Source organism: Hoplias malabaricus, chromosome 6 (assembly GCF_029633855.1).
Source record: "Hoplias malabaricus isolate fHopMal1 chromosome 6, fHopMal1.hap1, whole genome shotgun sequence".
Taxonomy (NCBI): Eukaryota; Metazoa; Chordata; class Actinopteri; order Characiformes; family Erythrinidae; genus Hoplias; species Hoplias malabaricus.
In genome coordinates, this window is record NC_089805.1 from 14,988,203 (window position 1) to 15,132,381 (window position 144,179).

Genomic DNA, 144,179 nt, shown 5'->3' on the forward strand with positions numbered 1-144,179 from the left:
GGAGGGATATTCAAGGAGAGATAGAAAGAGAAGGATGAGTGCGAGAGGTCCGAAAACGGAAGTGACGGGTCCCGGTGTGCCCGGGTCCGACCGTCTGAAATCTCGTGTCCGTAGCTTGAAAATTGACCGAGTTAGAGCAGTTCGAAAATTAATTCCATAGAAATGACTGGGGAAAAACAGAGCGAAAAACGAGTGTAGCGGACGAACGAGTGCGGGTATCGGAAAGCTGTATACAAGCACACATCGTCGCTATAGGACGCACGATTTCCAGGTGGAACGGAGTCGATAGCTCGAAAGCTGCGGGACTAGTTAAGCGGACAAGGAAACGCGGAATAATAAAAATAATAATAAAAATAATAATAATAATAATATGACTTTCGGATAACAATATATTGCGCGCTGCTGAAGCAGCTTGCGCAACATAACTAGAGGTCTGCATTTCCAGGAGGAAACGCGAGATGTTGCGCCGCCTAAACCCCCGTCCCCCGATCCGCGTCTTTCCCGCTTAAAGCGAGGTCCTCGGTACGGTAAACCCGCGTGGGTCACTAGGCGACGCTTATGGTGAAGGAGTTTACTGCTAAGCTGTCGGTAGTGGGATGTTAAGAGAGCACTCTCCCACAGCAGTTTACATTGGACTCTATGGAGCTGTGTAGGCCGTGAATGGAAAACGGGGTCAAAGGTCATGAAGCGGGTGGGCTATCGGCCTATAATTTCAGGTGGTGGGACCGTGGACTCTCGGGTCTGACCGTTTGAGTTCTGGTGTGTCTAGCTCGAAAACTGACCGTGTGACAGCAGTTTTAAAGTTTGACAAAAGTTTATGGACATTTTTCCATTCATTCCTAAGGGAGTAAAGATGAAACTTCAAATGCTTACTGTGCGAAAACTATGTAACTTTTCCAAAAGCTGTATACAAGCCCGCATCCCACAGGGAAGCTCTACGAATGAAACTTTGAACGGAGTCGATATCTCGAAAACTGTGGGCGGAGTTAACCGGACAAGAATGAACGATCCTCAGAATGAAGGGCAGCAAACGTAACACTAGAGGTCTGCATTTCCAGGAGGAAACGCGAGATGTTGCGCCGCCTAAACCCCTGCCCCCCGATCCGCGTCTTTCCCGCTTAAAGCGAGGTCCTCGACACGGTAAACCCGCGTGGGTCACTAGGCGACGCTTATGGTGAAGGAGTTTACTGCTAAGCTGTTGGTAGTGGGATGTTAAGAGAGCACTGTCCCACAGCAGTTTACATTGGACTATGTGGAGCTGTGTAGGCCGTGAATGGAAAACGGGGTCAAAGGTCATGAAGCGGGTGGGCTATCGGCCCATAATTTCACGTGGTGGGACCTTGGACTCTCGGGTCTGCCCGTTTGAGTTCTGGTGTCTCTAGCTCGAAAACTGAGCGTGTGACAGCAGTTTGAAAGTTTGACAAAAGTTTATGGACATTTTTCCATTCATTCCTATGGGAGAAAAGATGAAACTTCAAATGCTTACTGTGCGAAAACTATGCAAAATTTTCAAAAGCTGTATACAAGCCCGCATCCCACAGGGAAGCTCTACGAATGAAACTTTGAACGGAGTCGATATCTCGAAAACTGTGGGCGGAGTTAACCGGACAAAAATGAACGATCCTCAGAATGAAGGGCAGCAAACGTAACACTAGAGGTCTGCATTTCCAGGAGGAAACGCGAGATGTTGCGCCGCCTAAACCCCTGCCCCCCGATCCGCGTCTTTCCCGCTTAAAGCGAGGTCCTCGACACGGTAAACCCGCGTGGGTCACTAGGCGACGCTTATGGTGAAGGAGTTTACTGCTAAGCTGTCGGTAGTGGGATGTTAAGAGAGCACTGTCCCACAGCAGTTTACATTGGACTATGTGGAGCTGTGTAGGCCGTGAATGGAAAACGGGGTCAAAGGTCATGAAGCGGGTGGGCTATCGGCCCATAATTTCACGTGGTGGGACCTTGGACTCTCGGGTCTGCCCGTTTGAGTTCTGGTGTCTCTAGCTCGAAAACTGAGCGTGTGACAGCAGTTTGAAAGTTTGACAAAAGTTTATGGACATTTTTCCATTCATTCCTAAGGGAGAAAAGATGAAACTTCAAATGCTTACTGTGCGAAAACTATGCAACTTTTCCAAAAGCTGTATACAAGCCCGCATCCCACAGGGAAGCTCTACGAATGAAACTTTGAACGGAGTCGATATCTCGAAAACTGTGGGCGGAGTTAACCGGACAAGAATGAACGATCCTCAGAATGAAGGGCAGCAAACGTAACACTAGAGGTCTGCATTTCCAGGAGGAAACGCGAGATGTTGCGCCGCCTAAACCCCTGCCCCCCGATCCGCGTCTTTCCCGCTTAAAGCGAGGTCCTCGATACGGTAAACCCGTGTGGGTCACTAGGCGACGCCTATGGTGAAGGAGTTTACTGCTAAGCTGTTGGTAGTGGGATGTTAAGAGAGCACTCTCCCACAGCAGTTTACATTGGACTCTATGGAGCTCAGTAGGGCGTGAATGGAAAACGATACATTTTGAAATCCACCTTTAAAAACAATTCCACCTTAAGAAACCCAAAATTGTATTGAAATGTCCACATCACAGGCCAAAAGAGTCTTAAAAGCAAAAAAGATGGCCAATACATTTTAAATACCACCTTAATAAAAATTCCACCTTAAGAAACCCACAGTTGTATTGAGACGTCCACCTTTAAAAATCACCACTTGAAATAAAGCTTAAAATGTCGAAAAGACAGCCAGTATATTGTGAATGAGGTATTCTTAAAAAATTCCACCTTAAGAAACCCTGGATAATTAAGACGTCCCCCTTAAAAATGACCTTTAAAGTGTTACAGACTGCCTGTGTATTTCTGTGGCCCTCACACCTCTCCCCGTCAGTGTCTGCCTCTGCCCCTCCCCCTCCCCCCTCTGTGTCTCTCTCACACGCACGCTCACAGAACACAACTGACAAGACTCAGGATTCAATGAATTTCGACCGGGGGGACCCTTCAAAAAATGACCCGTAGCTCGAAAACTTTTCCCAACCAAAATTGAACGAAGCATACCGTAGCGACAAGGAGAGTCTGGCGCTCGAGATGGTGTAAAAATTTTTTCAGTTTGAGCGAGAATTGATGGTGTAAAAATGAGTTAAAAAAGGGCAAATTTGAGAAAATTTGGCTTTCTGAAAATACATTGAACTCTATGGGAGCCGAAACGTCCTACTGCCAAACAAATCTTCATAACTCCAGAACCGTATCTTCAAATGATTTCAAATCTACATATTTTAGAAAGGAGAAGTTTCTCTACCATTTGAAAGTAAAATGAAGTCTGTAGGTGAAAGTATAAGGAAGTTATGGCAAAATGTTCGGCTAAAAGTTGAATATCGAAAAAGGACAGGCATATTCATTTCAATGTATTCCTATGGGAGCGTACCCACCCTCCGAACAAATGCTTATAGCTCAGAAATGATATCCCAAATGGCTAAACTGCATATACCGTTGCGACAAGGAGAGACTAAGGAAGAAGCTGGTATAAAAAATTAGCAGTTTGAGCGAGAATTGACCGTGTTATGACGAGTTAAAAACAGGAGAAAAATTTAGAAACCGCACTCTGAGCCGCTCCAAAAATACATTGAACTCTATGGGAGCCAAAACCCTCCCTAGTGCCGAACAAAAATTCATAACTCAAAAACCGTATTTTCGATTATGTTCAAATTTACAGATGCTAGAAAGGACAAGTTTATCTACCATTTAAAATTTAAATGAAGTTTCTAGGTGAAAGTATGAGGACGTTATGGCGAATTGTTCGGCTGAAAAGTGAAAAAACGGTTTTGGCCAGTGAACCCAGAGTGTCTATGATGTCACCCACTCTAAATGTCTTCCATACAAGTGAATGGAGGGATATTCAAGGAGGAATAGAAAGAGAAGGATGAGTGCGAGAGGTCCAAAAACGGAAGTGACGGGTCACGGTGCGCCCGGGTCCGACCATCTGAAATCTCGTGTCCGTAGCTTGAAAATTGACCGAGTTAGAGCAGTTCGAAAATTAATTCCATAGAAATGACTGGGGAAAAACGGAGCGATAAACGAGTGTAGCGGACGAACGAGTGCGGGTATCGGAAAGCTGTATACAAGCCCACATCGTCGCTATAGGACGCACGATTTCCAGGTGGAACGGAGTCGATAGCTCGAAAGCTGCGGGACTAGTTAGGCGGACAAGGAAACGCGGAATAATAAGAATAATAATAATAATAATATGACTTACGGATAACAATATATTGCGCCGCTGCTTAAAGCAGCAGGCGCAACATAACTAGAGGTCTGCATTTCCAGGAGGAAACGCGAGATGTTGCGCCGCCGAAACCCCCGTCCCCCGATCCGCGTCTTTCCCGCTTAAAGCGAGGTCCTCGATACGGTAAACCCGCGTGGGTCACTAGGCGACGCTTATGGTGAAGGAGTTTACTGCTAAGCTGTCGGTAGTGGGATGTTAAGAGAGCACTCTCCCACAGCAGTTTACATTGGACTCTATGGAGCTCTGTAGGCCGTGAATGGAAAACGGGGTCAAAGGTCATGAAGCGGGCGGGGTATCGGCCTATAATTTCACGTGGTGGGACCGTGGACTCTCGGGTCTGCCCGTTTGAGTTCTGGTGTCTCTAGCTCGAAAACTGACCGTGTGACAGCAGTTTGAAAGTTTGACAAAAGTTTATGGACATTTTTCCATTCATTCCTATGGGAGAAAAGATGAAACTTCAAATGCTTACTGTGCAAAAACTATGCAACTTTTCCAAAAGCTGTATACAAGCCCGCATCCCACAGGGCAGCTCTACGAAACAAACTTCGAACGGAGTCGATATCTCGAAAACTGTGGGCGGAGTTAACCGGACAAGAACGAACGATCCTCAGAATGAAGGGCAGCAAACGTAACACTAGAGGTCTGCATTTCCAGGAGGAAACGCGAGATGTTGCGCCGCCTAAACCCCCGCCCCCCGATCCGCGTCTTTCCCGCTTAAAGCGAGGTCCTCGATACGGTAAACCCGCGTGGGTCACTAGGCGACGCTTATGGTGAAGGAGTTTACTGCTAAGCCGTTGGTAGTGGGATGTTAAGAGAGCACTCTCCCACAGCAGTTTACATTGGACTCTATGGAGCTCTGTAGGCCGTGAATGGAAAACGGGGTCAAAGGTCATGAAGCGGGTGGGCTATCGGCCCATAATTTTACGTAGTGGGACCGTGGACCCTCGGGTCTGCCCGTTTGAGTTCTGGTGTCTCTAGCTCGAAAACTGACCGTGTGACAGCAGTTTGAAAGTTTGACAAAAGTTTATGGACATTTTTCCATTCATTCCTATGGGAGTAAAGATGAAACTTCAAATGCTTACTGTGCAAAAACTATGCAACTTTTCCAAAAGCTGTATACAAGCCCGCATCCCACAGGGAAGCTCTACGAATGAAACTTTGAACGGAGTCGATATCTCGAAAACTGTGGGCGGAGTTAACCGGACAAGAATGAACGATCCTCAGAATGAAGGGCAGCAAACGTAACACTAGAGGTCTGCATTTCCAGGAGGAAACGCGAGATGTTGCGCCGCCTAAACCCCTGCCCCCCGATCCGCGTCTTTCCCGCTTAAAGCGAGGTCCTCGATACGGTAAACCCGCGTGGGTCACTAGGCGACGCTTATGGTGAAGGAGTTTACTGCTAAGCTGTTGGTAGTGGGATGTTAATAGAGCACTGTCCCACAGCAGTTGACATTGGACTCTATGGAGCTCAGTAGGCCGTGAAAGGAAAACGGGGTCAAAGGTCATGAAGCGGGCGGGCTATCGGCCCGTAATTTCACGTGGCGGGACCGTGGACTGTCGGGTGTGCCCGTTTGAATTCTGGTGTCTCTAGCTCGAAAACTGACCGTGTGACAGCAGTTTGAAAGTTTGACAAAAGTTTATGGACATTTTTCCATTCATTCCTATGGGAGTAAAGATGAAACTTCAAATGCTTCCTGTGCGAAAACTATGCAACTTTTCCAAAAGCTGTATACAAGCCAGCATCCCACAGGGAAGCTCTACGAAACAAACTTTGAACGGAGTCGATATCTCGAAAACTGTGGGCGGAGTTAACCGGACAAGAATGAACGATCCTCAGAATGAAGGGCAGCAAACGTAACACTAGAGGTCTGCATTTCCAGGAGGAAACGCGAGATGTTGCGCCGCCTAAACCCCCGTCCCCCGATCCGCGTCTTTACCGCTTAAAGCGAGGTCCTCGGTACGGTAAACCCGCGTGGGTCACTAGGCGACGCTTATGGTGAAGGAGTTTACTGCTAAGCTGTTGGTAGGTGGATGTTAAGAGAGCACTCTCCCACAGCAGTTTACATTGGACTCTATGGAGCTCAGTAGGGTGTGAATAGAAAACGATACATTCTGAATTCCACCTTTAAAAACAATTCCACCTTAAGAAACCCAGAATTGTATTGAAATGTCCACATCACAGGCCAAAAGAGTCTTAAAAGGAAAAAAAGATGGCCAATACATTTTAAATACCACCTTAATAAAAATTCCACCTTAAGAAACCCACAGTTGTATTGACACGTCCACCTTTAAAAATGACCACTTGAAATAAAGCTTAAAATGTCGAAAAGACAGGCAGTATATTGTGAATGAGGTATTCTTAAAAAATTCCACCTTAAGAAACCCTGGATAATTAAGACGTCCCCCTTAAAAATGACCTTTAAAGTGTTACAGACTGCCTGTGTATTTCTGTGGCCCTCACAGCTCTTCCCCTCAGTCTCTGCCTCTGCCCCTCCCCCTCCCCCCTCTGTCTCTCTCACACGCACGCTCACAGAATACAACTGACAGACTCATGATTCAATGAATTTCGACCGGGGAGCACCCTCCAAAAAATGACCCGTAGCTCGAAAACTTTTCCCAACCAAAATTGAACGAAGCATACCGTAGCGACAAGGAGAGTCTGGCGCTCGAGATGGTGTAAAAATTTTTTCAGTTTGAGCGAGAATTGATGGTGTAAAAATGAGTTAAAAAAGGGCAAATTTGAGAAAATTTGGCTTTCTGAAAATACATTGAACTCTATGGGAGCCGAAACGTCCTACTGCCAAACAAATCTTCATAACTCCAGAACCGTATCTTCAAATGATTTCAAATCTACATATTTTAGAAAGGAGAAGTTTCTCTACCATTTGAAAGTAAAATGAAGTCTGTAGGTGAAAGTATAAGGAAGTTATGGCAAAATGTTCGGCTAAAAGTTGAATATCGAAAAAGGACAGGCATATTCATTTCAATGTATTCCTATGGGAGCGTACCCACCCTCCGAACAAATGCTTATAGCTCAGAAATGATATCCCAAATGGCTAAACTGCATATACCGTTGCGACAAGGAGAGTCTAAGGAAGAAGCTGGTATAAAAAATTAGCAGTTTGAGCGAGAATTGACCGTGTTATGACGAGTTAAAAACAGGAGAAAAATTTAGAAACCGCACTCTGAGCCGCTCCAAAAATACATTGAACTCTATGGGAGCCAAAACCCTCCCTAGTGCCGAACAAAAATTCATAACTCAAAAACCGTATTTTCGATTATGTTCAAATTTACAGATGCTAGAAAGGACAAGTTTATCTACCATTTAAAATTTAAATGAAGTTTCTAGGTGAAAGTATGAGGACGTTATGGCGAATTGTTCGGCTGAAAAGTGAAAAAACGGTTTTGGCCAGTGAACCCAGAGTGTCTATGATGTCACCCACTCTAAATGTCTTCCATACAAGTGAATGGAGGGATATTCAAGGAGGAATAGAAAGAGAAGGATGAGTGCGAGAGGTCCAAAAACGGAAGTGACGGGTCACGGTGCGCCCGGGTCCGACCGTCTGAAATCTCGTGTCCGTAGCTTGAAAATTGACCGAGTTAGAGCAGTTCGAAAATTAATTCCATAGAAATGACTGGGGAAAAACGGAGCGATAAACGAGTGTAGCGGACGAACGAGTGCGGGTATCGGAAAGCTGTATACAAGCCCACATCGTCGCTATAGGACGCACGATTTCCAGGTGGAACGGAGTCGATAGCTCGAAAGCTGCGGGACTAGTTAGGCGGACAAGGAAACGCGGAATAATAAGAATAATAATAATAATAATAATATGACTTAAGAAGAACAGTATATTGCGCGCTGCTGAAGCAGCTTGCGCAACATAACTAGAGGTCTGCATTTCCAGGAGGAAACGCGAGATGTTGCGCCGCCTAAACCCCTGCCCCCCGATCCGCGTCTTTCCCGCTTAAAGCGAGGTCCTCGATACGGTAAACCCGCGTGGGTCACTAGGCGACGCCTATGGTGAAGGAGTTTACTGCTAAGCTGTTGGTAGTGGGATGTTAAGAGAGCACTCTCCCACAGCAGTTTACATTGGACTCTATGGAGCTGTGTAGGCCGTGAATGGAAAATGGGGTCAAAGGTCATGAAGCGGGCGGGGTATCGGCCTATAATTTCACGTGGTGGGACCGTGGACTCTCGGGTCTGACGGTTTCAGTTCTGGTGTCTCTAGTTCGAAAACTGAGCGTGTGACAGCAGTTTAAATGTTTGACAAAAGTTTATGGACATTTTTCCATTCATTCCTATGGGAGAAAACACGAAACTTCAAATGCTTACTGTGCGAAAACTATGTAACTTTTCCAAAAGCTGTATACAAGCCCGCATCCCACAGGGAAGCTGTACGAAACAAACTTTGAACGGAGTCGATATCTCGAAAACTGTGGGCGGAGTTAACCGGACAAGAATGAACGATCCTCAGAATGAAGGGCAGCAAACGTAACACTAGAGGTCTGCATTTCCAGGAGGAAACGCGAGATGTTGCGCCGCCTAAACCCCCGTCCCCCGATCCGCGTCTTTCCCGCTTAAAGCGAGGTCCTCGGTACGGTAAACCCGCGTGGGTCACTAGGCGACGCTTATGGTGAAGGAGTTTACTGCTAAGCTGTCGGTAGTGGGATGTTAAGAGAGCACTCTCCCACAGCAGTTTACATTGGACTCTATGGAGCTGTGTAGGCCGTGAATGGAAAACGGGGTCAAAGGTCATGAAGCGGGTGGGCTATCGGCCTATAATTTCAGGTGGTGGGACCGTGGACTCTCGGGTCTGACCGTTTGAGTTCTGGTGTGTCTAGCTCGAAAACTGACCGTGTGACAGCAGTTTTAAAGTTTGACAAAAGTTTATGGACATTTTTCCATTCATTCCTAAGGGAGTAAAGATGAAACTTCAAATGCTTACTGTGCGAAAACTATGTAACTTTTCCAAAAGCTGTATACAAGCCCGCATCCCACAGGGAAGCTCTACGAATGAAACTTTGAACGGAGTCGATATCTCGAAAACTGTGGGCGGAGTTAACCGGACAAGAATGAACGATCCTCAGAATGAAGGGCAGCAAACGTAACACTAGAGGTCTGCATTTCCAGGAGGAAACGCGAGATGTTGCGCCGCCTAAAGCCCCGCCCCCCGATCCGCGTCTTTCCCGCTTAAAGCGAGGTCCTCGATACGGTAAACCCGCGTGGGTCACTAGGCGACGCTTATGGTGAAGGAGTTTACTGCTAAGCTGTTGGTAGTGGGATGTTAAGAGAGCACTCTCCCACAGCAGTTTACATTGGACTCTATGGAGCTCTGTAGGCCGTGAATGGAAAACGGGGTCAAAGGTCATGAAGCGGGCGGGGTATCGGCCTATAATTTCACGTGGTGGGACCTTGGACTCTCGGGTCTGCCCGTTTGAATTCTGGTGTCTCTAGCTCGAAAACTGAGCGTGTGACAGCAGTTTGAAAGTTTGACAAAAGTTTATGGACATATTTCCATTCATTCCTATGGGACAAAAGATGAAACTTCAAATGCTTACTGTGCTAAAACTATGCAACTTTTCCAAAAGCTGTATACAAGCCCGCATCCCACAGGGAAGCTCTACGAATGAAACTTTGAACGGAGTCGATATCTCGAAAACTGTGGGCGGAGTTAACCGGACAAGAACGAACGATCCTCAGAATGAAGGGCAGCAAACGTAACACTAGAGGTCTGCATTTCCAGGAGGAAACGCGAGATGTTGCGCCGCCTAAACCCCCGCCCCCCGATCCGCGTCTTTCCCGCTTAAAGCGAGGTCCTCGATACGGTAAACCCGCGTGGGTCACTAGGCGACGCTTATGGTGAAGGAGTTTACTGCTAAGCTGTTGGTAGTGGGATGTTAAGAGAGCACTCTCCCACAGCAGTTTACATTGGACTCTATGGAGCTGTGTAGGCCGTGAATGGAAAACGATAAATTTTGAATTCCACCTTTAAAAACAATTCCACCTTAAGAAACCCAGAATTGTATTGAAATGTCCACATCACAGGCCAAAAGAGTCTTAAAAGCAAAAAAAGATGGCCAATACATTTTAAATACCACCTTAATAAAAATTCCACCTTAAGAAACCCACAGTTGTATTGACACGTCCTCCTTTAAAAATGACCACTTGAAATAAAGCTTAAAATGTCGAAAAGACAGGCAGTATATTGTGAATGAGGTATTCTTAAAAAATTCCACCTTAAGAAACCCTGGATAATTAAGACGTCCCCCTTAAGAATGACCTTTAAAGTGTTACAGACTGCCTGTGTATTTCTGTGGCCCTCACAGCTCTCCCCGTCAGTGTCTGCCTCTGCCCCTCCCCCTCCCCCCTCTCTGTCTCTCACACGCACGCTCACAGAATACAACTGACAGACTCAGGATTCAATGAATTTCGACCGGTTGCGCACCTTCCAAAAAACCTCAAATATCTCAAAAACTTTTCCAGGTCCAAAAATGAACAAAGCATACCGTAGCGACAAGGAGAGTCTGGTGCTCGAGATGGTGTAAAAATTTTTGCACTTTGAGCGAGATTTGATGGTGTAATTACGAGTTAAAAACAGGCAAAGTTTTGAAAATCTGCGTGCCGAGCCGCTCTTAAAATACATTGAGCTCTATGGGAGGAAAACCCTCCCAAGTGTGGAACAAAAATTCATAACTCAAGAACGGTATTCTCAAACGGTCTGAAACTTACAAGTGTGAGAAAGGGGAAATTTCTCTACCATTTAAAGTTTAAATGAAGTCTGTAGGTGAAAGTATAAGGACGTTATGGTGAAATGTTCGGCAGAAAATTGAAAAAGAAAAAAAATAATTTCAATGGGTTCCTATGGGAGCGTACCCACCCTCCGAACAAATGCTTATAGCTCGGAAAGTTTTCCCCACATCACTTAACTGTATATACCGTTGCGACAAGGAGAGTCTGGGGATCGATGTGGTATAAAAAAATTGCAGATTAAGTGAGAATTGAGCATGTTATGACGAGTTAAAAACAGGAGAAATTTTTAGAAACCGCACTCTGAGCTGCTCCAAAAATACATTGAACCCTATGGGAGCCGAAACCCTCCCTAGTGCCGAACAAAAATTCATAACTCAAAAACCGTATTTTCAATAATGTTCAAATTTAGAGGTGTTAGAAAGGACAAGTTTCTCTACCATTTAAAATTTAAATGAAGTTTCTAGGTGAAAGTATGAGGAAGTTATGGCGATTTGTTCGGCTGGAAAGTGAAAAACCCGTTTTCTGAGAAGGAATCTACAGTGTATGATGTCACCCACTCTAAGAGCCTCCCATTGAAATGAATGGAGGGATTTTGAAGGAGTGATAGAAAGGGAAGGATGAGTGCAAAAATTCCGAAAACGGAAGTGACGGGAGCCGGTACGCCCGGGTCCGACCGTCTGAAATCCCGTGTCCGTAGCTTGAAAAATGACCGAGTTAGAGCACTTTGAAAATTAATTCCATAGAAATGACTGGGGAAAAACGGAGCGATAAACGAGTGTAGCGGACGAACGAGTGCGGGTATCGGAAAGCTGTATACAAGCCCACATCGTCGCTATAGGACGCACGATTTCCAGGTGGAACGGAGTCGATAGCTCGAAAGCTGCGGGACTAGTTAGGCGGACAAGGAAACGCGGAATAATAAGAATAATAATAATAATAATATGACTTACGGATAACAATATATTGCGCCGCTGCTTAAAGCAGCAGGCGCAACATAACTAGAGGTCTGCATTTCCAGGAGGAAACGCGAGATGTTGCGCCGCCTAAACCCCTGCCCCCCGATCCGCGTCTTTCCCGCTTAAAGCGAGGTCCTCGATACGGTAAACCCGCGTGGGTCACTAGGCGACGCCTATGGTGAAGGAGTTTACTGCTAAGCTGTTGGTAGTGGGATGTTAAGAGAGCACTCTCCCACAGCAGTTTACATTGGACTCTATGGAGCTGTGTAGGCCGTGAATGGAAAATGGGGTCAAAGGTCATGAAGCGGGCGGGGTATCGGCCTATAATTTCACGTGGTGGGACCGTGGACTCTCGGGTCTGACGGTTTCAGTTCTGGTGTCTCTAGTTCGAAAACTGAGCGTGTGACAGCAGTTTAAATGTTTGACAAAAGTTTATGGACATTTTTCCATTCATTCCTATGGGAGAAAACACGAAACTTCAAATGCTTACTGTGCGAAAACTATGTAACTTTTCCAAAAGCTGTATACAAGCCCGCATCCCACAGGGAAGCTGTACGAAACAAACTTTGAACGGAGTCGATATCTCGAAAACTGTGGGCGGAGTTAACCGGACAAGAATGAACGATCCTCAGAATGAAGGGCAGCAAACGTAACACTAGAGGTCTGCATTTCCAGGAGGAAACGCGAGATGTTGCGCCGCCTAAACCCCCGTCCCCCGATCCGCGTCTTTCCCGCTTAAAGCGAGGTCCTCGGTACGGTAAACCCGCGTGGGTCACTAGGCGACGCTTATGGTGAAGGAGTTTACTGCTAAGCTGTCGGTAGTGGGATGTTAAGAGAGCACTCTCCCACAGCAGTTTACATTGGACTCTATGGAGCTGTGTAGGCCGTGAATGGAAAACGGGGTCAAAGGTCATGAAGCGGGTGGGCTATCGGCCTATAATTTCAGGTGGTGGGACCGTGGACTCTCGGGTCTGACCGTTTGAGTTCTGGTGTGTCTAGCTCGAAAACTGACCGTGTGACAGCAGTTTTAAAGTTTGACAAAAGTTTATGGACATTTTTCCATTCATTCCTAAGGGAGTAAAGAAGAAACTTCAAATGCTTACTGTGCGAAAACTATGTAACTTTTCCAAAAGCTGTATACAAGCCCGCATCCCACAGGGAAGCTCTACGAATGAAACTTTGAACGGAGTCGATATCTCGAAAACTGTGGGCGGAGTTAACCGGACAAGAATGAACGATCCTCAGAATGAAGGGCAGCAAACGTAACACTAGAGGTCTGCATTTCCAGGAGGAAACGCGAGATGTTGCGCCGCCTAAATCCCTGCCCCCCGATCCGCGTCTTTCCCGCTTAAAGCGAGGTCCTCGATACGGTAAACCCGCGTGGGTCACTAGGCGACGCTTATGGTGAAGGAGTTTACTGCTAAGCTGTCGGTAGTGGGATGTTAAGAGAGCACTCTCCCACAGCAGTTTACATTGGACTCTATGGAGCTGTGTAGGCCGTGAAAGGAAAACGGGGTCAAAGGTCATGAAGCGGGCGGGCTATCGGCCCATAATTTTACGTGGTGGGACTGTGGACCCTCGGGTCTACCCGTTTGAATTCTGGTGTCTGTAGCTCGAAAACTGACCGTGTGACAGCACTTTGAAAGTTTGACAAAAGTTTATGGACATTTTTCCATTCATTCCTATGGGAGTAAAGATGAAACTTCAAATGGTTATTGTGCGAAAACTATGTAACTTTTCCAAAAGCTGTATACAAGCCCGCATCCCACAGGGAAGCTCTACGAATGAAACTTTGAACGGAGTCGATATCTCGAAAACTGTGGGCGGAGTTAACCGGACAAAAATGAACGATCCTCAGAATGAAGGGCAGCAAACGTAACACTAGAGGTCTGCATTTCCAGGAGGAAACGCGAGATGTTGCGCCGCCGAAACCCCCGTCCCCCGATCCGCGTCTTAAAATGTTGAAAAGACAGGCAGTATATTGTGAATGAGGTATTCTTAAAAAATTCCACCTTAAGAAACCCTGGATAATTAAGACGTCCCCCTTAAAAATGACCTTTAAAGTGTTACAGACTGCCTCTGTATTTCTGTGGCCCTCACACCTCTCCCGTCAGTGTCTGCCTCTGCCCCTCCCCCTCCCCCCTCTCTGTCTCTCACACGCACGCTCACAGAATACAACTGACAGACTCACGATTCAATGAATTTCGACCGGTGGGGCACCCTCCAAAAAACCTCAAATATCTCCAAAACTTTTCCAGGTCCAAAAATGAACGAAGCATACCGTAGCGACAAGGAGAGTCTGGTGCTCGAGATGGTGTAAAAATTTTTGCACTTTGAGCGAGATTTGATGGTGTAATTACGAGTTAAAAACAGGCAAAGTTTTGAAAATCTGCGTGCCGAGCCGCTCTTAAAATACATTGAGCTCTATGGGAGGAAAACCCTCCCAAGTGTCAAACAAAAATTCATAACTCAAGAACGGTATTATCAAACGGTCTGAAACTTACAAGTTTGAGAAAGGGGACATTTCTCTACCATTTAAAATTTAAATGAAGTCTGTAGGTGAAAGTATAAGGAAGTTATGGTGAAATGTTCGGCAGAAAATTGAAAAAGAAAAAAAATCATTTCAATGGGTTCCTATGGGAGCGTACCCACCCTCCGAACAAATGCTTATAGCTCGGAAAGTTTTCCCCACATCACTTAACCGTATATACCGTTGCGACAAGGAGAGTCTGGGGATCGATATGCTATAAAAAATTTTCAGATTAAGTGAGAATTGACCGTGTTATGACGAGTTAAAAACAGGAGAAAATTTTAGAAACCGCACTCTGAGCTGCTCCAAAAATACATTGAACCCTATGGGAGCCGAAACCGTCCCTAGTGCCGAACAAAAATTCATAACTCAAAAACCGTATTTTCAATAATGTTCAAATTTAGAGGTCTTAGAAAGGACAAGTTTCTCTACCATTTAAAATTTAAATGAAGTTTCTAGGTGAAAGTATGAGGAAGTTATGGTGAATTGTTCGGCTGAAAAGTGAAAAAACGGTTTTGGCCATGAATTCTAGAGTGGCGATGATGTCACGCACTGTACCCATCCTCCATTCAAATGAATGGGGGGATTTTGAAGGAGGAAAAGAAAGGGAAGGATGAGTGCAAAAATTCCGAAAACGGAAGTGATGGGAGCCGGTACGCCCGGGTCCGACCGTCTGAAATCCCGTGTCCGTAGCTTGAAAAATGACCGAGTTAGAGCACTTTGAAAATTAATTCCATAGAAATGACTGGGGAAAAACAGAGCGAAAAACGAGTGTAGCGGACGAACGAGTGCGGGTATCGGAAAGCTGTATACAAGCCCACATCGTCGCTATAGGACGCACGATTTCCAGGTGGAACGGAGTCGATAGCTCGAAAGCTGCGGGACTAGTTAGGCGGACAAGGAAACGCGGAATAATAAAAATAATAATAAAAATAATAATAATATGACTTACGGATAACAATATATCGCGCCGCTGCTTACAGCAGCAGGCGCAACATAACTAGAGGTCTGCATTTCCAGGAGGAAACGCGAGATGTTGCGCCGCCTAAACCCCTGCCCCCCGATCCGCGTCTTTCCCGCTTAAAGCGAGGTCCTCGATACGGTAAACCCGCGTGGGTCACTAGGCGACGCTTATGGTGAAGGAGTTTACTGCTAAGCTGTCGGTAGTGGGATGTTAAGAGAGCACTCTCCCACAGCAGTTTACATTGGACTCTATGGAGCTCTGTAGGCCGTGAATGGAAAACGGGGTCAAAGGTCATGAAGCGGGCGGGGTATCGGCCTATAATTTCACGTGGTGGGACCTTGGACTCTCGGGTCTGCCCGTTTGAATTCTGGTGTCTCTAGCTCGAAAACTGAGCGTGTGACAGCAGTTTGAAAGTTTGACAAAAGTTTATGGACATATTTCCATTCATTCCTATGGGACAAAAGATGAAACTTCAAATGCTTACTGTGCTAAAACTATGCAACTTTTCCAAAAGCTGTATACAAGCCCGCATCCCACAGGGAAGCTCTACGAATGAAACTTCGAACGGAGTCGATATCTCGAAAACTGTGGGCGGAGTTAACCGGACAAGAACGAACGATCCTCAGAATGAAGGGCAGCAAACGTAACACTAGAGGTCTGCATTTCCAGGAGGAAACGCGAGATGTTGCGCCGCCTAAACCCCCGCCCCCCGATCCGCGTCTTTCCCGCTTAAAGCGAGGTCCTCGATACGGTAAACCCGCGTGGGTCACTAGGCGACGCTTATGGTGAAGGAGTTTACTGCTAAGCTGTTGGTAGTGGGATGTTAAGAGAGCACTCTCCCACAGCAGTTTACATTGGACTCTATGGAGCTGTGTAGGCCGTGAATGGAAAACGATAAATTTTGAATTCCACCTTTAAAAACAATTCCACCTTAAGAAACCCAGAATTGTATTGAAATGTCCACATCACAGGCCAAAAGAGTCTTAAAAGCAAAAAAAGATGGCCAATACATTTTAAATACCACCTTAATAAAAATTCCACCTTAAGAAACCCACAGTTGTATTGACACGTCCTCCTTTAAAAATGACCACTTGAAATAAAGCTTAAAATGTCGAAAAGACAGGCAGTATATTGTGAATGAGGTATTCTTAAAAAATTCCACCTTAAGAAACCCTGGATAATTAAGACGTCCCCCTTAAGAATGACCTTTAAAGTGTTACAGACTGCCTGTGTATTTCTGTGGCCCTCACAGCTCTCCCCGTCAGTGTCTGCCTCTGCCCCTCCCCCTCCCCCCTCTCTGTCTCTCACACGCACGCTCACAGAATACAACTGACAGACTCAGGATTCAATGAATTTCGACCGGTTGCGCACCTTCCAAAAAACCTCAAATATCTCAAAAACTTTTCCAGGTCCAAAAATGAACAAAGCATACCGTAGCGACAAGGAGAGTCTGGTGCTCGAGATGGTGTAAAAATTTTTGCACTTTGAGCGAGATTTGATGGTGTAATTACGAGTTAAAAACAGGCAAAGTTTTGAAAATCTGCGTGCCGAGCCGCTCTTAAAATACATTGAGCTCTATGGGAGGAAAACCCTCCCAAGTGTGGAACAAAAATTCATAACTCAAGAACGGTATTCTCAAACGGTCTGAAACTTACAAGTGTGAGAAAGGGGAAATTTCTCTACCATTTAAAGTTTAAATGAAGTCTGTAGGTGAAAGTATAAGGACGTTATGGTGAAATGTTCGGCAGAAAATTGAAAAAGAAAAAAAATAATTTCAATGGGTTCCTATGGGAGCGTACCCACCCTCCGAACAAATGCTTATAGCTCGGAAAGTTTTCCCCACATCACTTAACTGTATATACCGTTGCGACAAGGAGAGTCTGGGGATCGATGTGGTATAAAAAAATTGCAGATTAAGTGAGAATTGAGCATGTTATGACGAGTTAAAAACAGGAGAAATTTTTAGAAACCGCACTCTGAGCTGCTCCAAAAATACATTGAACCCTATGGGAGCCGAAACCCTCCCTAGTGCCGAACAAAAATTCATAACTCAAAAACCGTATTTTCAATAATGTTCAAATTTAGAGGTGTTAGAAAGGACAAGTTTCTCTACCATTTAAAATTTAAATGAAGTTTCTAGGTGAAAGTATGAGGAAGTTATGGCGATTTGTTCGGCTGGAAAGTGAAAAACCCGTTTTCTGAGAAGGAATCTACAGTGTATGATGTCACCCACTCTAAGAGCCTCCCATTGAAATGAATGGAGGGATTTTGAAGGAGTGATAGAAAGGGAAGGATGAGTGCAAAAATTCCGAAAACGGAAGTGACGGGAGCCGGTACGCCCGGGTCCGACCGTCTGAAATCCCGTGTCCGTAGCTTGAAAAATGACCGAGTTAGAGCACTTTGAAAATTAATTCCATAGAAATGACTGGGGAAAAACGGAGCGATAAACGAGTGTAGCGGACGAACGAGTGCGGGTATCGGAAAGCTGTATACAAGCCCACATCGTCGCTATAGGACGCACGATTTCCAGGTGGAACGGAGTCGATAGCTCGAAAGCTGCGGGACTAGTTAGGCGGACAAGGAAACGCGGAATAATAAGAATAATAATAATAATAATATGACTTACGGATAACAATATATTGCGCCGCTGCTTAAAGCAGCAGGCGCAACATAACTAGAGGTCTGCATTTCCAGGAGGAAACGCGAGATGTTGCGCCGCCGAAACCCCCGTCCCCCGATCCGCGTCTTTCCCGCTTAAAGCGAGGTCCTCGATACGGTAAACCCGCGTGGGTCACTAGGCGACGCTTATGGTGAAGGAGTTTACTGCTAAGCTGTCGGTAGTGGGATGTTAAGAGAGCACTCTCCCACAGCAGTTTACATTGGACTCTATGGAGCTCTGTAGGCCGTGAATGGAAAACGGGGTCAAAGGTCATGAAGCGGGCGGGGTATCGGCCTATAATTTCACGTGGTGGGACCGTGGACTCTCGGGTCTGCCCGTTTGAGTTCTGGTGTCTCTAGCTCGAAAACTGACCGTGTGACAGCAGTTTGAAAGTTTGACAAAAGTTTATGGACATTTTTCCATTCATTCCTATGGGAGAAAAGATGAAACTTCAAATGCTTACTGTGCAAAAACTATGCAACTTTTCCAAAAGCTGTATACAAGCCCGCATCCCACAGGGCAGCTCTACGAAACAAACTTTGAACGGAGTCGATATCTCGAAAACTGTGGGCGGAGTTAACCGGACAAGAACGAACGATCCTCAGAATGAAGGGCAGCAAACGTAACACTAGAGGTCTGCATTTCCAGGAGGAAACGCGAGATGTTGCGCCGCCGAAACCCCTGCCCCCCGATCCGCGTCTTTCCCGCTTAAAGCGAGGTCCTCGATACGGTAAACCCGCATGGGTCACTAGGCGACGCTTATGGTGAAGGAGTTTACTGCTAAGCCGTTGGTAGTGGGATGTTAAGAGAGCACTCTCCCACAGCAGTTTACATTGGACTCTATGGAGCTCTGTAGGCCGTGAATGGAAAACGGGGTCAAAGGTCATGAAGCGGGTGGGCTATCGGCCCATAATTTCACGTGGCGGGACCGTGGACTCTCGGGTTTGCCCGTTTGAATTCTGGTGTCTCTAGCTCGAAAACTGACCGTGTGACAGCAGTTTGAAAGTTTGACAAAAGTTTATGGACATTTTTCCATTCATTCCTATGGGAGTAAGGATGAAACTTCAAATGCTTACTGTGCGAAAACTATGCAACTTTTCCAAAAGCTGTATACAAGCCCGCATCCCACAGGGAAGCTCTACGAATGAAACTTTGAACGGAGTCGATATCTCGAAAACTGTGGGCGGAGTTAACCGGACAAGAATGAACGATCCTCAGAATTAAGGGCAGCAAACGTAACACTAGAGGTCTGCATTTCCAGGAGGAAACGCGAGATGTTGCGCCGCCTAAACCCCCGCCCCCCGATCCGCGTCTTTCCCGCTTAAAGCGAGGTCCTCGATACGGTAAACCCGCGTGGGTCACTAGGCGACGCTTATGGTGAAGGAGTTTACTGCTAAGCTGTTGGTAGTGGGATGTTAAGAGAGCACTCTCCCACAGCAGTTTACATTGGACTCTATGGAGCTCTGTAGGCCGTGAATGGAAAACGGGGTCAAAGGTCATGAAGCGGGTGGGCTATCGGCCCATAATTTCACGTGGCGGGACCGTGGACTCTCGGGTCTGCCCGTTTGAATTCTGGTGTCTCTAGCTCGAAAACTGACCGTGTGACAGCAGTTTGAAAGTTTGACAAAAGTTTATGGACATTTTTCCATTCATTCCTATGGGAGAAAACACGAAACTTCAAATGCTTACTGTGCGAAAACTATGCAACTTTTCCAAAAGCTGTATACAAGCCCGCATCCCACAGGTAAGCTCTACGAAACAAACTTTGAACGGAGTCGATATCTCGAAAACTGTGGGCGGAGTTAACCGGACAAGGAATGAAGATCCTCAGAATGAAGGGCAGCAAACGTAACACTAGAGGTCTGCATTTCCAGGAGGAAACGCGAGATGTTGCGCCGCCGAAACCCCCGTCCCCCGATCCGCGTCTTTCCCGCTTAAAGCGAGGTCCTCGATACGGTAAACCCGCGTGGGTCACTAGGCGACGCTTATGGTGAAGGAGTTTACTGCTAAGCTGTTGGTAGTGGGATGTTAAGAGAGCACTCTCCCACAGCAGTTTACATTGGACTCTATGGAGCTCTGTAGGCTGTGAATGTAAAACGGGGTCAAAGGTCATGAAGCGGGCGGGGTATCGGCCTATAATTTCACGTGGCGGGACCGTGGACTCTCGGGTCTGCCCGTTTGAATTCTGGTGTCTGTAGCTCGAAAACTGAGCGTGTGACAGCAGTTTGAAAGTTTGACAAAAGTTTATGGACATTTTTCCATTCATTCCTATGAGAGTAAAGATGAAACTTCAAATGCTTACTGTGCAAAAACTATGTAACTTTTCCAAAAGCTGTATACAAGCCCGCATCCCACAGGGAAGCTCTACGAAACAAACTTTGAACGGAGTCGATATCTCGAAAACTGTTGGCGGAGTTAACCGGACAAGAATGAACGATCCTCAGAATGAAGGGCAGCAAACGTAACACTAGAGGTCTGCATTTCCAGGAGGAAACGCGAGATGTTGCGCCGCCTAAATCCCTGCCCCCCGATCCGCGTCTTTCCCGCTTAAAGCGAGGTCCTCGATACGGTAAACCCGCGTGGGTCACTAGGCGACGCTTATGGTGAAGGAGTTTACTGCTAAGCTGTCGGTAGTGGGATGTTAAGAGAGCACTCTCCCACAGCAGTTTACATTGGACTCTATGGAGCTGTGTAGGCCGTGAAAGGAAAACGGGGTCAAAGGTCATGAAGCGGGCGGGCTAACGGCCCATAATTTTACGTGGTGGGACTGTGGACCCTCGGGTCTACCCGTTTGAATTCTGGTGTCTGTAGCTCGAAAACTGACCGTGTGACAGCACTTTGAAAGTTTGACAAAAGTTTATGGACATTTTTCCATTCATTCCTATGGGAGTAAAGATGAAACTTCAAATGGTTACTGTGCGAAAACTATGCAACTTTTCCAAAAGCTGTATACAAGCCCGCATCCCACAGGGAAGCTCTACGAGACAAACTTTGAACGGAGTCGATATCTCGAAAACTGTGGGCGGAGTTAACCGGACAAGAACGAACGATCCTCAGAATGAAGGGCAGCAAACGTAACACTAGAGGTCTGCATTTCCAGGAGGAAACGCGAGATGTTGCGCCGCCTAAACCCCTGCCCCCCGATCCGCGTCTTTCCCGCTTAAAGCGAGGTCCTCGGTACGGTAAACCCGCGTGGGTCACTAGGCGACGCTTATGGTGAAGGAGTTTACTGCTAAGCTGTCGGTAGTGGGATGTTAAGAGAGCACTCTCCCACAGCAGTTTACATTGGACTCTATGGAGCTCTGTAGGCCGTGAAAGGAAAACGGGGTCAAAGGTCATGAAGCGGGTGGGCTATCGGCCTATAATTTCACATGGCGGGACCGTGGACCCTTGGGTCTGCCCGTTTGAGTTCTGGTGTCTCTAGCTCGAAAACTGACCGTGTGACAGCAGTTTGAAAGTTTGACAAAAGTTTATGGACATTTCTTCATTCATTCCTATGGGAGAAAACACGAAACTTCAAATGCTTACTGTGCAAAAACTATGTAACTTCTCCAAAAGCTGTATACAAGCCCGCATCCCACAGGGAAGCCCTACGAATGAAACTTTGAACGGAGTCGATATCTCGAAAACTGTGGGCGGAGTTAACCGGACAAGGAATGAAGATCCTCAGAATGAAGGGCAGCAAACGTAACACTAGAGGTCTGCATTTCCAGGAGGAAACGCGAGATGTTGCGCCGCCTAAACCCCCGTCCCCCGATCCGCGTCTTTCCCGCTTAAAGCGAGGTCCTCGATACGGTAAACCCGCGTGGGTCACTAGGCGACGCTTATGGTGAAGGAGTTTACTGCTAAGCTGTCGGTAGTGGGATGTTAAGAGAGCACTCTCCCACAGCAGTTTACATTGGACTCTATGGAGCTCAGTAGGCCGTGAATGGAAAACGGGGTCAAAGGTCATGAAGCGGGCGGGGTATCGGCCTATAATTTCACGTGGGGGGACCGTGGACTCTCGGGTCTGACCGTTTGAGTTCTGGTGTCTCTAGCTCGAAAACTGACCGTGTGACAGCAGTTTGAAAGTTTGACAAAAGTTTATGGACATTTTTCCATTCATTCCTATGGGAGTAAAGATGAAAGTTCAAATGCTTACTGTGCGAAAACTATGTAACTTTTCCAAAAGCTGTATACAAGCCCGCATCCCACAGGGCAGCTCTACGAAACAAACTTTGAACGGAGTCGATATCTCGAAAACTGTGGGCGGAGTTAACCGGACAAGAACGAACGATCCTCAGAATGAAGGGCAGCAAACGTAACACTAGAGGTCTGCATTTCCAGGAGGAAACGCGAGATGTTGCGCCGCCTAAACCCCCGCCCCCCGATCCGCATCTTTTCCGCTTAAAGCGAGTTCCTCGATACGGTAAACCCGCGTGGGTCACTAGGCGACGCTTATGGTGAAGGAGTTTACTGCTAAGCTGTCGGTAGTGGGATGTTAAGAGAGCACTCTCCCACAGCAGTTTACATTGGACTCTATGGAGCTGTGTAGGCCGTGAATGGAAAACGGGGTCAAAGGTCATGAAGCGGGTGGGCTATCGGCCTATAGTTTCACGTGGTGGGACCGTGGACTCTCGGGTCTGCCCGTTTGAGTTCTGGTGTCTCTAGCTCGAAAACTGACCGTGTGACAGCAGTTTGAAAGTTTGACAAAAGTTTATGGACATTTTTCCATTCATTCCTATGGGAGTAAAGATGAAACTTCAAATGCTTACTGTGCGAAAACTATGTAACTTTTCCAAAAGCTGTATACAAGCCCGCATCCCACAGGGCAGCTCTACGAATGAAACTTTGAACGGAGTCGATATCTCGAAAACTGTGGGCGGAGTTAACCGGACAAGAATGAACGATCCTCAGAATGAAGGGCAGCAAACGTAACACTAGAGGTCTGCATTTCCAGGAGGAAACGCGAGATGTTGCGCCGCCTAAACCCCCGTCCCCCGATCCGCGTCTTTCCCGCTTAAAGCGAGGTCCTCGATACGGTAAACCCGCGTGGGTCACTAGGCGACGCTTATGGTGAAGGAGTTTACTGCTAAGCTGTTGGTAGGTGGATGTTAAGAGAGCACTCTCCCACAGCAGTTTACATTGGACTCTATGGAGCTCAGTAGGGCGTGAATAGAAGACGATACATTTTGAATTCCACCTTTAAAAACAATTCCACCTTAAGAAACCCAGAATTGTATTGAAATGTCCACATCACAGGCCAAAAGAATCTTAAAAGCAAAAAAGATGGCCAATACATTTTAAATACCACCTTAATAAAAATTCCACCTTAAGAAACCCACAGTTGTATTGACACGTCCACCTTTAAAAATGACCACTTTAAATAAAGCTTAAAATGTCGAAAAGACAGGCAGTATATTGTGAATGAGGTATTCTTAAAAAATTCCACCTTAAGAAACCCTGGATAATTAAGATGTCCCCCTTAAAAATGACCTTTAAAGTGTTACAGACTGCCTGTGTATTTCTGTGGCCCTCACACCTCTTCCCCGTCAGTGTCTGCCTCTGCCCCTCCCCCTCCCCCCTCTCTCTCTCTCACACGCACGCTCACAGAATACAACTGACAGACTCAGGATTCAATGAATTTCGACCGGTTGCGCACCTTCCAAAAAACCTCAAATATCTCAAAAACTTTTCCAGGTCCAAAAATGAACGAAGCATACCGTAGCGACAAGGAGAGTCTGGTGCTCGAGATGGTGTAAAAATTTTTGCACTTTGAGCGAGATTTGATGGTGTAATTACGAGTTAAAAACAGGCAAAGTTTTGAAAATCTGCGTGCCGAGCCGCTCTTAAAATACATTGAGCTCTATGGGAGGAAAACCCTCCCAAGTGTCAAACAAAAATTCATAACTCAAGAACGGTATTCTCAAACGGTCTGAAACTTACAAGTGTGAGAAAGGGGAAATTTCTCTACCATTTAAAGTTTAAATGAAGTCTGTAGGTGAAAGTATAAGGAAGTTATGGTGAAATGTTCGGCAGAAAATTGAAAAAGAAAAAAAATAATTTCAATGGGTTCCTATGGGAGCGTACCCACCCTCCGAACAAATGCTTATAGCTCGGAAAGTTTTCCCCACATCACTTAACCGTATATACCGTTGCGACAAGGAGAGTCTGGGGATCGATATGGTATAAAAAATTTGCAGATTAAGTGAGAATTGAGCATGTTATGACGAGTTAAAAACAGGAGAAAATTTTAGAAACCGCACTCTGAGCTGCTCCAAAAATACATTGAACCCTATGGGAGCCGAAACCCTCCCTAGTGCCGAACAAAAATTCATAACTCAAAAACCGTATTTTCAATAATGTTCAAATTTAGAGGTCTTAGAAAGGACAAGTTTCTCTACCATTTAAAATTTAAATGAAGTTTCTAGGTGAAAGTATGAGGAAGTTATGGTGATTTGTTTGGCTGAAAAGTGAAAAACCCGTTTTCTGAGAAGGAATCTACAGTGTATGACGTCACCCACTGTAAGAGCCTCCCATTGAAATGAATGGAGGGATTTTGAAGGAGGAATAGAAAGGGAAGGATGAGTGCAAAAAATCTGAAAACGGAAGTGATGGGAGCCGGTACGCCCGGGTCCGACCGTCTGAAATCCCGTGTCCGTAGCTTGAAAAATGACCGAGTTAGAGCACTTTGAAAATTAATTCCATAGAAATGACTGGGGAAAAACGGAGCGATAAACGAGTGTAGCGGACGAACGAGTGCGGGTATCGGAAAGCTGTATACAAGCCCACATCGTCGCTATAGGACGCACGATTTCCAGGTGGAACGGAGTCGATAGCTCGAAAGCTGCGGGACTAGTTAGGCGGACAAGGAAACGCGGAATAATAAGAATAAAAATAATAATAATATGACTTAAGAAGAACAATATATTGCGCCGCTGCTTAAAGCAGCAGGCGCAACATAACTAGAGGTCTGCATTTCCAGGAGGAAACGCGAGATGTTGCGCCGCCTAAACCCCCGTCCCCCGATCCGCGTCTTTCCCGCTTAAAGCGAGGTCCTCGGTACGGTAAACCCGCGTGGGTCACTAGGCGACGCTTATGGTGAAGGAGTTTACTGCTAAGCTGTCGGTAGTGGGATGTTAAGAGAGCACTCTCCCACAGCAGTTTACATTGGACTCTATGGAGCTCTGTAGGCCGTGAAAGGAAAACGGGGTCAAAGGTCATGAAGCGGGTGGGCTATCGGCCCATAGTTTCACGTGGTGGGACCGTGGACCCTCGGGTCTGCCCGTTTGAGTTCTGGTGTCTCTAGCTCGAAAACTGACCGTGTGACAGCAGTTTGAAAGTTTGACAAAAGTTTATGGACATTTTTCCATTCATTCCTATGGGAGTAAAGATGAAACTTCAAATGGTTACTGTGCGAAAACTATGCAACTTTTCCAAAAGCTGTATACAAGCCCGCATCCCACAGGGCAGCTCTACGAAACAAACTTTGAACGGAGTCGATATCTCGAAAACTGTGGGCGGAGTTAACCGGACAAGAATGAACGATCCTCAGAATGAAGGGCAGCAAACGTAACACTAGAGGTCTGCATTTCCAGGAGGAAACGCGAGATGTTGCGCCGCCTAAACCCCTGCCCCCCGATCCGCGTCTTTCCCGCTTAAAGCGAGGTCCTCGATACGGTAAACTCGCGTGGGTCACTAGGCGACGCTTATGGTGAAGGAGTTTACTGCTAAGCTGTCGGTAGTGGGATGTTAAGAGAGCACTCTCCCACAGCAGTTTACATTGGACTCTATGGAGCTCTGTAGGCCGTGAATGGAAAACGGGGTCAAAGGTCATGAAGCGGGCGGGGTATCGGCCTATAATTTCACGTGGTGGGACCTTGGACTCTCGGGTCTGCCCGTTTGAATTCTGGTGTCTCTAGCTCGAAAACTGAGCGTGTGACAGCAGTTTGAAAGTTTGACAAAAGTTTATGGACATATTTCCATTCATTCCTATGGGACAAAAGATGAAACTTCAAATGCTTACTGTGCTAAAACTATGCAACTTTTCCAAAAGCTGTATACAAGCCCGCATCCCACAGGGAAGCTCTACGAATGAAACTTTGAACGGAGTCGATATCTCGAAAACTGTGGGCGGAGTTAACCGGACAAAACGAACGATCCTCAGAATGAAGGGCAGCAAACGTAACACTAGAGGTCTGCATTTCCAGGAGGAAACGCGAGATGTTGCGCCGCCTAAACCCCCGCCCCCCGATCCGCGTCTTTCCCGCTTAAAGCGAGGTCCTCGATACGGTAAACCCGCGTGGGTCACTAGGCGACGCTTATGGTGAAGGAGTTTACTGCTAAGCTGTCGGTAGTGGGATGTTAATAGAGCACTGTCCCACAGCAGTTTACATTGGACTCTATGGAGCTCTGTAGGCCGTGAATGGAAAACGGGGTCAAAGGTCATGAAGCGGGTGGGCTATCGGCCCATAATTTTACGTGGTGGGACCGTGGACCCTCGGGTGTGCCCGTTTGAGTTCTGGTGTCTCTAGCTCGAAAACTGACCGTGTGACAGCAGTTTGAAAGTTTGAGAAAAGTTTATGGACATTTTTCCATTCATTCCTATGGGAGAAAATATGAAACTTCAAATGCTTACTGTGCAAAAACTATGTAACTTTTCCAAAAGCTGTATACAAGCCCGCATCCCACAGGGAAGCTCTACGAATGAAACTTTGAACGGAGTCGATATCTCGAAAACTGTGGGCGGAGTTAACCGGACAAGAATGAACGATCCTCAGAATGAAGGGCAGCAAACGTAACACTAGAGGTCTGCATTTCCAGGAGGAAACGCGAGATGTTGCGCCGCCTAAACCCCCGCCCCCCGATCCGCGTCTTTCCCGCTTAAAGCGAGGTCCTCGATACGGTAAACCCGCGTGGGTCACTAGGCGACGCTTATGGTGAAGGAGTTTACTGCTAAGCTGTCGGTAGTGGGATGTTAAGGGAGCACTCTCCCACAGCAGTTTACATTGGACTCTATGGAGCTCTGTAGGCCGTGAAAGGAAAACGGGGTCAAAGGTCATGAAGCGGGTGGGCTATCGGCCTATAGTTTCACGTGGTGGGACCGTGGACCCTCGGGTCTGCCCGTTTGAGTTCTGGTGTCTCTAGCTCGAAAACTGAGCGTGTGACAGCAGTTTTAAAGTTTGACAAAAGTTTATGGACATTTTTCCATTCATTCCTATGGGAGTAAAGATGAAACTTCAAATGCTTACTGTGCAAAAACTATGCAACTTTTCCAAAAGCTGTATACAAGCCCGCATCCCACAGGGAAGCTCTACGAAACAAACTTTGAACGGAGTCTATATCTCGAAAACTGTGGGCGGAGTTAACCGGACAAGAACGAACGATCCTCAGAATGAAGGGCAGCAAACGTAACACTAGAGGTCTGCATTTCCAGGAGGAAACGCGAGATGTTGCGCCGCCTAAACCCCTGCCCCCCGATCCGCGTCTTTCCCGCTTAAAGCGAGGTCCTCGATACGGTAAACCCACGTGGGTCACTAGGCGACGCTTATGGTGAAGGAGTTTACTGCTAAGCTGTCGGTAGTGGGATGTTAAGAGAGCACTCTCCCACAGCAGTTTACATTGGACTCTATGGAGCTCTGTAGGCTGTGAATGGAAAACGGGGTCAAAGGTCATGAAGCGGGCGGGGTATCGGCCTATAATTTCACGTGGTGGGACCTTGGACTCTCGGGTCTGCCCGTTTGAATTCTGGTGTCTCTAGCTCGAAAACTGAGCGTGTGACAGCAGTTTGAAAGTTTGACAAAAGTTTATGGACATTTTTCCATTCATTCCTATGGGGGTAAGATGAAAGTTCAAAGGCTTCCTGTGCAAAAACTATGCAACTTTTCCAAAAGCTGTATACAAGCCCGCATCCCACAGGGCAGCTCTACGAAACAAACTTTGAACGGAGTCGATATCTTGAAAACTGTGGGCGGAGTTAACCGGACAAGAATGAACGATCCTCAGAATGAAGGGCAGCAAACGTAACACTAGAGGTCTGCATTTCCAGGAGGAAACGCGAGATGTTGCGCCGCCGAAACCCCCGTCCCCCGATCCGCGTCTTTCCCGCTTAAAGCGAGGTCCTCGATACGGTAAACCCGCGTGGGTCACTAGGCGACGCTTATGGTGAAGGAGTTTACTGCTAAGCTGTCGGTAGTGGGATGTTAAGAGAGCACTCTCCCACAGCAGTTTACATTGGACTCTATGGAGCTCTGTAGGCCGTGAATGGAAAACGGGGTCAAAGGTCATGAAGCGGGTGGGCTATCGGCCCATAATTTCACGTGGCGGGACCGTGGACTCTCGGGTTTGCCCGTTTGAATTCTGGTGTCTCTAGCTCGAAAACTGACCGTGTGACAGCAGTTTGAAAGTTTGACAAAAGTTTATGGACATTTTTCCATTCATTCCTATGGGAGTAAGGATGAAACTTCAAATGCTTACTGTGCGAAAACTATGCAACTTTTCCAAAAGCTGTATACAAGCCCGCATCCCACAGGGAAGCTCTACGAATGAAACTTTGAACGGAGTCGATATCTCGAAAACTGTGGGCGGAGTTAACCGGACAAGAATGAACGATCCTCAGAATTAAGGGCAGCAAACGTAACACTAGAGGTCTGCATTTCCAGGAGGAAACGCGAGATGTTGCGCCGCCTAAACCCCCGCCCCCCGATCCGCGTCTTTCCCGCTTAAAGCGAGGTCCTCGATACGGTAAACCCGCGTGGGTCACTAGGCGACGCTTATGGTGAAGGAGTTTACTGCTAAGCTGTTGGTAGTGGGATGTTAAGAGAGCACTCTCCCACAGCAGTTTACATTGGACTCTATGGAGCTCTGTAGGCCGTGAATGGAAAACGGGGTCAAAGGTCATGAAGCGGGTGGGCTATCGGCCCATAATTTCACGTGGCGGGACCGTGGACTCTCGGGTCTGCCCGTTTGAATTCTGGTGTCTCTAGCTCGAAAACTGACCGTGTGACAGCAGTTTGAAAGTTTGACAAAAGTTTATGGACATTTTTCCATTCATTCCTATGGGAGAAAACACGAAACTTCAAATGCTTACTGTGCGAAAACTATGCAACTTTTCCAAAAGCTGTATACAAGCCCGCATCCCACAGGTAAGCTCTACGAAACAAACTTTGAACGGAGTCGATATCTCGAAAACTGTGGGCGGAGTTAACCGGACAAGGAATGAAGATCCTCAGAATGAAGGGCAGCAAACGTAACACTAGAGGTCTGCATTTCCAGGAGGAAACGCGAGATGTTGCGCCGCCGATACCCCCGTCCCCCGATCCGCGTCTTTCCCGCTTAAAGCGAGGTCCTCGATACGGTAAACCCGCGTGGGTCACTAGGCGACGCTTATGGTGAAGGAGTTTACTGCTAAGCTGTTGGTAGTGGGATGTTAAGAGAGCACTCTCCCACAGCAGTTTACATTGGACTCTATGGAGCTCTGTAGGCTGTGAATGTAAAACGGGGTCAAAGGTCATGAAGCGGGCGGGGTATCGGCCTATAATTTCACGTGGCGGGACCGTGGACTCTCGGGTCTGCCCGTTTGAATTCTGGTGTCTGTAGCTCGAAAACTGAGCGTGTGACAGCAGTTTGAAAGTTTGACAAAAGTTTATGGACATTTTTCCATTCATTCCTATGAGAGTAAAGATGAAACTTCAAATGCTTACTGTGCAAAAACTATGTAACTTTTCCAAAAGCTGTATACAAGCCCGCATCCCACAGGGAAGCTCTACGAAACAAACTTTGAACGGAGTCGATATCTCGAAAACTGTTGGCGGAGTTAACCGGACAAGAATGAACGATCCTCAGAATGAAGGGCAGCAAACGTAACACTAGAGGTCTGCATTTCCAGGAGGAAACGCGAGATGTTGCGCCGCCTAAATCCCTGCCCCCCGATCCGCGTCTTTCCCGCTTAAAGCGAGGTCCTCGATACGGTAAACCCGCGTGGGTCACTAGGCGACGCTTATGGTGAAGGAGTTTACTGCTAAGCTGTCGGTAGTGGGATGTTAAGAGAGCACTCTCCCACAGCAGTTTACATTGGACTCTATGGAGCTGTGTAGGCCGTGAAAGGAAAACGGGGTCAAAGGTCATGAAGCGGGCGGGCTATCGGCCCATAATTTTACGTGGTGGGACTGTGGACCCTCGGGTCTACCCGTTTGAATTCTGGTGTCTGTAGCTCGAAAACTGACCGTGTGACAGCACTTTGAATGTTTGACAAAAGTTTATGGACATTTTTCCATTCATTCCTATGGGAGTAAAGATGAAACTTCAAATGGTTACTGTGCGAAAACTATGCAACTTTTCCAAAAGCTGTATACAAGCCCGCATCCCACAGGGAAGCTCTACGAGACAAACTTTGAACGGAGCCGATATCTCGAAAACTGTGGGCGGAGTTAACCGGACAAGAACGAACGATCCTCAGAATGAAGGGCAGCAAATGTAACACTAGAGGTCTGCATTTCCAGGAGGAAACGCGAGATGTTGCGCCGCCTAAACCCCTGCCCCCCGATCCGCGTCTTTCCCGCTTAAAGCGAGGTCCTCGGTACGGTAAACCCGCGTGGGTCACTAGGCGACGCTTATGGTGAAGGAGTTTACTGCTAAGCTGTCGGTAGTGGGATGTTAAGAGAGCACTCTCCCACAGCAGTTTACATTGGACTCTATGGAGCTGTGTAGGCCGTGAATGGAAAACGGGGTCAAAGGTCATGAAGCGGGTGGGCTATCGGCCCATAGTTTCACGTGCTGGGACCGTGGACCCTCGGGTCTGCCCGTTTGAGTTCTGGTGTCTCTAGCTCGAAAACTGAGCGTTTGACAGCAGTTTGAATGTTTGACAAAAGTTTATGGACATTTTTCCATTCATTCCTATGGGAGAAAACACGAAACTTCAAATGCTTACTGTGCAAAAACTATGTAACTTTTCCAAAACCTGTATACAAGCCCGCATCCCACAGGGAAGCCCTACGAATGAAACTTTGAACGGAGTCGATATCTCGAAAACTGTGGGCGGAGTTAACCGGACAAGAATGAACGATCCTCAGAATGAAGGGCAGCAAACGTAACACTAGAGGTCTGCATTTCCAGGAGGAAACGCGAGATGTTGCGCCGCCTAAACCCCCGTCCCCCGATCCGCGTCTTTTCACGCTTAAAGCGAGGTCCTCGGTACGGTAAACCCGCGTGGGTCACTAGGCGACGCTTATGGTGAAGGAGTTTACTGCTAAGCTGTCGGTAGTGGGATGTTAAGAGAGCACTCTCCCACAGCAGTTTACATTGGACTCTATGGAGCTCTGTAGGCCGTGAAAGGAAAACGGGGTCAAAGGTCATGAAGCGGGTGGGCTATCGGCCCATAGTTTCACGTGGTGGGACCGTGGACCCTCGGGTCTGCCCGTTTGAGTTCTGGTGTCTCTAGCTCGAAAACTGACCGTGTGACAGCAGTTTGAAAGTTTGACAAAAGTTTATGGACATTTTTCCATTCATTCCTATGGGAGTAAAGATGAAACTTCAAATGGTTACTGTGCGAAAACTATGCAACTTTTCCAAAAGCTGTATACAAGCCTGCATCCCACAGGGCAGCTCTACGAAACAAACTTTGAACGGAGTCGATATCTCGAAAACTGTGGGCGGAGTTAACCGGACAAGAATGAACGATCCTCAGAATGAAGGGCAGCAAACGTAACACTAGAGGTCTGCATTTCCAGGAGGAAACGCGAGATGTTGCGCCGCCTAAACCCCTGCCCCCCGATCCGCGTCTTTCCCGCTTAAAGCGAGGTCCTCGATACGGTAAACTCGCGTGGGTCACTAGGCGACGCTTATGGTGAAGGAGTTTACTGCTAAGCTGTCGGTAGTGGGATGTTAAGAGAGCACTCTCCCACAGCAGTTTACATTGGACTCTATGGAGCTCTGTAGGCCGTGAATGGAAAACGGGGTCAAAGGTCATGAAGCGGGCGGGGTATCGGCCTATAATTTCACGTGGTGGGACCTTGGACTCTCGGGTCTGCCCGTTTGAATTCTGGTGTCTCTAGCTCGAAAACTGAGCGTGTGACAGCAGTTTGAAAGTTTGACAAAAGTTTATGGACATATTTCCATTCATTCCTATGGGACAAAAGATGAAACTTCAAATGCTTACTGTGCTAAAACTATGCAACTTTTCCAAAAGCTGTATACAAGCCCGCATCCCACAGGGAAGCTCTACGAATGAAACTTTGAACGGAGTCGATATCTCGAAAACTGTGGGCGGAGTTAACCGGACAAGAACGAACGATCCTCAGAATGAAGGGCAGCAAACGTAACACTAGAGGTCTGCATTTCCAGGAGGAAACGCGAGATGTTGCGCCGCCTAAACCCCCGCCCCCCGATCCGCGTCTTTCCCGCTTAAAGCGAGGTCCTCGATACGGTAAACCCGCGTGGGTCACTAGGCGACGCTTATGGTGAAGGAGTTTACTGCTAAGCTGTCGGTAGTGGGATGTTAATAGAGCACTGTCCCACAGCAGTTTACATTGGACTCTATGGAGCTCTGTAGGCCGTGAATGGAAAACGGGGTCAAAGGTCATGAAGCGGGTGGGCTATCGGCCCATAATTTTACGTGGTGGGACCGTGGACCCTCGGGTGTGCCCGTTTGAGTTCTGGTGTCTCTAGCTCGAAAACTGACCGTGTGACAGCAGTTTGAAAGTTTGAGAAAAGTTTATGGACATTTTTCCATTCATTCCTATGGGAGAAAATATGAAACTTCAAATGCTTACTGTGCAAAAACTATGTAACTTTTCCAAAAGCTGTATACAAGCCCGCATCCCACAGGGAAGCTCTACGAATGAAACTTTGAACGGAGTCGATATCTCGAAAACTGTGGGCGGAGTTAACCGGACAAGAATGAACGATCCTCAGAATGAAGGGCAGCAAACGTAACACTAGAGGTCTGCATTTCCAGGAGGAAACGCGAGATGTTGCGCCGCCTAAACCCCCGCCCCCCGATCCGCGTCTTTCCCGCTTAAAGCGAGGTCCTCGATACGGTAAACCCGCGTGGGTCACTAGGCGACGCTTATGGTGAAGGAGTTTACTGCTAAGCTGTCGGTAGTGGGATGTTAAGGGAGCACTCTCCCACAGCAGTTTACATTGGACTCTATGGAGCTCTGTAGGCCGTGAAAGGAAAACGGGGTCAAAGGTCATGAAGCGGGTGGGCTATCGGCCTATAGTTTCACGTGGTGGGACCGTGGACCCTCGGGTCTGCCCGTTTGAGTTCTGGTGTCTCTAGCTCGAAAACTGAGCGTGTGACAGCAGTTTTAAAGTTTGACAAAAGTTTATGGACATTTTTCCATTCATTCCTATGGGAGTAAAGATGAAACTTCAAATGCTTACTGTGCAAAAACTATGCAACTTTTCCAAAAGCTGTATACAAGCCCGCATCCCACAGGGAAGCTCTACGAAACAAACTTTGAACGGAGTCTATATCTCGAAAACTGTGGGCGGAGTTAACCGGACAAGAACGAACGATCCTCAGAATGAAGGGCAGCAAACGTAACACTAGAGGTCTGCATTTCCAGGAGGAAACGCGAGATGTTGCGCCGCCTAAACCCCTGCCCCCCGATCCGCGTCTTTCCCGCTTAAAGCGAGGTCCTCGATACGGTAAACCCACGTGGGTCACTAGGCGACGCTTATGGTGAAGGAGTTTACTGCTAAGCTGTCGGTAGTGGGATGTTAAGAGAGCACTCTCCCACAGCAGTTTACATTGGACTCTATGGAGCTCTGTAGGCTGTGAATGGAAAACGGGGTCAAAGGTCATGAAGCGGGCGGGGTATCGGCCTATAATTTCACGTGGTGGGACCTTGGACTCTCGGGTCTGCCCGTTTGAATTCTGGTGTCTCTAGCTCGAAAACTGAGCGTGTGACAGCAGTTTGAAAGTTTGACAAAAGTTTATGGACATTTTTCCATTCATTCCTATGGGAGTAAAGATGAAAGTTCAAAGGCTTCCTGTGCAAAAACTATGCAACTTTTCCAAAAGCTGTATACAAGCCCGCATCCCACAGGGCAGCTCTACGAAACAAACTTTGAACGGAGTCGATATCTCGAAAACTGTGGGCGGAGTTAACCGGACAAGAATGAACGATCCTCAGAATGAAGGGCAGCAAACGTAACACTAGAGGTCTGCATTTCCAGGAGGAAACGCGAGATGTTGCGCCGCCGAAACCCCCGTCCCCCGATCCGCGTCTTTCCCGCTTAAAGCGAGGTCCTCGATACGGTAAACCCGCGTGGGTCACTAGGCGACGCTTATGGTGAAGGAGTTTACTGCTAAGCTGTCGGTAGTGGGATGTTAAGAGAGCACTCTCCCACAGCAGTTTACATTGGACTCTATGGAGCTCTGTAGGCCGTGAATGGAAAACGGGGTCAAAGGTCATGAAGCGGGCGGGGTATCGGCCTATAATTTCACGTGGTGGGACCGTGGAGTCTCGGGTCTGCCCGTTTGAGTTCTGGTGTCTCTAGCTCGAAAACTGACCGTGTGACAGCAGTTTGAAAGTTTGACAAAAGTTTATGGACATTTTTCCATTCATTCCTATGGGAGTTAAGATGAAACTTCAAATGCTTACTGTGCGAAAACAATGTAACTTTTCCAAAAGCTGTATACAAGCCCGCATCCCACAGGGAAGCTCTACGAAACAAACTTTGAACGGAGTCGATATCTCGAAAACTGTGGGCGGAGTTAACCGGACAAGAATGAACGATCCTCAGAATGAAGGGCAGCAAACGTAACACTAGAGGTCTGCATTTCCAGGAGGAAACGCGAGATGTTGCGCCGCCTAAACCCCCGCCCCCCGATCCGCGTCTTTCCCGCTTAAAGCGAGGTCCTCGATACGGTAAACCCGCGTGGGTCACTAGGCGACGCTTATGGTGAAGGAGTTTACTGCTAAGCTGTCGGTAGTGGGATGTTAAGGGAGCACTCTCCCACAGCAGTTTACATTGGACTCTATGGAGCTCTGTAGGCCGTGAAAGGAAAACGGGGTCAAAGGTCATGAAGCGGGTGGGCTATCGGCCTATAGTTTCACGTGGTGGGACCGTGGACCCTCGGGTCTGCCCGTTTGAGTTCTGGTGTCTCTAGCTCGAAAACTGAGCGTGTGACAGCAGTTTTAAAGTTTGACAAAAGTTTATGGACATTTTTCCATTCATTCCTATGGGAGTAAAGATGAAACTTCAAATGCTTACTGTGCAAAAACTATGCAACTTTTCCAAAAGCTGTATACAAGCCCGCATCCCACAGGGAAGCTCTACGAAACAAACTTTGAACGGAGTCTATATCTCGAAAACTGTGGGCGGAGTTAACCGGACAAGAACGAACGATCCTCAGAATGAAGGGCAGCAAACGTAACACTAGAGGTCTGCATTTCCAGGAGGAAACGCGAGATGTTGCGCCGCCTAAACCCCTGCCCCCCGATCCGCGTCTTTCCCGCTTAAAGCGAGGTCCTCGATACGGTAAACCCACGTGGGTCACTAGGCGACGCTTATGGTGAAGGAGTTTACTGCTAAGCTGTCGGTAGTGGGATGTTAAGAGAGCACTCTCCCACAGCAGTTTACATTGGACTCTATGGAGCTCTGTAGGCTGTGAATGGAAAACGGGGTCAAAGGTCATGAAGCGGGCGGGGTATCGGCCTATAATTTCACGTGGTGGGACCTTAGACTCTCGGGTCTGCCCGTTTGAATTCTGGTGTCTCTAGCTCGAAAACTGAGCGTGTGACAGCAGTTTGAAAGTTTGACAAAAGTTTATGGACATTTTTCCATTCATTCCTATGAGAGTAAAGATGAAAGTTCAAAGGCTTCCTGTGCAAAAACTATGCAACTTTTCCAAAAGCTGTATACAAGCCCGCATCCCACAGGGCAGCTCTACGAAACAAACTTTGAACGGAGTCGATATCTCGAAAACTGTGGGCGGAGTTAACCGGACAAGAATGAACGATCCTCAGAATGAAGGGCAGCAAACGTAACACTAGAGGTCTGCATTTCCAGGAGGAAACGCGAGATGTTGCGCCGCCGAAACCCCCGTCCCCCGATCCGCGTCTTTCCCGCTTAAAGCGAGGTCCTCGATACGGTAAACCCGCGTGGGTCACTAGGCGACGCTTATGGTGAAGGAGTTTACTGCTAAGCTGTCGGTAGTGGGATGTTAAGAGAGCACTCTCCCACAGCAGTTTACATTGGACTCTATGGAGCTCTGTAGGCCGTGAATGGAAAACGGGGTCAAAGGTCATGAAGCGGGCGGGGTATCGGCCCATAATTTCACGTGGTGGGACCGTGGACTCTCGGGTCTGCCCGTTTGAGTTCTGGTGTCTCTAGCTCGAAAACTGAGCGTGTGACAGCAGTTTGAAAGTTTGACAAAAGTTTATGGACATTTTTCCATTCATTCCTATGGGAGTTAAGATGAAATTTCAAATGCTTACTGTGCGAAAACTATGTAACTTTTCCAAAAGCTGTATACAAGCCCGCATCCCACAGGGAAGCTCTACGAAACAAACTTTGAACGGAGTCGATATCTCGAAAACTGTGGGCGGAGTTAACCGGACAAGAATGAACGATCCTCAGAATGAAGGGCAGCAAACGTAACACTAGAGGTCTGCATTTCCAGGAGGAAACGCGAGATGTTGCGCCGCCGAAACCCCCGTCCCCCGATCCGCGTCTTTCCCGCTTAAAGCGAGGTCCTCGATACGGTAAACCCGCGTGGGTCACTAGGCGACGCTTATGGTGAAGGAGTTTACTGCTAAGCTGTCGGTAGTGGGATGTTAAGAGAGCACTCTCCCACAGCAGTTTACATTGGACTCTATGGAGCTCTGTAGGCCGTGAATGGAAAACGGGGTCAAAGGTCATGAAGCTGGTGGGGTATCGGCCTATAATTTCACGTGGTGGGACCGTGGAGTCTCGGGTCTGCCCGTTTGAGTTCTGGTGTCTCTAGCTCGAAAACTGACCGTGTGACAGCAGTTTGAAAGTTTGACAAAAGTTTATGGACATTTTTCCATTCATTCCTATGGGAGTTAAGATGAAACTTCAAATGCTTACTGTGCGAAAACTATGTAACTTTTCCAAAAGCTGTATACAAGCCCGCATCCCACAGGGAAGCTCTACGAAACAAACTTTGAACGGAGTCGATATCTCGAAAACTGTGGGCGGAGTTAACCGGACAAGAATGAACGATCCTCAGAATGAAGGGCAGCAAACGTAACACTAGAGGTCTGCATTTCCAGGAGGAAACGCGAGATGTTGCGCCGCCTAAACCCCCGTCCCCCGATCCGCGTCTTTCCCGCTTAAAGCGAGGTCCTCGGTACGGTAAACCCGCGTGGGTCACTAGGCGACGCTTATGGTGAAGGAGTTTACTGCTAAGCTGTCGGTAGTGGGATGTTAAGAGAGCAGTCTCCCACAGCAGTTTACATTGGACTCTATGGAGCTCAGTAGGGCGTGAATAGAAAACGATACATTTTGAATTCCACCTTTAAAAACAATTCCACCTTAAGAAACCCAGAATTGTATTGAAATGTCCACATCACAGGCCAAAAGAGTCTTAAAAGCAAAAAAAGATGGCCAATACATTTTAAATACCACCTTAAGAAACACACAGTTGTATTGACACGTCCACCTTTAAAAATGACCAGTTGAAATAAAGCTTAAAATGTCGAAAAGACAGCCAGTGTATTGTGAATGAGGTATTCTTAAAAAATTCCACCTTAAGAAACCCTGGATAATTAAGACGTCCCCCTTAAAAATGACCTTTAAAGTGTTACAGACTGCCTGTGTATTTCTGTGGCCCTCACACCTCTTCCCCTCAGTCTCTGCCTCTTCCCCTCCCCCTCCCCCCTCTGTCTCTCTCACACGCACGCTCACAGAATACAACTGACAGACTCATGATTCAATGAATTTCGACCGGGGGGACCCTTCAAAAAATGACCCGTAGCTCGAAAACTTTTCCCAACCAAAATTGAACGAAGCATACCGTAGCGACAAGGAGAGTCTGGCGCTCGAGATGGTGTAAAAATTTTTTCAGTTTGAGCGAGAATTGATGGTGTAAAGATGAGTTAAAAAAGGGCAAATTTGAGAAAATTTGGCTTTCTGAAAATACATTGAACTCTATGGGAGCCGAAACGTCCTACTGCCAAACAAATCTTCGTAACTCCAGAACCGTATCTTCAAATGATTTCAAATCTACATATTTTAGAAAGGGGAAGTTTCTCTACCATTTGAAAGTAAAATGAAGTCTGTAGGTGAAAGTATAAGGAAGTTATGGCAAAATGTTCGGCTAAAAGTTGAATATCGAAAAAGGACAGGCATATTCATTTCAATGTATTCCTATGGGAGCGTACCCACCCTCCGAACAAATGCTTATAGCTCAGAAAAGATATCCCAAATGGCTAAACTGCATATACCGTTGCGACAAGGAGAGTCCAAGGAAGAAGCTGGTATAAAAAATTAGCAGTTTGAGCGAGAATTGACCATGTTATGACGAGTTAAAAACAGGAGAAAAATTTAGAAACCGCACTCTGAGCCGCTCCAAAAATACATTGAACTCTATGGGAGCCAAAACCCTCCCTAGTGCCGAACAAAAATTCATAACTCAAAAACCGTATTATCGATTACGTTCAAATTTACAGATGCTAGAAAGGACAAGTTTCTCTATCATTTAAAATTTAAATGAAGTTTTTAGGTGAAAGTATGAGAACGTTATGGTGAATTGTTCGGCTGAAAAGTGAAAAAACGGTTTTGGCCAGTGAACCCAGAGTGTCTATGATGTCACCCACTCTAAATGTCTTCCATACAAGTGAATGGAGGGATATTCAAGGAGGAATAGAAAGAGAGGGATGAGTGCGAGAGGTCCGAAAACGGAAGTGACGGGTCACGGTGCGCCCGGGTCCGACCGTCTGAAATCTCGTGTCCGTAGCTTGAAAATTGACCGAGTTAGAGCAGTTCGAAAATTAATTCCATAGAAATGACTGGGGAAAAACGGAGCGATAAACGAGTGTAGCGGACGAACGAGTGCGGGTATCGGAAAGCTGTATACAAGCCCACATCGTCGCTATAGGACGCACGATTTCCAGGTGGAACGGAGTCGATAGCTCGAAAGCTGCGGGACTAGTTAGGCGGACAAGGAAACGCGGAATAATAAGAATAATAATAATAATAATAATATGACTTACGGATAACAATATATCGCGCCGCTGCTTACAGCAGCAGGCGCAACATAACTAGAGGTCTGCATTTCCAGGAGGAAACGCGAGATGTTGCGCCGCCTAAACCCCCGCCCCCCGATCCGCGTCTTTCCCGCTTAAAGCGAGGTCCTCGGTACGGTAAACCCGCGTGGGTCACTAGGCGACGCTTATGGTGAAGGAGTTTACTGCTAAGCCGTTGGTAGTGGGATGTTAAGAGAGCACTCTCCCACAGCAGTTTACATTGGACTCTATGGAGCTCTGTAGGCCGTGAATGGAAAACGGGGTCAAAGGTCATGAAGCGGGCGGGGTATCGGCCTATAATTTCACGTGGTGGGACCGTGGACCCTCGGGTCTGCCCGTTTGAGTTCTGGTGTCTCTAGCTCGAAAACTGACCGTGTGACGGCAGTTTAAAAGTTTGACAAAAGTTTATGGACATTTTTCCATTCATTCCTATGGGAGTAAGGATGAAACTTCAAATGCTTACTGTGCGAAAACTATGCAACTTTTCCAAAAGCTGTATATAAGCCCGCATCCCACAGGGAAGCTCTATTAAACAAACTTTGAACGGAGTCGATATCTCGAAAACTGTGGGCGGAGTTAACCGGACAAGAACGAACGATCCTCAGAATTAAGGGCAGCAAACGTAACACTAGAGGTCTGCATTTCCAGGAGGAAACGCGAGATGTTGCGCCGCCTAAACCCCTGCCCCCCGATCCGCGTCTTTCCCGCTTAAAGCGAGGTCCTCGATACGGTAAACCCACGTGGGTCACTAGGCGATGCTTATGGTGAAGGAGTTTACTGCTAAGCTATTGGTAGTGGGATGTTAAGAGAGCACTCTCCCACAGCAGTTTACATTGGACTCTATGGAGCTGTGTAGGCCGTGAATGGAAAACGGGGTCAAAGGTCATGAAGCGGGTGGGCTATCGGCCTATAATTTCACGTGGTGGGACCGTGGACCCTCGGGTCTGCCCGTTTGAATTCTGGTGTCTCTAGCTCGAAAACTGAGCGTGTGACAGCAGTTTGAAAGTTTGACAAAAGTTTATGGACATTTTTCCATTCATTCCTATGGGAGTAAAGATGAAACTTCAAATGCTTACTGTGCAAAAACTATGCAACTTTTCCAAAAGCTGTATACAAGCCCGCATCCCACAGGGCAGCTCTACGAAACAAACTTTGAACGGAGTCGATATCTCGAAAACTGTGGGCGGAGTTAACCGGACAAGAATGAACGATCCTCAGAATGAAGGGCAGCAAACGTAACACTAGAGGTCTGCATTTCCAGGAGGAAACGCGAGATGTTGCGCCTCCTAAACCCCCGCCCCCCGATCCGCGTCTTTCCCGCTTAAAGCGAGGTCCTCGATACGGTAAACCTGCGTGGGTCACTAGGCGACGCTTATGGTGAAGGAGTTTACTGCTAAGCTGTCGGTAGTGGGATGTTAAGAGAGCAGTCACCCACAGCAGTTTACATTGGACTCTATGGAGCTGTGTAGGCCATGAATGGAAAACGGGGTCAAAGGTCATGAAGCGGGTGGGCTATCGGCCCATAGTTTCACGTGCTGGGACCGTGGACCCTCGGGTCTGCCCGTTTGAGTTCTGGTGTCTCTAGCTCGAAAACTGACCGTGTGACAGCAGTTTTAAAGTTTGACAAAAGTTTATGGACATTTTTCTATTCATTCCTATGAGAGAAAAGATGAAACTTCAAATGCTTACTGTGCGAAAACTATGCAACTTTTCCAAAAGCTGTATACAAGCCCGCATCCCACAGGGCAGCTCTACGAGACAAACTTTGAACGGAGTCTATATCTCGAAAACTGTGGGCGGAGTTAACCGGACAAGTATGAACGATCCTCAGAATGAAGGGCAGCAAACGTAACACGAGATGTTGCGCCGCCTAAACCCCCGCCCCCCGATCCGCGTCTTTCCCGCTTAAAGCGAGGTCCTTGATACGGTAAACCCGCGTGGGTCACTAGGCGACGCTTATGGTGAAGGAGTTTACTGCTAAGCTGTCGGTAGTGGGATGTTAAGAGAGCACTCTCCCACAGCAGTTTACATTGGACTCTATGGAGCTGTGTAGGCCGTGAATGGAAAACGGGGTCAAAGGTCATGAAGCGGGTGGGCTATCGGCCTATAGTTTCACGTGGTGGGACCTTGGACTCTCGGGTCTGCCCGTTTGAATTCTGGTGTCTCTAGCTCGAAAACTGAGCGTGTGACAGCAGTTTGAAAGTTTGACAAAAGTTTATGGACATTTTCCCATTCATTCCTATGGGAGTAAAGATGAAACTTCAAATGCTTACTGTGCAAAAACTATGCAACTTTTCCAAAAGCTGTATACAAGCCCGCATCCCACAGGGCAGCTCTACGAAACAAACTTTGAACGGAGTCGATATCTCGAAAACTGTGGGCGGAGTTAACCGGACAAGAATGAACGATCCTCAGAATGAAGGGCAGCAAACGTAACACTAGAGGTCTGCATTTCCAGGAGGAAACGCGAGATGTTGCGCCGCCTAAATCCCTGCCCCCGATCCGCGTCTTAAAATGTTGAAAAGACAGGCAGTATATTGTGAATGAGGTCTTTTTTAAAAATTCCACCTTAAGAAACCCTGGATAATTAAGACGTCCCCCTTAAAAATGACCTTTAAAGTGTTACAGGCTGCCTGTGTACTTCTGTGGCCCTCACAGCTCTCCCCGTCAGTCTCTGCCTCTGCCCCTCCCCCTCCCCCTTCTCTCTCTCTCACACGCACGCTCACAGAACACAACTGACAGACTCATGATTCAATGAATTTCGACCGGTGGGGCACCCTCCAAAAAACCTCAAATATCTCCAAAACTTTTCCAGGTCCAAAAATGAACGAAGCATACCGTAGCGACAAGGAGAGTCTGGTGCTCGAGATGGTGTAAAAATTTTTGCACTTTGAGCGAGATTTGATGGTGTAATTACGAGTTAAAAACAGGCAAAGTTTTGAAAATCTGCGTGCCGAGCCGCTCTTAAAATACATTGAGCTCTATGGGAGGAAAACCCTCCCAAGTGTCAAACAAAAATTCATAACTCAAGAACGGTATTATCAAACGGTCTGAAACTTACAAGTTTGAGAAAGGGGACACTTCTCTACCATTTAAAATTTAAATGAAGTCTGTAGGTGAAAGTATAAGGAAGTTATGGTGAAATGTTCGGCAGAAAATTGAAAAAGAAAAAAAATAATTTCAATGGGTTCCTATGGGAGCGTACCCACCCTCCGAACAAATGCTTATGGCACGGAAAGTTTTCCCCACATCACTTAACCGTATATACCGTTGCGACAAGGAGAGTCTGGGGATCGATATGGTATAAAAAATTTGCAGATTAAGTGAGAATTGAGCATGTTATGACGAGTTAAAAACAGGAGAAAATTTTAGAAACCGCACTCTGAGCTGCTCCAAAAATACATTGAACCCTATGGGAGCCGAAACCCTCCCTAGTGCCGAACAAAAATTCATAACTCAAAAACCGTATTTTCAATAATGTTCAAATTTAGAGGTCTTAGAAAGGACAAGTTTCTCTACCATTTAAAATTTAAATGAAGTTTCTAGGTGAAACTATAAGGAAGTTATGGCGAATTGTTCGGCTGAAAAGTGAAAAAACGGCTTTTTGCCACTGAAACTACAGTGGATGACATCACCCCCACTCTAAGAGCCTCCCATTGAAATGAATGGAGGGATTTTGAAGGAGGAAAAGAAAGGGAAGGATGAGTGCAAAAATTCCGAAAACGGAAGTGATGGGAGCCGGTACGCCCGGGTCCGACCGTCTGAAATCCCGTGTCCGTAGCTTGAAAAATGACCGAGTTAGAGCACTTTGAAAATTAATTCCATAGAAATGACTGGGGAAAAACGGAGCGATAAACGAGTGTAGCGGACGAACGAGTGCGGGTATCGGAAAGCTGTATACAAGCCCACATCGTCGCTATAGGACGCACGATTTCCAGGTGGAACGGAGTCGATAGCTCGAAAGCTGCGGGACTAGTTAGGCGGACAAGGAAATCCGGAATAATAAGAATAATAAAAAAAAAAATAATAATATGACTTTCGGATAACAATATATTGCGCGCTGCTGCTTAAAGCAGCAGGCGCAACATAACTAGAGGTCTGCATTTCCAGGAGGAAACGCGAGATGTTGCGCCGCCTAAACCCCCGTCCCCCGATCCGCGTCTTTCCCGCTTAAAGCGAGGTCCTCGATACGGTAAACCCGCGTGGGTCACTAGGCGACGCTTATGGTGAAGGAGTTTACTGCTAAGCTGTCGGTAGTGGGATGTTAAGAGAGCACTCTCCCACAGCAGTTTACATTGGACTCTATGGAGCTGTGTAGGCCGTGAAAGGAAAACGGGGTCAAAGGTCATGAAGCGGGTGGGCTATCGGCCTATAGTTTCACGTGGTGGGACCGTGGACCCTCGGGTCTGCCCGTTTGAGTTCTGGTGTCTCTAGCTCGAAAACTGACCGTGTGACAGCAGTTTAAAAGTTTGACAAAAGTTTATGGACATTTTTCCATTCATTCCTATGGGAGTAAGGATGAAACTTCAAATGCTTACTGTGCGAAAACTATGCAACTTTTCCAAAAGCTGTATACAAGCCCGCATCCCACAGGGAAGGTCTACGAAACAAACTTTGAACGGAGTCGATATCTCGAAAACTGTGGGCGGAGTTAACCGGACAAGAACAAACGATCCTCAGAATGAAGGGCAGCAAACGTAACACTAGAGGTCTGCATTTCCAGGAGGAAACGCGAGATGTTGCGCCGCCTAAACCCCCGCCCCCCGATCCGCGTCTTTACCGCTTAAAGCGAGGTCCTCGATACGGTAAACCCGCGTGGGTCACTAGGCGACGCTTATGGTGAAGGAGTTTACTGCTAAGCTGTTGGTAGTGGGATGTTAAGAGAGCACTGTCCCACAGCAGTTTACATTGGACTCTATGGAGCTGTGTAGGCCGTGAATGGAAAACGGGGTCAAAGGTCATGAAGCGGGTGGGCTATCGGCCTTTAATTTTACGTGGTGGGACCTTGGACCCTCGGGTCTGCCCGTTTGAGTTCTGGTGTCTCTAGCTCGAAAACTGAGCGTGTGACAGCAGTTTGAAAGTTTGACAAAAGTTTATGGACATTTTTCCATTCATTCCTATGGGAGTAAAGATGAAAGTTCAAAGGCTTCCTGTGCAAAAACTATGCAACTTTTCCAAAAGCTGTATACAAGCCCGCATCCCACAGGGCAGCTCTACGAAACAAACTTTGAACGGAGTCGATATCTCGAAAACTGTGGGCGGAGTTAACCGGACAAAAATGAACGATCCTCAGAATGAAGGGCAGCAAACGTAACACTAGAGGTCTGCATTTCCAGGAGGAAACGCGAGATGTTGCGCCGCCTAAACCCCCGCCCCCCGATCCGCGTCTTTACCGCTTAAAGCGAGGTCCTCGATACGGTAAACCCGCGTGGGTCACTAGGCGACGCTTATGGTGAAGGAGTTTACTGCTAAGCTGTTGGTAGTGGGATGTTAAGAGAGCACTGTCCCACAGCAGTTTACATTGGACTCTATGGAGCTGTGTAGGCCGTGAATGGAAAACGGGGTCAAAGGTCATGAAGCGGGTGGGCTATCGGCCTTTAATTTTACGTGGTGGGACCTTGGACCCTCGGGTCTGCCCGTTTGAGTTCTGGTGTCTCTAGCTCGAAAACTGAGCGTGTGACAGCAGTTTGAAAGTTTGACAAAAGTTTATGGACATTTTTCCATTCATTCCTATGGGAGTAAAGATGAAAGTTCAAAGGCTTCCTGTGCAAAAACTATGCAACTTTTCCAAAAGCTGTATACAAGCCCGCATCCCACAGGGCAGCTCTACGAAACAAACTTTGAACGGAGTCGATATCTCGAAAACTGTGGGCGGAGTTAACCGGACAAAAATGAACGATCCTCAGAATGAAGGGCAGCAAACGTAACACTAGAGGTCTGCATTTCCAGGAGGAAACGCGAGATGTTGCGCCGCCGAAACCCCCGTCCCCCGATCCGCGTCTTTCCCGCTTAAAGCGAGGTCCTCGATACGGTAAACCCGCGTGGGTCACTAGGCGACGCTTATGGTGAAGGAGTTTACTGCTAAGCTGTTGGTAGTGGGATGTTAAGAGAGCACTCTCCCACAGCAGTTTACATTGGACTCTATGGAGCTCTGTAGGCTGTGAATGGAAAACGGGGTCAAAGGTCATGAAGCGGGCGGGGTATCGGCCTATAATTTCACGTGGCGGGACCGTGGACTCTCGGGTCTGCCCGTTTGAATTCTGGTGTCTGTAGCTCGAAAACTGAGCGCGTGACAGCAGTTTGAAAGTTTGACAAAAGTTTATGGACATTTTTCCATTCATTCCTATGAGAGTAAAGATGAAACTTCAAATGCTTACTGTGCAAAAACTATGTAACTTTTCCAAAAGCTGTATACAAGCCCACATCCCACAGGGAAGCTCTACGAATGAAACTTTGAACGGAGTCGATATCTCGAAAACTGTGGGCGGAGTTAACCGGACAAGAATGAACGATCCTCAGAATGAAGGGCAGCAAACGTAACACTAGAGGTCTGCATTTCCAGGAGGAAACGCGAGATGTTGCGCCGCCTAAACCCCCGCCCCCCGATCCGCGTCTTTCACGCTTAAAGCGAGGTCCTCGATACGGTAAACCCGTGTGGGTCACTAGGCGACGCTTATGGTGAAGGAGTTTACTGCTAAGCTGTTGGTAGTGGGATGTTAATAGAGCACTGTCCCACAGCAGTTTACATTGGACTCTATGGAGCTCTGTAGGCCGTGAATGGAAAAGGGGTCAAAGGTCATGAAGCGGGTGGGCTATCGGCCCATAGTTTTACGTGGTGGGACCGTGGACCCTCGGGTCTGCCCGTTTGAGTTCTGGTGTCTCTAGCTCGAAAACTGACCGTGTGACAGCACTTTGAAAGTTTGACAAAAGTTTATGGACATTTTTCCATTCATTCCTATGGGAGAAAAGTTGAAACTTCAAATGCTTACTGTGCGAAAACTATGTAACTTTTCCAAAAGCTGTATACAAGCCCGCATCCCACAAGGAAGCTCTACGAATCAAACTTTGAACGGGGTCGATATCTCGAAAACTGTGGGCGGAGTTAACCGGACAAGGAATGAAGATCCTCAGAATGAAGGGCAGCAAACGTAACACTAGAGGTCTGCATTTCCAGGAGGAAACGCGAGATGTTGCGCCGCCTAAACCCCCGCCCCCCGATCCGCGTCTTTCCCGCTTAAAGCGAGGTCCTCGATACGGTAAACCCGCGTGGGTCACTAGGCGACGCTTATGGTGAAGGAGTTTACTGCTAAGCTGTTGGTAGTGGGATGTTAATAGAGCACTGTCCCACAGCAGTTTACATTGGACTCTATGGAGCTGTGTAGGCCGTGAATGGAAAACGGGGTCAAAGGTCATGAAGCGGGTGGCCTATCGGCCCATAATTTTACGTGGTGGGACCGTGGACTCTCGGGTCTGACCGTTTGAGTTCTGGTGTCTCTAGCTCGAAAACTGACCGTGTGACAGCAGTTTGAAAGTTTGACAAAAGTTTATGGACATATTTCCATTCATTCCTATGGGAGTTAAGATGAAACTTCAAATGCTTACTGTGCGAAAACTATGTAACTTTTCCAAAAGCTGTATACAAGCCCGCATCACACAGGGCAGCTCTACGAAACAAACTTTGAACGGAGTCGATATCTCGAAAACTGTGGGCGGAGTTAACCGGACAAGAATGAACGATCCTCAGAATGAAGGGCAGCAAACGTAACACCAGGAGGAAACGCGAGATGTTGCGCCGCCTAACCCCCTGCCCCCCGATCCGCGTCTTTCCCGCTTAAAGCGAGGTCCTCGATACGGTAAACCCGCGTGGGTCACTAGGCGACGCTTATGGTGAAGGAGTTTACTGCTAAGCTGTCGGTAGTGGGATGTTAAGAGAGCACTCTCCCACAGCAGTTTACATTGGACTCTATGGAGCTCTGTAGGCGGTGAATGGAAAACGGGGTCAAAGGTCATGAAGCGGGTGGGCTATCGGCCTATAATTTCACGTGGTGGGACCTTGGACTCTCGGGTCTGCCCGTTTTAATGCTGGTGTCTCTAGCTCGAAAACTGAGCGTGTGACAGCAGTTTGAAAGTTTGACAAAAGTTTATGGACATTTTTCCATTCATTCCTATGGGAGTAAAGATGAAACTTCAAATGCTTCCTGTGCGAAAACTATGTAACTTTTCCAAAAGCTGTATACAAGCCCGCATCCCACAGGGAAGCTCTACGAAACAAACTTTGAACGGAGTCGATATCTCGAAAACTGTGGGCGGAGTTAACCGGACAAGAATGAACGATCCTCAGAATGAAGGGCAGCAAACGTAACACTAGAGGTCTGCATTTCCAGGAGGAAACGCGAGATGTTGCGCCGCCTAAACCCCTGTCCCCCGATCCGCGTCTTTCCCGCTTAAAGCGAGGTCCTCGATACGGTAAACCCGCGTGGGTCACTAGGCGACGCTTATGGTGAAGGAGTTTACTGCTAAGCTGTCGGTAGTGGGATGTTAAGAGAGCACTCTCCCACAGCAGTTTACATTGGACGCTATGGAGCTGTGTAGGCCGTGAATGGAAAACGATACATTTTGAATTCCACCTTTAAAAACAATTCCACCTTAAGAAACCCAGAATTGTATTGAAATGTCCACATCACAGGCCAAAAGAGTCTTAAAAGCAAAAAAAGATGGCCAATACATTTTAAATACCACCTTAATAAAAATTCCACCTTAAGAAACCCACAGTTGTATTGACACGTCCACGTTTAAAAATGACCACTTTAAATAAAGCTTAAAATGTCGAAAAGACAGGCAGTATATTGTGAATGAGGTATTCTTAAAAAATTCCACCTTAAGAAACCCTGGATAATTAAGATGTCCCCCTTAAAAATGACCTTTAAAGTGTTACAGACTGCCTGTGTATTTCTGTGGCCCTCACAGCTCTTCCCCTCAGTCTCTGCCTCTGCCCCTCCCCCTCCCCCCTCTGTCTCTCTCACACGCACGCTCACAGAATACAACTGACAGACTCATGATTCAATGAATTTCGACCGGTTGCGCACCTTCCAAAAAACCTCAAATATCTCAAAAACTTTTCCAGGTCCAAAAATGAACGAAGCATACCGTAGCGACAAGGAGAGTCTGGTGCTCGAGATGGTGTAAAAATTTTTGCACTTTGAGCGAGATTTGATGGTGTAATTACGAGTTAAAAACAGGCAAAGTTTTGAAAATCTGCGTGCCGAGCCGCTCTTAAAATACATTGAGCTCTATGGGAGGAAAACCCTCCCAAGTGTGGAACAAAAATTCATAACTCAAGAACGGTATTCTCAAACGGTCTGAAACTTACAAGTGTGAGAAAGGGGAAATTTCTCTACCATTTAAAGTTTAAATGAAGTCTGTAGGTGAAAGTATAAGGAAGTTATGGTGAAATGTTCGGCAGAAAATTGAAAAAGAAAAAAAATAATTTCAATGGGTTCCTATGGGAGCGTACCCACCCTCCGAACAAATGCTTATAGCTCGGAAAGTTTTCCTCACATCACTTAACCGTATATACCGTTGCGACAAGGAGAGTCTGGGGATCGATATGGTATAAAAAATTTGCAGATTAAGTGAGAATTGAGCATGTTATGACGAGTTAAAAACAGGAGAAAATTTTAGAAACCGCACTCTGAGCTGCTCCAAAAATACATTGAACCCTATGGGAGCCGAAACCGTCCCTAGTGCCGAACAAAAATTCATAACTCAACAACCGTATTTTCAATAATGTTCAAATTTAGAGGTCTCAGAAAGGACAAGTTTCTCTACCATTTAAAATTTAAATGAAGTTTCTAGGTGAAACTATGAGGAAGTTATGGCGATTTGTTCGGCTGAAAAGTGAAAAACCCGTTTTCTGAGAAGGAATCTACAGTGTATGATGTCACCCACTCTAAGAGCCTCCCATTGAAATGAATGGAGGGATTTTGAAGGAGTGATAGAAAGGGAAGGATGAGTGCAAAAATTCCGAAAACGGAAGTGATGGGAGCCGGTACGCCCGGGTCCGACCGTCTGAAATCCCGTGTCCGTAGCTTGAAAAATGACCGAGTTAGAGCACTTTGAAAATTAATTCCATAGAAATGACTGGGGAAAAACGGAGCGATAAACGAGTGTAGCGGACGAACGAGTGCGGGTATCGGAAAGCTGTATACAAGCCCACATCGTCGCTATAGGACGCACGATTTCCAGGTGGAACGGAGTCGATAGCTCGAAAGCTGCGGGACTAGTTAGGCGGACAAGGAAACGCGGAATAATAAGAATAAAAATAATAATAATATGACTTAAGAAGAACAATATATTGCGCCGCTGCATAAAGCAGCAGGCGCAACATAACTAGAGGTCTGCATTTCCAGGAGGAAACGCGAGATGTTGCGCCGCCTAAACCCCCGCCCCCCGATCCGCGTCTTTCCCGCTTAAAGCGAGGTCCTCGATACGGTAAACCCGCGTGGGTCACTAGGCGACGCTTATGGTGAAGGAGTTTACTGCTAAGCTGTCGGTAGTGGGATGTTAAGAGAGCACTCTCCCACAGCAGTTTACATTGGACTCTATGGAGCTGTGTAGGCCGTGAATGGAAAACGGGGTCAAAGGTCATGAAGCGGGTGGGTTATCGGCCTATAATTTCACGTGGTGGGACCTTGGACTCTCGGGTCTGCCCGTTTGAAATCTGGTGTCTCTAGCTCGAAAACTGAGCGTGTGACAGCAGTTTTAAAGTTTGACAAAAGTTTATGGACATTTTTCCATTCATTACTATGGGAGTAAAGATGAAACTTCAAATGGTTACTGTGCGAAAACTATGCAACTTTTCCAAAAGCTGTATACAAGCCCGCATCCCACAGGGAAGCTGTACGAAACAAACTTTGAACGGAGTCGATATCTCGAAAACTGTGGGCGGAGTTAACCGGACAAGAATGAACGATCCTCAGAATGAAGGGCAGCAAACGTAACACTAGAGGTCTGCATTTCCAGGAGGAAACGCGAGATGTTGCGCCGCCTAAACCCCCGCCCCCCGATCCGCGTCTTTCCCGCTTAAAGCGAGGTCCTCGATACGGTAAACCCGCGTGGGTCACTAGGCGACGCTTATGGTGAAGGAGTTTACTGCTAAGCTGTCGGTAGTGGGATGTTAAGAGAGCACTCTCCCACAGCAGTTTACATTGGACTCTATGGAGCTCTGTAGGCCGTGAAAGGAAAACGGGGTCAAAGGTCATGAAGCGGGTGGGCTATCGGCCCATAAATTCACGTGGTGGGACCGTGGACTCTCGGGTGTGCCCGTTTGAATTCTGGTGTCTCTAGCTCGAAAACTGACCGTGTGACAGCAGTTTTAAAGTTTGACAAAAGTTTATGGACATTTTCCCATTCATTCCTACGGGAGAAAAGATGAAACTTCAAAGGCTTACTGTGCGAAAACTATGCAACTTTTCCAAAAGCTGTATACAAGCCCGCATCCCACAGGGAAGCTCTACGAAACAAACTTTGAACGGAGTCGATATCTCGAAAACTGTGGGCTGAGTTAACCGGACAAGAATGAACGATCCTCAGAATGAAGGGCAGCAAACGTAACACTAGAGGTCTGCATTTCCAGGAGGAAACGTGAGATGTTGCGCCGCCTAAACCCCCGTCCCCCGATCCGCGTCTTTCCCGCTTAAAGCGAGGTCCTCGATACGGTAAACCCGCGTGGGTCACTAGGCGACGCTTATGGTGAAGGAGTTTACTGCTAAGCTGTTGGTAGTGGGATGTTAAGAGAGCACTCTCCCACAGCAGTTTACATTGGACTCTATGGAGCTCAGTAGGGCGTGAATAGAAAACGATAAATTTTGAATTCCACCTTTAAAAACAATTCCACCTTAAGAAACCCAGAATTGTATTGAAATGTCCACATCACAGGCCAAAAGCAAAAAAAGATGGCCAATACATTTTAAATACCACCTTAATAAAAATTCCACCTTAAGAAACCCACAGTTGTATTGACACGTCCACCTTTAAAAATGACCACTTTAAATAAAGCTTAAAATGTCGAAAAGACAGCCAGTATATTGTGAATGAGGTATTCTTTAAAAATTCCACCTTAAGAAACCCTGGATAATTAAGACGTCCCCCTTAAAAATGACCTTTAAAGTGTTACAGACTGCCTGTGTATTTCTGTGGCCCTCACAGCTCTTCCCCTCAGTCTCTGCCTCTGCCCCTCCCCCTCCCCCCTCTGTCTCTCTCACACGCATGCTCACAGAATACAACTGACAGACTCATGATTCAATGAATTTCGACCGGGGAGCACCCTCCAAAAAATCACCCGTAGCTCGAAAACTTTTCCCAACCAAAATTGAACGAAGCATACCGTAGCGACAAGGAGAGTCTTGTGCTCGAGATGGTGTAAAAATTTTTGCACTTTGAGCGAGATTTGATGGTGTAATTACGAGTTAAAAACAGGCAAAGTTTTGAAAATCTGCGTGCGACCCGCTCTTAAAATACATTGAGCTCTATGGGAGGAAAACCCTCCCAAGTGTCAAACAAAAATTCATAACTCAAGAACGGTATTCTCAAACGGTCTGAAACTTACAAGTTTGAGAAAGGGGAAATTTCTCTACCATTTAAAATTTAAATGAAGTCTGTAGGTGAAAGTATAAGGAAGTTATGGTGAAATGTTCGGCAGAAAATTGAAAAAGAAAAAAAATAATTTCAATGGGTTCCTATGGGAGCGTACCCACCCTCCGAACAAATGCTTATAGCTCGGAAAGTTTTCCTCACATCACTTAACCGTATATACCGTTGCGACAAGGAGAGTCTGGGGATCGATATGGTATAAAAAATTTGCAGATTAAGTGAGAATTGAGCATGTTATGACGAGTTAAAAACAGGAGAAAATTTTAGAAACCGCACTCTGAGCTGCTCCAAAAATACATTGAACCCTATGGGAGCCGAAACCGTCCCTAGTGCCGAACAAAAATTCATAACTCAAAAACCGTATTTTCAATAATGTTCAAATTTAGAGGTCTCAGAAAGGACAAGTTTCTCTACCATTTAAAATTTAAATGAAGTTTCTAGGTGAAACTATGAGGAAGTTATGGCGATTTGTTCGGCTGAAAAGTGAAAAAACGGCTTTTTGCCACTGAAACTACAGAGGATGACATCACCCCCACTCTAAGAGCCTCCCATTGAAATGAATGGAGGGATTTTGAAGGAGGAAAAGAAAGGGAAGGATGAGTGCAAAAATTCCGAAAACGGAAGTGATGGGAGCCGGTACGCCCGGGTCCGACCGTCTGAAATCCCGTGTCCGTAGCTTGAAAAATGACCGAGTTAGAGCACTTTGAAAATTAATTCCATAGAAATGACTGGGGAAAAACAGAGCGAAAAACGAGTGTAGCGGACGAACGAGTGTGGGTATCGGAAAGCTGTATACAAGCCCACATCGTCGCTATAGGACGCACGATTTCCAGGTGGAACGGAGTCGATAGCTCGAAAGCTGCTGGACTAGTTAAGCGGACAAGGAAACGCGGAATAATAAAAATAATAATAAAAATAATAATAATATGACTTACGGATAACAATATATTGCGCCGCTGCTTAAAGCAGCAGGCGCAACATAACTAGAGGTCTGCATTTCCAGGAGGAAACGCGAGATGTTGCGCCGCCTAAACCCCCGTCCCCCGATCCGCGTCTTAAAATGTTGAAAAGACAGCCAGTATATTGTGAATGAGGTGTTTTTTCAAAATTCCACCTTAAGAAACCCTGGATAATTAAGACGTCCCCCTTAAAAATGACCTTTAAAGTGTTACAGGCTGCCTGTGTATTTCTGTGGCCCTCACAGCTCTCCCTGTCAGTCTCTGCCTCTGCCCCTCCCCCTCCCCCCTCTCTCTCTCTCACACGCACGCTCACAGAATACAACTGACAGACTCATGATTCAATGAATTTCGACCGGTGGGGCACCCTCCAAAAAACCTCAAATATCTCCAAAACTTTTCCAGGTCCAAAAATGAACGAAGCATACCGTAGCGACAAGGAGAGTCTGGTGCTCGAGATGGTGTAAAAATTTTGGCACTTTGAGCGAGATTTGATGGTGTAATTACGAGTTAAAAACAGGCAAAGTTTTGAAAATCTGCGTGCCGACCCGCTCTTAAAATACATTGAGCTCTATGGGAGGAAAACCCTCCCAAGTGTCAAACAAAAATTCATAACTCAAGAACGGTATTATCAAACGGTCTGAAACTTACAAGTTTGAGAAAGGGGACATTTCTCTACCATTTAAAATTTAAATGAAGTCTGTAGGTGAAAGTATAAGGAAGTTATGGTGAAATGTTCGCCAGAAAATTGAAAAAGAAAAAAAATAATTTCAATGGGTTCCTATGGGAGCGTACCCACCCTCCGAACAAATGCTTATAGCTCGGAAAGTTTTCCCCACATCACTTAAGCGTATATACCGTTGCGACAAGGAGAGTCTGGGGATCGATATGGTATAAAAAATTTGCAGATTAAGTGAGAATTGAGCATGTTATGACGAGTTAAAAACAGGAGAAAATTTTAGAAACCGCACTCTGAGCTGCTCCAAAAATACATTGAACCCTATGGGAGCCGAAACCGTCCCTAGTGCCGAACAAAAATTCATAACTCAAAAACCGTATTTTCAATAATGTTGAAATTTAGAGGTCTTAGAAAGGACAAGTTTCTCTTCCATTTAAAATTCAAATGAAGTTTCTAGGTGAAACTATAAGGAAGTTATGGCGATTTGTTCGGCTGAAAAGTGAAAAAACGGCTTTTTGCCACTGAAACTACAGTGGATGACATCACCCCCACTTTAAGGGCCTCCCATTGAAATGAATGGAGGGATTTTGAAGGAGGTATAGAAAGGGAAGGATGAGTGCAAAAATTCTGAAAACGGAAGTGATGGGAGCCGGTACGCCCGGGTCCGACCGTCTAAAATCCCGTGTCCGTAGCTTGAAAAATGACCGAGTTAGAGCACTTTGAAAATTAATTCCATAGAAATGACTGGGGAAAAACGGAGCGATAAACGAGTGTAGCGGACGAACGAGTGCGGGTATCGGAAAGCTGTATACAAGCCCACATCGTCGCTATAGGACGCACGATTTCCAGGTGGAACGGAGTCGATAGCTCGAAAGCTGCGGGACTAGTTAGGCGGACAAGGAAACGCGGAATAATAAAAATAATAATAATAATATGACTTAAGAAGAACAATATATTGCGCGCTGCTGCTTAAAGCAGCAGGCGCAACATAACTAGAGGTCTGCATTTCCAGGAGGAAACGCGAGATGTTGCGCCGCCTAAACCCCTGCCCCCCGATCCGCGTCTTTCCCGCTTAAAGCGAGGTCCTCGATACGGTAAACCCGCGTGGGTCACTAGGCCACGCTTATGGTGAAGGAGTTTACTGCTAAGCTGTCGGTAGTGGGATGTTAAGAGAGCAGTCTCCCACAGCAGTTTACATTGGACTCTATGGAGCTCTGTAGGCCGTGAATGGAAAACGGGGTCAAAGGTCATGAAGCGGGTGGGCTATCGGCCCATAATTTCACGTGGGGGGACCGTGGACTCTCGGGTCTGCCCGTTTGAGTTCTGGTGTCTCTAGCTCAAAAACTGAGCGTGTGACAGCAGTTTGAAAGTTTGACAAAAGTTTATGGACATTTTTCCATTCATTCCTATGGGAGAAAAGATGAAACTTCAAATGCTTACTGTGCGAAAACTATGCAACTTTTCCAAAAGCTGTATACAAGCCCGCATCCCACAGGGAAGCTCTACGAATGAAACTTTGAACGGAGTCGATATCTCGAAAACTGTGGGCGGAGTTAACCGGACAAGGAATGAAGATCCTCAGAATGAAGGGCAGCAAACGTAACACTAGAGGTCTGCATTTCCAGGAGGAAACGCGAGATGTTGCGCCGCCGAAACCCCCGTCCCCCGATCCGCGTCTTTCCCGCTTAAAGCGAGGTCCTCGGTACGGTAAACCCGCGTGTGTCACTAGGTGACGCTTATGGTGAAGGAGTTTACTGCTAAGCTGTCGGTAGTGGGATGTTAAGAGAGCACTCTCCCACAGCAGTTTACATTGGACTCTATGGAGCTCTGTAGGCCGTGAAAGGAAAACGGGGTCAAAGGTCATGAAGCGGGTGGGCTATCGGCCTATAGTTTCATGTGGTGGGACCGTGGACCCTTGGGTCTGCCCGTTTGAGTTCTGGTGTCTCTAGCTCGAAAACTGACCGTGTGACAGCAGTTTGAAAGTTTGACAAAAGTTTATGGACATTTTTCCATTCATTCCTAGGGGACAAAAGATGAAACTTCAAATGGTTACTGTGCGAAAACTATGCAACTTATCCAAAAGCTGTATACAAGCCCGCATCCCACAGGGAAGCTGTACGAAACAAACTTTGAACGGAGTCGATATCTCGAAAACTGTGGGCGGAGTTAACCGGACAAGAATGAACGATCCTCAGAATTAAGGGCAGCAAACGTAACACGAGATGTTGCGCCGCCTAAACCCCTGCCCCCCGATCCGCGTCTTTTCCGCTTAAAGCGAGGCCCTCGATACGGTAAACCCGCGTGGGTCACTAGGCGACGCTTATGGTGAAGGAGTTTACTGCTAAGCTGTCGGTAGTGGGATGTTAAGAGAGCACTCTCCCACAGCAGTTTACATTGGACTCTATGGAGCTCAGTAGGCCGTGAATGGAAAACGGGGTCAAAGGTCATGAAGCGGGTGGGCTATCGGCCCATAAATTCACGTGGTGGGACCGTGGACTCTCGGGTGTGCCCGTTTGTATTCTGGTGTCTCTAGCTGGAAAACTGACCGTGTGACAGCAGTTTGAAAGTTTGACAAAAGTTTATGGACATTTTTCCATTCATTCCTATGGGAGTAAAGATGAAAGTTCAAATGCTTACTGTGCGAAAACTATGTAACTTTTCCAAAAGCTGTATACAAGCCCGCATCCCACAGGGCAGCTCTACGAAACAAACTTTGAACGGAGTCGATATCTCGAAAACTGTGGGCGGAGTTAACCGGACAAGAAGGAACGATCCTCAGAATTAAGGGCAGCAAACGTAACACTAGAGGTCTGCATTTCCAGGAGGAAACGCGAGATGTTGCGCCGCCTAAATCCCCGCCCCCCCCGCGTCTTTCCCGCTTAAAGCGAGGCTCTCGATACGGTAAACCCGCGTGGGTCACTAGGCGACGCTTATGGTGAAGGAGTTTAGTGCTAAGCTGTCGGTAGTGGGATGTTAAGAGAGCTCTCTCCCACAGCAGTTTACATTGGACTCTATGGAGCTCTGTAGGCCGTGAAAGGAAAACGGGGTCAAAGGTCATGAAGCGGGTGGGCTATCGGCCCATAGTTTCACGTGCTGGGACCGTGGACCCTCGGGTCTGCCCGTTTGAGTTCTGGTGTCTCTAGCTCGAAAACTGACCGTGTGACAGCAGTTTTAAAGTTTGACAAAAGTTTATGGACATTTTTCCATTCATTCCTATGGGAGTAAAGATGAAACTTCAAATGCTTACTGTGCGAAAACTATGCAACTTTTCCAAAAGCTGTATACAAGCCCGCATCCCACAGGGAAGCTCTACGAAACAAACTTTGAACGGAGTCGATATCTCGAAAACTGTGGGCGGAGTTAACCGGACAAGAATGAACGATCCTCAGAATGAAGGGCAGCAAACGTAACACTAGAGGTCTGCATTTCCAGGAGGAAACGCGAGATGTTGCGCCGCCGAAACCCCCGTCCCCCGATCCGCGTCTTTCCCGCTTAAAGCGAGGTCCTCGATACGGTAAACCCGCGTGGGTCACTAGGCGACGCTTATGGTGAAGGAGTTTACTGCTAAGCTGTCGGTAGTGGGATGTTAAGAGAGCACTCTCCCACAGCAGTTTACATTGGACTCTATGGAGCTCTGTAGGCCGTGAATGGAAAACGGGGTCAAAGGTCATGAAGCGGGCGGGGTATCGGCCTATAATTTCACGTGGTGGGACCGTGGACTCTCGGGTCTGCCCGTTTGAGTTCTGGTGTCTCTAGCTCGAAAACTGACCGTGTGACAGCAGTTTGAAAGTTTGACAAAAGTTTATGGACATTTTTCCATTCATTCCTATGGGAGAAAAGATGAAACTTCAAATGCTTACTGTGCAAAAACTATGCAACTTTTCCAAAAGCTGTATACAAGCCCGCATCCCACAGGGCAGCTCTACGAAACAAACTTTGAACGGAGTCGATATCTCGAAAACTGTGGGCGGAGTTAACCGGACAAGAACGAACGATCCTCAGAATGAAGGGCAGCAAACGTAACACTAGAGGTCTGCATTTCCAGGAGGAAACGCGAGATGTTGCGCCGCCGAAACCCCTGCCCCCCGATCCGCGTCTTTCCCGCTTAAAGCGAGGTCCTCGATACGGTAAACCCGCATGGGTCACTAGGCGACGCTTATGGTGAAGGAGTTTACTGCTAAGCTGTTGGTAGTGGGATGTTAAGAGAGCACTCTCCCACAGCAGTTTACATTGGACTCTATGGAGCTCTGTAGGCCGTGAATGGAAAACGGGGTCAAAGGTCATGAAGCGGGTGGGCTATCGGCCCATAATTTCACGTGGCGGGACCGTGGACTCTCGGGTCTGCCCGTTTGAATTCTGGTGTCTCTAGCTCGAAAACTGACCGTGTGACAGCAGTTTGAAAGTTTGACAAAAGTTTATGGACATTTTTCCATTCATTCCTATGGGAGAAAACACGAAACTTCAAATGCTTACTGTGCGAAAACTATGCAACTTTTCCAAAAGCTGTATACAAGCCCGCATCCCACAGGTAAGCTCTACGAAACAAACTTTGAACGGAGTCGATATCTCGAAAACTGTGGGCGGAGTTAACCGGACAAGGAATGAAGATCCTCAGAATGAAGGGCAGCAAACGTAACACTAGAGGTCTGCATTTCCAGGAGGAAACGCGAGATGTTGCGCCGCCTAAACCCCCGCCCCCCGATCCGCGTCTTTCCCGCTTAAAGCGAGGTCCTCGGTACGGTAAACCCGCGTGGGTCACTAGGCGACGCTTATGGTGAAGGAGTTTACTGCTAAGCCGTTGGTAGTGGGATGTTAAGAGAGCACTCTCCCACAGCAGTTTACATTGGACTCTATGGAGCTCTGTAGGCCGTGAATGGAAAACGGGGTCAAAGGTCATGAAGCGGGCGGGGTATCGGCCTATAATTTCACGTGGTGGGACCGTGGACCCTCGGGTCTGCCCGTTTGAGTTCTGGTGTCTCTAGCTCGAAAACTGACCGTGTGACGGCAGTTTAAAAGTTTGACAAAAGTTTATGGACATTTTTCCATTCATTCCTATGGGAGTAAGGATGAAACTTCAAATGCTTACTGTGCGAAAACTATGCAACTTTTCCAAAAGCTGTATACAAGCCCGCATCCCACAGGGAAGCTCTATGAAACAAACTTTGAACGGAGTCGATATCTCGAAAACTGTGGGCGGAGTTAACCGGACAAGAACGAACGATCCTCAGAATTAAGGGCAGCAAACGTAACACTAGAGGTCTGCATTTCCAGGAGGAAACGCGAGATGTTGCGCCGCCTAAACCCCTGCCCCCCGATCCGCGTCTTTCCCGCTTAAAGCGAGGTCCTCGATACGGTAAACCCACGTGGGTCACTAGGCGATGCTTATGGTGAAGGAGTTTACTGCTAAGCTATTGGTAGTGGGATGTTAAGAGAGCACTCTCCCACAGCAGTTTACATTGGACTCTATGGAGCTGTGTAGGCCGTGAATGGAAAACGGGGTCAAAGGTCATGAAGCGGGTGGGCTATCGGCCTATAGTTTCACGTGGTGGGACCGTGGACCCTCGGGTCTGCCCGTTTGAATTCTGGTGTCTCTAGCTCGAAAACTGAGCGTGTGACAGCAGTTTGAAAGTTTGACAAAAGTTTATGGACATTTTTCCATTCATTCCTATGGGAGTAAAGATGAAACTTCAAATGCTTACTGTGCAAAAACTATGCAACTTTTCCAAAAGCTGTATACAAGCCCGCATCCCACAGGGCAGCTCTACGAAACAAACTTTGAACGGAGTCGATATCTCGAAAACTGTGGGCGGAGTTAACCGGACAAGAATGAACGATCCTCAGAATGAAGGGCAGCAAACGTAACACTAGAGGTCTGCATTTCCAGGAGGAAACGCGAGATGTTGCGCCGCCTAAACCCCCGCCCCCCGATCCGCGTCTTTCCCGCTTAAAGCGAGGTCCTCGATACGGTAAACCTGCGTGGGTCACTAGGCGACGCTTATGGTGAAGGAGTTTACTGCTAAGCTGTCGGTAGTGGGATGTTAAGAGAGCAGTCACCCACAGCAGTTTACATTGGACTCTATGGAGCTGTGTAGGCCATGAATGGAAAACGGGGTCAAAGGTCATGAAGCGGGTGGGCTATCGGCCCATAGTTTCACGTGCTGGGACCGTGGACCCTCGGGTCTGCCCGTTTGAGTTCTGGTGTCTCTAGCTCGAAAACTGACCGTGTGACAGCAGTTTTAAAGTTTGACAAAAGTTTATGGACATTTTTCTATTCATTCCTATGAGAGAAAAGATGAAACTTCAAATGCTTACTGTGCGAAAACTATGCAACTTTTCCAAAAGCTGTATACAAGCCCGCATCCCACAGGGCAGCTCTACGAGACAAACTTTGAACGGAGTCTATATCTCGAAAACTGTGGGCGGAGTTAACCGGACAAGAATGAACGATCCTCAGATTGAAGGGCAGCAAACGTAACACTAGAGGTCTGCATTTCCAGGAGGAAACGCGAGATGTTGCGCCGCCTAAATCCCTGCCCCCGATCCGCGTCTTAAAATGTTGAAAAGACAGGCAGTATATTGTGAATGAGGTCTTTTTTAAAAATTCCACCTTAAGAAACCCTGGATAATTAAGACGTCCCCCTTAAAAATTACCTTTAAAGTGTTACAGGCTGCCTGTGTACTTCTGTGGCCCTCACAGCTCTCCCCGTCAGTCTCTGCCTCTGCCCCTCCCCCTCCCCCTTCTCTCTCTCTCACACGCACGCTCACAGAACACAACTGACAGACTCATGATTCAATGAATTTCGACCGGTGGGGCACCCTCCAAAAAACCTCAAATATCTCCAAAACTTTTCCAGGTCCAAAAATGAACGAAGCATACCGTAGCGACAAGGAGAGTCTGGTGCTCGAGATGGTGTAAAAATTTTTGCACTTTGAGCGAGATTTGATGGTGTAATTACGAGTTAAAAACAGGCAAAGTTTTGAAAATCTGCGTGCCGAGCCGCTCTTAAAATACATTGAGCTCTATGGGAGGAAAACCCTCCCAAGTGTCAAACAAAAATTCATAACTCAAGAACGGTATTATCAAACGGTCTGAAACTTACAAGTTTGAGAAAGGGGACACTTCTCTACCATTTAAAATTTAAATGAAGTCTGTAGGTGAAAGTATAAGGAAGTTATGGTGAAATGTTCGGCAGAAAATTGAAAAAGAAAAAAAATAATTTCAATGGGTTCCTATGGGAGCGTACCCACCCTCCGAACAAATGCTTATGGCTCGGAAAGTTTTCCCCACATCACTTAACCGTATATACCGTTGCGACAAGGAGAGTCTGGGGATCGATATGGTATAAAAAATTTGCAGATTAAGTGAGAATTGAGCATGTTATGACGAGTTAAAAACAGGAGAAAATTTTAGAAACCGCACTCTGAGCTGCTCCAAAAATACATTGAACCCTATGGGAGCCGAAACCCTCCCTAGTGCCGAACAAAAATTCATAACTCAAAAACCGTATTTTCAATAATGTTCAAATTTAGAGGTCTTAGAAAGGACAAGTTTCTCTACCATTTAAAATTTAAATGAAGTTTCTAGGTGAAACTATAAGGAAGTTATGGCGAATTGTTCGGCTGAAAAGTGAAAAAACGGCTTTTTGCCACTGAAACTACAGTGGATGACATCACCCCCACTCTAAGAGCCTCCCATTGAAATGAATGGAGGGATTTTGAAGGAGGAAAAGAAAGGGAAGGATGAGTGCAAAAATTCCGAAAACGGAAGTGATGGGAGCCGGTACGCCCGGGTCCGACCGTCTGAAATCCCTTGTCCGTAGCTTGAAAAATGACCGAGTTAGAGCACTTTGAAAATTAATTCCATAGAAATGACTGGGGAAAAACGGAGCGATAAACGAGTGTAGCGGACGAACGAGTGCGGGTATCGGAAAGCTGTATACAAGCCCACATCGTCGCTATAGGACGCACGATTTCCAGGTGGAACGGAGTCGATAGCTCGAAAGCTGCGGGACTAGTTAGGCGGACAAGGAAATCCGGAATAATAAGAATAATAAAAAAAAAAATAATAATATGACTTTCGGATAACAATATATTGCGCGCTGCTGCTTAAAGCAGCAGGCGCAACATAACTAGAGGTCTGCATTTCCAGGAGGAAACGCGAGATGTTGCGCCGCCTAAACCCCCGTCCCCCGATCCGCGTCTTTCCCGCTTAAAGCGAGGTCCTCGATACGGTAAACCCGCGTGGGTCACTAGGCGACGCTTATGGTGAAGGAGTTTACTGCTAAGCTGTCGGTAGTGGGATGTTAAGAGAGCACTCTCCCACAGCAGTTTACATTGGACTCTATGGAGCTGTGTAGGCCGTGAAAGGAAAACGGGGTCAAAGGTCATGAAGCGGGTGGGCTATCGGCCTATAGTTTCACGTGGTGGGACCGTGGACCCTCGGGTCTGCCCGTTTGAGTTCTGGTGTCTCTAGCTCGAAAACTGACCGTGTGACAGCAGTTTAAAAGTTTGACAAAAGTTTATGGACATTTTTCCATTCATTCCTATGGGAGTAAGGATGAAACTTCAAATGCTTACTGTGCGAAAACTATGCAACTTTTCCAAAAGCTGTATACAAGCCCGCATCCCACAGGGAAGGTCTACGAAACAAACTTTGAACGGACTCGATATCTCGAAAACTGTGGGCGGAGTTAACCGGACAAGAACAAACGATCCTCAGAATGAAGGGCAGCAAACGTAACACTAGAGGTCTGCATTTCCAGGAGGAAACGCGAGATGTTGCGCCGCCTAAACCCCCGCCCCCCGATCCGCGTCTTTACCGCTTAAAGCGAGGTCCTCGATACGGTAAACCCGCGTGGGTCACTAGGCGACGCTTATGGTGAAGGAGTTTACTGCTAAGCTGTTGGTAGTGGGATGTTAAGAGAGCACTGTCCCACAGCAGTTTACATTGGACTCTATGGAGCTGTGTAGGCCGTGAATGGAAAACGGGGTCAAAGGTCATGAAGCGGGTGGGCTATCGGCCTTTAATTTTACGTGGTGGGACCTTGGACCCTCGGGTCTGCCCGTTTGAGTTCTGGTGTCTCTAGCTCGAAAACTGAGCGTGTGACAGCAGTTTGAAAGTTTGACAAAAGTTTATGGACATTTTTCTATTCATTCCTATGGGAGTAAAGATGAAAGTTCAAAGGCTTCCTGTGCAAAAACTATGCAACTTTTCCAAAAGCTGTATACAAGCCCGCATCCCACAGGGCAGCTCTACGAAACAAACTTTGAACGGAGTCGATATCTCGAAAACTGTGGGCGGAGTTAACCGGACAAAAATGAACGATCCTCAGAATGAAGGGCAGCAAACGTAACACTAGAGGTCTGCATTTCCAGGAGGAAACGCGAGATGTTGCGCCGCCTAAACCCCCGCCCCCCGATCCGCGTCTTTACCGCTTAAAGCGAGGTCCTCGATACGGTAAACCCGCGTGGGTCACTAGGCGACGCTTATGGTGAAGGAGTTTACTGCTAAGCTGTTGGTAGTGGGATGTTAAGAGAGCACTGTCCCACAGCAGTTTACATTGGACTCTATGGAGCTGTGTAGGCCGTGAATGGAAAACGGGGTCAAAGGTCATGAAGCGGGTGGGCTATCGGCCTTTAATTTTACGTGGTGGGACCTTGGACCCTCGGGTCTGCCCGTTTGAGTTCTGGTGTCTCTAGCTCGAAAACTGAGCGTGTGACAGCAGTTTGAAAGTTTGACAAAAGTTTATGGACATTTTTCCATTCATTCCTATGGGAGTAAAGATGAAAGTTCAAAGGCTTCCTGTGCAAAAACTATGCAACTTTTCCAAAAGCTGTATACAAGCCCGCATCCCACAGGGCAGCTCTACGAAACAAACTTTGAACGGAGTCGATATCTCGAAAACTGTGGGCGGAGTTAACCGGACAAAAATGAACGATCCTCAGAATGAAGGGCAGCAAACGTAACACTAGAGGTCTGCATTTCCAGGAGGAAACGCGAGATGTTGCGCCGCCGAAACCCCCGTCCCCCGATCCGCGTCTTTCCCGCTTAAAGCGAGGTCCTCGATAAGGTAAACCCGCGTGGGTCACTAGGCGACGCTTATGGTGAAGGAGTTTACTGCTAAGCTGTTGGTAGTGGGATGTTAAGAGAGCACTCTCCCACAGCAGTTTACATTGGACTCTATGGAGCTCTGTAGGCTGTGAATGGAAAACGGGGTCAAAGGTCATGAAGCGGGCGGGGTATCGGCCTATAATTTCACGTGGCGGGACCGTGGACTCTCGGGTCTGCCCGTTTGAATTCTGGTGTCTGTAGCTCGAAAACTGAGCGCGTGACAGCAGTTTGAAAGTTTGACAAAAGTTTATGGACATTTTTCCATTCATTCCTATGAGAGTAAAGATGAAACTTCAAATGCTTACTGTGCAAAAACTATGTAACTTTTTCAAAAGCTGTATACAAGCCCACATCCCACAGGGAAGCTCTACGAATGAAACTTTGAACGGAGTCGATATCTCGAAAACTGTGGGCGGAGTTAACCGGACAAGAATGAACGATCCTCAGAATGAAGGGCAGCAAACGTAACACTAGAGGTCTGCATTTCCAGGAGGAAACGCGAGATGTTGCGCCGCCTAAACCCCCGCCCCCCGATCCGCGTCTTTCACGCTTAAAGCGAGGTCCTCGATACGGTAAACCCGTGTGGGTCACTAGGCGACGCTTATGGTGAAGGAGTTTACTGCTAAGCTGTTGGTAGTGGGATGTTAATAGAGCACTGTCCCACAGCAGTTTACATTGGACTCTATGGAGCTCTGTAGGCCGTGAATGGAAAAGGGGTCAAAGGTCATGAAGCGGGTGGGCTATCGGCCCATAGTTTTACGTGGTGGGACCGTGGACCCTCGGGTCTGCCCGTTTGAGTTCTGGTGTCTCTAGCTCGAAAACTGACCGTGTGACAGCACTTTGAAAGTTTGACAAAAGTTTATGGACATTTTTCCATTCATTCCTATGGGAGAAAAGTTGAAACTTCAGATGCTTACTGTGCGAAAACTATGTAACTTTTCCAAAAGCTGTATACAAGCCCGCATCCCACAAGGAAGCTCTACGAAACAAACTTTGAACGGGGTCGATATCTCGAAAACTGTGGGCGGAGTTAACCGGACAAGGAATGAAGATCCTCAGAATGAAGGGCAGCAAACGTAACACTAGAGGTCTGCATTTCCAGGAGGAAACGCGAGATGTTGCGCCGCCTAAACCCCCGCCCCCCGATCCGCGTCTTTCCCGCTTAAAGCGAGGTCCTCGATACGGTAAACCCGCGTGGGTCACTAGGCGACGCTTATGGTGAAGGAGTTTACTGCTAAGCTGTTGGTAGTGGGATGTTAATAGAGCACTGTCCCACAGCAGTTTACATTGGACTCTATGGAGCTGTGTAGGCCGTGAATGGAAAACGGGGTCAAAGGTCATGAAGCGGGTGGCCTATCGGCCCATAATTTTACGTGGTGGGACCGTGGACTCTCGGGTCTGACCGTTTGAGTTCTGGTGTCTCTAGCTCGAAAACTGACCGTGTGACAGCAGTTTGAAAGTTTGACAAAAGTTTATGGACATTTTTCCATTCATTCCTATGGGAGTTAAGATGAAACTTCAAATGCTTACTGTGCGAAAACTATGTAACTTTTCCAAAAGCTGTATACAAGCCCACATCACACAGCGCAGCTCTACGAAACAAACTTTGAACGGAGTCGATATCTCGAAAACTGTGGGCGGAGTTAACCGGACAAGAATGAACGATCCTCAGAATGAAGGGCAGCAAACGTAACACCAGGAGGAAACGCGAGATGTTGCGCCGCCTAAACCCCTGCCCCCCGATCCGCGTCTTTCCCGCTTAAAGCGAGGTCCTCGATACGGTAAACCCGCGTGGGTCACTAGGCGACGCTTATGGTGAAGGAGTTTACTGCTAAGCTGTCGGTAGTGGGATGTTAAGAGAGCTCTCTCCCACAGCAGTTTACATTGGACTCTATGGAGCTCTGTAGGCCGTGAATGGAAAACGGGGTCAAAGGTCATGAAGCGGGCGGGGTATCGGCCTATAATTTCACGTGGTGGGACCTTGGACTCTCGGGTCTGCCCGTTTGAATTCTGGTGTCTCTAGCTCGAAAACTGAGCGTGTGACAGCAGTTTGAAAGTTTGACAAAAGTTTATGGACATTTTTCCATTCATTCCTATGGGAGTAAAGATGAAAGTTCAAAGGCTTCCTGTGCAAAAACTATGCAACTTTTCCAAAAGCTGTATACAAGCCCGCATCCCACAGGGCAGCTCTACGAAACAAACTTTGAACGGAGTCGATATCTCGAAAACTGTGGGCGGAGTTAACCGGACAAGAATGAACGATCCTCAGAATGAAGGGCAGCAAACGTAACACTAGAGGTCTGCATTTCCAGGAGGAAACGCGAGATGTTGCGCCGCCTAAACCCCTGTCCCCCGATCCGCGTCTTTCCCGCTTAAAGCGAGGTCCTCGATACGGTAAACCCGCGTGGGTCACTAGGCGACGCTTATGGTGAAGGAGTTTACTGCTAAGCTGTCGGTAGTGGGATGTTAAGAGAGCACTCTCCCACAGCAGTTTACATTGGACTCTATGGAGCTGTGTAGGCTGTGAATGGAAAACGGGGTCAAAGGTCATGAAGCGGGTGGGCTATCGGCCTATAGTTTCACGTGGTGGGACCGTAGACCCTCGGGTCTGCCCGTTTGAGTTCTGGTGTCTCTAGCTCGAAAACTGACCGTGTGACAGCAGTTTAAAAGTTTGACAAAAGTTTATGGACATTTTTCCATTCATTCCTATGGGAGAAAACACGAAACTTCAAATGCTTACTGTGCAAAAACTATGTAACTTTTCCAAAAGCTGTATACAAGCCCGCATCCCACAGGGAAGCTCTAAGAAACAAACTTTGAACGGAGTCGATATCTCGAAAACTGTGGGCGGAGTTAACCGGACAAAAATGAACGATCCTCAGAATGAAGGGCAGCAAACGTAACACCAGGAGGAAACGCGAGATGTTGCGCCGCCTAAACCCCTGCCCCCCGATCCGCGTCTTTCCCGCTTAAAGCGAGGTCCTCGATACAGTAAACCCGCGTGGGTCACTAGGCGACGCTTATGGTGAAGGAGTTTACTGCTAAGCTGTCGGAAGTGGGATGTTAAGAGAGCACTCTCCCACAGCAGTTTACATTGGACTCTATGGAGCTCTGTAGGCCGTGAATGGAAAACGGGGTCAAAGGTCATGAAGCGGGTGGGCTATCGGCCCATAATTTTACGTGGTGGGACCGAGGACCCTCGGGTCTACCCGTTTGAATTCTGGTGTCTGTAGCTCGAAAACTGACCGTGTGACAGCACTTTGAATGTTTGACAAAAGTTTATGGACATTTTTCCATTCATTCCTATGGGAGTAAAGATGAAACTTCAAATGGTTACTGTGCGAAAACTATGCAACTTTTCCAAAAGCTGTATACAAGCCCGCATCCCATAGGGCAGCTCTACGAAACAAACTTTGAACGGAGTCAATATCTCGAAAACTGTGGGCGGAGTTAACCGGACAAGAACGAACGATCCTCAGAATGAAGGGCAGCAAACGTAACACTAGAGGTCTGCATTTCCAGGAGGAAACGCGAGATGTTGCGCCGCCTAAACCCCTGCCCCCCGATCCGCGTCTTTCCCGCTTAAAGCGAGGTCCTCGATACGGTAAACCCGCGTGGGTCACTAGGCGACGCTTATGGTGAAGGAGTTTACTGCTAAGCTGTCGGTAGTGGGATGTTAAGAGAGCACTCTCCCACAGCAGTTTACATTGGACTCTATGGAGCTCTGTAGGCCGTGAATGGAAAACGGGGTCAAAGGTCATGAAGCGGGCGGGGTATCGGCCTATAATTTCACGTGGTGGGACCTTGGACTCTCGGGTCTGCCCGTTTGAATTCTGGTGTCTCTAGCTCGAAAACTGAGCGTGTGACAGCAGTTTGAAAGTTTGACAAAAGTTTATGGACATATTTCCATTCATTCCTATGGGACAAAAGATGAAACTTCAAATGCTTACTGTGCTAAAACTATGCAACTTTTCCAAAAGCTGTATACAAGCCCGCATCCCACAGGGAAGCTCTACGAATGAAACTTTGAACGGAGTCGATATCTCGAAAACTGTGGGCGGAGTTAACCGGACAAGAACGAACGATCCTCAGAATGAAGGGCAGCAAACGTAACACTAGAGGTCTGCATTTCCAGGAGGAAACGCGAGATGTTGCGCCGCCTAAACCCCCGCCCCCCGATCCGCGTCTTTCCCGCTTAAAGCGAGGTCCTCGATACGGTAAACCCGCGTGGGTCACTAGGCGACGCCTATGGTGAAGGAGTTTACTGCTAAGCTGTCGGTAGTGGGATGTTAAGAGAGCAGTCTCCCACAGCAGTTTACATTGGACTCTATGGAGCTCAGTAGGGCGTGAATAGAAAACGATACATTTTGAATTCCACCTTTAAAAACAATTCCACCTTAAGAAACCCAGAATTGTATTGAAATGTCCACATCACAGGCCAAAAGAGTCTTAAAAGCAAAAAAAGATGGCCAATACATTTTAAATACCACCTTAAGAAACACACAGTTGTATTGACACGTCCACCTTTAAAAATGACCAGTTGAAATAAAGCTTAAAATGTCGAAAAGACAGCCAGTGTATTGTGAATGAGGTATTCTTAAAAAATTCCACCTTAAGAAACCCTGGATAATTAAGACGTCCCCCTTAAAAATGACCTTTAAAGTGTTACAGACTGCCTGTGTATTTCTGTGGCCCTCACACCTCTTCCCCTCAGTCTCTGCCTCTGCCCCTCCCCCTCCCCCCTCTGTCTCTCTCACACGCACGCTCACAGAATACAACTGACAGACTCATGATTCAATGAATTTCGACCGGTGGGGCACCCTCCAAAAAACCTCAAATATCTCCAAAACTTTTCCAGGTCCAAAAATGAACGAAGCATACCGTAGCGACAAGGAGAGTCTGGTGCTCGAGATGGTGTAAAAATTTTTGCACTTTGAGCGAGATTTGATGGTGTAATTACGAGTTAAAAACAGGCAAAGTTTTGAAAATCTGCGTGCCGAGCCGCTCTTAAAATACATTGAGCTCTATGGGAGGAAAACCCTCCCAAGTGTCAAACAAAAATTCATAACTCAAGAACGGTATTCTCAAACGGTCTGAAACTTACAAGTGTGAGAAAGGGGAAATTTCTCTACCATTTAAAGTTTAAATGAAGTCTGTAGGTGAAAGTATAAGGAAGTTATGGTGAAATGTTCGGCAGAAAATTGAAAAAGAAAAAAAATAATTTCAATGGGTTCCTATGGGAGCGTACCCACCCTCCGAACAAATGCTTATAGCTCGGAAAGTTTTCCCCACATCACTTAACCGTATATACCGTTGCGACAAGGAGAGTCTGGGGATCGATATGGTATAAAAAATTTGCAGATTAAGTGAGAATTGAGCATGTTATGACGAGTTAAAAACAGGAGAAAATTTTAGAAACCGCACTCTGAGCTGCTCCAAAAATACATTGAACCCTATGGGAGCCGAAACCGTCCCTAGTGCCGAACAAAAATTCATAACTCAAAAATCGTATTTTCAATAATGTTCAAATTTAGAGGTCTTAGAAAGGACAAGTTTCTCTACCATTTAAAATTTAAATGAAGTTTCTAGGTGAAACTATAAGGAAGTTATGGCGATTTGTTCTGCTGAAAAGTGAAAAAACGGCTTTTTGCCACTGAAACTACAGTGGATGACATCACCCCCACTCTAAGAGCCTCCCATTGAAATGAATGGAGGGATTTTGAAGGAGGAAAAGAAAGGGAAGGATGAGTGCAAAATTTCCGAAAACGGAAGTGATGGGAGCCGGTACGCCCGGGTCCGACCGTCTGAAATCCCGTGTCCGTAGCTTGAAAAATGACCGAGTTAGAGCACTTTGAAAATTAATTCCATAGAAATGACTGGGGAAAAACGGAGCGATAAACGAGTGTAGCGGACGAACGAGTGCGGGTATCGGAAAGCTGTATACAAGCCCACATCGTCGCTATAGGACGCACGATTTCCAGGTGGAACGGAGTCGATAGCTCGAAAGCTGCGGGACTAGTTAGGCGGACAAGGAAATCCGGAATAATAAGAATAATAAAAAAAAAAATAATAATATGACTTTCGGATAACAATATATTGCGCGCTGCTGCTTAAAGCAGCAGGCGCAACATAACTAGAGGTCTGCATTTCCAGGAGGAAACGCGAGATGTTGCGCCGCCTAAACCCCTGCCCCCCGATCCGCGTCTTTCCCGCTTAAAGCGAGGTCCTCGATACGGTAAACCCGCGTGGGTCACTAGGCCACGCTTATGGTGAAGGAGTTTACTGCTAAGCTGTCGGTAGTGGGATGTTAAGAGAGCAGTCTCCCACAGCAGTTTACATTGGACTCTATGGAGCTCTGTAGGCCGTGAATGGAAAACGGGGTCAAAGGTCATGAAGCGGGTGGGCTATCGGCCCATAATTTCACGTGGGGGGACCGTGGACTCTCGGGTCTGCCCGTTTGAGTTCTGGTGTCTCTAGCTCAAAAACTGAGCGTGTGACAGCAGTTTGAAAGTTTGACAAAAGTTTATGGACATTTTTCCATTCATTCCTATGGGAGAAAAGATGAAACTTCAAATGCTTACTGTGCGAAAACTATGCAAATTTTCCAAAAGCTGTATACAAGCCCGCATCCCACAGGGAAGCTCTACGAATGAAACTTTGAACGGAGTCGATATCTCGAAAACTGTGGGCGGAGTTAACCGGACAAGGAATGAAGATCCTCAGAATGAAGGGCAGCAAACGTAACACTAGAGGTCTGCATTTCCAGGAGGAAACGCGAGATGTTGCGCCGCCTAAACCCCCGTCCCCCGATCCGCGTCTTTCCCGCTTAAAGCGAGGTCCTCGGTACGGAAACCCTCGTGGGTCACTAGGCGACGCCTATGGTGAAGGAGTTTACTGCTAAGCTGTCGGTAGTGGGATGTTAAGAGAGCACTCTTCCACAGCAGTTTACATTGGACTCTATGGAGCTGTGTAGGCCGTGAATGGAAAACGGGGTCAAAGGTCATGAAGCGGGTGGGCTATCGGCCTATAGTTTCACGTGGTGGGACCATGGACCCTCGGGTCTGCCCGTTTGAGTTCTGGTGTCTCTAGCTCGAAAACTGACCGTGTGACAGCACTTTGAAAGTTTGACAAAAGTTTATGGACATTTTTCCATTCATTCCTATGGGAGAAAACACGAAACTTCAAATGCTTACTGTGCAAAAACTATGTAACTTTTCCAAAAGCTGTATACAAGCCCGCATCCCACAGGGAAGCTGTACGAATGAAACTTTGAACGGAGTCGATATCTCAAAAACTGTGGGCGGAGTTAACCGGACAAGAATGAACGATCCTCAGAATGAAGGGCAGCAAACGTAACACTAGAGGTCTGCATTTCCAGGAGGAAACGCGAGATGTTGCGCCGCCTAAACCCCTGCCCCCCGAAATTCCACCTTAAGAAACCCTGGATAATTAAGACGTCCCCCTTAAAAATGACCTTTAAAGTGTTACAGACTGCCTGTGTATTTCTGTGGCCCTCACACCTCTTCCCCGTCAGTGTCTGCCTCTGCCCCTCCCCCCTCCCCCCTCTCTCTCTCTCACACGCACGCTCACAGAATACAACTGACAGACTCATGATTCAATGAATTTCGACCGGTGGGGCACCCTCCAAAAAACCTCAAATATCTCCAAAACTTTTCCAGGTCCAAAAATGAACGAAGCATACCGTAGCGACAAGGAGAGTCTGGTGCTCGAGATGGTGTAAAAATTTTTGCACTTTGAGCGAGATTTGATGGTGTAATTACGAGTTAAAAGCAGGCAAAGTTTTGAAAATCTGCGTGCCGAGCCGCTCTTAAAATACATTGAGCTCTATGGGAGGAAAACCCTCCCAAGTGTCAAACAAAAATTCATAACTCAAGAACGGTATTATCAAACGGTCAGAAACTTACAAGTTTGAGAAAGGGGACATTTCTCTACCATTTAAAATTTAAATGAAGTCTGTAGGTGAAAGTATAAGGAAGTTATGGTGAAATGTTCGGCAGAAAATTGAAAAAGAAAAAAAATAATTTCAATGGGTTCCTATGGGAGCGTACCCACCCTCCGAACAAATGCTTATAGCTCGGAAAGTTTTCCCCACATCACTTAACCGTATATACCGTTGCGACAAGGAGAGTCTGGGGATTGATATGGTATAAAAAATTTGCAGATTAAGTGAGAATTGAGCATGTTATGACGAGTTAAAAACAGGAGAAAATTTTAGAAACCGCACTCTGAGCTGCTCCAAAAATACATTGAACCCTATGGGAGCCGAAACCGTCCCTAGTGCCGAACAAAAATTCATAACTCAAAAACCGTATTTTCAATAATGTTCAAATTTAGAGGTCTTAGAAAGGACAAGTTTCTCTACCATTTAAAATTTAAGTGAAGTTTCTAGGTGAAAGTATGAGGAAGTTATGGTGAATTGTTCGGCTGAAAAGTGAAAAAACGGCTTTTTGCCACTGAAACTACAGTGGATGACATCACCCCCACTCTAAGAGCCTCCCATTGAAATGAATGGAGGGATTTTGAAGGAGGAAAAGAAAGGGAAGGATGAGTGCAAAAATTCCGAAAACGGAAGTGATGGGAGCCGGTACGCCCGGGTCCGACCGTCTGAAATCCCGTGTCCGTAGCTTGAAAAATGACCGAGTTAGAGCACTTTGAAAATTAATTCCATAGAAATGACTGGGGAAAAACGGAGCGATAAACGAGTGTAGCGGACGAACGAGTGCGGGTATCGGAAAGCTGTATACAAGCCCACATCGTCGCTATAGGACGCACGATTTCCAGGTGGAACGGAGTCGATAGCTCGAAAGCTGCGGGACTAGTTAGGCGGACAAGGAAACGCGGAATAATAAAAATAATAATAATAATATGACTTAAGAAGAACAATATATTGCGCGCTGCTGCTTAAAGCAGCAGGCGCAACATAACTAGAGGTCTGCATTTCCAGGAGGAAACGCGAGATGTTGCGCCGCCTAAACCCCTGCCCCCCGATCCGCGTCTTTCCCGCTTAAAGCGAGGTCCTCGGTACGGAAAAACCTGCGTGGGTCACTAGGCGACGCTTATGGTGAAGGAGTTTACTGCTAAGCTGTTGGTAGTGGGATGTTAAGAGAGCTCTCTCCCACAGCAGTTTACATTGGACTCTATGGAGCTCTGTAGGCCGTGAAAGGAAAACGGGGTCAAAGGTCATGAAGCGGGTGGGCTATCGGCCTATAGTTTCACGTGGTGGGACCGTGGACCCTAGGGTCTGCCCGTTTGAGTTCTGGTGTCTCTAGCTCGAAAACTGACCGTGTGACAGCACTTTGAAAGTTTGACAAAAGTTTATGGACATTTTTCCATTCATTCCTATGGGAGTAAAGATGAAACTTCAAATGCTTACTGTGCAAAAACTATGCAACTTTTCCAAAAGCTGTATACAAGCCCGCATCCCACAGGGCAGCTCTACGAAACAAACTTTGAACGGAGTCGATATCTCGAAAACTGTGGGCGGAGTTAACCGGACAAGAATGAACGATCCTCAGAATGAAGGGCAGCAAACGTAACACTAGAGGTCTGCATTTCCAGGAGGAAACGCGAGATGTTGCGCCGCCTAAACCCCTGCCCCCCGATCCGCGTCTTTCCCGCTTAAAGCGAGGTCCTCGACACGGTAAACCCGCGTGGGTCACTAGGCGACGCTTATGGTGAAGGAGTTTACTGCTAAGCTGTTGGTAGTGGGATGTTAAGAGAGCACTCTCCCACAGCAGTTTACATTGGACTCTATGGAGCTCAGTAGGCCGTGAATGGAAAACGGGGTCAAAGGTCATGAAGCGGGTGGGCTATCGGCCTATAATTTTACGTGGTGGGACCTTGGACCCTCGGGTCTGCCCGTTTGAGTTCTGGTGTCTCTAGCTCGAAAACTGACCGTGTGACAGCAGTTTGAAAGTTTGACTAAAGTTTATGGACATTTTTCCATTCATTCCTATGGGAGTAAAGATGAAAGTTCAAAGGCTTCCTGTGCAAAAACTATGCAACTTTTCCAAAAGCTGTATACAAGCCCGCATCCCACAGGGCAGCTCTACGAAACACACTTTGAACGGAGTCTATATCTCGAAAACTGTGGGCGGAGTTAACCGGACAAGAACGAACGATCCTCAGAATGAAGGGCAGCAAACGTAACACCAGGAGGAAACGCGAGATGTTGCGCCGCCTAAACCCCCGCCCCCCGATCCGCGTCTTTACCGCTTAAAGCGAGGTCCTCGATACGGTAAACCCGCGTGGGTCACTAGGCGACGCTTATGGTGAAGGAGTTTACTGCTAAGCTGTTGGTAGTGGGATGTTAAGAGAGCACTGTCCCACAGCAGTTCACATTGGACTCTATGGAGCTGTGTAGGCCGTGAATGGAAAACGGGGTCAAAGGTCATGAAGCGGGTGGGCTATCGGCCTATAATTTTACGTGGTGGGACCTTGGACCCTCGGGTCTGCCCGTTTGAGTTCTGGTGTCTCTAGCTCGAAAACTGAGCGTGTGACAGCAGTTTTAAAGTTTGACACAAGTTTATGGACATTTTTCCTTTCATTCCTATGGGAGTAAAGATGAAAGTTCAAAGGCTTCCTGTGCAAAAACTATGCAACTTTTCCAAAAGCTGTATACAAGCCCGCATCCCACAGGGCAGCTCTACGAAACAAACTTTGAACGGAGTCGATATCTCGAAAACTGTGGGCGGAGTTAACCGGACAAGAATGAACGATCCTCAGAATGAAGGGCAGCAAACGTAACACCAGGAGGAAACGCGAGATGTTGCGCCGCCTAAACCCTTGCCCCCCGATCCGCGTCTTTCCCGCTTAAAGCGAGGTCCTCGACACGGTAAACCCGCGTGGGTCACTAGGCGACGCTTATGGTGAAGGAGTTTACTGCTAAGCTGTTGGTAGTGGGATGTTAAGAGAGCACTGTCCCACAGCAGTTTACATTGGACTATGTGGAGCTGTGTAGGCCGTGAATGGAAAACGGGGTCAAAGGTCATGAAGCGGGTGGGCTATCGGCCCATAATTTCACGTGGTGGGACCTTGGACTCTCGGGTCTGCCCGTTTGAGTTCTGGTGTCTCTAGCTCGAAAACTGAGCGTGTGACAGCAGTTTGAAAGTTTGACAAAAGTTTATGGACATTTTTCCATTCATTCCTATGGGAGAAAAGATGAAACTTCAAATGCTTACTGTGCTAAAACTATGCAACTTTTCCAAAAGCTGTATACAAGCCCGCATCCCACAGGGAAGCTCTACGAATGAAACTTTGAACGGAGTCGATATCTCGAAAACTGTGGGCGGAGTTAACCGGACAAGAATGAACGATCCTCAGAATGAAGGGCAGCAAACGTAACACTAGAGGTCTGCATTTCCAGGAGGAAACGCGAGATGTTGCGCCGCCTAAACCCCCGTCCCCCGATCCGCGTCTTTTCCGCTTAAGGCGAGGTCCTCGATACGGTAAACCCGCGTGGGTCACTAGGCGACGCTTATGGTGAAGGAGTTTACTGCTAAGCTGTTGGTAGTGGGATGTTAAGAGAGCACTGTCCCACAGCAGTTTACATTGGACTCTATGGAGCTGTGTAGGCCGTGAATGGAAAACGGGGTCAAAGGTCATGAAGCGGGTGGGCTATCGGCCTATAGTTTCACGTGGTGGGACCGTGGACTCTCAGGTCTGCCCGTTTGAGTTCTGGTGTCTCTAGCTCGAAAACTGACCGTGTGACAGCAGTTTGAAAGTTTGACAAAAGTTTATGGACATTTTTCCATTCATTCCTATGGGAGAAAAGATGAAACTTCAAATGCTTACTGTGCGAAAACTATGCAACTTTTCCAAAAGCTGTATAAAAGCCCGCATCCCACAGGGAAGCTCTACGAATGAAACTTTGAACGGAGTCGATATCTCGAAAACTGTGGGCGGAGTTAACCGGACAAGGAATGAAGATCCTCAGAATGAAGGGCAGCAAACGTAACACTAGAGGTCTGCATTTCCAGGAGGAAACGCGAGATGTTGCGCCGCCTAAACCCCCGTCCCCCGATCCGCGTCTTTCCCGCTTAAAGCGAGGTCCTCGGTACGGAAACCCTCGTGGGTCACTAGGCGACGCCTATGGTGAAGGAGTTTACTGCTAAGCTGTCGGTAGTGGGATGTTAAGAGAGCACTCTTCCACAGCAGTTTACATTGGACTCTATGGAGCTGTGTAGGCCGTGAATGGAAAACGGGGTCAAAGGTCATGAAGCGGGTGGGCTATCGGCCTATAGTTTCACGTGGTGGGACCGTGGACCCTCGGGTCTGCCCGTTTGAGTTCTGGTGTCTCTAGCTCGAAAACTGACCGTGTGACAGCACTTTGAAAGTTTGACAAAAGTTTATGGACATTTTTCCATTCATTCCTATGGGAGAAAACACGAAACTTCAAATGCTTACTGTGCAAAAACTATGTAACTTTTCCAAAAGCTGTATACAAGCCCGCATCCCACAGGGAAGCTGTACGAATGAAACTTTGAACGGAGTCGATATCTCAAAAACTGTGGGCGGAGTTAACCGGACAAGAATGAACGATCCTCAGAATGAAGGGCAGCAAACGTAACACTAGAGGTCTGCATTTCCAGGAGGAAACGCGAGATGTTGCGCCGCCTAAACCCCTGCCCCCCGAAATTCCACCTTAAGAAACCCTGGATAATTAAGACGTCCCCCTTAAAAATGACCTTTAAAGTGTTACAGACTGCCTGTGTATTTCTGTGGCCCTCACACCTCTTCCCCGTCAGTGTCTGCCTCTGCCCCTCCCCCTCCCCCCTCTCTCTCTCTCACACGCACGCTCACAGAATACAACTGACAGACTCATGATTCAATGAATTTCGACCTGTGGGGCACCCTCCAAAAAACCTCAAATATCTCCAAAACTTTTCCAGGTCCAAAAATGAACGAAGCATACCGTAGCGACAAGGAGAGTCTGGTGCTCGAGATGGTGTAAAAATTTTTGCACTTTGAGCGAGATTTGATGGTGTAATTACGAGTTAAAAACAGGCAAAGTTTTGAAAATCTGCGTGCCGAGCCGCTCTTAAAATACATTGAGCTCTATGGGAGGAAAACCCTCCCAAGTGTCAAACAAAAATTCATAACTCAAGAACGGTATTATCAAACGGTCTGAAACTTACAAGTTTGAGAAAGGGGACATTTCTCTACCATTTAAAATTTAAATGAAGTCTGTAGGTGAAAGTATAAGGAAGTTATGGTGAAATGTTCGGCAGAAAATTGAAAAAGAAAAAAAATAATTTCAATGGGTTCCTATGGGAGCGTACCCACCCTCCGAACAAATGCTTATAGCTCGGAAAGTTTTCCCCACATCACTTAAGCGTATATACCGTTGCGACAAGGAGAGTCTGGGGATCGATATGGTATAAAAAATTTTCAGATTAAGTGAGAATTGAGCATGTTATGACGAGTTAAAAACAGGAGAAAATTTTAGAAACCGCACTCTGAGCTGCTCCAAAAATACATTGAACCCTATGGGAGCCGAAACCGTCCCTAGTGCCGAACAAAAATTCATAACTCAAAAACCGTATTTTCAATAATGTTGAAATTTAGAGGTCTTAGAAAGGACAAGTTTCTCTTCCATTTAAAATTCAAATGAAGTTTCTAGGTGAAACTATAAGGAAGTTATGGCGATTTGTTCGGCTGAAAAGTGAAAAAACGGCTTTTTGCCACTGAAACTACAGTGGATGACATCACCCCCACTCTAAGGGCCTCCCATTGAAATGAATGGAGGGATTTTGAAGGAGGTATAGAAAGGGAAGGATGAGTGCAAAATTTCTGAAAACGGAAGTGATGGGAGCCGGTACGCCCGGGTCCGACCGTCTGAAATCCCGTGTCCGTAGCTTGAAAAATGACCGAGTTAGAGCACTTTGAAAATTAATTCCATAGAAATGACTGGGGAAAAACGGAGCGATAAACGAGTGTAGCGGACGAACGAGTGTGGGTATCGGAAAGCTGTATACAAGCCCACATCGTCGCTATAGGACGCACGATTTCCAGGTGGAACGGAGTCGATAGCTCGAAAGCTGCGGGACTAGTTAGGCGGACAAGGAAACGCGGAATAATAAAAATAATAATAATAATATGACTTAAGAAGAACAATATATTGCGCGCTGCTGCTTAAAGCAGCAGGCGCAACATAACTAGAGGTCTGCATTTCCAGGAGGAAACGCGAGATGTTGCGCCGCCTAAACCCCCGTCCCCCGATCCGCGTCTTTCCCGCTTAAAGCGAGGTCCTCGGTACGGAAACCCTCGTGGGTTACTAGGCGACGCCTATGGTGAAGGAGTTTACTGCTAAGCTGTCGGTAGTGGGATGTTAAGAGAGCACTCTTCCACAGCAGTTTACATTGGACTCTATGGAGCTGTGTAGGCCGTGAATGGAAAACGGGGTCAAAGGTCATGAAGCGGGTGGGCTATCGGCCTATAGTTTCACGTGGTGGGACCGTGGACCCTCGGGTCTGCCCGTTTGAGTTCTGGTGTCTCTAGCTCGAAAACTGACCGTGTGACAGCAGTTTTAAAGTTTGACAAAAGTTTATGGACATTTTTCCATTCATTCCTATGGGAGTAAACATGAAACTTCAAATGCTTACTGTGCGAAAACTATGTAACTTTTCCAAAAGCTGTATACAAGCCCGCATCCCACAGGGAAGCTCTACGAAACAAACTTTGAACGGAGTCGATATCTCGAAAACTGTGGGCGGAGTTAACCGGACAATAATGAACGATCCTCAGAATGAAGGGCAGCAAACGTAACACTAGAGGTCTGCATTTCCAGGAGGAAACGCGAGATGTTGCGCCGCCTAAACCCCTGCCCCCCGATCCGCGTCTTTCCCGCTTAAAGCGAGGTCCTCGATACGGTAAACCCGCGTGGGTCACTAGGCGACGCTTATGGTGAAGGAGTTTACTGCTAAGCTGTCGGTAGTGGGATGTTAAGAGAGCACTCTCCCACAGCAGTTTACATTGGACTCTATGGAGCTCTGTAGGCCGTGAATGGAAAACGGGGTCAAAGGTCATGAAGCGGGCGGGGTATCGGCCTATAATTTCACGTGGTGGGACCTTGGACTCTCGGGTCTTCCCGTTTGAATTCTGGTGTCTCTAGTTCGAAAACTGAGCGTGTGACAGCAGTTTGAAAGTTTGACAAAAGTTTATGGACATTTTTCCATTCATTCCTATGGGAGAAAAGATGAAACTTCAAATGCTTACTGTGCGAAAACTATGCAACTTTTCCAAAAGCTGTATACAAGCCCGCATCCCACAGGGAAGCTCTACGAATGAAACTTTGAACGGAGTCGATATCTCGAAAACTGTGGGCGGAGTTAACCGGACAAGAATGAACGATCCTCAGAATGAAGGGCAGCAAACGTAACACTAGAGGTCTGCATTTCCAGGAGGAAACGCGAGATGTTGCGCCGCCTAAACCCCTGCCCCCCGATCCGCGTCTTTTCCGCTTAAAGCGAGGCCCTCGATACGGTAAACCCGCGTGGGTCACTAGGCGACGCTTATGGTGAAGGAGTTTACTGCTAAGCTGTCGGTAGTGGGATGTTAAGAGAGCACTCTCCCACAGCAGTTTACATTGGACTCTATGGAGCTCTGTAGGCCGTGAATGGAAAACGGGGTCAAAGGTCATGAAGCGGGTGGGCTATCGGCCTATAGTTTCACGTGGTGGGACCGTGGACCCTCGGGTCTGCCCGTTTGAGTTCTGGTGTCTCTAGCTCGAAAACTGACCGTGTGACAGCAGTTTGAAAGTTTGACAAAAGTTTATGGACATTTTTCCATTCATTCCTATGGGAGTAAAGATGAAAGTTCAAATGCTTACTGTGCGAAAACTATGTAACTTTTCCAAAAGCTGTGTACAAGCCCGCATCCCACAGGGAAGCCCTACGAATGAAACTTTGAACGGAGTCGATATCTCGAAAACTGTGGGCGGAGTTAACCGGACAAGAACGAACGATCCTCAGAATGAAGGGCAGCAAACGTAACACTAGAGGTCTGCATTTCCAGGAGGAAACGCGAGATGTTGCGCCGCCTAAACCCCCGCCCCCCGATCCGCGTCTTTCCCGCTTAAAGCGAGGTCCTCGATACGGTAAACCCGCGTGGGTCACTAGGCGACGCTTATGGTGAAGGAGTTTACTGCTAAGCTGTCGGTAGTGGGATGTTAAGGGAGCACTCTCCCACAGCAGTTTACATTGGACTCTATGGAGCTCTGTAGGCCGTGAAAGGAAAACGGGGTCAAAGGTCATGAAGCGGGTGGGCTATCGGCCCATAAATTCACGTGGTGGGACCGTGGACTCTCGGGTCTGCCCGTTTGAATTCTGGTGTCTCTAGCTCGAAAACTGACCGTGTGACAGCAGTTTTAAAGTTTGACAAAAGTTTATGGACATTTTTCCATTCATTCCTATGGGAGAAAAGATGAAACTTCAAATGCTTACTGTGCGAAAACTATGTAACTTTTCCAAAAGCTGTATACAAGCCCGCATCCCACAGGGCAGCTCTACGAGACAAACTTTGAACGGAGTCTATATCTCGAAAACTGTGGGCGGAGTTAACCGGACAAGAATGAACGATCCTCAGAATGAAGGGCAGCAAACGTAACACTAGAGGTCTGCATTTCCAGGAGGAAACGCGAGATGTTGCGCCGCCTAAACCCCTGCCCCCCGATCCGCGTCTTTCCCGCTTAAAGCGAGGTCCTCGATACGGTAAACCCGCGTGGGTCACTAGGCGACGCTAATGGTGAAGGAGTTTACTGCTAAGCTGTTGGTAGTGGGATGTTAAGAGAGCATTCTCCCATAGCAGTTTACATTGGACTCTATGGAGCTCTGTAGGCCGTGAATGGAAAACGATACATTTTGAATTCCACCTTTAAAAACAATTCCACCTTAAGAAACCCAGAATTGTATTGAAATGTCCACATCACAGGCCAAAAGAGTCTTAAAAGCAAAAAAAGATGGCCAATACATTTTAAATACCACCTTAATAAAAATTCCACCTTAAGAAACCCACAGTTGTATTGACACGTCCACCTTTAAAAATGACCACTTTAAATAAAGCTTAAAATGTCGAAAAGACAGCCAGTATATTGTGAATGAGGTATTCTTTAAAAATTCCACCTTAAGAAACCCTGGATAATTAAGACGTCCCCCTTAAAAATGACCTTTAAAGTGTTACAGACTGCCTGTGTATTTCTGTGGCCCTCACAGCTCTTCCCCTCAGTCTCTGACTCTGCCCCTCCCCCTCCCCCCTCTGTTTCTCTCACACGCACGCTCACAGAATACAACTGACAGACTCATGATTCAATGAATTTCGACCGGTGGGGCACCCTCCAAAAAACCTCAAATATCTCCAAAACTTTTCCAGGTCCAAAAATGAACGAAGCATACCGTAGCGACAAGGAGAGTCTGGTGCTCGAGATGGTGTAAAAATTTTTGCACTTTGAGTGAGATTTGATGGTGTAATTACGAGTTAAAAACAGGCAAAGTTTTGAAAATCTGCGTGCCGACCCGCTCTTAAAATACATTGAGCTCTATGGGAGGAAAACCCTCCCAAGTGTCAAACAAAAATTCATAACTCAAGAACGGTATTATCAAACGGTCTGAAACTTACAAGTTTGAGAAAGGGGACATTTCTCTACCATTTAAAATTTAAATGAAGTCTGTAGGTGAAAGTATAAGGAAGTTATGGTGAAATGTTCGGCAGAAAATTGAAAAAGAAAAAAAATAATTTCAATGGGTTCCTATGGAAGCGTACCCACCCTCCGAACAAATGCTTATAGCTCGGAAAGTTTTCCCCACATCACTTAAGCGTATATACCGTTGCGACAAGGAGAGTCTGGGGATCGATATGGTATAAAAAATTTGCAGATTAAGTGAGAATTGAGCATGTTATGACGAGTTAAAAACAGGAGAAAATTTTAGAAACCGCACTCTGAGCTGCTCCAAAAATACATTGAACCCTATGGGAGCCGAAACCGTCCCTAGTGCCGAACAAAAATTCATAACTCAAAAACCGTATTTTCAATAATGTTGAAATTTAGAGGTCTTAGAAAGGACAAGTTTCTCTTCCATTTAAAATTTAAATGAAGTATCTAGGTGAAACTATAAGGAAGTTATGGCGATTTGTTCGGCTGAAAAGTGAAAAAACGGCTTTTTGCCACTGAAACTACAGTGGATGACATCACCCCCACTCTAAGGGCCTCCCATTGAAATGAATGGAGGGATTTTGAAGGAGGTATAGAAAGGGAAGGATGAGTGCAAAAATTCTGAAAACGGAAGTGATGGGAGCCGGTACGCCCGGGTCCGACCGTCTGAAATCCCGTGTCCGTAGCTTGAAAAATGACCGAGTTAGAGCACTTTGAAAATTAATTCCATAGAAATGACTGGGGAAAAACGGAGCGATAAACGAGTGTAGCGGACGAACGAGTGTGGGTATCGGAAAGCTGTATACAAGCCCACATCGTCGCTATAGGACGCACGATTTCCAGGTGGAACGGAGTCGATAGCTCGAAAGCTGCGGGACTAGTTAGGCGGACAAGGAAACGCGGAATAATAAAAATAATAATAACTAGAGGTCTGCATTTCCAGGAGGAAACGCGAGATGTTGCGCCGCCGAAACCCCTGCCCCCCGATCCGCGTCTTTCCCGCTTAAAGCGAGGTCCTCGATACGGTAAACCCGCGTGGGTCACTAGGCGACGCTTATGGTGAAGGAGTTTACTGCTAAGCCGTCGGTAGTGGGATGTTAAGAGAGCTCTCTCCCAGAGCAGTTTACATTGGACTGTAAGGAGCTCAGTAGGCCGTGAATGGAAAACGGGGTCAAAGGTCATGAAGCGGGTGGGCTATCGGCCCATAATTTTACGTGGTGGGACCGTGGACTCTCGGGTCTGCCCGTTTGAGTTCTGGTGTCTCTAGCTCGAAAACTGAGCGTGTGACAGCAGTTTGAAAGTTTGACAAAAGTTTATGGACATTTTTCCATTCATTCCTATGGGAGTAAAGATGAAACTTCAAATGGTTACTGTGCGAAAACTATGCAACTTTTCCAAAAGCTGTATACAAGCCCGCATCCCACAGGGCAGCTCTACGAAACAAACTTTGAACGGAGTCAATATCTCGAAAACTGTGGGCGGAGTTAACCGGACAAGAATGAACGATCCTCAGAATGAAGGGCAGCAAACGTAACACCAGTATATTGTGAATGAGGTCTTTTTTAAAAATTCCACCTTAAGAAACCCTGGATAATTAAGACGCCCCCCTTAAAAATGACCTTTAAAGTGTTACAGACTGCCTGTGTATTTCTGTGGCCCTCACAGCTCTCCCCGTCAGTGTCTGCCTCTGCCCCTCCCCCTCCCCCCTCTCTGTCTCTCTCACACGCACGCTCACAGAACACATCTGACAGACTCATGATTCAATGAATTTCGACCGGGGAGCACCCTCCAAAAAATCACCCGTAGCTCGAAAAATTTTCCCAACCAAAATTGAACGAAGCATACCGTAGCGACAAGGAGAGTCTTGTGCTCGAGATGGTGTAAAAATTTTAGCACTTTGAGCGAGATTTGATGGTGTAATTACGAGTTAAAAACAGGCAAAGTTTTGAAAATCTGCGTGCCGACCCGCTCTTAAAATACATTGAGCTCTATGGGAGGAAAACCCTCCCAAGTGTGGAACAAAAATTCATAACTCAAGAACGGTATTCTCAAACGGTCTGAAACTTACAAGTTTGAGAAAGGGGACATTTCTCTACCATTTAAAATTTAAATGAAGTCTGTAGGTGAAAGTATAAGGAAGTTATGGTGAAATGTTCGGCAGAAAATTGAAAAAGAAAAAAAATAATTTCAATGGGTTCCTATGGGAGCGTACCCACCCTCCGAACAAATGCTTATAGCTCGGAAAGTTTTCCCCACATCACTTAACCGTATATACCGTTGCGACAAGGAGAGTCTGGGGATCGATATGGTATAAAAAAAAATTCAGATTAAGTGAGAATTGAGCATGTTATGACGAGTTAAAAACAGGAGAAAATTTTAGAAACCGCACTCTGAGCTGCTCCAAAAATACATTGAACCCTATGGGAGCCGAAACCGTCCCTAGTGCCGAACAAAAATTCATAACTCAAAAACCGTATTTTCAATAATGTTCAAATTTAGAGGTCTTAGAAAGGACAAGTTTCTCTACCATTTAAAATTTAAATGAAGTTTCTAGGTGAAACTATAAGGAAGTTATGGCGATTTGTTCGGCTGAAAAGTGAAAAAACGGCTTTTTGCCACTGAAACTACAGTGGATGACATCACCCCCACTCTAAGAGCCTCCCATTGAAATGAATGGAGGGATTTTGAAAGAGGAAAAGAAAGGGAAGGATGAGTGCAAAAATTCCGAAAACGGAAGTGATGGGAGCCGGTACGCCCGGGTCCGACCGTCTGAAATCCCGTGTCCGTAGCTTGAAAAATGACCGAGTTAGAGCACTTTGAAAATTAATTCCATAGAAATGACTGGGGAAAAACAGAGCGAAAAACGAGTGTAGCGGACGAACGAGTGCGGGTATCGGAAAGCTGTATACAAGCCCACATCGTCGCTATAGGACGCACGATTTCCAGGTGGAACGGAGTCGATAGCTCGAAAGCTGCGGGACTAGTTAAGCGGACAAGGAAACGCGGAATAATAAAAATAATAATAAAAATAATAATAATATGACTTACGGATAACAATATATTGCGCCGCTGCTTAAAGCAGCAGGCGCAACATAACTAGAGGTCTGCATTTCCAGGAGGAAACGCGAGATGTTGCGCCGCCTAAATCCCTGCCCCCCGATCCGCGTCTTTCCCGCTTAAAGCGAGGTCCTCGATACGGTAAACCCGCGTGGGTCACTAGGCGACGCTTATGGTGAAGGAGTTTACTGCTAAGCTGTCGGTAGTGGGATGTTAAGAGAGCACTCTCCCACAGCAGTTTACATTGGACTCTATGGAGCTCTGTAGGCCGTGAATGGAAAACGGGGTCAAAGGTCATGAAGCGGGTGGGCTATCGGCCCATAATTTCACGTAGTGGGACCGTGGACTCTCGGGTCTGCCCGTTTGAATTCTGGTGTGTCTAGCTCGAAAACTGACCGTGTGACAGCAGTTTTAAAGTTTGACAAAAGTTTATGGACATTTTTCCATTCATTCCTATGGGAGTAAAGATGAAACTTCAAATGGTTACTGTGCGAAAACTATGTAACTTTTCCAAAAGCTGTATACAAGCCCGCATCCCACAGGGAAGCTCTACGAAACAAACTTTGAACGGAGTCGATATCTCGAAAACTGTGGGCGGAGTTAACCGGACAAGAACGAACGATCCTCAGAATGAAGGGCAGCAAACGTAACACTAGAGGTCTGCATTTCCAGGAGGAAACGCGAGATGTTGCGCCGCCTAAACCCCCGTCCCCCGATCCGCGTCTTTACCGCTTAAAGCGAGGTCCTCGATACGGTAAACCCGCGTGGGTCACTAGGCGACGCTTATGGTGAAGGAGTTTACTGCTAAGCTGTTGGTAGTGGGATGTTAAGAGAGCACTCTCCCACAGCAGTTTACATTGGACTCTATGGAGCTCAGTAGGCCGTGAATGGAAAACGGGGTCAAAGGTCATGAAGCGGGCGGGGTATCGGCCTATAATTTCACGTGGGTGGACCGTGGACTCTCGGGTCTGACCGTTTGAGTTCTGGTGTCTCTAGCTCGAAAACTGACCGTGTGACAGCAGTTTGAAAGTTTGACAAAAGTTTATGGACATTTTTCCATTCATTCCTATGGGAGTTAAGATGAAACTTCAAATGCTTACTGTGCGAAAACTATGTAACTTTTCCAAAAGCTGTATACAAGCCCGCATCACACAGGGCAGCTCTACGAAACAAACTTTGAACGGAGTCGATATCTCGAAAACTGTGGGCGGAGTTAACCGGACAAGAACGAACGATCCTCAGAATGAAGGGCAGCAAACGTAACACTAGAGGTCTGCATTTCCAGGAGGAAACGCGAGATGTTGCGCCGCCTAAACCCCTGCCCCCCGATCCGCGTCTTTCCCGCTTAAAGCGAGGCCCTCGATACGGTAAACCCGCGTGGGTCACTAGGCGACGCTTATGCTGAAGGAGTTTACTGCTAAGCTGTCGGTAGTGGGATGTTAAGAAAGCACTCTCCCACAGCAGTTTACATTGGACTCTATGGAGCTCTGTAGGCCGTGAATGGAAAACGGGGTCAAAGGTCATGAAGCGGGTGGGCTATCGGCCCATAATTTCACGTGGCGGGACCGTGGACTCTCGGGTCTGCCCGTTTGAATTCTGGTGTCTCTAGCTCGAAAACTGAGCGTGTGACAGCAGTTTGAAAGTTTGACAAAAGTTTATGGACATTTTTCCATTCATTCCTAAGGGAGAAAAGATGAAACTTCAAATGCTTACTGTGCAAAAACTATGCAACTTTTCCAAAAGCTGTATACAAGCCCGCATCCCACAGGGCAGCTCTACGAAACAAACTTTGAACGGAGTCGATATCTCGAAAACTGTGGGCGGAGTTAACCGGACAAGAACGAACGATCCTCAGAATGAAGGGCAGCAAACGTAACACTAGAGGTCTGCATTTCCAGGAGGAAACGCGAGATGTTGCGCCGCCTAAACCCCCGTCCCCCGATCCGCGTCTTAAAATGTTGAAAAGACAGCCAGTATATTGTGAATGAGGTGTTTTTTAAAAATTCCACCTTAAGAAACCCTGGATAATTAAGACGTCCCCCTTAAAAATGACCTTTAAAGTGTTACAGGCTGCCTGTGTATTTCTGTGGCCCTCACAGCTCTTCCCCTCAGTCTCTGCCTCTGCCCCTCCCCCTCCCCCCTCTCTCTCTCACACACGCACGCTCACAGAATACAACTGACAGACTCATGATTCAATGAATTTCGACCGGTGGGGCACCCTCCAAAAAACCTCAAATATCTCCAAAACTTTTCCAGGTCCAAAAATGAACGAAGCATACCGTAGCGACAAGGAAAGTCTGGTGCTCGAGATGGTGTAAAAATTTTTGCACTTTGAGCGAGATTTGATGGTGTAATTACGAGTTAAAAACAGGCAAAGTTTTGAAAATCTGCGTGCCGACCCGCTCTTAAAATACATTGAGCTCTATGGGAGGAAAACCCTCCCAAGTGTCAAACAAAAATTCATAACTCAAGAACGGTATTATCAAACGGTCTGAAACTTACAAGTTTGAGAAAGGGGACATTTCTCTACCATTTAAAATTTAAATGAAGTCTGTAGGTGAAAGTATAAGGAAGTTATGGTGAAATGTTCGGCAGAAAATTGAAAAAGAAAAAAAATAATTTCAATGGGTTCCTATGGGAGCGTACCCACCCTCCGAACAAATGCTTATAGCTCGGAAAGTTTTCCCCACATCACTTAAGCGTATATACCGTTGCGACAAGGAGAGTCTGGGGATCGATATGGTATAAAAAATTTGCAGATTAAGTGAGAATTGAGCATGTTATGACGAGTTAAAAACAGGAGAAAATTTTAGAAACCGCACTCTGAGCTGCTCCAAAAATACATTGAACCCTATGGGAGCCGAAACCGTCCCTAGTGCCGAACAAAAATTCATAACTCAAAAACCGTATTTTCAATAATGTTCAAATTTAGAGGTCTTAGAAAGGACAAGTTTCTCTACCATTTAAAATTTAAATGAAGTTTCTAGGTGAAACTATAAGGAAGTTATGGCGATTTGTTCGGCTGAAAAGTGAAAAAACGGCTTTTTGCCACTGAAACTACAGTGGATGACATCACCCCCACTCTAAGGGCCTCCCATTGAAATGAATGGAGGGATTTTGAAGGAGTGATAGAAAGGGAAGGATGAGTGCAAAAATTCCGAAAACGGAAGTGATGGGAGCCGGTACGCCCGGGTCCGACCGTCTGAAATCCCGTGTCCGTAGCTTGAAAAATGACCGAGTTAGAGCACTTTGAAAATTAATTCCATAGAAATGACTGGGGAAAAACGGAGCGATAAACGAGTGTAGCGGACGAACGAGTGCGGGTATCGGAAAGCTGTATACAAGCCCACATCGTCGCTATAGGACGCACGATTTCCAGGTGGAACGGAGTCGATAGCTCGAAAGCTGCGGGACTAGTTAGGCGGACAAGGAAACGCGGAATAATAAGAATAAAAATAATAATAATATGACTTAAGAAGAACAATATATTGCGCCGCTGCTTAAAGCAGCAGGCACAACATAACTAGAGGTCTGCATTTCCAGGAGGAAACGCGAGATGTTGCGCCGCCTAAACCCCCGCCCCCCGATCCGCGTCTTTCCTGCTTAAAGCGAGGTCCTCGATACGGTAAACCCGCGTGGGTCACTAGGCGACGCTTATGGTGAAGGAGTTTACTGCTAAGCTGTCGGTAGTGGGATGTTAAGAGAGCACTCTCCCACAGCAGTTTACATAGGACTCTATGGAGCTGTGTAGGCCGTGAATGGAAAACGGGGTCAAAGGTCATGAAGCGGGTGGGCTATCGGCCCATAATTTTACGTGGTGGGACCGTGGACACTCGGGTGTGCCCGTTTGAGTTCTGGTGTCTCTAGCTCGAAAACTGACCGTGTGACAGCAGTTTGAAAGTTTGACAAAAGTTTATGGACATTTTTCCATTCATTCCTATGGGACAAAAGATGAAACTTCAAATGGTTACTGTGCGAAAAGTATGCAACTTATCCAAAAGCTGTATACAAGCCCGCATCCCACAGGGAAGCTCTACGAATGAAACTTTGAACGGAGTCGATATCTCGAAAACTGTGGGCGGAGTTAACCGGACAAGAATGAACGATCCTCAGAATGAAGGGCAGCAAACGTAACACTAGAGGTCTGCATTTCCAGGAGGAAACGCGAGATGTTGCGCCGCCTAAACCCCCGCCCCCTGATCCGCGTCTTTCTCGCTTAAAGCGAGGTCCTCGGTACGGTAAACCAGCGTGGGTCACTAGGCGACGCTTATGGTGAAGGAGTTTACTGCTAAGCTGTCGGTAGTGGGATGTTAAGAGAGCACTCTCCCACAGCAGTTTACATTGGACTCTATGGAGCTGTGTAGGCCGTGAATGGAAAACGGGGTCAAAGGTCATGAAGCGGGTGGGCTATCGGCCTATAGTTTCACGTGGTGGGACCGTGGACCCTCGGGTCTGCCCGTTTGAGTTCTGGTGTCTCTAGCTCGAAATCTGACCGTGTGACAGCAGTTTAAAAGTTTGACAAAAGTTTATGGACATTTTTCCATTCATTCCTATGGGAGAAAACACGAAACTTCAAATGCTTACTGTGCAAAAACTATGTAACTTTTCCAAAAGCTGTATACAAGCCCGCATCCCACAGGGAAGCTCTACGAAACAAACTTTGAACGGAGTCGATATCTCGAAAACTGTGGGCGGAGTTAACCGGACAAAAATGAACGATCCTCAGAATGAAGGGCAGCAAACGTAACACCAGGAGGAAACGCGAGATGTTGCGCCGCCTAAACCCCTGCCCCCCGATCCGCGTCTTTCCCGCTTAAAGCGAGGTCCTCGATACGGTAAACCCACGTGGGTCACTAGGCGACGCTTATGGTGAAGGAGTTTACTGCTAAGCTGTCGGTAGTGGGATGTTAAGAGAGCACTCTCCCACAGCAGTTTACATTGGACTCTATGGAGCTCTGTAGGCCGTGAATGGAAAACGGGGTCAAAGGTCATGAAGCGGGTGGGCTATCGGCCCATAATTTTACGTGGTGGGACCGTGGACCCTCGGGTCTACCCGTTTGAATTCTGGTGTCTGTAGCTCGAAAACTGACCGTGTGACAGCACTTTGAAAGTTTGACAAAAGTTTATGGACATTTTTCCATTCATTCCTATGGGAGTAAAGATGAAACTTCAAATGGTTACTGTGCGAAAACTATGCAACTTTTCCAAAAGCTGTATACAAGCCCGCATCCCACAGGGCAGCTCTACGAAACAAACTTTGAACGGAGTCAATATCTCGAAAACTGTGGGCGGAGTTAACCGGACAAGGAATGAAGATCCTCAGAATGAAGGGCAGCAAACGTAACACTAGAGGTCTGCATTTCCAGGAGGAAACGCGAGATGTTGCGCCGCCTAAACCCATGCCCCCCGATCCGCGTCTTTCCCGCTTAAAGCGAGGTCCTCGATACGGTAAACCCGCGTGGGTCACTAGGCGACGCTTATGGTGAAGGAGTTTACTGCTAAGCTGTTGGTAGTGGGATGTTAAGAGAGCACTCTCCCACAGCAGTTTACATTGGACTCTATGGAGCTGTGTAGGCCGTGAATGGAAAACGGGGTCAAAGGTCATGAAGCGGGTGGGCTATCGGCCTATAATTTCACGTGGTGGGACCGTGGACTCTCGGGTCTGCCCGTTTGAGTTCTGGTGTCTGTAGCTGGAAAACTGACCGTGTGACAGCAGTTTGAAAGTTTGACAAAAGTTTATGGACATTTTTCCATTCATTCCTATGGGAGAAAACACGAAACTTCAAATGCTTACTGTGCAAAAACTATGTAACTTTTCCAAAACCTGTATACAAGCCCGCATCCCACAGGGAAGCTGTACGAAACAAACTTTGAACGGAGTCGATATCTCGAAAACTGTGGGCGGAGTTAACCGGACAAGAACGAACGATCCTCAGAATGAAGGGCAGCAAACGTAACACTAGAGGTCTGCATTTCCAGGAGGAAACGCGAGATGTTGCGCCGCCTAAACCCCCGCCCCCCGATCCGCGTCTTTCCCGCTTAAAGCGAGGTCCTCGATACGGTAAACCCGGGTGGGTCACTAGGCGACGCTTATGGTGAAGGAGTTTACTGCTAAGCTGTCGGTAGTGGGATGTTAAGAGAGCACTCTCCCACAGCAGTTTACATTGGACTCTATGGAGCTGTGTAGGCCGTGAATGGAAAACGGGGTCAAAGGTCATGAAGCGGGTGGGCTATCGGCCCATAATTTTACGTGGCGGGACCGTGGACCCTCGGGTGTGCCCGTTTGAGTTCTGGTGTCTCTAGCTCGAAAACTGACCGTGTGACAGCAGTTTGAAAGTTTGACAAAAATTTATGGACATTTTTCCATTCATTCCTGTGGGACAAAAGATGAAACTTCAGATGGTTACTGTGCGAAAAGTATGCAACTTATCCAAAAGCTGTATACAAGCCCGCATCCCACAGGGAAGCTCTACGAATGAAACTTTGAACGGAGTCGATATCTCGAAAACTGTGGGCGGAGTTAACCGGACAAGAATGAACGATCCTCAGAATGAAGGGCAGCAAACGTAACACTAGAGGTCTGCATTTCCAGGAGGAAACGCGAGATGTTGCGCCGCCTAAACCCCCGTCCCCCGATCCGCGTCTTTCCCGCTTAAAGCGAGGTCCTCGATACGGTAAACCCGCGTGGGTCACTAGGCGACGCTTATGGTGAAGGAGTTTACTGCTAAGCTGTCGGTAGTGGGATGTTAAGAGAGCACTGTCCCACAGCAGTTTACATTGGACTCTATGGAGCTGTGTAGGCCGTGAATGGAAAACGGGGTCAAAGGTCATGAAGCGGGTGGGCTATCGGTCTATAGTTTCACGTGGTGGGACCGTGGACTCTCGGGTCTGCCCGTTTGAGTTCTGGTGTCTCTAGCTCGAAAACTGACCGTGTGACAGCAGTTTGAAAGTTTGACAAAAGTTTATGGACATTTTTCCATTCATTCCTATGGGAGTAAAGATTAGACTTCAAATGCTTACTGTGCGAAAACTATGTAACTTTTCCAAAAGCTGTATACAAGCCCGCATCCCACAGGGCAGCTCTACGAATGAAACTTTGAACGGAGTCGATATCTCGAAAACTGTGGGCGGAGTTAACCGGACAAGAATGAACGATCCTCAGAATGAAGGGCAGCAAACGTAACACTAGAGGTCTGCATTTCCAGGAGGAAACGCGAGATGTTGCGCCGCCTAAACCCCCGCGCCCCGATCCGCGTCTTTCCCGCTTAAAGCGAGGCCGTCGGTAGGTAAACCCTCGTGGGTCACTAGGCGACGCTTATGGTGAAGGAGTTTACTGCTAAGCTGTTGGTAGTGGGATGTTAAGAGAGCACTCTCCCACAGCAGTTTACATTGGACTCTATGGAGCTCTGTAGGCCGTGAAAGGAAAACGGGGTCAAAGGTCATGAAGCGGGTGGGCTATCGGCCTATAATTTCACGTGGCGGGACCGTGGACTCTCGGGTCTGCCCGTTTGAATTCTGGTGTCTCTAGCTCGAAAACTGACCGTGTGACAGCAGTTTGAAAGTTTGACAAAAGTTTATGGACATTTTTCCATTCATTCCTATGGGAGTAAAGATGAAACTTCAAATGCTTACTGTGCGAAAACTATGCAACTTTTCCAAAAGCTGTATACAAGCCCGCATCCCACAGGGCAGCTCTACGAAACAAACTTTGAACGGAGTCTATATCTCGAAAACTGTGGGCGGAGTTAACCGGACAAGAATGAACGATCCTCAGAATGAAGGGCAGCAAACGTAACACTAGAGGTCTGCATTTCCAGGAGGAAACGCGAGATGTTGCGCCGCCGAAACCCCCGTCCCCCGATCCGCGTCTTAAAATGTTGAAAAGACAGCCAGTATATTGTGAATGAGGTCTTTTTTAAAAATTCCACCTTAAGAAACCCTGGATAATTAAGACGTCCCCCTTAAAAATGACCTTTAAAGTGTTACAGACTGCCTGTGTATTTCTGTGGCCCTCACAGCTCTCCCCGTCCGTGTCTGCCTCTGCCCCTCCCCCTCCCCCCTCTGTGTCTCTCTCACACGCACGCTCACAGAATACAACTGACAAACTCACGATTCAATGAATTTCAACCGGGGAGCACCCTCCAAAAAATCACCCGTAGCTCGAAAACTTTTCCCAACCAAAATTGAACGAAGCATACCGTAGCGACAAGGAGAGTCTGGTGCTCGAGATGGTGTAAAAATTTTTGCACTTTGAGCGAGATTTGATGGTGTAATTACGAGTTAAAAACAGGCAAAGTTTTGAAAATTTGCGTGCAGACCCGCTCTTAAAATACATTGAGCTCTATGGGAGGAAAACCCTCCCATGTGTCAAACAAAAATTCATAACTCAAGAACGGTATTCTCAAACGGTCTGAAACTTACAAGTGTGAGAAAGGGGACATTTCTCTAGCATTTAAAGTTTAAATGAAGTCTGTAGGTGAAAGTATAAGGAAGTTATGGTGAAATGTTCGGCAGAAAATTGAAAAAGAAAAAAAAAAATTTCAATGGGTTCCTATGGGAGCGTACCCACCCTCCGAACAAATGCTTATAGCTCGGAAAGTTTTCCCCACATCACTTAACCGTATATACCGTTGCGACAAGGAGAGTCTGGGGATCGATATGGTATAAAAAATTTGCAGATTAAGTGAGAATTGAGCATGTTATGACGAGTTAAAAACAGGAGAAAATTTTAGAAACCGCACTCTGAGCTGCTCCAAAAATACATTGAACCCTATGGGAGCCGAAACCCTCCCTAGTGCCGAACAAAAATTCATAACTCAAAAACCGTATTTTCAATAATGTTCAAATTTAGAGGTCTTAGAAAGGACAAGTTTCTCTACCATTTAAAATTTAAATGAAGTTTCTAGGTGAAAGTATGAGGAAGTTATGGTGATTTGTTTGGCTGAAAAGTGAAAAACCCGTTTTCTGAGAAGGAATCTACAGTGTATGACGTCACCCACTGTAAGAGCCTCCCATTGAAATGAATGGAGGGATTTTGAAGGAGGAATAGAAAGGGAAGGATGAGTGCAAAAAATCTGAAAACGGAAGTGATGGGAGCCGGTACGCCCGGGTCCGACCGTCTGAAATCCCGTGTCCGTAGCTTGAAAAATGACCGAGTTAGAGCACTTTGAAAATTAATTCCATAGAAATGACTGGGGAAAAACGGAGCGATAAACGAGTGTAGCGGACGAACGAGTGCGGGTATCGGAAAGCTGTATACAAGCCCACATCGTCGCTATAGGACGCACCATTTCCAGGTGGAACGGAGTCGATAGCTCGAAAGCTGCGGGACTAGTTACGCGGACAAGGAAACGCGGAATAATAAAAATAATAATAAAAATAATAATAATAATATGACTTACGGATAACAATATATTGCGCCGCTGCTTAAAGCAGCAGGCGCAACATAACTAGAGGTCTGCATTTCCAGGAGGAAACGCGAGATGTTGCGCCGCCTAAACCCCCGCCCCCTGATCCGCGTCTTTCTCGCTTAAAGCGAGGTCCTCGGTACGGTAAACCAGCGTGGGTCACTAGGCGACGCTTATGGTGAAGGAGTTTACTGCTAAGCTGTCGGTAGTGGGATGTTAAGAGAGCACTCTCCCACAGCAGTTTACATTGGACTCTATGGAGCTGTGTAGGCTGTGAATGGAAAACGGGGTCAAAGGTCATGAAGCGGGTGGGCTATCGGCCTATAGTTTCACGTGGTGGGACCGTAGACCCTCGGGTCTGCCCGTTTGAGTTCTGGTGTCTCTAGCTCGAAAACTGACCGTGTGACAGCAGTTTAAAAGTTTGACAAAAGTTTATGGACATTTTTCCATTCATTCCTATGGGAGAAAACACGAAACTTCAAATGCTTACTGTGCAAAAACTATGTAACTTTTCCAAAAGCTGTATACAAGCCCGCATCCCACAGGGAAGCTCTAAGAAACAAACTTTGAACGGAGTCGATATCTCGAAAACTGTGGGCGGAGTTAACCGGACAAAAATGAACGATCCTCAGAATGAAGGGCAGCAAACGTAACACCAGGAGGAAACGCGAGATGTTGCGCCGCCTAAACCCCTGCCCCCCGATCCGCGTCTTTCCCGCTTAAAGCGAGGTCCTCGATACGGTAAACCCGCGTGGGTCACTAGGCGACGCTTATGGTGAAGGAGTTTACTGCTAAGCTGTCGGAAGTGGGATGTTAAGAGAGCACTCTCCCACAGCAGTTTACATTGGACTCTATGGAGCTCTGTAGGCCGTGAATGGAAAACGGGGTCAAAGGTCATGAAGCGGGTGGGCTATCGGCCCATAATTTTACGTGGTGGGACCGAGGACCCTCGGGTCTACCCGTTTGAATTCTGGTGTCTGTAGCTCGAAAACTGACCGTGTGACAGCACTTTGAATGTTTGACAAAAGTTTATGGACATTTTTCCATTCATTCCTATGGGAGTAAAGATGAAACTTCAAATGGTTACTGTGCGAAAACTATGCAACTTTTCCAAAAGCTGTATACAAGCCCGCATCCCATAGGGCAGCTCTACGAAACAAACTTTGAACGGAGTCAATATCTCGAAAACTGTGGGCGGAGTTAACCGGACAAGAACGAACGATCCTCAGAATGAAGGGCAGCAAACGTAACACTAGAGGTCTGCATTTCCAGGAGGAAACGCGAGATGTTGCGCCGCCTAAACCCCTGCCCCCCGATCCGCGTCTTTCCCGCTTAAAGCGAGGTCCTCGATACGGTAAACCCGCGTGGGTCACTAGGCGACGCTTATGGTGAAGGAGTTTACTGCTAAGCTGTCGGTAGTGGGATGTTAAGAGAGCACTCTCCCACAGCAGTTTACATTGGACTCTATGGAGCTCTGTAGGCCGTGAATGGAAAACGGGGTCAAAGGTCATGAAGCGGGCGGGGTATCGGCCTATAATTTCACGTGGTGGGACCTTGGACTCTCGGGTCTGCCCGTTTGAATTCTGGTGTCTCTAGCTCGAAAACTGAGCGTGTGACAGCAGTTTGAAAGTTTGACAAAAGTTTATGGACATATTTCCATTCATTCCTATGGGACAAAAGATGAAACTTCAAATGCTTACTGTGCTAAAACTATGCAACTTTTCCAAAAGCTGTATACAAGCCCGCATCCCACAGGGAAGCTCTACGAATGAAACTTTGAACGGAGTCGATATCTCGAAAACTGTGGGCGGAGTTAACCGGACAATAACGAACGATCCTCAGAATGAAGGGCAGCAAACGTAACACTAGAGGTCTGCATTTCCAGGAGGAAACGCGAGATGTTGCGCCGCCTAAACCCCCGCCCCCCGATCCGCGTCTTTCCCGCTTAAAGCGAGGTCCTCGATACGGTAAACCCGCGTGGGTCACTAGGCGACGCCTATGGTGAAGGAGTTTACTGCTAAGCTGTCGGTAGTGGGATGTTAAGAGAGCAGTCTCCCACAGCAGTTTACATTGGACTCTATGGAGCTCAGTAGGGCGTGAATAGAAAACGATACATTTTGAATTCCACCTTTAAAAACAATTCCACCTTAAGAAACCCAGAATTGTATTGAAATGTCCACATCACAGGCCAAAAGAGTCTTAAAAGCAAAAAAAGATGGCCAATACATTTTAAATACCACCTTAAGAAACACACAGTTGTATTGACACGTCCACCTTTAAAAATGACCAGTTGAAATAAAGCTTAAAATGTCGAAAAGACAGCCAGTGTATTGTGAATGAGGTATTCTTAAAAAATTCCACCTTAAGAAACCCTGGATAATTAAGACGTCCCCCTTAAAAATGACCTTTAAAGTGTTACAGACTGCCTGTGTATTTCTGTGGCCCTCACACCTCTTCCCCTCAGTCTCTGCCTCTGCCCCTCCCCCTCCCCCCTCTGTCTCTCTCACACGCACGCTCACAGAATACAACTGACAGACTCATGATTCAATGAATTTCGACCGGTGGGGCACCCTCCAAAAAACCTCAAATATCTCCAAAACTTTTCCAGGTCCAAAAATGAACGAAGCATACCGTAGCGACAAGGAGAGTCTGGTGCTCGAGATGGTGTAAAAATTTTTGCACTTTGAGCGAGATTTGATGGTGTAATTACGAGTTAAAAACAGGCAAAGTTTTGAAAATCTGCGTGCCGAGCCGCTCTTAAAATACATTGAGCTCTATGGGAGGAAAACCCTCCCAAGTGTCAAACAAAAATTCATAACTCAAGAACGGTATTCTCAAACGGTCTGAAACTTACAAGTGTGAGAAAGGGGAAATTTCTCTACCATTTAAAGTTTAAATGAAGTCTGTAGGTGAAAGTATAAGGAAGTTATGGTGAAATGTTCGGCAGAAAATTGAAAAAGAAAAAAAATAATTTCAATGGGTTCCTATGGGAGCGTACCCACCCTCCGAACAAATGCTTATAGCTCGGAAAGTTTTCCCCACATCACTTAACCGTATATACCGTTGCGACAAGGAGAGTCTGGGGATCGATATGGTATAAAAAATTTGCAGATTAAGTGAGAATTGAGCATGTTATGACGAGTTAAAAACAGGAGAAAATTTTAGAAACCGCACTCTGAGCTGCTCCAAAAATACATTGAACCCTATGGGAGCCGAAACCGTCCCTAGTGCCGAACAAAAATTCATAACTCAAAAATCGTATTTTCAATAATGTTCAAATTTAGAGGTCTTAGAAAGGACAAGTTTCTCTACCATTTAAAATTTAAATGAAGTTTCTAGGTGAAACTATAAGGAAGTTATGGCGATTTGTTCGGCTGAAAAGTGAAAAAACGGCTTTTTGCCACTGAAACTACAGTGGATGACATCACCCCCACTCTAAGAGCCTCCCATTGAAATGAATGGAGGGATTTTGAAGGAGGAAAAGAAAGGGAAGGATGAGTGCAAAATTTCCGAAAACGGAAGTGATGGGAGCCGGTACGCCCGGGTCCGACCGTCTGAAATCCCGTGTCCGTAGCTTGAAAAATGACCGAGTTAGAGCACTTTGAAAATTAATTCCATAGAAATGACTGGGGAAAAACGGAGCGATAAACGAGTGTAGCGGACGAACGAGTGCGGGTATCGGAAAGCTGTATACAAGCCCACATCGTCGCTATAGGACGCACGATTTCCAGGTGGAACGGAGTCGATAGCTCGAAAGCTGCGGGACTAGTTAGGCGGACAAGGAAATCCGGAATAATAAGAATAATAAAAAAAAAAATAATAATATGACTTTCGGATAACAATATATTGCGCGCTGCTGCTTAAAGCAGCAGGCGCAACATAACTAGAGGTCTGCATTTCCAGGAGGAAACGCGAGATGTTGCGCCGCCTAAACCCCTGCCCCCCGATCCGCGTCTTTCCCGCTTAAAGCGAGGTCCTCGATACGGTAAACCCGCGTGGGTCACTAGGCCACGCTTATGGTGAAGGAGTTTACTGCTAAGCTGTCGGTAGTGGGATGTTAAGAGAGCAGTCTCCCACAGCAGTTTACATTGGACTCTATGGAGCTCTGTAGGCCGTGAATGGAAAACGGGGTCAAAGGTCATGAAGCGGGTGGGCTATCGGCCCATAATTTCACGTGGGGGGACCGTGGACTCTCGGGTCTGCCCGTTTGAGTTCTGGTGTCTCTAGCTCAAAAACTGAGCGTGTGACAGCAGTTTGAAAGTTTGACAAAAGTTTATGGACATTTTTCCATTCATTCCTATGGGAGAAAAGATGAAACTTCAAATGCTTACTGTGCGAAAACTATGCAAATTTTCCAAAAGCTGTATACAAGCCCGCATCCCACAGGGAAGCTCTACGAATGAAACTTTGAACGGAGTCGATATCTCGAAAACTGTGGGCGGAGTTAACCGGACAAGGAATGAAGATCCTCAGAATGAAGGGCAGCAAACGTAACACTAGAGGTCTGCATTTCCAGGAGGAAACGCGAGATGTTGCGCCGCCTAAACCCCCGTCCCCCGATCCGCGTCTTTCCCGCTTAAAGCGAGGTCCTCGGTACGGAAACCCTCGTGGGTCACTAGGCGACGCCTATGGTGAAGGAGTTTACTGCTAAGCTGTCGGTAGTGGGATGTTAAGAGAGCACTCTTCCACAGCAGTTTACATTGGATTCTATGGAGCTCCGTAGGCTGTGAATGGAAAACGGGGTCAAAGGTCATGAAGCGGGTGGGCTATCGGCCTATAGTTTCACGTGGTGGGACCATGGACCCTCGGGTCTGCCCGTTTGAGTTCTGGTGTCTCTAGCTCGAAAACTGACCGTGTGACAGCACTTTGAAAGTTTGACAAAAGTTTATGGACATTTTTCCATTCATTCCTATGGGAGAAAACACGAAACTTCAAATGCTTACTGTGCAAAAACTATGTAACTTTTCCAAAAGCTGTATACAAGCCCGCATCCCACAGGGAAGCTGTACGAATGAAACTTTGAACGGAGTCGATATCTCAAAAACTGTGGGCGGAGTTAACCGGACAAGAATGAACGATCCTCAGAATGAAGGGCAGCAAACGTAACACTAGAGGTCTGCATTTCCAGGAGGAAACGCGAGATGTTGCGCCGCCTAAACCCCTGCCCCCCGAAATTCCACCTTAAGAAACCCTGGATAATTAAGACGTCCCCCTTAAAAATGACCTTTAAAGTGTTACAGACTGCCTGTGTATTTCTGTGGCCCTCACACCTCTTCCCCGTCAGTGTCTGCCTCTGCCCCTCCCCCTCCCCCCTCTCTCTCTCTCACACGCACGCTCACAGAATACAACTGACAGACTCATGATTCAATGAATTTCGACCGGTGGGGCACCCTCCAAAAAACCTCAAATATCTCCAAAACTTTTCCAGGTCCAAAAATGAACGAAGCATACCGTAGCGACAAGGAGAGTCTGGTGCTCGAGATGGTGTAAAAATTTTTGCACTTTGAGCGAGATTTGATGGTGTAATTACGAGTTAAAAACAGGCAAAGTTTTGAAAATCTGCGTGCCGAGCCGCTCTTAAAATACATTGAGCTCTATGGGAGGAAAACCCTCCCAAGTGTCAAACAAAAATTCATAACTCAAGAACGGTATTATCAAACGGTCAGAAACTTACAAGTTTGAGAAAGGGGACATTTCTCTACCATTTAAAATTTAAATGAAGTCTGTAGGTGAAAGTATAAGGAAGTTATGGTGAAATGTTCGGCAGAAAATTGAAAAAGAAAAAAAATAATTTCAATGGGTTCCTATGGGAGCGTACCCACCCTCCGAACAAATGCTTATAGCTCGGAAAGTTTTCCCCACATCACTTAACCGTATATACCGTTGCGACAAGGAGAGTCTGGGGATTGATATGGTATAAAAAATTTGCAGATTAAGTGAGAATTGAGCATGTTATGACGAGTTAAAAACAGGAGAAAATTTTAGAAACCGCACTCTGAGCTGCTCCAAAAATACATTGAACCCTATGGGAGCCGAAACCGTCCCTAGTGCCGAACAAAAATTCATAACTCAAAAACCGTATTTTCAATAATGTTCAAATTTAGAGGTCTTAGAAAGGACAAGTTTCTCTACCATTTAAAATTTAAGTGAAGTTTCTAGGTGAAAGTATGAGGAAGTTATGGTGAATTGTTCGGCTGAAAAGTGAAAAAACGGCTTTTTGCCACTGAAACTACAGTGGATGACATCACCCCCACTCTAAGAGCCTCCCATTGAAATGAATGGAGGGATTTTGAAGGAGGAAAAGAAAGGGAAGGATGAGTGCAAAAATTCCGAAAACGGAAGTGATGGGAGCCGGTACGCCCGGGTCCGACCGTCTGAAATCCCGTGTCCGTAGCTTGAAAAATGACCGAGTTAGAGCACTTTGAAAATTAATTCCATAGAAATGACTGGGGAAAAACGGAGCGATAAACGAGTGTAGCGGACGAACGAGTGCGGGTATCGGAAAGCTGTATACAAGCCCACATCGTCGCTATAGGACGCACGATTTCCAGGTGGAACGGAGTCGATAGCTCGAAAGCTGCGGGACTAGTTAGGCGGACAAGGAAACGCGGAATAATAAAAATAATAATAATAATATGACTTAAGAAGAACAATATATTGCGCGCTGCTGCTTAAAGCAGCAGGCGCAACATAATAATATGACTTAAGAAGAACAATATATTGCGCGCTGCTGCTTAAAGCAGCAGGCGCAACATAATAATATGACTTACGGAAGGAGTTTACTGCTAAGCTGTTGGTAGTGGGATGTTAAGAGAGCACTGTCCCACAGCAGTTTACATTGGACTATGTGGAGCTGTGTAGGCCGTGAATGGAAAACGGGGTCAAAGGTCATGAAGCGGGTGGGCTATCGGCCCATAATTTCACGTGGTGGGACCGTGGACTCTCGGGTCTGCCCGTTTGAGTTCTGGTGTCTCTAGCTCGAAAACTGAGCGTGTGACAGCAGTTTGAAAGTTTGACAAAAGTTTATGGACATTTTTCCATTCATTCCTATGGGAGAAAACACGAAACTTCAAATGCTTACTGTGCAAAAACTATGTAACTTTTCCAAAAGCTGTATACAAGCCCGCATCCCACAGGGAAGCTGTACGAATGAAACTTTGAACGGAGTCGATATCTCAAAAACTGTGGGCGGAGTTAACCGGACAAGAATGAACGATCCTCAGAATGAAGGGCAGCAAACGTAACACTAGAGGTCTGCATTTCCAGGAGGAAACGCGAGATGTTGCGCCGCCTAAACCCCCGCCCCCCGATCCGCGTCTTTACCGCTTAAAGCGAGGTCCTCGATACGGTAAACCCGCGTGGGTCACTAGGCGACGCTTATGGTGAAGGAGTTTACTGCTAAGCTGTTGGTAGTGGGATGTTAAGAGAGCACTGTCCCACAGCAGTTTACATTGGACTCTATGGAGCTCTGTAGGCCGTGAATGGAAAACGGGGTCAAAGGTCATGAAGCGGGTGGGCTATCGGCCCATAATTTTACGTGGTGGGACCGTGGACCCTCGGGTCTGCCCGTTTGAGTTCTGGTGTCTATAGCTCGAAAACTGACCGTGTGACAGCAGTTTTAAAGTTTGACAAAAGTTTATGGACATTTTTCCATTCATTCCTATGGGAGTTAAGATGAAACTTCAAATGCTTACTGTGCGAAACCTATGTAACTTTTCCAAAAGCTGTATACAAGCCCGCATCCCCCAGGGAAGCTCTACGAAACAAACTTTGAACGGAGTCGATATCTCAAAAACTGTGGGCGGAGTTAACCGGACAAGAATGAACGATCCTCAGAATGAAGGGCAGCAAACGTAACACTAGAGGTCTGCATTTCCAGGAGGAAACGCGAGATGTTGCGCCGCCTAAACCCCTGCCCCCCGATCCGCGTCTTTCCCGCTTAAAGCGAGGTCCTCGATACGGAAACCCTCGTGGGTCACTAGGCGACGCCTATGGTGAAGGAGTTTACTGCTAAGCTGTCGGTAGTGGGATGTTAAGAGAGCACTCTTCCACAGCAGTTTACATTGGACTCTATGGAGCTGTGTAGGCCGTGAATGGAAAACGGGGTCAAAGGTCATGAAGCGGGTGGGCTATCGGCCTATAGTTTCACGTGGTGGGACCGTGGACCCTCGGGTCTGCCCGTTTGAGTTCTGGTGTCTCTAGCTCGAAAACTGACCGTGTGACAGCACTTTGAAAGTTTGACAAAAGTTTATGGACATTTTTCCATTCATTCCTATGGGAGAAAACACGAAACTTCAAATGCTTACTGTGCAAAAACTATGTAACTTTTCCAAAAGCTGTATACAAGCCCGCATCCCACAGGGAAGCTGTACGAATGAAACTTTGAACGGAGTCGATATCTCAAAAACTGTGGGCGGAGTTAACCGGACAAGAATGAACGATCCTCAGAATGAAGGGCAGCAAACGTAACACTAGAGGTCTGCATTTCCAGGAGGAAACGCGAGATGTTGCGCCGCCTAAACCCCCGCCCCCCGATCCGCGTCTTTACCGCTTAAAGCGAGGTCCTCGATACGGTAAACCCGCGTGGGTCACTAGGCGACGCTTATGGTGAAGGAGTTTACTGCTAAGCTGTTGGTAGTGGGATGTTAAGAGAGCACTGTCCCACAGCAGTTTACATTGGACTCTATGGAGCTGTGTAGGCCGTGAATGGAAAACGGGGTCAAAGGTCATGAAGCGGGCGGGGTATCGGCCTATAATTTCACGTGGCGGGACCGTGGACTCTCGGGTCTGCCCGTTTGAATTCTGGTGTCTGTAGCTCGAAAACTGAGCGTGTGACAGCAGTTTGAAAGTTTGACAAAAGTTTATGGACATTTTTCCATTCATTCCTATGGGAGTTAAGATGAAATTTCAAATGCTTACTGTGCGAAAACTATGTAACTTTTCCAAAAGCTGTATACAAGCCCGCATCCCACAGGGAAGCTCTACGAAACAAACTTTGAACGGAGTCGATATCTCGAAAACTGTGGGCGGAGTTAACCGGACAAGAATGAACGATCCTCAGAATGAAGGGCAGCAAACGTAACACTAGAGGTCTGCATTTCCAGGAGGAAACGCGAGATGTTGCGCCGCCGAAACCCCCGTCCCCCGATCCGCGTCTTTCCCGCTTAAAGCGAGGTCCTCGATACGGTAAACCCGCGTGGGTCACTAGGCGACGCTTATGGTGAAGGAGTTTACTGCTAAGCTGTCGGTAGTGGGATGTTAAGAGAGCACTCTCCCACAGCAGTTTACATTGGACTCTATGGAGCTCTGTAGGCCGTGAATGGAAAACGGGGTCAAAGGTCATGAAGCGGGCGGGGTATCGGCCTATAATTTCACGTGGTGGGACCGTGGAGTCTCGGGTCTGCCCGTTTGAGTTCTGGTGTCTCTAGCTCAAAAACTGACCGTGTGACAGCAGTTTGAAAGTTTGACAAAAGTTTATGGACATTTTTCCATTCATTCCTATGGGAGTTAAGATGAAACTTCAAATGCTTACTGTGCGAAAACTATGTAACTTTTCCAAAAGCTGTATACAAGCCCGCATCCCACAGGGAAGCTCTACGAAACAAACTTTGAACGGAGTCGATATCTCGAAAACTGTGGGCGGAGTTAACCGGACAAGAATGAGCGATCCTCAGAATGAAGGGCAGCAAACGTAACACTAGAGGTCTGCATTTCCAGGAGGAAACGCGAGATGTTGCGCCGCCTAAACCCCTGCCCCCCGATCCGCGTCTTTCCCGCTTAAAGCGAGGTCCTCGATACGGTAAACCCGCGTGGGTCACTAGGCGACGCTTATGGTGAAGGAGTTTACTGCTAAGCTGTCGGTAGTGGGATGTTAAGAGAGCACTCTCCCACAGCAGTTTACATTGGACTCTATGGAGCTCTGTAGGCCGTGAATGGAAAACGGGGTCAAAGGTCATGAAGCGGGCAGGGTATCGGCCTATAATTTCACGTGGTGGGACCTTGGACTCTCGGGTCTGCCCGTTTGAATTCTGGTGTCTCTAGCTCGAAAACTGAGCGTGTGACAGCAGTTTGAAAGTTTGACAAAAGTTTATGGACATATTTCCATTCATTCCTATGGGACAAAAGATGAAACTTCAAATGCTTACTGTGCTAAAACTATGCAACTTTTCCAAAAGCTGTATACAAGCCCGCATCCCACAGGGAAGCTCTACGAATGAAACTTTGAACGGAGTCGATATCTCGAAAACTGTGGGCGGAGTTAACCGGACAAGAACGAACGATCCTCAGAATGAAGGGCAGCAAACGTAACACTAGAGGTCTGCATTTCCAGGAGGAAACGCGAGATGTTGCGCCGCCTAAACCCCCGCCCCCCGATCCGCGTCTTTCCCGCTTAAAGTGAGGTCCTCGATACGGTAAACCCGCGTGGGTCACTAGGCGACGCTTATGGTGAAGGAGTTTACTGCTAAGCTGTCGGTAGTGGGATGTTAAGAGAGCATTCTCCCACAGCAGTTTACATTGGACTCTATGGAGCTCTGTAGGCCGTGAATGGAAAACGGGGTCAAAGGTCATGAAGCGGGCGGGGTATCGGCCTATAATTTCACGTGGTGGGACCGTGGACTCTCGGGTCTGCCCGTTTGAGTTCTGGTGTCTCTAGCTCGAAAACTGAGCGTGTGACAGCAGTTTGAAAGTTTGACAAAAGTTTATGGACATTTTTCCATTCATTCCTATGGGAGTTAAGATGAAATTTCAAATGCTTACTGTGCGAAAACTATGTAACTTTTCCAAAAGCTGTATACAAGCCCGCATCCCACAGGGAAGCTCTACGAAACAAACTTTGAACGGAGTTGATATCTCGAAAACTGTGGGCGGAGTTAACCGGACAAGAATGAACGATCCTCAGAATGAAGGGCAGCAAACGTAACACCAGTATATTGTGAATGAGGTCTTTTTTAAAAATTCCACCTTAAGAAACCCTGGATAATTAAGACGCCCCCCTTAAAAATGACCTTTAAAGTGTTACAGACTGCCTGTGTATTTCTGTGGCCCTCACAGCTCTCCCCGTCAGTGTCTGCCTCTGCCCCTCCCCCTCCCCCCTCTCTGTCTCTCTCACACGCACGCTCACAGAACACAACTGACAGACTCATGATTCAATGAATTTCGACCGGGGAGCACCCTCCAAAAAATCACCCGTAGCTCGAAAACTTTTCCCAACCAAAATTGAACGAAGCATACCGTAGCGACAAGGAGAGTCTTGTGCTCGAGATGGTGTAAAAATTTTTGCACTTTGAGCGAGATTTGATGGTGTAATTACGAGTTAAAAACAGGCAAAGTTTTGAAAATCTGCGTGCCGACCCGCTCTTAAAATACATTGAGCTCTATGGGAGGAAAACCCTCCCAAGTGTGGAACAAAAATTCATAACTCAAGAACGGTATTCTCAAACGGTCTGAAAGTTACAAGTTTGAGAAAGAGGACATTTCTCTACCATTTAAAATTTAAATGAAGTCTGTAGGTGAAAGTATAAGGAAGTTATGGTGAAATGTTCGGCAGAAAATTGAAAAAGAAAAAAAATAATTTCAATGGGTTCCTATGGGAGCGTACCCACCCTCCGAACAAATGCTTATAGCTCGGAAAGTTTTCCCCACATCACTTAACCGTATATACCGTTGCGACAAGGAGAGTCTGGGGATCGATATGGTATAAAAAAAATTCAGATTAAGTGAGAATTGAGCATGTTATGACGAGTTAAAAACAGGAGAAAATTTTAGAAACCGCACTCTGAGCTGCTCCAAAAATACATTGAACCCTATGGGAGCCGAAACCGTCCCTAGTGCCGAACAAAAATTCATAACTCAAAAACCGTATTTTCAATAATGTTCAAATTTAGACGTCTTAGAAAGGACAAGTTTCTCTACCATTTAAAATTTAAATGAAGTTTCTAGGTGAAACTATAAGGAAGTTATGGCGATTTGTTCGGCTGAAAAGTGAAAAAACGGCTTTTTGCCACTGAAACTACAGTGGATGACATCACCCCCACTCTAAGAGCCTCCCATTGAAATGAATGGAGGGATTTTGAAGGAGGAAAAGAAAGGGAAGGATGAGTGCAAAAATTCCGAAAACGGAAGTGATGGGAGCCGGTACGCCCGGGTCCGACCGTCTGAAATCCCGTATCCGTAGCTTGAAAAATGACCGAGTTAGAGCACTTTGAAAATTAATTCCATAGAAATGACTGGGGAAAAACAGAGCGAAAAACGAGTGTAGCGGACGAACGAGTGCGGATATCGGAAAGCTGTATACAAGCCCACATCGTCGCTATAGGACGCACGATTTCCAGGTGGAACGGAGTCGATAGCTCGAAAGCTGCGGGACTAGTTAAGCGGACAAGGAAACGCGGAATAATAAAAATAATAATAAAAATAATAATAATATGACTTACGGATAACAATATATTGCGCCGCTGCTTAAAGCAGCAGGCGCAACATAACTAGAGGTCTGCATTTCCAGGAGGAAACGCGAGATGTTGCGCCGCCTAAACCCCCGCCCCCCGATCCGCGTCTTTCCCGCTTAAAGCGAGGTCCTCGGTACGGTAAACCCGCGTGGGTCACTAGGCGACGCTTATGGTGAAGGAGTTTACTGCTAAGCTGTCGGTAGTGGGATGTTAAGAGAGCACTCTCCCACAGCAGTTTACATTGGACTCTATGGAGCTCTGTAGGCCGTGAATGGAAAACGGGGTCAAAGGTCATGAAGCGGGTGGCCTATCGGCCCATAATTTTACGTGGTGGGACCGTGGACCCTCGGGTCTGCCCGTTTGAGTTCTGGTGTCTCTAGCTCGAAAACTGACCGTGTGACAGCACTTTGAATGTTTGACAAAAGTTTATGGACATTTTTCCATTCATTCCTATGGGAGAAAAGTTGAAACTTCAAATGCTTACTGTGCTAAAACTATGTAACTTTTCCAAAAGCTGTATACAAGCCCGCATCCCACAGGGAAGCTGTACGAATGAAACTTTGAACGGAGTCGATATCTCGAAAACTGTGGGCGGAGTTAACCGGACAAGAACGAACGATCCTCAGAATGAAGGGCAGCAAACGTAACACCAGGAGGAAACGCGAGATGTTGCGCCGCCTAAACCCCTGCCCCCCGATCCGCATCTTTCCCGCTTAAAGCGAGGTCCTCGATACGGTAAACCCGCGTGGGTCACTAGGCGACGCTTATGGTGAAGGAGTTTACTGCTAAGCTGTCGGTAGTGGGATGTTAAGAGAGCACTCTCCCACAGCAGTTTACATTGGACTCTATGGAGCTCTGTAGGCCGTGAATGGAAAACGGGGTCAAAGGTCATGAAGCGGGCGGGGTATCGGCCTATAATTTCACGTGGTGGGACCTTGGACTCTCGGGTCTGCCCGTTTGAATTCTGGTGTCTCTAGCTCGAAAACTGAGCGTGTGACAGCAGTTTGAAAGTTTGACAAAAGTTTATGGACATATTTCCATTCATTCCTATGGGACAAAAGATGAAACTTCAAATGCTTACTGTGCTAAAACTATGCAACTTTTCCAAAAGCTGTATACAAGCCCGCATCCCACAGGGAAGCTCTACGAATGAAACTTTGAACGGAGTCGATATCTCGAAAACTGTGGGCGGAGTTAACCGGACAAGAACGAACGATCCTCAGAATGAAGGGCAGCAAATGTAACACTAGAGGTCTGCATTTCCAGGAGGAAACGCGAGATGTTGCGCCGCCTAAACCCCCGCCCCCCGATCCGCGTCTTTCCCGCTTAAAGCGAGGTCCTCGATACGGTAAACCTGCGTGGGTCACTAGGCGACGCTTATGGTGAAGGAGTTTACTGCTAAGCTGTTGGTAGTGGGATGTTAAGAGAGCACTCTCCCACAGCAGTTTACATTGGACTCTATGGAGCTCTGTAGGCCGTGAATGGAAAACGGGGTCAAAGGTCATGAAGCGGGTGGCCTATCGGCCCATAATTTTACGTGGTGGGACCGTGGACCCTCGGGTCTGCCCGTTTGAGTTCTGGTGTCTCTAGCTCGAAAACTGACCGTGTGACAGCACTTTGAATGTTTGACAAAAGTTTATGGACATTTTTCCATTCATTCCTATGGGAGAAAAGTTGAAACTTCAAATGCTTACTGTGCTAAAACTATGTAACTTTTCCAAAAGCTGTATACAAGCCCGCATCCCACAGGGAAGCTGTACGAATGAAACTTTGAACGGAGTCGATATCTCGAAAACTGTGGGCGGAGTTAACCGGACAAGAACGAACGATCCTCAGAATGAAGGGCAGCAAACGTAACACCAGGAGGAAACGCGAGATGTTGCGCCGCCTAAACCCCTGCCCCCCGATCCGCATCTTTCCCGCTTAAAGCGAGGTCCTCGATACGGTAAACCCGCGTGGGTCACTAGGCGACGCTTATGGTGAAGGAGTTTACTGCTAAGCTGTCGGTAGTGGGATGTTAAGAGAGCACTCTCCCACAGCAGTTTACATTGGACTCTATGGAGCTCTGTAGGCCGTGAATGGAAAACGGGGTCAAAGGTCATGAAGCGGGCGGGGTATCGGCCTATAATTTCACGTGGTGGGACCTTGGACTCTCGGGTCTGCCCGTTTGAATTCTGGTGTCTCTAGCTCGAAAACTGAGCGTGTGACAGCAGTTTGAAAGTTTGACAAAAGTTTATGGACATATTTCCATTCATTCCTATGGGACAAAAGATGAAACTTCAAATGCTTACTGTGCTAAAACTATGCAACTTTTCCAAAAGCTGTATACAAGCCCGCATCCCACAGGGAAGCTCTACGAATGAAACTTTGAACGGAGTCGATATCTCGAAAACTGTGGGCGGAGTTAACCGGACAAGAACGAACGATCCTCAGAATGAAGGGCAGCAAATGTAACACTAGAGGTCTGCATTTCCAGGAGGAAACGCGAGATGTTGCGCCGCCTAAACCCCCGCCCCCCGATCCGCGTCTTTCCCGCTTAAAGCGAGGTCCTCGATACGGTAAACCTGCGTGGGTCACTAGGCGACGCTTATGGTGAAGGAGTTTACTGCTAAGCTGTTGGTAGTGGGATGTTAAGAGAGCACTCTCCCACAGCAGTTTACATTGGACTCTATGGAGCTGTGTAGGCCGTGAATGGAAAACGGGGTCAAAGGTCATGAAGCGGGTGGGCTATCGGCCTATAATTTTACGTGGTGGGACCTTGGACCCTCGGGTCTGCCCGTTTGAGTTCTGGTGTCTCTAGCTCGAAAACTGAGCGTGTGACAGCAGTTTGAAAGTTTGACAAAAGTTTATGGACATTTTTCCATTCATTCCTATGGGAGAAAAGATGAAACTTCAAATGCTTCCTGTGCGAAAACTATGTAACTTTTCTAAAAGCTGTATACAAGCCCGCATCCCACAGGGAAGCTCTACGAAACAAACTTTGAACGGAGTCGATATCTCGAAAACTGTGGGCGGAGTTAACCGGACAAGAATGAACGATCCTCAGAATGAAGGGCAGCAAACGTAACACTAGAGGTCTGCATTTCCAGGAGGAAACGCGAGATGTTGCGCCGCCTAAACCCCCGTCCCCCGATCCGCATCTTTCCCGCTTAAAGCGAGGTCCTCGGTACGGTAAACCCGCGTGGGTCACTAGGCGACGCTTATGGTGAAGGAGTTTACTGCTAAGCTGTCGGTAGTGGGATGTTAAGAGAGCACTCTCCCACAGCAGTTTACATTGGACGCTATGGAGCTCTGTAGGGTGTGAATAGAAAACGATACATTTTGAATTCCACCTTTAAAAACAATTCCACCTTAAGAAACCCAGAATTGTATTGAAATGTCCACATCACAGGCCAAAAGAGTCTTAAAAGCAAAAAAAGATGGCCAATACATTTTAAATACCACCTTAATAAAAATTCCACCTTAAGAAACACACAGTTGTATTGACACGTCCACCTTTAAAAATGACCACTTGAAATAAAGCTTAAAATGTCGAAAAGACAGCCAGTATATTGTGAATGAGGTATTCTTTAAAAATTCCACCTTAAGAAACCCTGGATAATTAAGACGTCCCCCTTAAAAATGACCTTTAAAGTGTTACAGACTGCCTGTGTATTTCTGTGGCCCTCACACCTCTCCCGGTCAGTGTCTGCCTCTGCCCCTCCCCCTCCCCCCTCTCTGTCTCTCACACGCACGCTCACAGAATACAACTGACAGACTCAGGATTCAATGAATTTCGACCGGGGGGACCCTTCAAAAAATGACCCGTAGCTCGAAAACTTTTCCCAACCAAAATTGAACGAAGCATACCGTAGCGACAAGGAGAGTCTTGCGCTCGAGATGGTGTAAAAATTTTTTCAGTTTGAGCGAGAATTGATGGTGTAAAAATGAGTTAAAAAAGGGCAAATTTGAGAAAATTTGGCTTTCTGAAAATACATTGAACTCTATGGGAGCCGAAACGTCCTACTGCCAAACAAATCTTCATAACTCCAGAACCGTATCTTCAAATGATTTCAAATCTACATATTTTAGAAAGGAGAAGTTTCTCTACCATTTGAAAGTAAAATGAAGTCTGTAGGTGAAAGTATAAGGAAGTTATGGCAAAATGTTCGGCTAAAAGTTGAATATCGAAAAAGGACAGGCATATTCATTTCAATGTATTCCTATGGGAGCGTACCCACCCTCCGAACAAATGCTTATAGCTCAGAAATGTTATCCCAAATGGCTAAACTGCATATACCGTTGCGACAAGGAGAGTCTAAGGAAGAAGCTGGTATAAAAAATTAGCAGTTTGAGCGAGAATTGACCGTGTTATGACGAGTTAAAAACAGGAGAAAAATTTAGAAACCGCACTCTGAGCCGCTCCAAAAATACATTGAACTCTATGGGAGCCAAAACCCTCCCTAGTGCCGAACAAAAATTCATAACTCAAAAACCGTATTATCGATTACGTTCAGATTTACAGATGCTAGAAAGGACAAGTTTCTCTATCATTTAAAATTTAAATGAAGTTTTTAGGTGAAAGTATGAGAACGTTATGGTGAATTGTTCGGCTGAAAAGTGAAAAAACGGTTTTGGCCAGTGAACCCAGAGTGTCTATGATGTCACCCACTCTAAATGTCTTCCATACAAGTGAATGGAGGGATATTCAAGGAGGAATAGAAAGAGAGGGATGAGTGCGAGAGGTCCGAAAACGGAAGTGACGGGTCACGGTGCGCCCGGGTCCGACCGTCTGAAATCTCGTGTCCGTAGCTTGAAAATTGACCGAGTTAGAGCAGTTCGAAAATTAATTCCATAGAAATGACTGGGGAAAAACGGAGCGATAAACGAGTGTAGCGGACGAACGAGTGCGGGTATCGGAAAGCTGTATACAAGCCCACATCGTCGCTATAGGACGCACGATTTCCAGGTGGAACGGAGTCGATAGCTCGAAAGCTGCGGGACTAGTTAGGCGGACAAGGAAACGCGGAATAATAAGAATAATAATAATAATAATAATATGACTTACGGATAACAATATATCGCGCCGCTGCTTACAGCAGCAGGCGCAACATAATATGACTTTCGGATAACAATATATTGCGCGCTGCTGAAGCAGCTTGCGCAACATAACTAGAGGTCTGCATTTCCAGGAGGAAACGCGAGATGTTGCGCCGCCTAAGCCCCTGCCCCCCGATCCGCGTCTTTCCCGCTTAAAGCGAGGTCCTCGACACGGTAAACCCGCGTGGGTCACTAGGCGACGCTTATGGTGAAGGAGTTTACTGCTAAGCTGTTGGTAGTGGGATGTTAAGAGAGCACTGTCCCACAGCAGTTTACATTGGACTATGTGGAGCTGTGTAGGCCGTGAATGGAAAACGGGGTCAAAGGTCATGAAGCGGGTGGGCTATCGGCCCATAATTTCACGTGGTGGGACCTTGGACTCTCAGGTCTGCCCGTTTGAGTTCTGGTGTCTCTAGCTCGAAAACTGAGCGTGTGACAGCAGTTTGAAAGTTTGACAAAAGTTTATGGACATTTTTCCATTCATTCCTATGGGAGAAAAGATGAAACTTCAAATGCTTACTGTGCTAAAACTATGCAACTTTTCCAAAAGCTGTATACAAGCCCGCATCCCACAGGGAAGCTCTACGAATGAAACTTTGAACGGAGTCGATATCTCGAAAACTGTGGGCGGAGTTAACCGGACAAGAACGAACGATCCTCAGAATGAAGGGCAGCAAACGTAACACTAGAGGTCTGCATTTCCAGGAGGAAACGCGAGATGTTGCGCCGCCTAAACCCCCGCCCCCCGATCCGCGTCTTTCCCGCTTAAAGCGAGGTCCTCGATACGGTAAACCCGCGTGGGTCACTAGGCGACGCTTATGGTGAAGGATTTTACTGCTAAGCTGTCGGTAGTGGGATGTTAAGAGAGCACTCTCCCACAGCAGTTTACATTGGACTCTATGGAGCTGTGTAGGCCGTGAATGGAAAACGGGGTCAAAGGTCATGAAGCGGGTGGGCTATCGGCCTATAGTTTCACGTGGTGGGACCTTGGACTCTCGGGTCTGCCCGTTTGAATTCTGGTGTCTCTAGCTCGAAAACTGAGCGTGTGACAGCAGTTTGAAAGTTTGACAAAAGTTTATGGACATTTTCCCATTCATTCCTATGGGAGTAAAGATGAAACTTCAAATGCTTACTGTGCAAAAACTATGCAACTTTTCCAAAAGCTGTATACAAGCCCGCATCCCACAGGTAAGCTCTACGAAACAAACTTTGAACGGAGTCGATATCTCGAAAACTGTGGGCGGAGTTAACCGGACAAGAATGAACGATCCTCAGAATGAAGGGCAGCAAACGTAACACTAGAGGTCTGCATTTCCAGGAGGAAACGCGAGATGTTGCGCCGCCTAAATCCCTGCCCCCCGATCCGCGTCTTTCCCGCTTAAAGCGAGGTCCTCGATACGGTAAACCCGCGTGGGTCACTAGGCGACGCTTATGGTGAAGGAGTTTACTGCTAAGCTGTTGGTAGTGGGATGTTAAGGGAGCACTCTCCCACAGCAGTTTACATTGGACTCTAGGGAGCTCTGTAGGCCGTGAATGTAAAACGAGGTCAAAGGTCATGAAGCGGGTGGGCTATCGGCCTATAATTTCACGTGGCGAGACCGTGGACTCTCGGGTCTGCCCGTTTGAGTTCTGGTGTCTCTAGCTCGAAAACTGACCGTGTGACAGCAGTTTGAAAGTTTGACAAAAGTTTATGGACATTTCTTCATTCATTCCTATGGGAGAAAACACGAAACTTCAAATGCTTACTGTGCAAAAACTATGTAACTTCTCCAAAAGCTGTATACAAGCCCGCATCCCACAGGGAAGCTCTACGAAACAAACTTTGAACGGAGTCGATATCTCGAAAACTGTGGGCGGAGTTAACCGGACAAGGAATGAAGATCCTCAGAATGAAGGGCAGCAAACGTAACACTAGAGGTCTGCATTTCCAGGAGGAAACGCGAGATGTTGCGCCGCCTAAACCCCCGTCCCCCGATCCGCGTCTTTCCCGCTTAAAGCGAGGTCCTCGGTACGGTAAACCCGCGTGGGTCACTAGGCGACGCTTATGGTGAAGGAGTTTACTGCTAAGCTGTCGGTAGTGGGATGTTAAGAGAGCACTCTCCCACAGCAGTTTACATTGGACTCTATGGAGCTGTGTAGGCCGTGAATGGAAAACGGGGTCAAAGGTCATGAAGCGGGTGGGCTATCGGCCTATAATTTCAGGTGGTGGGACCGTGGACTCTCGGGTCTGACCGTTTGAGTTCTGGTGTGTCTAGCTCGAAAACTGACCGTGTGACAGCAGTTTTAAAGTTTGACAAAAGTTTATGGACATTTTTCCATTCATTCCTATGGGAGTAAAGATGAAACTTCAAATGCTTACTGTGCGAAAACTATGTAACTTTTCCAAAAGCTGTATACAAGCCCGCATCCCACAGGGAAGCTCTACGAATGAAACTTTGAACGGAGTCGATATCTCGAAAACTGTGGGCGGAGTTAACCGGACAAGAATGAACGATCCTCAGAATGAAGGGCAGCAAACGTAACACTAGAGGTCTGCATTTCCAGGAGGAAACGCGAGATGTTGCGCCGCCTAAACCCCCGTCCCCCGATCCGCGTCTTTCCCGCTTAAAGCGAGGTCCTCGATACGGAAACCCGTGTGGGTCACTAGGCGACGCTTATGGTGAAGGAGTTTACTGCTAAGCTGTCGGTAGTGGGATGTTAAGAGAGCACTGTCCCACAGCAGTTTACATTGGACTATGTGGAGCTGTGTAGGCCGTGAATGGAAAACGGGGTCAAAGGTCATGAAGCGGGTGGGCTATCGGCCCATAATTTCACGTGGTGGGACCTTGGACTCTCGGGTCTGCCCGTTTGAGTTCTGGTGTCTCTAGCTCGAAAACTGAGCGTGTGACAGCAGTTTGAAAGTTTGACAAAAGTTTATGGACATTTTTCCATTCATTCCTATGGGAGAAAAGATGAAACTTCAAATGCTTACTGTGCGAAAACTATGCAAATTTTCCAAAAGCTGTATACAAGCCCGCATCCCACAGGGAAGCTCTACGAATGAAACTTTGAACGGAGTCGATATCTCGAAAACTGTGGGCGGAGTTAACCGGACAATAATGAACGATCCTCAGAATGAAGGGCAGCAAACGTAACACTAGAGGTCTGCATTTCCAGGAGGAAACGCGAGATGTTGCGCCGCCTAAACCCCTGCCCCCCGATCCGCGTCTTTCCCGCTTAAAGCGAGGTCCTCGGTACGGTAAACCCGCGTGGGTCACTAGGCGACGCTTATGGTGAAGGAGTTTACTGCTAAGCTGTCGGTAGTGGGATGTTAAGAGAGCAGTCTCCCACAGCAGTTTACATTGGACTCTATGGAGCTCTGTAGGCCAGAAAACGGGGTCAAAGGTCATGAAGCGGGTGGGCTATCGGCCCATAAATTCACGTGGTGGGACCGTGGACTCTCGGGTCTGCCCGTTTGAATTCTGGTGTCTCTAGCTCGAAAACTGACCGTGTGACAGCAGTTTTAAAGTTTGACAAAAGTTTATGGACATTGAGCATGTTATGACGAGTTAAAAACAGGAGAAAATTTTAGAAACCGCACTCTGAGCTGCTCCAAAAATACATTGAACCCTATGGGAGCCGAAACCGTCCCTAGTGCCGAACAAAAATTCATAACTCAAAAACCGTATTTTCAATAATGTTCAAATTTAGAGGTCTTAGAAAGGACAAGTTTCTCTACCATTTAAAATTTAAATGAAGTTTCTAGGTGAAAGTATGAGGAAGTTATGGTGAATTGTTCGGCTGAAAAGTGAAAAAACGGCTTTTTGCCACTGAAACTACAGTGGATGACATCACCCCCACTCTAAGAGCCTCCCATTGAAATGAATGGAGGGATTTTGAAGGAGGAAAAGAAAGGGAAGGATGAGTGCAAAAATTCCGAAAACGGAAGTGATGGGAGCCGGTACGCCCGGGTCCGACCGTCTGAAATCCCGTGTCCGTAGCTTGAAAAATGACCGAATTAGAGCACTTTGAAAATTAATTCCATAGAAATGACTGGGGAAAAACAGAGCGAAAAACGAGTGTAGCGGACGAACGAGTGCGGGTATCGGAAAGCTGTATACAAGCCCACATCGTCGCTATAGGACGCACGATTTCCAGGTGGAACGGAGTCGATAGCTCAAAAGCTGCGGGACTAGTTAAGCGGACAAGGAAACGCGGAATAATAAAAATAATAATAAAAATAATAATAATATGACTTACGGATAACAATATATTGCGCGCTGCTGCTTAAAGCAGCAGGCGCAACATAACTAGAGGTCTGCATTTCCAGGAGGAAACGCGAGATGTTGCGCCGCCTAAACCCCTGCCCCCCGATCCGCGTCTTTCCCGCTTAAAGCGAGGTCCTCGACACGGTAAACCCGCGTGGGTCACTAGGCGACGCTTATGGTGAAGGAGTTTACTGCTAAGCTGTTGGTAGTGGGATGTTAAGAGAGCACTGTCCCACAGCAGTTTACATTGGACTATGTGGAGCTGTGTAGGCCGTGAATGGAAAACGGGGTCAAAGGTCATGAAGCGGGTGGGCTATCGGCCCATAATTTCACGTGGTGGGACCTTGGACTCTCGGGTCTGCCCGTTTGAGTTCTGGTGTCTCTAGCTCGAAAACTGAGCGTGTGACAGCAGTTTGAAAGTTTGACAAAAGTTTATGGACATTTTTCCATTCATTCCTATGGGAGAAAAGATGAAACTTCAAATGCTTACTGTGCGAAAACTATGCAACTTTTCCAAAAGCTGTATACAAGCCCGCATCCCACAGGGAAGCTCTACGAATGAAACTTTGAACGGAGTCGATATCTCGAAAACTGTGGGCGGAGTTAACCGGACAAGAATGAACGATCCTCAGAATGAAGGGCAGCAAACGTAACACTAGAGGTCTGCATTTCCAGGAGGAAACGCGAGATGTTGCGCCGCCGAAACCCCCGTCCCCCGATCCGCGTCTTTCCCGCTTAAAGCGAGGTCCTCGATACGGTAAACCCGCGTGGGTCACTAGGCGACGCTTATGGTGAAGGAGTTTACTGCTAAGCTGTCGGTAGTGGGATGTTAAGAGAGCACTCTCCCACAGCAGTTTACATTGGACTCTATGGAGCTCTGTAGGCCGTGAATGGAAAACGGGGTCAAAGGTCATGAAGCGGGCGGGGTATCGGCCTATAATTTCACGTGGTGGGACCGTGGACTCTCGGGTCTGCCCGTTTGAGTTCTGGTGTCTCTAGCTCGAAAACTGACCGTGTGACAGCAGTTTGAAAGTTTGACAAAAGTTTATGGACATTTTTCCATTCATTCCTATGGGAGAAAAGATGAAACTTCAAATGCTTACTGTGCAAAAACTATGCAACTTTTCCAAAAGCTGTATACAAGCCCGCATCCCACAGGGCAGCTCTACGAAACAAACTTTGAACGGAGTCGATATCTCGAAAACTGTGGGCGGAGTTAACCGGACAAGAACGAACGATCCTCAGAATGAAGGGCAGCAAACGTAACACTAGAGGTCTGCATTTCCAGGAGGAAACGCGAGATGTTGCGCCGCCTAAACCCCCGCCCCCCGATCCGCGTCTTTCCCGCTTAAAGCGAGGTCCTCGATACGGTAAACCCGCGTGGGTCACTAGGCGACGCTTATGGTGAAGGAGTTTACTGCTAAGCTGTCGGTAGTGGGATGTTAAGGGAGCACTCTCCCACAGCAGTTTACATTGGACTCTATGGAGCTCTGTAGGCCGTGAATGGAAAACGGGGTCAAAGGTCATGAAGCGGGTGGGCTATCGGCCCATAATTTCACGTGGTGGGACCGTGGACTCTCGGGTCTGCCCGTTTGAATTCTGGTGTGTCTAGCTCGAAAACTGACCGTGTGACAGCAGTTTGAAAGTTTGACAAAAGTTTATGGACATTTTTCCATTCATTCCTATGGGAGTAAAGATGAAACTTCAAATGCTTACTGTGCAAAAACTATGCAACTTTTCCAAAAGCTGTATACAAGCCCGCATCCCACAGGGCAGCTCTACGAAACAAACTTTGAACGGAGTCGATATCTCGAAAACTGTGGGCGGAGTTAACCGGACAAGAATGAACGATCCTCAGAATGAAGGGCAGCAAACGTAACACTAGAGGTCTGCATTTCCAGGAGGAAACGCGAGATGTTGCGCCGCCTAAACCCCTGCCCCCCGATCCGCGTCTTTCCCGCTTAAAGCGAGGTCCTCTATACGGTAAACCCGCGTGGGTCACTAGGCCACGCTTATGGTGAAGGAGTTTACTGCTAAGCTGTCGGTAGTGGGATGTTAAGAGAGCAGTCTCCCACAGCAGTTTACATTGGACTCTATGGAGCTCTGTAGGCCGTGAATGGAAAACGGGGTCAAAGGTCATGAAGCGGGTGGGCTATCGGCCCATAATTTCACGTGGGGGGACCGTGGACTCTCGGGTCTGCCCGTTTGAGTTCTGGTGTCTCTAGCTCGAAAACTGAGCGTGTGACAGCAGTTTGAAAGTTTGACAAAAGTTTATGGACATTTTTCCATTCATTCCTATGGGAGAAAAGATGAAACTTCAAATGCTTACTGTGCGAAAACTATGCAACTTTTCCAAAAGCTGTATACAAGCCCACATCCCACAGGGAAGCTCTACGAATGAAACTTTGAACGGAGTCGATATCTCGAAAACTGTGGGCGGAGTTAACCGGACAAGGAATGAAGATCCTCAGAATGAAGGGCAGCAAACGTAACACTAGAGGTCTGCATTTCCAGGAGGAAACGCGAGATGTTGCGCCGCCTAAACCCCCGTCCCCCGATCCGCGTCTTTCCCGCTTAAAGAGAGGCCCTCGATACGGTAAACCCGCGTGGGTCACTAGGCGACGCTTATGGTGAAGGAGTTTACTGCTAAGCTGTCGGTAGTGGGATGTTAAGAGAGCACTCTCCCACAGCAGTTTACATTGGACTCTATGGAGCTCTGTAGGCCGTGAAAGGAAAACGGGGTCAAAGGTCATGAAGCGGGTGGGCTATCGGCCCATAAATTCACATGGTGGGACCGTGGACTCTCGGGTCTGCCCGTTTGAATTCTGGTGTCTCTAGCTCGAAAACTGACCGTGTGACATCAGTTTGAAAGTTTGACAAAAGTTTATGGACATTTTTCCATTCATTCCTATGGGAGAAAACACGAAACTTCAAATGCTTACTGTGCGAAAACTATGTAACTTTTCCAAAAGCTGTATACAAGCCCGCATCCCACAGGGAAGCTCTACGAATGAAACTTTGAACGGAGTCGATATCTCGAAAACTGTGGGCGGAGTTAACCGGACAAGAATGAACGATCCTCAGAATTAAGGGCAGCAAACGTAACACCAGGAGGAAACGCGAGATGTTGCGCCGCCTAAACCCCCGTCCCCCGATCCGCGTCTTTCCCGCTTAAAGCGAGGTCCTCGATACGGTAAACCCGCGTGGGTCACTAGGCGACGCTTATGGTGAAGGAGTTTACTGGTAAGCTGTTGGTAGTGGGATGTTAAGAGAGCACTCTCCCACAGCAGTTTACATTGGACTCTATGGAGCTCAGTAGGGCGTGAATAGAAAACGATACATTTTGAATTCCACCTTTAAAAACAATTCCACCTTAAGAAACCCAGAATTGTATTGAAATGTCCACATCACAGGCCAAAAGAATCTTAAAAGCAAAAAAGATGGCCAATACATTTTAAATACCACCTTAATAAAAATTCCACCTTAAGAAACCCACAGTTGTATTGACACGTCCACCTTTAAAAATGACCACTTTAAATAAAGCTTAAAATGTCGAAAAGACAGGCAGTATATTGTGAATGAGGTATTCTTAAAAAATTCCACCTTAAGAAACCCTGGATAATTAAGACGTCCCCCTTAAAAATGACCTTTAAAGTGTTACAGACTGCCTGTGTATTTCTGTGGCCCTCACAGCTCTTCCCCTCAGTCTCTGCTTCTGCCCCTCCCCCTCCCCCCTCTGTCTCTCTCACACGCACGCTCACAGAATACAACTGACAGACTCATGATTCAATGAATTTCGACCGGGGAGCACCCTCCAAAAAATGACCCGTAGCTCGAAAACTTTTCCCAACCAAAATTGAACGAAGCATACCGTAGCGACAAGGAGAGTCTGGCGCTCGAGATGGTGTAAAAATTTTTTCAGTTTGAGCGAGAATTGATGGTGTAAAAATGAGTTAAAAAAGGGCAAATTTGAGAAAATTTGGCTTTCTGAAAATACATTGAACTCTATGGGAGCCGAAACGTCCTACTGCCAAACAAATCTTCATAACTCCAGAACCGTATCTTCAAATGATTTCAAATCTACATATTTTAGAAAGGAGAAGTTTCTCTACCATTTGAAAGTAAAATGAAGTCTGTAGGTGAAAGTATAAGGAAGTTATGGCAAAATGTTCGGCTAAAAGTTGAATATCGAAAAAGGACAGGCATATTCATTTCAATGTATTCCTATGGGAGCGTACCCACCCTCCGAACAAATGCTTATAGCTCAGAAATGTTATCCCAAATGGCTAAACTGCATATACCGTTGCGACAAGGAGAGTCTAAGGAAGAAGCTGGTATAAAAAATTAGCAGTTTGAGCGAGAATTGACCGTGTTATGACGAGTTAAAAACAGGAGAAAAATTTAGAAACCGCACTCTGAGCCGCTCCAAAAATACATTGAACTCTATGGGAGCCAAAACCCTCCCTAGTGCCGAACAAAAATTCATAACTCAAAAACCGTATTATCGATTACGTTCAGATTTACAGATGCTAGAAAGGACAAGTTTCTCTATCATTTAAAATTTAAATGAAGTTTTTAGGTGAAAGTATGAGAACGTTATGGTGAATTGTTCGGCTGAAAAGTGAAAAAACGGTTTTGGCCAGTGAACCCAGAGTGTCTATGATGTCACCCACTCTAAATGTCTTCCATACAAGTGAATGGAGGGATATTCAAGGAGGAATAGAAAGAGAGGGATGAGTGCGAGAGGTCCGAAAACGGAAGTGACGGGTCAAGGTGCGCCCGGGTCCGACCGTCTGAAATCTCGTGTCCGTAGCTTGAAAATTGACCGAGTTAGAGCAGTTCGAAAATTAATTCCATAGAAATGACTGGGGAAAAACGGAGCGATAAACGAGTGTAGCGGACGAACGAGTGCGGGTATCGGAAAGCTGTATACAAGCCCACATCGTCGCTATAGGACGCACGATTTCCAGGTGGAATGGAGTCGATAGCTCGAAAGCTGCGGGACTAGTTAGGCGGACAAGGAAACGCGGAATAATAAGAATAATAATAATAATAATAATATGACTTACGGATAACAATATATCGCGCCGCTGCTTACAGCAGCAGGCGCAACATAATATGACTTTCGGATAACAATATATTGCGCGCTGCTGAAGCAGCTTGCGCAACATAACTAGAGGTCTGCATTTCCAGGAGGAAACGCGAGATGTTGCGCCGCCTAAACCCCCGCCCCCCGATCCGCGTCTTTCCCGCTTAAAGCGAGGTCCTCGATACGGTAAACCCACGTGGGTCACTAGGCGACGCTTATGGTGAAGGAGTTTACTGCTAAGCTGTTGGTAGTGGGATGTTAAGAGAGCAGTCTCCCACAGCAGTTTACATTGGACTCTATGGAGCTCTGTAGGTCGTGAATGGAAAACGGGGTCAAAGGTCATGAAGCGGGTGGGCTATCGGCCTATAATTTCAGGTGGTGGGACCGTGGACCCTCGGGTCTGACCGTTTGAATTCTGGTGTCTCTAGCTCGAAAACTGAGCGTGTGACAGCAGTTTGAAAGTTTGACAAAAGTTTATGGACATTTTTCCATTCATTCCTATGGGAGAAAAGATGAAACTTCAAATGCTTACTGTGCGAAAACTATGCAACTTTTCCAAAAGCTGTATACAAGCCCGCATCCCACAGGGAAGCTCTACGAATGAAACTTTGAACGGAGTCGATATCTCGAAAACTGTGGGCGGAGTTAACCGGACAAGAATGAACGATCCTCAGAATGAAGGGCAGCAAACGTAACACTAGAGGTCTGCATTTCCAGGAGGAAACGCGAGATGTTGCGCCGCCGAAACCCCCGTCCCCCGATCCGCGTCTTTCCCGCTTAAAGCGAGGTCCTCGATACGGTAAACCCGCGTGGGTCACTAGGCGACGCTTATGGTGAAGGAGTTTACTGCTAAGCTGTCGGTAGTGGGATGTTAAGAGAGCACTCTCCCACAGCAGTTTACATTGGACTCTATGGAGCTCTGTAGGCCGTGAATGGAAAACGGGGTCAAAGGTCATGAAGCGGGCGGGGTATCGGCCTATAATTTCACGTGGTGGGACCGTGGACTCTCGGGTCTGCCCGTTTGAGTTCTGGTGTCTCTAGCTCGAAAACTGACCGTGTGACAGCAGTTTGAAAGTTTGACAAAAGTTTATGGACATTTTTCCATTCATTCCTATGGGAGAAAAGATGAAACTTCAAATGCTTACTGTGCAAAAACTATGCAACTTTTCCAAAAGCTGTATACAAGCCCGCATCCCACAGGGCAGCTCTACGAAACAAACTTTGAACGGAGTCGATATCTCGAAAACTGTGGGCGGAGTTAACCGGACAAGAACGAACGATCCTCAGAATGAAGGGCAGCAAACGTAACACTAGAGGTCTGCATTTCCAGGAGGAAACGCGAGATGTTGCGCCGCCTAAACCCCCGCCCCCCGATCCGCGTCTTTCCCGCTTAAAGCGAGGTCCTCGATACGGTAAACCCGCGTGGGTCACTAGGCGACGCTTATGGTGAAGGAGTTTACTGCTAAGCTGTCGGTAGTGGGATGTTAAGGGAGCACTCTCCCACAGCAGTTTACATTGGACTCTATGGAGCTCTGTAGGCCGTGAATGGAAAACGGGGTCAAAGGTCATGAAGCGGGTGGGCTATCGGCCCATAATTTCACGTGGTGGGACCGTGGACTCTCGGGTCTGCCCGTTTGAATTCTGGTGTGTCTAGCTCGAAAACTGACCGTGTGACAGCAGTTTGAAAGTTTGACAAAAGTTTATGGACATTTTTCCATTCATTCCTATGGGAGTAAAGATGAAACTTCAAATGCTTACTGTGCAAAAACTATGCAACTTTTCCAAAAGCTGTATACAAGCCCGCATCCCACAGGGCAGCTCTACGAAACAAACTTTGAACGGAGTCGATATCTCGAAAACTGTGGGCGGAGTTAACCGGACAAGAATGAACGATCCTCAGAATGAAGGGCAGCAAACGTAACACTAGAGGTCTGCATTTCCAGGAGGAAACGCGAGATGTTGCGCCGCCTAAACCCCTGCCCCCCGATCCGCGTCTTTCCCGCTTAAAGCGAGGTCCTCGATACGGTAAACCCGCGTGGGTCACTAGGCCACGCTTATGGTGAAGGAGTTTACTGCTAAGCTGTCGGTAGTGGGATGTTAAGAGAGCAGTCTCCCACAGCAGTTTACATTGGACTCTATGGAGCTCTGTAGGCCGTGAATGGAAAACGGGGTCAAAGGTCATGAAGCGGGTGGGCTATCGGCCCATAATTTCACGTGGGGGGACCGTGGACTCTCGGGTCTGCCCGTTTGAGTTCTGGTGTCTCTAGCTCGAAAACTGAGCGTGTGACAGCAGTTTGAAAGTTTGACAAAAGTTTATGGACATTTTTCCATTCATTCCTATGGGAGAAAAGATGAAACTTCAAATGCTTACTGTGCGAAAACTATGCAACTTTTCCAAAAGCTGTATACAAGCCCACATCCCACAGGGAAGCTCTACGAATGAAACTTTGAACGGAGTCGATATCTCGAAAACTGTGGGCGGAGTTAACCGGACAAGGAATGAAGATCCTCAGAATGAAGGGCAGCAAACGTAACACTAGAGGTCTGCATTTCCAGGAGGAAACGCGAGATGTTGCGCCGCCTAAACCCCCGTCCCCCGATCCGCGTCTTTCCCGCTTAAAGCGAGGTCCTCGATACGGTAAACCCACGTGGGTCACTAGGCGACGCTTATGGTGAAGGAGTTTACTGCTAAGCTGTTGGTAGTGGGATGTTAAGAGAGCAGTCTCCCACAGCAGTTTACATTGGACTCTATGGAGCTCTGTAGGTCGTGAATGGAAAACGGGGTCAAAGGTCATGAAGCGGGTGGGCTATCGGCCTATAATTTCAGGTGGTGGGACCGTGGACCCTCGGGTCTGACCGTTTGAATTCTGGTGTCTGTAGCTCGAAAAATGACCGTGTGACAGCAATTTGAAAGTTTGACAAAAGTTTATGGACATTTTTCCATTCATTCCTATGAGAGAAAAGATGAAACTTCAAATGCTTACTGTGCGAAAACTATGCAACTTTTCCAAAAGCTGTATACAAGCCCGCATCCCACAGGGAAGCTCTACGAATGAAACTTTGAACGGAGTCGATATCTCGAAAACTGTGGGCGGAGTTAACCGGACAAGAACAAACGATCCTCAGAATGAAGGGCAGCAAACGTAACACTAGAGGTCTGCATTTCCAGGAGGAAACGCGAGATGTTGCGCCGCCTAAACCCCCGCCCCCCGATCCGCGTCTTTCCCGCTTAAAGCGAGGTCCTCGGTACGGTAAACCCGCGTGGGTCACTAGGCGACGCTTATGGTGAAGGAGTTTACTGCTAAGCTGTCGGTAGTGGGATGTTAAGAGAGCACTCTCCCACAGCAGTTTACATTGGACTCTATGGAGCTGTGTAGGCCGTGAATGGAAAATGGGGTCAAAGGTCATGACGCGGGTGGGCTATCGGCCTATAATTTCACGTGGGTGGACCGTGGACTCTCGGGTCTGACCGTTTGAGTTCTGGTGTCTCTAGCTCGAAAACTGACCGTGTGACAGCAGTTTGAAAGTTTGACAAAAGTTTATGGACATTTTTCCATTCATTCCTATGGGAGTAAAGATGAAAGTTCAAATGCTTACTGTGCGAAAACTATGTAACTTTTCCAAAAGCTGTATACAAGCCCGCATCCCACAGGGCAGCTCTACGATTGAAACTTTGAACGGAGTCGATATCTCGAAAACTGTGGGCGGAGTTAACCGGACAAGAATGAACGATCCTCAGAATGAAGGGCAGCAAACGTAACACCAGGAGGAAACGCGAGATGTTGCGCCGCCGAAACCCCCGTCCCCCGATCCGCGTCTTAAAATGTTGAAAAGACAGCCAGTATATTGTGAATGAGGTCTTTTTTAAAAATTCCACCTTAAGAAACCCTGGATAATTAAGACGTCCCCCTTAAAAATGACCTTTAAAGTGTTACAGACTGCCTGTGTATTTCTGTGGCCCTCACAGCTCTCCCCGTCAGTGTCTGCCTCTGCCCCTCCCCCTCCCCCCTCTGTGTCTCTCTCACACGCACGCTCACAGAATACAACTGACAAACTCACGATTCAATGAATTTCGACCGGGGAGCACCCTCCAAAAAATCACCCGTAGCTCGAAAACTTTTCCCAACCAAAATTGAACGAAGCATACCGTAGCGACAAGGAGAGTCTGGTGCTCGAGATGGTGTAAAAATTTTTGCACTTTGAGCGAGATTTGATGGTGTAATTACGAGTTAAAAACAGGCAAAGTTTTGAAAATTTGCGTGCAGACCCGCTCTTAAAATACATTGAGCTCTATGGGAGGAAAACCCTCCCATGTGTCAAACAAAAATTCATAACTCAAGAACGGTATTCTCAAACGGTCTGAAACGTACAAGTGTGAGAAAGGGGAAATTTCTCTAGCATTTAAAGTTTAAATGAAGTCTGTAGGTGAAAGTATAAGGAAGTTATGGTGAAATGTTCGGCAGAAAATTGAAAAAGAAAAAAAAAAATTTCAATGGGTTCCTATGGGAGCGTACCCACCCTCCGAACAAATGCTTATAGCTCGGAAAGTTTTCCCCACATCACTTAACCGTATATACCGTTGCGACAAGGAGAGTCTGGGGATCGATATGGTATAAAAAATTTGCAGATTAAGTGAGAATTGAGCATGTTATGACGAGTTAAAAACGGGAGAAAATTTTAGAAACCGCACTCTGAGCTGCTCCAAAAATACATTGAACCCTATGGGAGCCGAAACCCTCCCTAGTGCCGAACAAAAATTCATAACTCAAAAACCGTATTTTCAATAATGTTCAAATTTAGAGGTCTTAGAAAGGACAAGTTTCTCTACCATTTAAAATTTAAATGAAGTTTCTAGGTGAAAGTATGAGGAAGTTATGGGGATTTGTTTGGCTGAAAAGTGAAAAACCCGTTTTCTGAGAAGGAATCTACAGTGTATGACGTCACCCACTGTAAGAGCCTCCCATTGAAATGAATGGAGGGATTTTGAAGGAGGAATAGAAAGGGAAGGATGAGTGCAAAAAATCTGAAAACGGAAGTGATGGGAGCCGGTACGCCCGGGTCCGACCGTCTGAAATCCCGTGTCCGTAGCTTGAAAAATGACCGAGTTAGAGCACTTTGAAAATTAATTCCATAGAAATGACTGGGGAAAAACGGAGCGATAAACGAGTGTAGCGGACGAACGAGTGCGGGTATCGGAAAGCTGTATACAAGCCCACATCGTCGCTATAGGACGCACGATTTCCAGGTGGAACGGAGTCGATAGCTCGAAAGCTGCGGGACTAGTTAGGCGGACAAGGAAACGCGGAATAATAAGAATAAAAATAATAATAATATGACTTAAGAAGAACAATATATTGCGCCGCTGCTTAAAGCAGCAGGCGCAACATAACTAGAGGTCTGCATTTCCAGGAGGAAACGCGAGATGTTGCGCCGCCTAAACCCCCGTCCCCCGATCCGCGTCTTTCCCGCTTAAAGCGAGGTCCTCGATACGGTAAACCCGCGTGGGTCACTAGGCGACGCTTATGGTGAAGGAGTTTACTGCTAAGCTGTTGGTAGTGGGATGTTAAGGGAGCACTCTCCCACAGCAGTTTACATTGGACTCTATGGAGCTCTGTAGGCCGTGAATGTAAAACGAGGTCAAAGGTCATGAAGCGGGTGGGCTATCGGCCTATAATTTCACGTGGCGAGACCGTGGACTCTCGGGTCTGCCCGTTTGAGTTCTGGTGTCTCTAGCTCGAAAACTGACCGTGTGACAGCAGTTTGAAAGTTTGACAAAAGTTTATGGACATTTCTTCATTCATTCCTATGGGAGAAAACACGAAACTTCAAATGCTTACTGTGCAAAAACTATGTAACTTCTCCAAAAGCTGTATACAAGCCCGCATCCCACAGGGAAGCTCTACGAAACAAACTTTGAACGGAGTCGATATCTCGAAAACTGTGGGCGGAGTTAACCGGACAAGAATGAACGATCCTCAGAATGAAGGGCAGCAAACGTAACACTAGAGGTCTGCATTTCCAGGAGGAAACGCGAGATGTTGCGCCGCCTAAACCCCCGTCCCCCGATCCGCGTCTTTCCCGCTTAAAGGGAGGTCCTCGATACGGTAAACCCGCGTGGGTCACTAGGCGACGCTTATGGTGAAGGAGTTACCTGCTAAGCTGTCGGTAGTGGGATGTTAAGAGAGCACTCTCCCACAGCAGTTTACATTGGACTCTATGGAGCTCTGTAGGCCGTGAGTGGAAAACGGGGTCAAAGGTCATGAAGCGGGTGGGCTATCGGCCCATAATTTCACGTGGCGGGACCGTGGACTCTCGGGTCTGCCCGTTTGAATTCTGGAGTGTCTAGCTCGAAAACTGACCGTGTGACAGCAGTTTGAAAGTTTGACAAAAGTTTATGGACATTTTTCCATTCATTCCTATGGGAGAAAACACGAAACTTCAAATGCTTACTGTGCGAAAACTATGCAACTTTTCCAAAAGCTGTATACAAGCCCGCATCCCACAGGGAAGCTCTACGAATGAAACTTTGAACGGAGTCGATATCTCGAAAACTGTGGGCGGAGTTAACCGGACAAGAATGAACGATCCTCAGAATGAAGGGCAGCAAACGTAACACTAGAGGTCTGCATTTCCAGGAGGAAACGCGAGATGTTGCGCCGCCTAAACCCCTGCCCCCCGATCCGCGTCTTTCCCGCTTAAAGCGAGGTCCTCGATACGGTAAACCCGCGTGGGTCACTAGGCGACGCTTATGGTGAAGGAGTTTACTGCTAAGCTATTGGTAGTGGGATGTTAAGAGAGCAATCTCCCACAGCAGTTTACATTGGACTCTATGGAGCTCTGTAGGCCGTGAAAGGAAAACGGGGTCAAAGGTCATGAAGCGGGTGGGCTATTGGCTCATAATTTTACGTGGTGGGACCGTGGACCCTCGGGTCTGCCCGTTTGAGTTCTGGTGTCTCTAGCTCGAAAACTGAGCGTGTGACAGCAGTTTTAAAGTTTGACAAAAGTTTATGGACATTTTTCCATTCATTCCTATGGGAGTAAAGATGAAACTTCAAATGCTTACTGTGCAAAAACTATGCAACTTTTCCAAAAGCTGTATACAAGCCCGCATCCCACAGGGAAGCTCTACGAAACAAACTTTGAACGGAGTCTATATCTCGAAAACTGTGGGCGGAGTTAACCGGACAAGAATGAACGATCCTCAGAATGAAGGGCAGCAAACGTAACACTAGAGGTCTGCATTTCCAGGAGGAAACGCGAGATGTTGCGCCGCCTAAACCCCTGCCCCCCGATCCGCGTCTTTCCCGCTTAAAGCGAGGTCCTCGATACGGTAAACCCGCGTGGGTCACTAGGCGACGCTTATGGTGAAGGAGTTTACTGCTAAGCTGTTGGTAGTGGGATGTTAAGAGAGCATTCTCCCACAGCAGTTTACATTGGACTCTATGGAGCTCTGTAGGCCGTGAATGGAAAACGATACATTTTGAATTCCACCTTTAAAAACAATTCCACCTTAAGAAACCCAGAATTGTATTGAAATGTCCACATCACAGGCCAAAAGAGTCTTAAAAGCAAAAAAAGATGGCCAATACATTTTAAATACCACCTTAATAAAAATTCCACCTTAAGAAACCCACAGTTGTATTGACACGTCCACCTTTAAAAATGACCACTTTAAATAAAGCTTAAAATGTCGAAAAGACAGCCAGTATATTGTGAATGAGGTATTCTTTAAAAATTTCACCTTAAGAAACCCTGGATAATTAAGACGTCCCCCTTAAAAATGACCTTTAAAGTGTTAGACACTGCCTATGTCCTTCATACCTCTCCCCCTCGGTCTCTGACTCTGCCCCTCCCCCTCCCCCCTCTGTTTCTCTCACACGCACGCTCACAGAATACAACTGACAGACTCATGATTCAATGAATTTCGACCGGTGGCGCACCTTCCAAAAAACCTCAAATATCTCAAAAACTTTTCCAGGTCCAAAAATGAACGAAGCATACCGTAGCGACAAGGAGAGTCTGGTGCTCGAGATGGTGTAAAAATTTTTGCACTTTGAGCGAGATTTGATGGTGTAATTACGAGTTAAAAACAGGCAAAGTTTTGAAAATCTGCGTGCCGACCCGCTCTTAAAATACATTGAGCTCTATGGGAGGAAAACCCTCCCAAGTGTCAAACAAAAATTCATAACTCAAGAACGGTATTCTCAAACGGTCTGAAACTTACAAGTGTGAGAAAGGGGAAATTTCTCTACCATTTAAAGTTTAAATGAAGTCTGTAGGTGAAAGTATAAGGAAGTTATGGTGAAATGTTCGGCAGAAAATTGAAAAAGACAAAAAATAATTTCAATGGGTTCCTATGGGAGCGTACCCACCCTCCGAACAAATGCTTATAGCTCGGAAAGTTTTCCCCACATCACTTAACCGTATATACCGTTGCGACAAGGAGAGTCTGGGGATCGATATGGTATAAAAAATTTGCAGATTAAGTGAGAATTGAGCATGTTATGACGAGTTAAAAACAGGAGAAAATTTTAGAAACCGCACTCTGAGCTGCTCCAAAAATACATTGAACCCTATGGGAGCCGAAACCCTCCCTAGTGCCGAACAAAAATTCATAACTCAAAAACCGTATTTTCAATAATGTTCAAATTTAGAGGTCTTAGAAAGGACAAGTTTCTCTACCATTTAAAATTTAAATGAAGTTTCTAGGTGAAACTATAAGGAAGTTATGGCGATTTGTTCGGCTGAAAAGTGAAAAAACGGCTTTTTGCCACTGAAACTACAGTGGATGACATCACCCCCACTCTAAGAGCCTCCCATTGAAATGAATGGAGGGATTTTGAAGGAGGAAAAGAAAGGGAAGGATGAGTGCAAAAATTCCGAAAACGGAAGTGATGGGAGCCGGTACGCCCGGGTCCGACCGTCTGAAATCCCGTGTCCGTAGCTTGAAAAATGACCGAGTTAGAGCACTTTGAAAATTAATTCCATAGAAATGACTGGGGAAAAACGGAGCGATAAACGAGTGTAGCGGACGAACGAGTGCGGGTTTCGGAAAGCTGTATACAAGCCCACATCGTCGCTATAGGACGCACGATTTCCAGGTGGAACGGAGTCGATAGCTCGAAAGCTGCGGGACTAGTTAGGCGGACAAGGAAATCCGGAATAATAAGAATAATAAAAAAAAATAATAATATGACTTTCGGATAACAATATATTGCGCGCTGCTGCTTAAAGCAGCAGGCGCAACATAATAATAATAATATGACTTAAGAAGAACAGTATATTGCGCGCTGCTGAAGCAGCTTGCGCAACATAACTAGAGGTCTGCATTTCCAGGAGGAAACGCGAGATGTTGCGCCGCCTAAACCCCCGTCCCCCGATCCGCGTCTTTCCCGCTTAAAGCGAGGTCCTCGGTACGGTAAACCCGCGTGGGTCACTAGGCGACGCTTATGGTGAAGGAGTTTACTGCTAAGCTGTCGGTAGTGGGATGTTAAGAGAGCACTCTCCCACAGCAGTTTACATTGGACTCTATGGAGCTGTGTAGGCCGTGAATGGAAATCGGGGTCAAAGGTCATGAAGCGGGTGGGCTATCGGCCTATAATTTCAGGTGGTGGGACCGTGGACTCTCGGGTCTGACCGTTTGAGTTCTGGTGTGTCTAGCTCGAAAACTGACCGTGTGACAGCAGTTTTAAAGTTTGACAAAAGTTTATGGACATTTTTCCATTCATTCCTAAGGGAGTAAAGATGAAACTTCAAATGCTTACTGTGCGAAAACTATGTAACTTTTCCAAAAGCTGTATACAAGCCCGCATCCCACAGGGAAGCTCTACGAATGAAACTTTGAACGGAGTCGATATCTCGAAAACTGTGGGCGGAGTTAACCGGACAAGAATGAACGATCCTCAGAATGAAGGGCAGCAAACGTAACACTAGAGGTCTGCATTTCCAGGAGGAAACGCGAGATGTTGCGCCGCCTAAACCCCCGTCCCCCGATCCGCGTCTTAAAATGTTGAAAAGACAGCCAGTATATTGTGAATGAGGTCTTTTTTAAAAATTCCACCTTAAGAAACCCTGGATAATTAAGACGTCCCCCTTAAAAATGACCTTTAAAGTGTTACAGACTGCCTGTGTATTTCTGTGGCCCTCACAGCTCTCCCCGTCAGTGTCTGCCTCTGCCCCTCCCCCTCCCCCCTCTCTGTCTCTCTCACACGCACGCTCACAGAATACAACTGACAAACTCACGATTCAATGAATTTCGACCGGGGAGCACCCTCCAAAAAATCACCCGTAGCTCGAAAACTTTTCCCAACCAAAATTGAACGAAGCATACCGTAGCGACAAGGAGAGTCTGGTGCTCGAGATGGTGTAAAAATTTTTGCACTTTGAGCGAGATTTGATGGTGTAATTACGAGTTAAAAACAGGCAAAGTTTTGAAAATCTGCGTGCAGACCCGCTCTTAAAATACATTGAGCTCTATGGGAGGAAAACCCTCCCATGTGTCAAACAAAAATTCATAACTCAAGAACGGTATTCTCAAACGGTCTGAAACTTACAAGTGTGAGAAAGGGGAAATTTCTCTAGCATTTAAAGTTTAAATGAAGTCTGTAGGTGAAAGTATAAGGAAGTTATGGTGAAATGTTCGGCAGAAAATTGAAAAAGAAAAAAAAAAATTTCAATGGGTTCCTATGGGAGCGTACCCACCCTCCGAACAAATGCTTATAGCTCGGAAAGTTTTCCCCACATCACTTAACCGTATATACCGTTGCGACAAGGAGAGTCTGGGGATCGATATGGTATAAAAAATTAGCAGATTAAGTGAGAATTGAGCATGTTATGACGAGTTAAAAACAGGAGAAAAATTTAGAAACCGCACACTGAGCCGCTCTAAAAATACATTGAACCCTATGGGAGCCGAAACCGTCCCTAGTGCCGAACAAAAATTCATAACTCAAAAACCGTATTTTCAATAATGTTCAAATTTAGAGGTCTTAGAAAGGACAAGTTTCTCTGCCATTTAAAATTTAAATGAAGTTTCTAGGTGAAAGTATGAGGAAGTTATGGCGAATTGTTTGGCTGAAAAGTGAAAAAACGGCTTTGGCCATGAAATCTAGAGTGGCGATGATGTCACGCACTGTACCCATCCTCCATTCAAATGAATGGGGGGATTTTGAAGGAGGAAAAGAAAGGGAAGGATGAGTGCAAAAATTCCGAAAACGGAAGTGATGGGAGCCGGTACGCCCGGGTCCGACCGTCTGAAATCCCGTGTCCGTAGCTTGAAAAATGACCGAGTTAGAGCACTTTGAAAATTAATTCCATAGAAATGACTGGGGAAAAACGGAACGATAAACGAGTGTAGCGGACGAACGAGTGCGGGTATCGGAAAGCTGTATACAAGCCCACATCGTCGCTATAGGATGCACGATTTCCAGGTGGAACGGAGTCGATAGCTCGAAAGCTGCGGGACTAGTTAGACGGACAAGGAAACGCGGAATAATAAAAATAATAATAATAAAAACCAGGAGGAAACGCGAGATGTTGCGCCGCCTAAACCCCTGCCCCCCGATCCGCGTCTTTCCCGCTTAAAGCGAGGTCCTCGACACGGTAAACCCGCGTGGGTCACTAGGCGACGCTTATGGTGAAGGAGTTTACTGCTAAGCTGTTGGTAGTGGGATGTTAAGAGAGCACTGTCCCACAGCAGTTTACATTGGACTATGTGGAGCTGTGTAGGCCGTGAATGGAAAACGGGGTCAAAGGTCATGAAGCGGGTGGGCTATCGGCCCATAATTTCACGTGGTGGGACCTTGGACTCTCGGGTCTGCCCGTTTGAGTTCTGGTGTCTCTAGCTCGAAAACTGAGCGTGTGACAGCAGTTTGAAAGTTTGACAAAAGTTTATGGACATTTTTCCATTCATTCCTATGGGAGAAAAGATGAAACTTCAAATGCTTACTGTGCTAAAACTATGCAACTTTTCCAAAAGCTGTATACAAGCCCGCATCCCACAGGGAAGCTCTACGAATGAAACTTTGAACGGAGTCGATATCTCGAAAACTGTGGGCGGAGTTAACCGGACAAGAACGAACGATCCTCAGAATGAAGGGCAGCAAACGTAACACTAGAGGTCTGCTTTTCCAGGAGGAAACGCGAGATGTTGCGCCGCCTAAACCCCCGCCCCCCGATCCGCGTCTTTCCCGCTTAAAGCGAGGTCCTCGATACGGTAAACCCGCGTGGGTCACTAGGCGACGCTTATGGTGAAGGAGTTTACTGCTAAGCTGTCGGTAGTGGGATGTTAAGAGAGCACTCTCCCACAGCAGTTTACATTGGACTCTATGGAGCTGTGTAGGCCGTGAATGGAAAACGGGGTCAAAGGTCATGAAGCGGGTGGGCTATCGGCCTATAGTTTCACGTGGTGGGACCTTGGACTCTCGGGTCTGCCCGTTTGAATTCTGGTGTCTCTAGCTCGAAAACTGAGCGTGTGACAGCAGTTTGAAAGTTTGACAAAAGTTTATGGACATTTTCCCATTCATTCCTATGGGAGTAAAGATGAAACTTCAAATGCTTACTGTGCAAAAACTATGCAACTTTTCCAAAAGCTGTATACAAGCCCGCATCCCACAGGTAAGCTCTACGAAACAAACTTTGAACGGAGTCGATATCTCGAAAACTGTGGGCGGAGTTAACCGGACAAGAATGAACGATCCTCAGAATGAAGGGCAGCAAACGTAACACTAGAGGTCTGCATTTCCAGGAGGAAACGCGAGATGTTGCGCCGCCTAAACCCCCGCCCCCCGATCCGCGTCTTAAAATGTTGAAAAGACAGCCAGTATATTGTGAATGAGGTCTTTTTTAAAAATTCCACCTTAAGAAACCCTGGATAATTAAGACGTCCCCCTTAAAAATGACCTTTAAAGTGTTACAGACTGCCTGTGTATTTCTGTGGCCCTCACAGCTCTCCCCGTCAGTGTCTGCCTCTGCCCCTCCCCCTCCCCCCTCTCTGTCTCTCTCACACGCACGCTCACAGAACACAACTGACAGACTCATGATTCAATCAATTTCGACCGGGGAGCACCCTCCAAAAAATCACCCGTAGCTCGAAAACTTTTCCCAACCAAAATTGAACGAAGCATACCGTAGCGACAAGGAGAGTCTTGTGCTCGAGATGGTGTAAAAATTTTTGCACTTTGAGCGAGATTTGATGGTGTAATTACGAGTTAAAAACAGGCAAAGTTTTGAAAATCTGCGTGCCGACCCGCTCTTAAAATACATTGAGCTCTATGGGAGGAAAACCCTCCCAAGTGTCAAACAAAAATTCATAACTCAAGAACGGTATTCTTAAACGGTCTGAAACTTACAAGTTTGAGAAAGGGGAAATTTCTCTACCATTTAAAATTTAAATGAAGTCTGTAGGTGAAAGTATAAGGAAGTTATGGTGAAATGTTCGGCAGAAAATTGAAAAAGAAAAAAAATAATTTCAATGGGTTCCTATGGGAGCGTACCCACCCTCCGAACAAATGCTTATAGCTCGGAAAGTTTTCCTCACATCACTTAACCGTATATACCGTTGCGACAAGGAGAGTCTGGGGATCGATATGGTATAAAAAATTTGCAGATTAAGTGAGAATTGAGCATGTTATGACGAGTTAAAAACAGGAGAAAATTTTAGAAACCGCACTCTGAGCTGCTCCAAAAATACATTGAACCCTATGGGAGCTGAAACCCTCCCTAGTGCCGAACAAAAATTCATAACTCAAAAACCGTATTTTCAATAATGTTCAAATTTAGAGGTCTCAGAAAGGACAAGTTTCTCTACCATTTAAAATTTAAATGAAGTTTCTAGGTGAAACTATGAGGAAGTTATGGCGATTTGTTCGGCTGAAAAGTGAAAAAACGGCTTTTTGCCACTGAAACTACAGTGGATGACATCACCCCCACTCTAAGAGCCTCCCATTGAAATGAATGGAGGGATTTTGAAGGAGGAAAAGAAAGGGAAGGATGAGTGCAAAAATTCCGAAAACGGAAGTGATGGGAGCCGGTACGCCCGGGTCCGACCGTCTGAAATCCCGTGTCCGTAGCTTGAAAAATGACCGAGTTAGAGCACTTTGAAAATTAATTCCATAGAAATGACTGGGGAAAAACAGAGCGAAAAACGAGTGTAGCGGACGAACGAGTGCGGGTATCGGAAAGCTGTATACAAGCCCACATCGTCGCTATAGGACGCAAGATTTCCAGGTGGAACGGAGTCGATAGCTCGAAAGCTGCGGGACTAGTTAAGCGGACAAGGAAACGCGGAATAATAAAAATAATAATAAAAATAATAATAATAATATGACTTACGGATAACAATATATTGCGCCGCTGCTTAAAGCAGCAGGCGCAACATAACCAGGAGGAAACGCGAGATGTTGCGCCGCCTAAACCCCCGTCCTCCGATCCGCGTCTTTCCCGCTTAAAGCGAGGTCCTCGGTACGGTAAACCCACGTGGGTCACTAGGCGACGCTTATGGTGAAGGAGTTTACTGCTAAGCTGTCGGTAGTGGGATGTTAAGAGAGCTCTCTCCCACAGCAGTTTACATTGGACTCTATGGAGCTCTGTAGGCCGTGAAAGGAAAACGGGGTCAAAGGTCATGAAGCGGGTGGGCTATCGGCCCATAAATTCACGTGGTGGGACCGGGGACTCTCGGGTGTGCCCGTTTGAATTCTGGTGTCTCTAGCTCGAAAACTGACTGTGTGACAGCAGTTTGAAAGTTTGACAAAAGTTTATGGACATTTTCCCATTCATTCCTATGGGAGAAAAGATGAAACTTCAAAGGCTTACTGTGCGAAAACTATGCAACTTTTCCAAAAGCTGTATACAAGCCCGCATCCCACAGGGAAGCTCTACGAAACAAACTTTGAACGGAGTCGATATCTCGAAAACTGTGGGCGGAGTTAACCGGACAAGAATGAACGATCCTCAGAATGAAGGGCAGCAAACGTAACACTAGAGGTCTGCATTTCCAGGAGGAAACGCGAGATGTTGCGCCGCCTAAACCCCCGCCCCCCGATCCGCGTCTTAAAATGTCAAAAAGACAGCCAGTATATTGTGAATGAGGTATTCTTAAAAAAATCCACCTTAAGAAACCCTGGATAATTAAGATGTCCCCCTTAAAAATGACCTTTAAAGTGTTACAGACTGCCTGTGTATTTCTGTGGCCCTCACACCTCTTCCCCGTCAGTCTCTGCCTCTGCCCCTCCCCCTCCCCCCTCTGTCTCTCTCACACGCATGCTCACAGAACACAACTGACAGACTCATGATTCAATGAATTTCGACCGGGGAGCACCCTCCAAAAAATCACCCGTAGCTCGAAAACTTTTCCCAACCAAAATTGAACGAAGCATACCGTAGCGACAAGGAGAGTCTTGTGCTGGAGATGGTGTAAAAATTTTTGCACTTTGAGCGAGAATTGATGGTGTAATTACGAGTTAAAAACAGGCAAAGTTTTGAAAATCTGCGTGCCGACCCGCTCTTAAAATACATTGAGCTCTATGGGAGGAAAACCCTCCCAAGTGTCAATCAAAAATTCATAACTCAAGAACGGTATTCTCAAACGGTCTGAAACTTACAAGTTTGAGAAAGGGGAAATTTCTCTACCATTTAAAGTTTAAATGAAGTCTGTAGGTGAAAGTATAAGGAAGTTATGGTGAAATGTTCGGCAGAAAATTGAAAAAGAAAAAAAATAATTTCAATGGGTTCCTATGGGAGCGTACCCACCCTCCGAACAAATGCTTATAGCTCGGAAAGTTTTCCTCACATCACTTAACCGTATATACCGTTGCGACAAGGAGAGTCTGGGGATCGATATGGTATAAAAATTTGCAGATTAAGTGAGAATTGAGCATGTTATGACGAGTTAAAAACAGGAGAAAATTTTTGAAACCGCACTCTGAGCTGCTCCAAAAATACATTGAACCCTATGGGAGCCGAAACCGTCCCTAGTGCCGAACAAAAATTCATAACTCAAAAACCGTATTTTCAATAATGTTCAAATTTAGAGGTCTTAGAAAGGACAAGTTTCTCTACCATTTAAAATTTAAATTAAGTTTCTAGGTGAAACTATAAGGAAGTTATGGCGATTTGTTCGGCTGAAAAGTGAAAAAACGGCTTTTTGCCACTGAAACTACAGTGGATGACATCACCCCCACTCTAAGAGCCTCCCATTGAAATGAATGGAGGGATTTTGAAGGAGGAAAAGAAAGGGAAGGATGAGTGCAAAAATTCCGAAAACGGAAGTGATGGGAGCCGGTACGCCCGGGTCCGACCGTCTGAAATCCCGTGTCCGTAGCTTGAAAAATGACCGAGTTAGAGCACTTTGAAAATTAATTCCATAGAAATGACTGGGGAAAAACAGAGCGAAAAACGAGTGTAGCGGACGAACGAGTGCGGGTATCGGAAAGCTGTATACAAGCCCACATCGTCGCTATAGGACGCACGATTTCCAGGTGGAACGGAGTCGATAGCTCAAAAGCTGCGGGACTAGTTAAGCGGACAAGGAAATGCGGAATAATAAAAATAATAATAAAAATAATAATAATAATATGACTTACGGATAACAATATATCGCGCCGCTGCTTACAGCAGCAGGCGCAACATAACTAGAGGTCTGCATTTCCAGGAGGAAACGCGAGATGTTGCGCCGCCTAAATCCCTGCCCCCCGATCCGCGTCTTTCCCGCTTAAAGCGAGGTCCTCGATACGGTAAACCCGCGTGGGTCACTAGGCGACGCTTATGGTGAAGGAGTTTACTGCTAAGCTGTTGGTAGTGGGATGTTAAGGGAGCACTCTCCCACAGCAGTTTACATTGGACTCTAGGGAGCTCTGTAGGCCGTGAATGTAAAACGAGGTCAAAGGTCATGAAGCGGGTGGGCTATCGGCCTATAATTTCACGTGGCGAGACCGTGGACTCTCGGGTCTGCCCGTTTGAGTTCTGGTGTCTCTAGCTCGAAAACTGACCGTGTGACAGCAGTTTGAAAGTTTGACAAAAGTTTATGGACATTTCTTCATTCATTCCTATGGGAGAAAACACGAAACTTCAAATGCTTACTGTGCAAAAACTATGTAACTTCTCCAAAAGCTGTATACAAGCCCGCATCCCACAGGGAAGCTCTACGAAACAAACTTTGAACGGAGTCGATATCTCGAAAACTGTGGGCGGAGTTAACCGGACAAGGAATGAAGATCCTCAGAATGAAGGGCAGCAAACGTAACACTAGAGGTCTGCATTTCCAGGAGGAAACGCGAGATGTTGCGCCGCCTAAACCCCCGTCCCCCGATCCGCGTCTTTCCCGCTTAAAGCGAGGTCCTCGGTACGGTAAACCCGCGTGGGTCACTAGGCGACGCTTATGGTGAAGGAGTTTACTGCTAAGCTGTCGGTAGTGGGATGTTAAGAGAGCACTCTCCCACAGCAGTTTACATTGGACTCTATGGAGCTGTGTAGGCCGTGAATGGAAAACGGGGTCAAAGGTCATGAAGCGGGTGGGCTATCGGCCTATAATTTCAGGTGGTGGGACCGTGGACTCTCGGGTCTGACCGTTTGAGTTCTGGTGTGTCTAGCTCGAAAACTGACCGTGTGACAGCAGTTTTAAAGTTTGACAAAAGTTTATGGACATTTTTCCATTCATTCCTATGGGAGTAAAGATGAAACTTCAAATGCTTACTGTGCGAAAACTATGTAACTTTTCCAAAAGCTGTATACAAGCCCGCATCCCACAGGGAAGCTCTACGAATGAAACTTTGAACGGAGTCGATATCTCGAAAACTGTGGGCGGAGTTAACCGGACAAGAATGAACGATCCTCAGAATGAAGGGCAGCAAACGTAACACTAGAGGTCTGCATTTCCAGGAGGAAACGCGAGATGTTGCGCCGCCTAAACCCCCGTCCCCCGATCCGCGTCTTTCCCGCTTAAAGCGAGGTCCTCGATACGGAAACCCGTGTGGGTCACTAGGCGACGCTTATGGTGAAGGAGTTTACTGCTAAGCTGTTGGTAGTGGGATGTTAAGAGAGCACTGTCCCACAGCAGTTTACATTGGACTATGTGGAGCTGTGTAGGCCGTGAATGGAAAACGGGGTCAAAGGTCATGAAGCGGGTGGGCTATTGGCCCATAATTTCACGTGGTGGGACCTTGGACTCTCGGGTCTGCCCGTTTGAGTTCTGGTGTCTCTAGCTCGAAAACTGAGCGTGTGACAGCAGTTTGAAAGTTTGACAAAAGTTTATGGACATTTTTCCATTCATTCCTATGGGAGAAAAGATGAAACTTCAAATGCTTACTGTGCGAAAACTATGCAAATTTTCCAAAAGCTGTATACAAGCCCGCATCCCACAGGGAAGCTCTACGAATGAAACTTTGAACGGAGTCGATATCTCGAAAACTGTGGGCGGAGTTAACCGGACAATAATGAACGATCCTCAGAATGAAGGGCAGCAAACGTAACACTAGAGGTCTGCATTTCCAGGAGGAAACGCGAGATGTTGCGCCGCCTAAACCCCTGCCCCCCGATCCGCGTCTTTCCCGCTTAAAGCGAGGTCCTCGGTACGGTAAACCCGCGTGGGTCACTAGGCGACGCTTATGGTGAAGGAGTTTACTGCTAAGCTGTCGGTAGTGGGATGTTAAGAGAGCAGTCTCCCACAGCAGTTTACATTGGACTCTATGGAGCTCTGTAGGCCGTGAATGGAAAACGGGGTCAAAGGTCATGAAGCGGGTGGGCTATCGGCCTATAGTTTCACGTGGTGGGACCGTGGACTCTCGGGTCTGCCCGTTTGAGTTCTGGTGTCTCTAGCTCGAAAACTGACCGTGTGACAGCAGTTTGAAAGTTTGACAAAAGTTTATGGACATTTTTCCATTCATTCCTATGGGAGTAAAGATGAAACTTCAAATGCTTACTGTGCGAAAACTATGTAACTTTTCCAAAAGCTGTATATAAGCCCGCATCCCACAGGGAAGCTCTACGAATGAAACTTTGAACGGAGTCGATATCTCGAAAACTGTGGGCGGAGTTAACCGGACAAGAATGAACGATCCTCAGAATGAAGGGCAGCAAACGTAACACTAGAGGTCTGCATTTCCAGGAGGAAACGCGAGATGTTGCGCCGCCTAAACCCCCGCCCCCCGATCCGCGTCTTTCCCGCTTAAAGCGAGGTCCTCGATACGGTAAACCCGCGTGGGTCACTAGGCGACGCTTATGGTGAAGGAGTTTACTGCTAAGCTGTCGGTAGTGGGATGTTAAGGGAGCACTCTCCCACAGCAGTTTACATTGGACTCTATGGAGCTCTGTAGGCCGTGAAAGGAAAATGGGGTCAAAGGTCATGAAGCGGGTGGGCTATCGGCCCATAAATTCACGTGGTGGGACCGTGGACTCTCGGGTCTGCCCGTTTGAATTCTGGTGTCTCTAGCTCGAAAACTGACCGTGTGACAGCAGTTTTAAAGTTTGACAAAAGTTTATGGACATTTTTCCATTCATTCCTATGGGAGAAAAGATGAAACTTCAAATGCTTACTGTGCGAAAACTATGTAACTTTTCCAAAAGCTGTATACAAGCCCGCATCCCACAGGGCAGCTCTACGAGACAAACTTTGAACGGAGTCTATATCTCGAAAACTGTGGGCGGAGTTAACCGGACAAGAATGAACGATCCTCAGAATGAAGGGCAGCAAACGTAACACTAGAGGTCTGCATTTCCAGGAGGAAACGCGAGATGTTGCGCCGCCTAAACCCCTGCCCCCCGATCCGCGTCTTTCCCGCTTAAAGCGAGGTCCTCGATACGGTAAACCCGCGTGGGTCACTAGGCGACGCTTATGGTGAAGGAGTTTACTGCTAAGCTGTTGGTAGTTGGATGTTAAGAGAGCACTCTCCCACAGCAGTTTACATTGGACTCTATGGAGCTCTGTAGGCCGTGAAAGGAAAACGATACATTTTGAATTCCACCTTTAAAAACAATTCCACCTTAAGAAACCCAGAATTGTATTGAGATGTCCACATCGCAGGCCAAAAGAGTCTTCAAAGCAAAAAAGATGGCCAATACATTTTAAATACCACCTTAAGAAAAATTCCACCTTAAGAAACCCACAATTGTATTGAGACGTCCACCTTTAAAAATGACCACTTGAAATAAAGGTTAAAATGTTGAAATGATTAGCCAGTATATTGTGAACGAGGTATTCTTTAAAAATTCCACCTTAAGAAACCCTGGATAATTAAGACGTCCCCCTTAAAAATGACCTTTAAAGTGTTAGACACTGCCTGTGTATTTCTGTGGCCCTCACACCTCTCCCCGTCAGTCTCTGCCTCTGCCCCTCCCCCTCCCCCCTCTCTGTCTCTCACACGCACGCTCACAGAACACAACTGACAGACTCACGATTCAATGAATTTCGACCGGTGGGACACCCTCCAAAAAACCTCAAATATCTCAAAAACTTTTCCAGGTCCAAAAATGAACGAAGCATACCGTAGCGACAAGGAGAGTCTGGTGCTCGAGATGGTGTAAAAATTTTTGCACTTTGAGCGAGATTTGATGGTGTAATTACGAGTTAAAAACAGGCAAAGTTTTGAAAATCTGCGTGCCGAGCCGCTCTTAAAATACATTGAGCTCTATGGGAGGAAAACCCTCCCAAGTGTCAAACAAAAATTCATAACTCAAGAACGGTATTATCAAACGGTCTGAAACTTACAAGTTTGAGAAAGGGGACATTTCTCTACCATTTAAAATTTAAATGAAGTCTGTAGGTGAAAGTATAAGGAAGTTATGGTGAAATGTTCGGCAGAAAATTGAAAAAGAAAAAAAATAATTTCAATGGGTTCCTATGGGAGCGTACTCACCCTCCGAACAAATGCTTATAGCTCGGAAAGTTTTCCCCACATCACTTAACCGTATATACCGTTGCGACAAGGAGAGTCTGGGGATCGATATGGTATAAAAAATTTGCAGATTAAGTGAGAATTGAGCATGTTATGACGAGTTAAAAACAGGAGAAAATTTTAGAAACCGCACTCTGAGCTGCTCCAAAAATACATTGAACCCTATGGGAGCCGAAACCGTCCCTAGTGCCGAACAAAAATTCATAACTCAAAAACCCTATTTTCAATAATGTTCAAATTTAGAGGTGTTAGAAAGGACAAGTTTCTCTACCATTTAAAATTTAAATGAAGTTTCTAGGTGAAAGTATGAGGAAGTTATGGTGAATTGTTCGGCTGAAAAGTGAAAAAACGGCTTTTTGCCACTGAAACTACAGTGGATGACATCACCCCCACTCTAAGAGCCTCCCATTGAAATGAATGGAGGGATTTTGAAGGAGGAAAAGAAAGGGAAGGATGAGTGCAAAAATTCCGAAAACGGAAGTGATGGGAGCCGGTACGCCCGGGTCCGACCGTCTGAAATCCCGTGTCCGTAGCTTGAAAAATGACCGAATTAGAGCACTTTGAAAATTAATTCCATAGAAATGACTGGGGAAAAACAGAGCGAAAAACGAGTGTAGCGGACGAACGAGTGCGGGTATCGGAAAGCTGTATACAAGCCCACATCGTCGCTATAGGACGCACGATTTCCAGGTGGAACGGAGTCGATAGCTCAAAAGCTGCGGGACTAGTTAAGCGGACAAGGAAACGCGGAATAATAAAAATAATAATAAAAATAATAATAATATGACTTACGGATAACAATATATTGCGCGCTGCTGCTTAAAGCAGCAGGCGCAACATAACTAGAGGTCTGCATTTCCAGGAGGAAACGCGAGATGTTGCGCCGCCTAAACCCCCGTCCCCCGATCCGCGTCTTTCCCGCTTAAAGCGAGGTCCTCGATACGGTAAACCCGCGTGGGTCACTAGGCGACGCTTATGGTGAAGGAGTTTACTGCTAAGCTGTTGGTAGTGGGATGTTAAGAGAGCACTGTCCCACAGCAGTTTACATTGGACTCTATGGAGCTCTGTAGGCCATGAATGGAAAACGGGGTCAAAGGTCATGAAGCGGGTGGGCTATCGGCCTATAGTTTCACGTGGTGGGACCGTGGACTCTCGGGTCTGCCCGTTTGAGTTCTGGTGTCTCTAGCTCGAAAACTGACCGTGTGACAGCAGTTTGAAAGTTTGACAAAAGTTTATGGACATTTTTCCATTCATTCCTATGGGAGTAAAGATGAAACTTCAAATGCTTACTGTGCGAAAACTATGTAACTTTTCCAAAAGCTGTATACAAGCCCGCATCCCACAGGGCAGCTCTACGAATGAAACTTTGAACGGAGTCGATATCTCGAAAACTGTGGGCGGAGTTAACCGGACAAGAATGAACGATCCTCAGAATGAAGGGCAGCAAACGTAACACTAGAGGTCTGCATTTCCAGGAGGAAACGCGAGATGTTGCGCCGCCTAAACCCCCGTCCCCCGATCCGCGTCTTTCCCGCTTAAGGCGAGGTCCTCGATACGGTAAACCCGCGTGGGTCACTAGGCGACGCTTATGGTGAAGGAGTTTACTGCTAAGCTGTTGGTAGTGGGATGTTAAGAGAGCACTGTCCCACAGCAGTTTACATTGGACTCTATGGAGCTGTGTAGGCCGTGAATGGAAAACGGGGTCAAAGGTCATGAAGCGGGTGGGCTATCGGCCTATAGTTTCACGTGGTGGGACCGTGGACTCTCAGGTCTGCCCGTTTGAGTTCTGGTGTCTCTAGCTCGAAAACTGACCGTGTGACAGCAGTTTGAAAGTTTGACAAAAGTTTATGGACATTTTTCCATTCATTCCTATGGGAGAAAAGATGAAACTTCAAATGCTTACTGTGCGAAAACTATGTAACTTTTCCAAAAGCTGTATACAAGCCCGCATCCCACAGGGCAGCTCTACGAATGAAACTTTGAACGGAGTCGATATCTCGAAAACTGTGGGCGGAGTTAACCGGACAAGAATGAACGATCCTCAGAATGAAGGGCAGCAAACGTAACACTAGAGGTCTGCATTTCCAGGAGGAAACGCGAGATGTTGCGCCGCCTAAACCCCCGTCCCCCGATCCGCGTCTTTCCCGCTTAAAGCGAGGTCCTCGACACGGTAAACCCGCGTGGGTCACTAGGCGACGCTTATGGTGAAGGAGTTTACTGCTAAGCTGTTGGTAGTGGGATGTTAAGAGAGCACTGTCCCACAGCAGTTTACATTGGACTATGTGGAGCTGTGTAGGCCGTGAATGGAAAACGGGGTCAAAGGTCATGAAGCGGGTGGGCTATCGGCCCATAATTTCACGTGGTGGGACCTTGGACTCTCGGGTCTGCCCGTTTGAGTTCTGGTGTCTCTAGCTCGAAAACTGAGCGTGTGACAGCAGTTTGAATGTTTGACAAAAGTTTATGGACAATTTTCCATTCATTCCTATGGGAGAAAAGATGAAACTTCAAATGCTTACTGTGCGAAAACTATGCAAATTTTCCAAAAGCTGTATACAAGCCCGCATCCCACAGGGAAGCTC